Here is a 138496-nt window from a genome sequence, read left to right on the forward strand (position 1 = left end):
TCCCTCTAGGAGAGGCTCCCTTTGTGGAGGTAGGGCTGCTGGGTTCTCCCAGACACCCAGCCATGAGTTGGGGCCTGCCTGGACCAGACCAGGTTGCCATGGGGATGGTGGTAGCCTCATTCCTGGGCCTAAACTTGGCCCCAGCTTAACAGTACACCACTCAAGCCATGCAGAAAGGGTGGGGCCCGTCAGTTTCTCCTTTCCAACTGAGAAAGGAGAAACTTCTGGAAGTTCCCCGCTTCCCACTTAGGGGACCCAGGTGCCTGACGCCCAAGCTGGGACTCCCACAGTATCCCTCTATCTCCTGATATAATTTATGTACTTTCCTCACCCTCTTTCCCTTTGACAGTTCAGTCCCACTCAGATTTATTAAGCATCTGTAACATGCCCGGTCTGGCCTGGAGACACAGAGTGAAGCGCATGCAGCCTCCCAGGCCATCAGGGAGCTCAGGGCCTACAGGGGAGGGCCAAGGGGAGAGAGGTCACTACAGTTCAAGATGGCCCATGTTGCATTCTCTGCTAGTGGGGAAAAAGACATCCCACGTTAAAAACCCGGACAACACCAAGTGTTGGTAAGGGCGCGCGGTTCAGGGGGCACACTCCTAGCGGCTGGCGAGAGGGGGAGTTAGGAGGGTCGCTTTGAAGAACATTTGTCAATTCCAGGAAGATGACCCAGCAATTCCACTTTCTAAATTCTCACTCCAGAAGAGAGTTTTCCCAACTTGTTGACAGGTACCCTGTTCCAGAATACGCCTACCACACACTTGCCTCGGGCACGCTCTCAGGTAGTTACCCTCACGGTGCCTGACGCACGCCGATCTTTTCTAACCAATTCTGAGTATTAAAAATGCTGACCATCACCCTCTAAATTAATGCATCTCAACCCATAGTTTGAACAATGCTGCCCTAGAGATACTCACGTGTACGCACAAAGAGGCAAGATATTTACTGCAACATTGTGACAGCAAAAACTTAGATAGGGCTTTGATGGTCACCAGCAAAATGGGTAAACTGATTGTGAGGTGGCCAGGAAGCGGACTTTCACAGGGCAGCTCCATGTATCGAAGGGTACACACAGGGTGGTGCCATTTCTATAAGACGTGAAGCCCTGCAGGTGACAGCACCCACCGTCTAGTGATACGTCGGATGTGTGCAGCATCACTGTAGGAGACGACACCCACCCTGTCAGGTCAGTGGCTAGCTCTGGGAGGAGTACATAAGGAACTTCGACTGAATTTTAAGGTTTCATTTCTTAAAAATATATTGAAACACATTTTGCAAAATGTTAAGATTTGACAAAGCTGGAGGAAAGGTACGGGGCACTCACTGTATCTTAAATACACGATTTTCTATTTAATATTATTATTTGTTAAAATATTTCATAAAGATATTTACAAGGTTGCTGCTCCAGTACATCAGGGAAGGAGGCTTTAATCTGTCCATGGGAAATAAGAGGGGAAGTGTGGAGGGAACCACATGAGCCCAGGGACAGCCACAGTAGTGGCTGAGGTCCTGGGGAAATGAGAATGAACACAGCCAGTCCTTCCTACCTGGGGAGGCTGCGCCGACGGCTTTGTCCACTCCCTCACATATTGGTACCATACTCTCCTCATTTAACATATGAGAAGACAGGTCAAGGACTGTCGCTGGAAAGCGGCAGGTCTGGGACTTGAACCCAGATCTATGAGAGTCAGAGCCTATGCTCTTGACTGTCGTAAACAATAATATAAATACAGCCACTTGAAAATGGAGCTGGAGCTGCCACGTCAGAGGAACTGCTTTGCACGCCTTATATCTCTCAAACCTTGGGTGTAAAACAGGGAAAAGTAACCTTTGCACTGCACCTAAGCAACCTTGTTTCCCAAAGAAATGTTTGCAAAGATAACAAGAAAGCAGACATTATGACCAGACTGAGTGGGACTGAAACTTAAAAACATTGTTTAGAATTAATGTCACTATGTTAGCTTAATTGCACCAATAGAAATGCCTTCCTTCTATGGATGTAATCTTCTATGAATGTAATCATTCCCCGTGACTTTCTCATAAATACCATTCCCTTTGTCTCCTAATCGGAACACTGTTTGGGCTTCTGCCTGAATCACTGCTTCCCGAATAGCTATTCTTACTGATCTCAGCTAACATGCTTGCTGCCTCTCACTTTGAAAGGCCTTTAGTTTTAGGTTAACAACAGCATGGTTCCTTCTTGAGAGGCAACCTTCATGTCGGCTGAGGGTGCAGGGGTGGGGAGGGTGGGGACAGATGCGGCCTGGAGTGCTGAGCCAAGGCATGCAGACTTTATTCTGCGGTGATGAGGAGATACAGGAGGGTTTTAAGCAGGGGAGCAGGGAGGGAACTTGTTGGAGCTGTATCATCTGTTGCTTAAATTTTTTTACTCCACTGAACCTTCCTTTAAACAAAATCTAACTTAGAAGCCAGATATATAAATGAGTTTACAGTGAGGTTGATTTGGCAGAAGCAGGTGAGCAGGGCCTAGAGCCCAGGGCTGGCTTCTCTGGGAACGTAGCGTGGACGTCATGTTCCATAAAGATGCCTGGAAGCACTGTGGGAGGCGGGCAGCGAGGTCCTGATGGGGACTTCTCGGTCGAGTGGGAGTTGTGCTCCTGCTCTGACGCCTGCTGTTTGAGGGAGGCTCAGAGCACTCCCAGGTTGGAAGTGGAGGTGGAGGGAGAAACGGTGGCATGTACTGTGGGTGAGATAGGCCTGAGCTCCCCTTTCTGGCTGAGAGACCTTGGCTGATTTTTGGAACCATCTTTTGAGACTCAGGAGAGGAAGGACATGGATCCTGGATGTGGCTGGAGAGAGTGTTTCCAGAATGTCCCTCTTCATCAGTGCTGTTTTGGGAAGGGAAAGACATTGGGCTGGGGCTGGTGGCTTGATCAGAGCCCAGTGCCCAGCAGAGGCCTGACACATAGTGGGCCCTCAATATATGCTTATGGAATGAATGCATATGCTTCTATCTATGGGGAAGTCAATGGAGGCCTGACTCCTGGGAGCTAGTTTGTCTGTTCCAGGGTTGGTCCCTCTCGGCAGAGCTCCAGGGGTGGACAGCCGCAGTCCAGTACAGCATGGGGTCCTTGAGAGGAGAATCCGGGGCTAGGAGTCAGGGGCTGAGCTTCGGGCTCCAGTTGCCATGAACCCACTGTGTGCCCTTGAGGTTGGTGCTCCTTCTGTAGGCTTTGGCCATTTCTTTTTGGCAGAGTGGTCTGGAATAGGCTTTCCAAACTTGCAGTTTGCAACCCATTTGGTACATTTGAAAAAGCAATTTAGTGGGTCACAATCGGTATTAAAAAACAAAACAAAACACTGAACTAGAACAGAAAATATCAGAGCGCATCACAGGTCATAAGGGTAAGTATTGTTTTGAGAAGCCATTGTTTTGCTTATATATAGTTGAAGGTGTGGAATCGTCTGATGTAAAACTTGTTTGTTACCGTGAGTCCTAGTGAAAAGCTGGAGAACAATGCAGCGCAGTCCTGGGGGTGTCTCTCCCTCCCACATTTTGGGGGTCTCCGTGGGAAAGGCCCAGGCCCGGGCCCCCCTCTCCCCCGCCCTCCCGCCGCCCTCGGCCGCCCCACCCTCCCGGGCTCTTCCTGCTCCCGTCCTCCAGTCCCCTCCTCCCCTGCTCCCGGGGCCGAGCCTCCGCTTCCCGGGAAGTCAGGGTGGGGGTTCCGAAGGAAGAAAATGAGGCCGAGCGCGCTGGCACCGGGCACTCCGTGCCAGGAGTTCAAGTAAAAGTGCTAGGAGGCAAATGCCCAGGCCCCGGACGGACAGCCGCGGGCGCAGGGCCGGGGCTGCGGGCGGCGTCCCGGCGGGAGCGCGGCGACGGACCCGAGGCGCGCGCCCCCCGTCCTGTCGGCCAGGGGCACTATTACCAGCCGAGGTCGTTTCCTCCCTTGCCCCCTCCTCTCTTTTTAAAAAGAAAGACGGAAAGAGCCGAGGGTTTTGGAGCCAACTTCTGGAGTGGGAGCGGCTGCACTGATTCGGAAGTTGGATCTCTTTGTACACAGGAACGCGGAGAGAAAAAACAAAACCCACCCCATTGCTTCATTTCCCCTCCAAGCCTCGGCACTTTCTATTGTGCAATGAAAAGGCTTTGCACGTTGAGAAAAATGAGTCCCGATTGGCGCCGCGAAGGAACGAGCGCGCCCCTGGGCGCGAGACGGCGCCCGGCGGGACGAAGACGGCGCGGCGGCCGGGGCCGGGCCGGGGCGCAGGGTCCTCCGCGCGCCCCCCTCGCATCGGCTCTCGGCCACCTGAGGACGGACAAGCAGACGGCCCAGGGAACCCAGAGGGCAGGCGGCCCCCACAAAGGCTGGGCCTCCGGGGTGGCGCTTCCGAGAGTCAGCTTGGGGACTTTCTGGAGCTGGAACCCCGCCCCGGGGACCCCGCGGGAACCCAGGAGTCCTCGGAGCGTCGCTGGGCAGGCGCCTCGCTCCGCGTCCCGGAGGCCGAGCCCCGACGCTCGAGGGGCGCAGGGCGAGGGAGGCGGGCCGCGCACGTGGGTGCCGGGGGCGGGCCCGCGGGCCGAGGGGGGGCCGGGTGTGGTTTCCCCCGCCTCCCGGGCGGGATTTGCATGTGTGCGCGGCGGCCCCAGACTTCCTGCTCCTTCTACGCGGCAGGTAGGCGCGGGCCGGGTCGGCGGGCTGGCGGGCCGCGGGCGAGCCGAGACGCGGGCACCTCCTCTCCGGACGCCGCCGCCCGCTCCCGGCCAGCCGCGCCGCCTTCCGCTCCGGTGGCCGCTGGCCCGCCCGGCCCCGAGGTGGGGACGCGCCCCTCCCCGCCCTCCCGGTCACCCCCGTCCCGGGCGCAGAGCCCCGCCTCGAGCCCCTGGGCGCCCCCACCGCCCGGGCTCCCCCGAGGGCCGCAGCCATGAGCGAGATGTCCAGCTTTCTTCACATCGGAGACATCGTCTCTCTGTACGCCGAGGGCTCGGTCAATGGCTTCATCAGCACTTTGGGGTGAGCGAGCTCGAGGGGGGCGCGGGTCGGGAGGTGGCGCCGTGGGCCTTGGTGCCAGTGGCTTGCGTCCTGCCTCCGGCCCCGACAGAGGACGCGGACGACCCCCCTGCTTCTAGGGGCAGGGGAGCGGCTCGCCTCCTGCTTCCAGGGAAAGGAAGTTAAATGTTTGCCCAGGTAGGAGTCGGTCCCGCCGGAGTTGGCAGGAGGCGCCCTCCGCCGCGGAGCCTCCGCCCTCGCGCTCGCTGCGCTCCGACGGGCGGAGACGCTTCCTCTGCAGGTGGTCCCGGGGCGGGGCAGGTGGGCGCCTGGGCCTGAGTTGGGGAAAGGCCTCTGGGCTGGCCCCGACGGGGTCTGGAGGTGGGCGAAGCTGTGGGGGGTGGGCAGGCTCCTCTGGAGCCCCGAATCCTTTAGTTAGGGGCCTGTCGCACCTTGGAGAGGCTGCGCCCTCTCCTCGCAGCTCTCCCCGGCCTGCCCGCTGCAGTAGGAGTGTCTTCTCCGCCCCCCTTCCTGGCGTCCCAGGTCCTGGCCCCCGTCCCCCTTCTCTCCTCTCTCGCTGTCAATTTCCTGCACAGCTCATCTGGCGCCCCTGGGTCTCTGGTCGCAGGATCTCTGGAGCACTTGACAAATATTAATTAATTCTGGCCGCCACCCCCCAGGGTCTGGGCTGGATAAGCAGCGAATCAATTCCAGTCCCTGGAGAGGGCCCTGCCCGAGCGCGGGGCAGGAGAGGAATAGGTGGAGGGAAGGGGTTCTCCTCAGAGGAGCAGTTGGGTGAGTCTCGGGCCGGGGCTGGGGCTGGGGGTGGAGTGCATTCTCCGCCTCTCCAGCCAGGCCCTAGGGCAGGGCCTGCTACCTTTGTCGCATTTTCAGTATGGGGACCTGTGTCTCATGCTCCCCCTCGCCCTCGCCTCCCCTTTAGGATAAACCCACCCTCCTCCGCTGACCCTGCTCCTCAGAGCCAGCCACCAGGTGCCTCCTCTCTGGGGTTTTGGGGAACAGCCCCAGCACCTCAGCCCAGGGTGGCTCTGGACCTGGCCTGGCTCACCCTGAGCTGGGAGGTAGGAGTCACCTGGCTCCCTTGGTGTCTACCAGGGTTGTTGGGAGTTTAGCTTTAGTCCCCTGGCAAAGAGAATCTAACAGGACGGTGGGGTTGGAGGGCTGGTTCTGCCAGCAGGGGGCTCACTAGGGGTTCCAGCGGACCCTGCTCTCCTAGTCCAGCACCCCCCAGGACTCTCATTCTCCTCCCCCTCTAGATCTGACTTCTCTTGCTCAGTTGCCTGAGGATGGAGATAAACGCACATTTGGGCCTGCACCTGCCAGCCCCCCAGCAATGACCAGAGCCCTGACTGCCCCTCAGGTCAGGGCAGCTGCTGGAGGCCCAGGCCTGCCCATTAGCAGGCACCCAGTAAACACCTCTGATATGCTGAGGGAAGGGGGGCCTGGGGCAGATGGTGGCAGCCCCCGTCTTGTGTCTGAACAGCACTGGAGGTTTTGGAGAAATGACCATCTTCTCTGTTGCTTTGTGCCTGCTCAGGGCTGGGCACACGGGGTGGTTTTAAACACCAGGGAGATCTAGCAGGTCTCAGCCCCTGGCGAGGAATTCTCTCTCTGTTGTTCCCTCCTACCTTGGCCCTTCCTGCCCAGGAAGCTGCTTCCTTCAGTCCATTTTGAGCCTGGGCGGGACCTGGTGACTTCTGAGAGTCCCTGTACTCCAGGGTGCGGGTACCCTGTGCAAACACCTCCTGCTGCTTTCTGCTTTCCACCGAAGGCAGCCTACCTTCCCAGCCTGGTATTCTAGCGCCGGCATTTGTTGACCCCAACTTAATTTTTTGGCTTTTTTCACTTCTCACTGCTCACAGTCGGCCTCTTTATCTCTGCCCCTGTGTTGCCGGTCCTTTAGCCAGTCTCCACCTGGGTAAATCTGACCCATCCTCTAAGACCTAGTGCAAAGTGGCCTCTTTTTGAGAGACCCACCCCCACCCCCAATCCAGCAGAATTATCCCCTTTTCCTCTGCGCTTTGCACTGCTTTGTACAAACTCCTGTCTGGTGTTAGTTCTGTTGTTTTACAGTTAGTTGGAGGTTTGTTTGTATGGCCACTTCATGCTGGGCACTTCACCAGGATTAACTCTGATTAATGACACCCTTGGTCCCCTCAGCATGTCCACAGGCACTGTGCCGGGACTGGGGACTCCCTGTCGGATGAGGGAGCTGTGTGTCTCAACTTCTCGGAACTTAGAGTCGATGAAAGAATGTTTCTAAGCACTGTAAGTCATTGTTACTCAAAGTCTAGTCCTTGGTCGAGCCCCATGAGCATCACCTAGAAGCTTGTTGGACAAACAGAATCTCAGAGCCCTGCCTGTCTTGCCGAATCAGACCCTCATGCCGGTCCCAGGGGATTTGGTGCCTTAAAGTGTGAGAAGCATCTCTCTAAGCGATTCTCGGCTCCGGCTCCGTCCTCACCAGGACCTTTTTGTCTCTGTCCTCAACTCTGGCCCCCTTTTGCCTCCACCCTGGCTGTTGGTGCCTGTGTCTGCGAACCCTGGAGGCTATCCTGCCTGAGTCCCCATGCCTGGTGTAAGGGCTGGATGGAATGAATTTGTTGGAGACAGGTGTGGCCTTGGAGGGCAGAGGGGCTGGCTCGGCTGGCAGGTGGGAAGGGGGGCAGTGGTAGAGGAGGGAGTCTGGGGCAGCCTTCGGATTTCAGCCAGGCTCTGCAGGGCCAAGTGGAGGAGGCCAACTAGATCCGCCTGGATAATTAGAGCTCTGAGTGATGATTGTACGTTAACTTTCAGGAGGGAGGATGGGGAGGGTCTGGGGAGTGGATGCTGGAGCAGGTTGAGACCTTGGCCTGGAAGGGAAAGCAAGCCCACGCCTGTTCTTGGCCAGAGAGCGTGGCCAGGGCCAGTGCCTCACCCTGGGCAGGAAGCGGCAGAGGCCTGGGCTGGAGCAGCCGACCTGGGCTAGTGAAAGGCGAAGGATTTTTTTTTTTTAAACATCTTTATTGATTTCATAGAGAGGAAAGGAGAGGGAGAGAGAGAGAGAAACATCAATGATGAGAGAGTCATTGATCGGCTGCCTGCTGCACGCCCCCGACTGGGGATTGAGCCTGCAACCCGGGCGTGTGCCCTGACCGGGAGTCAAACCCCGATCGCCTGGATCCTGGGTCGGCTCTCAACCGCTGAGCCACGCCTGGCCGGGCAGGCGAAGGATTTAATGTGGCTTCCCGCCAGTGGCTGAGAGTAACTGGCCCTGCGTGTGCAGCGTGGGCCCCTCTGAGTCTCACTTCCAGTCCCCTGAAGACTTTGAGTGCTCAGAGGGGTGGCCCCCGGACTACAGGGAGTGCAGGTGAGCTGTTCTTGAAGCTGAGCTCCCAACACTTGTTACAGCGCCTCTGCCCACCCATGCCTAGGCGTTGGAACACCGTTTAGGGGTTCTCAGGGCCCCTGGACCTGTATCACCTGGGGCAGGGTGAGCACAGGGAGTAGGGTCATAAGGCCCCCCGCTTGGGGTTCCCTGTCCACCTTGTAGCCTGATCCACTTCCCCGAGAGGGCTGGCACGGGAGGTCAGGACCCAGAAAATGTGGAGGAGGCAGATTCTTTGGAAAGGACAATAATACTGGGAAAAACAGAAGATAGCAGGAAATGAGGAAGACCACATATGATATGGATTGACTCCATGAAAGCCATGCTCGTGAGTCTTCCTGCTTACTGTTGAGGACAGGACCATGTGAACATCACTCACACATAGGGTTGTCAGGGGTCGGGTTGACTCAGTGTCCTGGAACATCAACAAATGTGGAAGAAGCCCAGGTCCTGCTTTTTTACTAACTCTCTGGGTGATTTCGGTAAGGCCCTGCTTTCTCAGAGTGTTTCCTTCACTCAGCCTGATGTCCTCTATAGTGCTTTTTTCATGCCTGAGAATTCCCTGGGGTATTTAAAAAAGATTCCAGCTCCCAAGTCCCATGTCGGACCTACTGTGTCAGCATTTCTAAGGCTGGGGTCTGAGGGTAGGATTGTTTAAAAGCTCCTCAGGTGCCCGGCTGGCATGGCTCGGAGGTTGAGCGTCGACCTATGATCTAGGAGATCGAGGTTCGATTCCTGGTTAGGGCACATGCCCTGGTTGCATGCTTGATCCCCAATAGGGGGTTTCTGTGTCTCTCCCTCTCCCTCTCCCTTCCTCTCTCTGAAATCCATAAAGACATATTAAAAAAAAAAGCTCCTCAGGTGATTTTAATGTGTACCAGGGACTGGAATCCCTAATCTGAGGTCCCCCTAGCCTGATAGGCTGTGAGGAATTCTACCTGTTGGGTCTGCCTGCGCCATGATCCAGAGAGTCCATCTGTTAGCCTTCATCAGACTTCATTAAGTCATTCAACAAACATTTATTGAACACCTACTATGTGCCAGGCACTCAGTAGTAACTGAGACAGAGTTCCAGCCCGGTCTAGTCTGCACAGTGGGGAGCTGGGAGAGCTGGTCTGTAAGAGCCTTTGAGCCTTATGTCTCTGAGGCTATATAATTCCGGGAGGGGATACTGCCCCTCCCAGGCGGACTCATTCCTCCAGGGCAGATTTCAGACCTGCCCTTGGCTTTGATTTAATTGTGACTTCACTGGAATGAGACGTTGGATTTACCCTGGCCTATGTCCCAAGGCAGGGGCTTGGCCTCAGCTGAGCCAATCCATGCAACGAATTTTTTGAAAATATCAATTTTTTTCTGATTAAAATACAATATACACTCGATGAAGTAAACCTGAAAAAGTAAAAATTTATCTGTAATACCACTGTGACTTCTATTCACATCCCGTATGTGGACCCGGTAGCCTTTTTACCTACACAAGGAGACGTTTGTGATATGATATGACGTTCATATATGACGTTCATATATGATATGAAACTGCGCCTAGGTCTTCATAGCCTGTCTTCTGGGGACACACTAAGCCATGTTTCCCTGCCAGCCTACCGCTGCCGGGCTACAGAGCATCTGTGGTGCGTTGTGCCTGAATTTATTTAAGCAACTCCGGTGCTGGGCACTCAGGCTGTTTCTCAGTTTTTGCCATTACAGACAATCGGTGCTGGACATCCTAGTCGGAACATGCCCGAACACCCGCCCTGTTGTCCTCTCAGGATAAATTCCTAGAAGTGGAATTCTGAGACCAAAGGCAAGGCACGTCTTGTACCTCACAGGCTCTCTAATCCTCTGTGCTCCTCTGGTGCTGGAGGCGGTGGGAATGGGGACCCTGTGCCCCAGGGTGTATGCCCACTTCATGTCACAAGTTTGAGAGTCTTGTACTAGGGGGTGTGGGGAGTAAGGCCAGCCTGTGCCCTGGAGGTTGGGCGTGGTGGCCGTGATAGGGAGGGGAAGTGGAGAGAGGGGCCTTGTGGGGACAGAATCAGTCCCAAGGTTCCACTGTGGGGCCCCAGGGACCCAGGCTGTGGGTCTCCAGGGACTCCTGACTCCTCCCCCTAAAGAATCCTGCTGTAGCCACTTGTTCACTCTGCCCTGCCCTACATTCCTGACCCCACGTCCCCTCCTGGGGTGGGTGGGGCAGTGGCTGGGGTTGGGGGTGGAGTGATGTGCTGAATTTCAGGGTGGGGTCACATCAGCTTTCTGCTCTCGGCTTAGGGGGAGGTTTCTGGGTTTCAATTATCCCTGAGCACAGGTCTGATGTCTCTGCGGTCCACCCCCAGGCCTGAGCTCCCTACTTTACCCCATGTGGAGCTGGGGGGCTCCTCCTTGGAAGTGGGGGCTGTGAGAGAAGAGGGAAGGAGGCCTGAGGGAAGGGGAGGAGAGCAGAGTCCAAGTCTCCAGTAAGTTCATCACATATGAGCCCTGAGACCCCCTGAGGGTGTCACGCTGGCCATGCCAGGAGTGGCAGTGATACTTAGTATTTGTACCTGCAGTGAGGACCCCTGGCTTAGTGAGGCTAAATGAGCAGGGCCACATAGCATGGGTCTTCAGAGTGGGGGCTGCAGGGCCTTTCACACCAAGGACTGTGGGCACAGAAATGAGCCTGGGCCTTGACAGCGCAGTGAGCCCAGGGTGTGGGCTGGGTCTGGGTGGGGGCACAAGCAGAGCTGTTTCCACTTGGGCAGACAGGCTGGAGGGACTCTTTGCAGGGGATTTTGTGGGGGAGTAGAATGATCACAGTGGTGTGTGAAGGTGTGTAAGGTATTTTCTTGGTTGGCAGGTGGGCAGAGCCTGGAGAGGCAGGGATCATAAATCTCAGCCTGGGGGCAGCTGCAGGTGCTCAAGGGGACACCTGTGCACATTTGGTTTGCAAATCACTGTCAGCCAGCTAACCATCGCCACCTTCCTCCAGCCTGCAGGAGAGCCTTCCTCTCCAGGGTGTGGGTCTAGAAATGGGTGATGTATATCATGGGAAGGAGAACAGGTCTGGGTCTCGGAGCTGCTGCTGCCAGCGATGGGTAGATTTCACACAGCACTTTTACAGTTGGTGGCTCTGGCCTTTACTGTCACTTTGGCCCCTCACCACCAGCCTGAGGCATGAATATAACTCAGGAAAAGTAGAGAGAGCTATTAGAACACCCATATGCCCACATCTTAGACTTTATAATTGTCTGCAGTTTGGTATATTTGCTGTACCTCCTTTTGACTGAAGTATTTTCATGGTTAATTACACACATTGCATGTTTTTACCTCTAAATACTTCATTACACGTCTGTAAGAAATAAGGATATGTTCCTGTGTTTCCATAATACTGTGATCATACCAACTCATAATTTCCTAACAGCATCCAGTGCCCAGTCCATAGCCAGATGTGCCCCTTTGTCCTCTGTCCTTGACCACCGGTTTCTTTAATTCCAGATCCAGTCAAGGTACAGGTGTTAATTTAATTCTTATGCCTCTTAAATGCCCTTTAATCTGAAACGGTGTCCTGACCCCCAGCCCTCTTCCCCCACCACGATACTGAGCCCCTGAGGCAGGTGGGTTGTGCCGCAGACTGTCTCCCTTTCTGGATGTGTCAGGGCCGCTTGGCTGCTTTTCCCAGCGAGCCCCGCGGAGGCCTGGAGCGGGGCGGGGCGCCTCAGTCAGCCGGACAGGCTGGGTCCAGTTCCTGGTTGTGGGGGCAGGGGAGAGGCAGCCTGGCTGCGGGGGCCCTGGCTGCACCCCTTCTCTGTCTCTGCTTTCCCTCTAGTCTCTGCTGCTCGCTGCCCCGCTTCTCCTCGGCCTAACAGATAAGCTTCCCGTGCCCCCAGCAGCCCTGTTGAGACCCCAGGACTTGCCAGGGCTCACCCAATCCTGAGCTCAGGCAGCCACCTGAAGGCTTGCACACGACTCAGGGACCTTTATTTCTATTGGGCCAAGTTTAGTCATTTTTGCTCCCTCCATGCCTCCTTGGCAAGACTCTTGGGGTTCTCTGAGTGGGTGGCTTCCTGTCCTTTCTAGGCTTAAGCTGTCTGAAGGGATGAGGCATGCTTTGTTGAACTTGCACATACAGCCTGGCCCCTCGGGTGGCACGGGGCGGACCCTTGGTAAAGAAAGCTAGTGGAGGTTAAGTAAAGGGATGTTTATGTAGGATTGCTGAAATCAATTTCTTTTCTCTGATGAGCCAGGGACCCCAACCAGTGAACCTGGGTTCCTGTCCCAACATTCCTCCCCACTCCCACCTAGTGGGTGCAGCTTTGGGTATTTGGAGAAGAGGACTCCAAGGGCCCCATCCACCACCGGCCAATCCCAGTATTCTGACTGTGCCTGCAGAGGGAGTGGCCTTCCTTGGCTCTGGCCTAGATCTGTGGGGTGGTGGCCAGCGCCCTGGTCTGGGAGTCAGGAGACCTGGGGTCTGGAGCTGGCTGCTCCTTTCACTTGTGTGACCTGCCCTGTCAGGTTCCCCCTCCACGCCTCAGGTTCTGAGCTGGATTGGGGAGGGGCTGTCAAGGGTCCCTCAGGCATTTGCACAGTCCGTGTGTGATTCCTGCCCCAGTGGCTGCTCAACTGGGGGCCTGGCAGGTGCAGGCTTTGATTCAGGCCCCTCTGATAGTCACCGACCCCACTCCTAGCTCCTCCTCCCTCTTCCCTCCTCCTTATCTAATCTTTCCAGACAGCACTGACCCGCCCCACCGCCATTTCCAGGGCTCCCTCCTGGATCTCAAAGTCCACCCTGGGCAGAATAGGGCCACCCCGGCTGCTCACACATCTACCTTTCTCTCACCCCCGGACCAAGGTGCAGACCCCATGGGAGTTTTGGGGACATCGCCCTCCTTCATGCCCTTCTAAAGCAGAGCTGTCAACCAGCTCTGCTGAGGGCCTTGCAAGGGGGTGGGTGCAGGGTTTAGGACATGCTCCCTCTGGTCCTCAGGGCATTTGGCATGGTGGGTAAGAGATTCTAGAGGGTAGGGACCACACCCAGCACATAATCTGCTCCCAGTGAGGTTTTGTTGAATGGATGGGGCCTGGGTTATACATGTGGGCTGGGTGCTCTTTACTCAGAAGTATTGGATGTAAAAGTGATTTGTAAATTAGAACGGGTTCCGCACACTGGAGGAACAGTTTTTGTAATGTGATCAAGGCTGGGTGCCACCTGCCTTTAGATGAGGGATGCCTGTGGTGGGAATGGCTGGGATCTCTGCAGGAACTTAATCGCAGCCATAAAAATGGCCAGAGGGGGATGGGGCTTGGGGCTTCAGCAGAGAGGTGGGATGGTGAAGTCGGTGGACTGGCTGAGTGTGGGAGTAGCCCCTTCCCTGGACCTTGGGCGGAGGTGGAGGCACTCTGGAGTTGGGGGTGAAGCGACAGGACCACCTCCCCCTGGATGGAGAGCTGGGCTCTGGTTACAAAGTCAGGTGCGCCAGGTGCCCGTGAAGCCGGACACCTGGGACGAGCTAGTTTAATAAACACAGATGGCCCCGTGAACGGGGTTGCTATGGCTCCAGCCCTGGCTGGGACAAGGGTGCCGACAGGTGGGGAGGGTCCCCTGGGTGGTCCTCCACCAAAGTCGAGAGGGAGGGGAGGAGAGCAAGGGCACTGCCTGCTCCCAGGTGGCCTGGCCAGGTCCTGCCCAGGGTGCTGTCTGCCACTTGCAGTCCGAGGCAAAGTCCCAGGCGAGGCAAGCCAGCCAGGGCTGCACTGGGGCAGTGAGTTTCGCTGATGTCTGGGGTGGGGCCCATCCGCTGGGTGGTGTGTGTGAGTGTGTGAGTGTGTGTGTTGGGGGCGTTGAACTCGGTGACAACCACAGTGCTGCTCCATGAACCTGGGTCCACCAGGAATGGAAGTCCTGGCCTCACCCTCCGAGGCTCCCCTTCGTCAAAACTTACCGGTCTGGTGTCCCCGGCTCGCGCCTCCCTCAGGACTGGGCTCCCAGCCACCTATCTGATAAAGGCTTTCCTGCTTATCAGTTAATGGCTTCTCCAACACCCCTCCCTCCCTCCCCACCCCTCCCACCCGGCCGATAGCACCTAGGTGGGAAGCCTCGGCCCTAATGGAGGGGTGGAGGCTTGGTGAACCGACTCTCTCACTGTTGAGGGTGGCTGCCTTCTTTGCCTACGTGCTAGGTCAGGGGCTGCCCGAAGCACCAAGTGGGAACTGAAAAGATGAGGAGTGCAAGGTGCCACCCCTGGAGGTTCCTGGGAAGGGGTGCAGAAGGTATCCCAGAGTTCCCAGGCGATGTTGATTCTGCTAGCCTGGGACCCACATGGAGGACGGGGTGTGGAATGTCAGAGCCAGGAGGAACCTCAGAAAGCCCCATCTCCTCACCTGGTCCTCCTGATACCTAGATACCTTATGGCTTCTCTGACCTGGTTCCTCATACGGACCAGGACCGTTTCTGTCCCCTCTGGGTTGTGGGTGTGGGATGTTCCCAGCCTTGTTCGAAATTCTCCTCCTGCCCAGTCCCTCCCCTTCAATAAGTGGCCTCAACTTGCACTTCCAAAATGCTTTCCAGATCCCTGGGCACTGGGGAGCTGCTGAGTTGGAGATGGGGCTTCTGAAACTGTGCCAGAGTGAGTGAGGACAGGGGACATCCACCTGTGACCAGGTGGATTTGTGCCAGGGGGATTACAAAAAGCCAGCCAAGCGCCTGCATTTGCATGTCTTTTCTGCACGTGTGAGCCAGACAAGGAGTTCCCAGGGGATGGGAGGGGTCCATGGTGAGGATGGGGTTCTCCTCTGACAGGGAGTCTCGGAGGAGGGGCTTCCACAAGGCCTTGTGCACTGGGCAGCCCCCCCCATGCTGCCCTGTGGCTGCCCAGCGCTCCTGGCTGTGCCAGGTCCCAGGACCTGGCCAACGATCTCTCCCTTCCCCCACCAAAACTCGTCCTCCTAGGTCTCCTCCCCTCAGGGCTTTGCTCTGAGATAACCAGCTAATCTGATTCACTAATGCCTTACAGGAAATTCTATGAATTATTCAAGGCTCTGAATAGCTCCCGCCTGTTCTTTCACACCTTCGCTGCTGATTGGCCAAGATCTGACCTCTCCCTTCCCTGAATTCCCACGAAATCCACAGCTGGTACCACCAGTTGGCACCAATGCATATTGCTTATATCATTAACTTTGCTGAGTATGTGACTTGTCTTCCCAATAAGATTTAAACTCCCTGAGGCAGGGGCCTTATGTTTTGCTTCTGTGTACTTCCCCCAGCAGCTAGTAAGAGGAATTCATTCACTCAGTACGCAGTTCACGCGGGCCCGCTGTGTGCCAGGCCTGGTCTAGGTGCTGGGGATGCGGCAGGGAGCAAAACACACATCCTGTCGTCATGCATCTTCCATCCCACGAGGCTGGAGTGACAGTTCCTGAAATAAATAAGTGCAACATATAGCAGGCCGGTGGTGGCAGGTGCTGTGGGGGACAGTGAGCAGGGAGGTGGCTAAGGAGTGTGGGAAAGAGCAGTTTCCAATTTCCAAAAGGAGGGTTAGGGAGGGTGTCTGGGGGAATGGGTTGTTTGAACCAAGATCTGAAGGAGGTGAAGGAGGGAGCCAGGGAGGTATCTGGGTGCAGGGGGAAGAGGCAGTGCTGGATGTCCAGGAAGGTTTGAGGGGTCTGGAGGGGGGCTGTGGCTGGGGCAGAGTGGGCGAGGGGTAGAGGGAGGAGATGAAGTCAGAGAGGGGAGGGGTCTTTGTGAGTTCTTGGTTTGTACTCTGAGATGAGTGGTTCTAGAGTTATGAGCAGAGGATTCCTCTGACTTGACTTACCTTTTAAAGAGATCCCTCAGCCCTGGCCAGGTAGCCCAGTTGGTTAGAGCATCACTTGGATACACCAAGGTTGCCAGTTTGATTCCTGGTCAGGGCACACATAAGAATCAACCAATGAGTGCATGGATGAGTGAAATAACAAATTGATATTTCTGTGTCGTGTCCGTCCCCCCCCCCCGCCAAATCGATGAAGTTAGAGAGAGAGAGAAAAGAGAGATCCCTCTGCCGCTGTGGACAACAGGCTGTGGGGGGAGGTTAGAGAGGGGGGTCAGCAGGAGACCAAGGAAAAGGCCATTACAGAAATCCAGGTGGGGCTGATAGGGCCTGGATGGGGGGGTGGTGACAGTGACAAGAGGTCGGGTTCTGCACATGTTTTGTAGAGCCCACAGGGAGCTCCGTTTTGAACTTGGAGTAGGCAGTGAGATCTGAGTCCGGACTTTGGGGAAGGGCCGATGTGGGCGCCATCAGTGAGTGTAAGTGAGCGCTGCTGAAGTGACCAAGGGCATGAGTGCTGATGGAGAAGGGGAGAGAGCCATGGATTGAGCCCACACTGGAGGCTGGGAGAGGGAAGAAGACAGAGTGCCTTCGGTGCAAGCTGCCCTCTCACTGTGAGGTCCCACACAGTACCCCCACCCAGTTCCTGCTCAGATGCTGCACAACCTGGCTTCAGAGCCCGGCTCTGCTGCTTGCTGGCCTTGTGTCCCTGGCCAGATTGTTTAACTTCTCTGTGTTCTGGTTTCTCTGCCTGTAAAATGCAAATAATAAAGTTGATTTAGAAAATTAAAAAACAATATATGAAATCATCAGAAACAAAATCCTGCTGGCCATTACTATGGACCACATTGTGCAGAGTGCTGGTGATGCCAAAGGGTAAAACACAGGGTCCCGTCTTCAAGGAACTCAGTGTAGATACAGGAAGTAGTTGCTGTAGAAAGAGCCCTGGCAGCAGGAGAGGCCAGGACCAGGTGCTGTGGGAACACTGGGGTGGGAGGCTTGAGGGAGGGAGGGCACTGGCCAGGTATGTCTTCACAGAGTAGGAGAAGAGGGGCTGAGGGTGGATGAATGGAGGTCTGGTATGCCTGAGGCTTGGAAGGGAGCCAGGATGGGCTGGGAATGAAGGGCATTGCAGGCTGCCAGGACCATTTCTGTAGAGATGAGAGCTCCAGGGACTGTGGGGGTCAACTGAAGATTTAGCACTGCTGGGGCAAGAAATTTGTGAGGCTAGCTAGGGAGGTCAGATCACAAAAGGCCTTATTAGCTAACCCAAGGAGGGGAGGAGCAGATGGAGGCTTTAGAATCAGCTCTATGACTTTAGGCAAATTATTTAACTTTTTTTTATTTTTAACATGAAAAATTCACTCTTCTGCTCTGGCAAGTGTGCTCAGTGGCTAGAGCATCGGCCCTCACACCAGAGGGTTGTGGGTTCGATTCCCGGTCAAGGACACGTAACTGGATAGGGAGGGTGTGGGAGGCAACCAATCAATGTGTCTTTCCCACATCAATGGTTCTCTCTTTCTTCCCCTCTCCCTCTCCCTCCCTTCTACTCTCTAAAAATCTATGGAAAAAATATCCTCAGGTGAGGATTAACAAAACCAAAAAAAATTCACTCTTTTATTTTGGAAGAAGCAACAATTTATACTAACAAGATTAAAGGTAAATTTCTTAAACATTATCCAGAAAAATTAACAAGATTTTTAGTATGTATTTCTGGTGCTAATATACACAAAAGGTTCTATCATGCCTATTCTGCATATTTAACTTTCAAACCCAGTTTTCTCCTCTTTAAAATGGTGCTAATGACTAGCCCTTGTGGGGAAGTGGGTGAGAATTCAGAAGGATGTGCAGTTGGCCTCTGAAATGGTGGGTTATCATCATTACTTTATTCTAGAGGCTGGGGTGGCATTGAAGACTTTTAAATGTAGGGATGAATGGATGGATGGGGGGAGTGGATGGTGGATGAGTGGATGAGAGGGTGGATGGTGGATGGGTGGGTGGATGGTAGATGGGTGGGTGGATGGTAGATGGGTGGGTGGGTGGGTGGTGGTGGATGAGTGGGTGGATGGTGGATGAGTGGATGGGTGGGTGGGTGGGTGGTGGTGGATGAGTGGGTGGGTGGGTGGATGGTGGATGGGTGGGTGGATGGATGGATGGGTGGGTGGATGGTGGATGGGTGGGTGGGTGGTGGTGGATGAGTGGGTGGATGAGTGGGTAGATGGTGGATGGGTGGGTGGATGGATGGATGAGTGGGTGGATGGTGGATGGGTGGGTGGGTGGTGGTGGATGAGTGGATGAGTGGGTATATGGTGGATGGGTGGGTGGATGGATGGATGAGTGGGTAGATGGTGGATGGGTGGGTGGGTGGTGGTGGATGAGTGGGTGGTGGGTGGATGGATGGGTGGTGGGTTGATGTCCTCCAGGGATTTAGGATTAACCCCAGCCATGGCTATAAGGGGGGAATTTTAGGCCCCAGGGTGGCCAAAGAGGGTAGGAAATGGGGTCTGACTGAGGTGGGGAAGGTGCAGGTGTATTGTCCTGTCTTTGAGACCCAAAGGCTTGCCCCTCTAGTTTGGTGTCTCATGAACTTCTCATCTGTCTAGCTGTCTCCAGTCTCTCTGCCTCTGTTTCTTATCCTGTGTCCTTTTTGACTCTGTCTTTCCCATCTCCTTCTGTCTTTCTCCTTCCCTTGCTCTGACTCTCTCTCCCTTGCTCTTTCCCTTTCTGACTTTGTCTTTCTTGGTTTTTTCTCTCTCCCTCTTCCATCATCCACTGCCCTTTCAGATTTGTGCAGCAGGAGGTCAGGGTTATGGCAGAAGTTACACCCACAGTGTGTGACAGCCCAGGCTGGCAGCAAACCCCCACAGGACAGCTCTGGCTGTAGCGGGGGTAGGGCGTTGGGTGTGTCTTTGTGCTTTTCCTGGGGGCTCCCCCATCTCCACTCCAAGAGATCCTGCCTTTTCACCAGGAAGGGAATGACTTGAAGGTGAGGGTTGTCAGTGAGACAGAGGCTTCTTTGGAGGCCTCCCTGGTGCCCTGGAATCCCCTGCCCTGAGGGAGGTATGCTGTGGGGAGATGGGTCTCTTTTCTCTCGCTGACCCAGCTGCCTTGTCCCCCAGGCTGGTGGATGACCGCTGTGTGGTGGAGCCTGCTGCTGGGGACCTGGACAACCCCCCAAAGAAGTTCCGAGGTAAGACTTCCACTCCCACTGCAAACTCCTCCCCTGGGCTGCTGAGTCCCGGACCTGGGACTGAGTCATTCAGCCCCATTCAGTCCCAGAGGCCTGCCAGTCAGACCAGGCTGCCTGGAACCCTCCCACTGCTGTGTGCAGAGCCCCCTTGGCTTGCACCCCGCTTCTCCTAGGTTTTCCAGGGCCACACCCACGTCTCAGGGGCACACCCACTCCTGGTCCCTCCGCCCACCAGCTCCTCATCAGCCACAGGACTTTCTTTGTCTGTGTGACTGGGCGTTTTCTCAGGGAACTGGGGAGGAAAAGAGAATTTCCCCAGGCGTTAGGAGGCCCAGGGCGAGAGCACTTCTCTGGGTCGAGTCTCCTCATCACATTGGACCAGATGGTCTCCAGGCCCCTTCTGCCCCTGGCTGTGTCCTCAGCCCACGGGCTTGGATGACTCCTGCCGGAGGGATCTTGTGGAGCCCAGATCTGGCTTTGCTGAGTAACCCCGGGCAAGTGCCCTCCCTCTTGGGCTCTGTGTCCTCCATGGCCCGTGGGGTCCTCAGCCCCACCCTGGCTGGAGGGCCCAGGTGAGGATGAAAAGATACCGTCTGTCACTGCCCAGCCAGGGAAAGGTGTCACTGTGATTACCTGTGAGGCTGAGCCAGCCAGACGGCTCCTGGGCTCCTGGGCGTGGAGGGCAGGGTGGGAGCAGGCAGGAACACGCCCGGCCACTGCCGCTCTGCTGCCCACGTGGCTGCTCCTCTAGGGGAGATGAGCTGCAATTGTTGTGGGGAGAGGTGCTGGAGGGGAGCAGATTTAAGAGAACCCTGTGGCCCCTGGCCAGTGTGGCTCAGCGGTTGAGCATCGACCTATGGTCCAGGAGATGGAGGTCCGATTCCCACCCAGTCAGGGCACATGCCTGGGTTGCGGGCTTGATCCCCGGCAGGGGGCCTGTAGGAGACAGCCGATCAATGACTCTTTCATCATTGATGTTTCTATCTCTCTCCCTCTCCCTTCCTCTCTCTGAAATCAATAAAGACATTAAAAAAAAAAAGACTTAAAAAAAAGATAATCCTATGGCATCCTTGGCTGTGTGCCTTGGGCCTTGCCCATCCATTGGAGTGCAGAGAAGATGGGCAGTGGTTCCTCCCAGCCCGCAGAGGGTCCCCATGTTCACTGTTGATCTCCTGCTTCCATCATGGGCCTGAGTGGGGGTTTTGCTTGGGAGTCTTAGGGGACATGCCTGGATGTGTGGGAACTGCCTGTGGCAGTGGACTTTCCTCACCACAGACCCCTTTGCCCTGCATCTTCTCACCTCATTCCCTCCACTTGGGCTCTTACTGCTTCCAGCCACACCGGCCTCCCTGCCGTTCCCCGCAGGTGCCAGCCACGCCCCCACCTCTGCACCTGCTACCTGCTGTTCCCTCTGCATGCGAGGTTCTTACCCAGATATCCCCATGGCTCCTGCTCTCCTTGGCTTCAGGTCTCATATCCTCACTGGGGCAGTCTCTGACCCAGTATAAACTTGTCCCTGCCCACCAATCTCCCTTCCCTGCTTTCTTCTTTCCATAGCATGAATCTGACATACTCTGTGTGTTTTAATTATTTGTTTGTTTATCATCTGTCCCCCTGCTGGAATGTCAGCTCCACCAGGGCAGGGATTTCAGTCTGTTTTATTTGCTGTTTTATCTGCAGAGTTTGCCACATAGTGGGTGCCCAGTACACGTGTAAGGAATAAATTCATGTGCCGGCCCCTCCTTGGGCTGCTTCCTGCCTCTGCTGCCTCTTTCACGCCTGGCTGCTCTGGGTCTTGTTGACGTGACCCACCATCCTGGGCCGGGGTTCTGGAGGCTTTGGGGTGCTGGTGCAGGCCTCCTGCTTGAGGCACAGCTCTGAGCACGCCTGCCCCTGGGTCCTAAAGGTTATGAGTGGGGAGAAAAAGGGACGTGGGGCTCTCGTGCAGCCAGAATCAGGAGAGCTTTGAAGCTGCTGCTGGAGGGCAGACTTTCTCTCTAGCTGAGAGGTTCAGGTAAATCTGAGGAAGAACTTAGTAAGAGAGAGGGTGGTGAGGGTCCCCAGGTGGGCTGTGACAGGTCAGAAAGGGACTGGAGCTGAAAGGAGAAAGTGTATGCATTCAGCTTGTGCTGTGACAGGTGGTGACAGAAGTAGGTGTGGCTGAGGGAGATTTGCCCTAGAGTTTCAGTGGACAGAGTTTGGGGCCAATTTTTGATAACAAAAATGCCACTTAGAGGAACAAATGCTCCTTTGACTCCCTGCCTTCCTCCCATCACTCCTTCCCCCTCCTCCCTTTCTCTTCCTCCCCCTTTTCCCAAGCCTGTGAACAGGGCCCTCCCCAGGGTCCCAGCTGCCCCGCCTCACTAGACTCAGCCAGCTCCAGAGATGGAATAGGGGACTCGGCCTCCTGCGTCCTTCCACCCTTGGGTCTAGGTCCTGGCCTATGCTGTTGCGGGTGGCGGGCAGAGGTCCCTTGTAGCTGGCGCGTCCAAGTTGGAGCGTTAGAACTGAGGACAAGAGATGGACTCCAGCCTCTTCAGTTTGAGACTGTAGCCCAGAGAAGAGAAACGTGGAGCTTGGCCTCCAACCTGGGAGTCTAGGCTCTCTTTGTCCCCTGACTCCTGCAAACACCCTGGCCCTTGGGAGGTCCCAGCAAGGGCGTGGGGCTTTGGCAGGCATTTAAGAAGTTGGCTAGAGGTGGTCAGGGATGGTTGTGTCCCAAGGCCACTCTGGGGTGGGCTAGCCATTGCTGGGACTGCAGGCTCCCCTTCCTCCCCAGAGCCCACTCCCCTTCACCTGCTGACTGGAGACCCCCAGGCTTGCTGGCGGAGCCCTGTCAAGCCCCCACCCTCTTTCCATCGGCCCCTGATTGGCGCCTTGTTTGTGGTTCCAGCTCCAGCCATCTTCTGGAGCCATCTCAAACCCTGCACATTCTGAGCATTCATTCTTTCCAGAGTCTGCAGAGCCCTGGGAGGCCCAGGCTGCTGATGCCCCAGTGTGTGGGCGCCTCATGACCTCTGCTTTGCTGTAAGGTCTGGGGGTTGTGGCTGCTCTGAGTGTGTGCTGCTGCTGGCTGGCCCAGGGCCTGGGCATGTCCCCTCCCAGGATTCCTTTCTCTTTCTCCTCCCGGGTGCTGGGGCCTCGGGTGACCCTCACCTCCCCCTCTACTTCAGGGAAGCTCAGAGCTCACAGCCCAGCTACAGCGAGCCCAGGAAACTGCAGGGGTCACATCCTCCTGGGCTTCTGGGGCAGGTGCTGGGAGGCCGCTGGTGAGTGGCCCTCTGTGCTGGCACGGCTGGGCTCCCCTCCCCCCATCCTTATGCCTCTGCTCATTGTAATTTTTATTATTATGAAGACATCAGCTCTACACAAAAGAGAAAAATTGCACACACCTATGCACCCACTGCTGTGCTCTGTCAGATCCTTTTCACCGTGTTATTTAAAATCTTCACATCCTTAAAGAGATCGCCCTGTGCCTGTGGCGGAAGCTTAGTCCCCCATCCTCTCCCCCCCCCCCCCCCCCGCACATGCTCCCAAAATGCGTGCATCATTCAGGGGCCTCCTTTTCTGATTTTGCTTTAACACCTAGGCCTATATCCAAGAACAGTACGGGGACTGCTTTTCACTTTACACCGTCTGTTGAAGGTAGCCTTCCGTACAGACCTTCCTGCTCTCTTTCATTCTGCAGTTTTCGGGATCCGTGTTGACGCCTGTGGCTCTCGTTCATCTATTTAATTGCTAGGTAATAATGTTCTACTGGAGAACAGACTGCGACCCATTTGTCAGTTCTGATGATGGCCACTTAGCTCATTTCCAGTCCTGGTAACTGCCAACGATGCCAGTGAGCGAGTGTCTGTGCTCGTATGCACATCTCCTCGGGCCCATGCGCCAGGGTCTCTGGGTGTGTACCAAGGGGTGGGGGGTCCTGGGTGGGAGGAAGGGCCCTGCTGGCTGGCTGCTCACCCCCCTTGCCCTGCTCACTGCCCCCCCCCCCCCCAGGCTGGCTGGTTTTGTCCCACTTACATTTCTTCCAGCCCTCTGGGTGTGAAATGGCATCTCACTGTGGTTTTAATTTGTGTTCCTCTGACTAGTGAGATGGAGCATCTTTTCATATGTTGATTGGCCACTTAAAAATTTGTTCTTGTTTTTCTTTTTATAAAAGTAATACAGAGATGTGCTCTATGATAAAGATGGAAGCAATGGTGCCCCCACCCCGCCCTCACTTGCCTCCTGTACCCTCTCCAGGGACAACCATGTTAGGAAATCTGGCGAGGTAATTTATTCATGCAGTTAAAACCTCAAAACCTCGTGCAAATAGACATTGAGAGCCTGCCCCCCCTCCTGTCCCTTCAGGTAACACTTCCCTTAGCTTCTCCTGTGCCCCCAGCGGTCCTTTATGTAAATACAAACATATATTCAGATGCCCTATTTTCTTCCGCAGAGGTAGCATTCTGTGCACGCTGTTCTACGCTTTGCTGTTTTTATTTCATACATCTTACTGTGGAGATGCTGCTGGAGATCGTCCCATATTTGCATAGAGAAATCTTGAACTCTCTCCCTTTATACCCATCAAATAATCACTCCCCATCCGCTGCCCCGCCCACCGGTCTGCTTCTCACCTCCACGACCCCGACTATTCTAACTGCCTCACGTGAGTGGACTCCTGCAGTGTTGGGCCTGTGACTGGCTTCTTCCCCTTGGCTTCATGGCTTCAAGGCGCACACATGCTGCGGCCCGCCTGCGCGTCTCGCCTCTCACGGCCACAGCGCATGCCAGGTGTGGCTCTGTTGTGCTTCACCCAGTCCCTCTCATGGACACTCGGGCTGTTGCTAATCTTTTTTCTTTTTTTAATTCTCACCCGAGGATGTTTTTATTGATTTTAGAGAGAGAGGAAGGGGGAGAGAGAGAGAGAAACATCGATGTGAGCGAGAAACATTGATCGGTTGCCTCCCGTACGCGTCCTGGCGGGGGATCGAACAGCAAACCTTCTGGTGTATGGACAGTGCTTCAACCGGCCGAGCCTCCCGGCCAGCGCCTGTTGCTAATCTTCATCGTTCCTGCCAGTGCCGCAGCGAGGACCCTGTCCCTTGTCATTGGTACAAATGCAGGTGTGCTCTTAGAAGGAGTGACAGGCGGTGAGACTGCCCAGTCCAGGGGTGGGAGCACGGGGGTGCTGAGCAGGACTGCCAGTTGCCCCCTCGGGGTCGCACGGTTTGGCCCGCTGCTTGGGCAGCGCGGTGGGAGAAAGCGCTCGCGCTGAACTCTCTCCTCTCTGTCTTTTGCCAGCTCCTCCCAGGTCTCCACATGCTTGGCTCATCCCAGGAGAATTTAGCTGCCTTGGCCCGCTCTTCCTCTTCCTCTCCCGCTTCTCCATTGTCACCTCTGTAGACCCCAGTGTCACATTGCACCTGATTCTCCTGCGGCTCCCTCCCGTCACCGCCGCGTGCGCTTTCAGCTTTACAGCATCGAGATGGAATAAGCTTTGCTTTCTCTTCTGTAACCTCCCTGGAGTCTTGGGTGTTTTCTGTAGGTTGACTCTAAATGGTGAAAAAAAGTTAAAAGCCGCTCTTCGCATGATTTGTACAGAACTTGTACATTATTGTGACTGGAGAACTTTATTCCCTGTGCGCTGTTCTTGTCTTCAAGGCCCCCACTGACGCTTTCCAAACTGGGCCATTTGGTGTGTGTGTGTGTGTGTGTGTGTGTGTGTGTGTGTGTGTGTGTGTTGCCTTTAAAATGCATACTCCCAGGCCTCACCCAGATCTGCCAAGATCTGTGGGGGACCTGAGAGTGCCCCCAATGATTTATGCAGCATCAGTGGCTCTTGGAGTGTTTCACATACACTTTAGTCAGTTTCAGGGAATGACAGTTGATTTTCTTTAATAAATGAAGATTTAATAAATGAAGATCCTCTTGTCTGCAGCCTCACAAGCCCGGCGCCCCCTCACCCACAGGTGCACGCCCCCAGCACACACAGACCTTACTGTGGGAATCCCCTGGACCCAGACTTTTCTCCTGGCCTTCGATGCTGCTGCTCCTGTGTGCTTACCTTCTGGCTGCCCTCCCCCTTCCTTCTCTCTGCCCTCTGCCCTGTGGTTCGGTGAGAAGGAAGGTGCTGGCCCCTCTGGGGCTCTGACAGGGCTGCCTTTGTGCAGAGAGCATGGCACAGTGGAAGCAGGGGGATGTGCTTGGGCTGGGCCACAGACACTTCAGGGGCTCTACTCACTTCTCTCAACAGGCATCTTCTGACGTGTGGACGGGGCTCTAAGGGAGGGTCTGTGTGAGAGAAAAAGGCGACTTTGACAAGCTAGTAAGTTTCCAAGAAAGCTAGAGAGGAGTCGGGAGCAGGGAGGGACTACTTCTGGGTTCATCCCTCTTGTGGTGTCCCCATGCAATGTGTTTTCTTCAGACAGCTTCTGACCCACTTGCGGGCTGTAAAGCCCTTGCATGGGGCTCAGTTGTCCTTTAGAGAATATACAGAATAGAATTGGATTCGTCAACCACAGGAAGGTTGTTAGTATTTCATTAATTTTCTTAAGGTCTGTCCATCCTCCTGTTAAGTATGTTCAATGAGGTTTACATTTGGTTATTGAAGCTTTTTTAGTTCTAGAAATTCCATTTGGTTCTTTTTCAGTCTGCTGTGTCACTTGAAACAAAGTTTTTAAAATAGATATTTAGAGAGAGGAAAAAAAACATCGATATGAGAGAGAAACGTTGATAGGTTGCTTCCCACAGGCGCCCAACCGCGCCCCAACCACACCCGGAACCCGAAACCTGGGTACCTGCCCTGACCTGGAATTGAACCTGCACCTTTTGGTGTATGGGATGGTGCTCCAACAGAGCCACACTGGCCAGGGCTGCTGTGTCACTCTTCATAGTTTCCTGGTCCCTGCAGGGTCCTCAAGTGTTTCTTTTATTGATTTAAGCAGAGTAGGCGTTTCTGGTTTACAGAGGATGTCTGTCTGAAAGTCTCGTCACCTTTGCTTGGTTCTGGTGTCTGTTTTGTGGGTTTGTTCTATCTTGTGGCATCTGGTTTCCAAGAGTTCCTGGTTATCTTTGAGTACATGCTGGCTATTGCATTTGAAAAATTAGTTAGAGGAAATACCCTCCTCCAGAGAGGGTGTGTGGCCGACGCTTGGGCACCGCCTGTCCAGGACCGCTGAGGCCACGCTCAAGTCTGGGGTTTTGCACCTCCCAGGGGATTGCAGCAGGGCTCTGGCTGCTAGAAGGAGCTGTGCTGAGGGGAGGATCTCCCACCGTCCTTGGGCCCGGTCTCGGATTTCTGTCCCTGTGGCCTGGTGAAGCTGTCCTAATAAAAATTCTTGTCTTTTGAAATCAGCAAATACCTTCTGGGTGAAAGTTGCTTGAGTGTTTCTGTATCTCCTTGGTTTTCCTTTCGATCTTCTGTTCTGGCCAGATGATTCCTCATTGTCTCAGTTCTTTAAGAAATCTTAAAATAACATCCATTTAAAAATTCAGTTGTTTTCTGCTTGGGTTGTTCCATAATGGAGTATAACCACAGCTCTCAGCCCTGTCTGGCGCAGAGCTTGCCCCTCACCAGGGAAGGAGTCCCCAGTTGTCTCATGAAGCAGTGATCTGGTTATGTATTTCCTAGGTGAGTCGGGTGGCCTGTCCGGACTGGGAGTGGAGGGAGGTGGGCAGTGGGAGACCAAGGAGCTCAGATTGCCAAGGCCGGTGGGCTGCTGGCTCCGGCCCCCTGGCCTCAGGGCTGGACCGGCCTCCTGTCTCAGCTGCAGGCTGCTGAGTGGCTGTGGTCTCACTGCCCCCCACTTGCTCTTGCTTCCCCCGGGACTTGCCTCATCCGTTTCCTCCCGTCAAGGCAAAATTCAAGCCCCTCACCATACACGAGGGCGTCTTTCTAGATTCATGTGTTCATGCGGCAGACGGTCTAGTCCCTGAGTCTCGGTCTAGGGGCTGGGGACACAGTCTTGAGCTCCACCCCTCAGGCTCTGAGCCCTGCCCCTCAGAGCCTTGTGAGGGCAGCAGAAACAGGCAGAGCAGCCTGGCAGGCCCAGAGCCCCTTTCATATTATGAAGTGGAATCCAAAAATAATGCAGTCGATCTGCATCCGTATTTACATAACACAGAGTAGGGAGGGGACCAGCGTCAGAGTGAACCTGGAGCTGGGGGGAGGTGAGGCCAGTATCATGCTCTAAGTGTGACAAAAAAGAGAAATAAAAGGAAAGTAATATATAACACAGTCTGTGTGTGTGTGTGTATAAATAATAAATAAAAGTGCAATATGCATTTTAGAAGTAAATGTTGGGTCCAACTAGAAGACCCAAGGAAGCAGTCAGAGCTCGCCTCCCAGTCAGGAGCTTGCAGCCACAAATGCAGGCACGTAGCCCTTGGCGTGGCCATGAGTGATGCATTTTCTTTCTTTTTCTTTTTTTTTTTAAAAACATATCTTTATTGATTTCAGAGAGAGGGAAGGAGGGGAAGAGAGAGAGAGAGAGAGAGAAACATTGATGATGACAGAGTCATTGATCGGCTGCCTAGCCCGCAACCCGGGCATGTGCCCTGACTGGGAATCGAACCCCGATCTCCTGGATCCTAGGTCAGTGCTCAACTGCTGAGCCACGCCCGGCTGGGCACATTTTCTGAAATAGCAAAAATCTCCTGGGAAAGCTTGAACAATACAAAGTACAGCGTCCCCTCAGTGTATATTGGAGTTGCATCCCTGGAAAATTCAGTGTTTCCTAAAATCATGCAGAAATGACTTTGTGTTTCTGTGTGCCACTCTGGGCCCAGAGCACTGTCCGCAGCTGTCCTCCTGCAAGTGTGAGGCAGGACATTCAAGGCAGGTGTCATGCCGGACAGTGCTAATGCTGCCGGTGTCCAGCATCTCTGTCCTGCTCTCTAAATGCCAGCTGTGACTTCAATCACTGGGACAGTCAAAATCGCCCCCCATTTCCAAAACTCCCTCTGGTGTGACCCCACTTTCCCAACTCCTGCTGGGAGCCAGTGGCTCCTAACAGGCAGTGAGATCGATGTAGTGGCCCAGGGACCTGCAGGAGCTCTGGGAGCCCCAACGCAGCCTGAGAAGCAGGAATTCCTAGAGCGGGTGGCATCCCAGCTTCTTCTTTTTAAAAATATGTTTTTATTGATTTCTGAGAGGAAGGAAGAGGGAGGGAGAGAGAAACATCAGTGATGAGAGTCATTGATCGGCTGCCTCCTGCACGCCCCCTACTGGGGACCAAGCCTTCAACCCCGGCATGTGCCCTGACCAGGAATCGAACCAGTGACCTCCTGGTTCCTGGGTCGATGCTCAACCGCTGAGCCACACAGGCCGGGCACCCCAGCTTCTTCTTGAGGGATGAGCAGAACTCCATAAAGACACACTCTCTTTAGCAGACTGAGTGCATGGTCCTGGAAGTGATGCCCACGCGTGCTGGTGGTGCCAACGTGGGCTGGGCAGGGCAGCCCTAGGTGGCTCCATCTGCTTATGGAATTGCCATTTCCCCCTCCCTTCAAGGAAGTTCTGTCTTTTCTGAACTTTGACTCACTTGCTTTCTCCTGATGGCACCGGGGGCCTCTGCCTGCTCCCAGGCTAGATGGAAAATCCAGTTTCACTTTGAGTTCCCAGGGGCTGGATGACCAGAGCAGGGATGTAGACTTCCTTTTAGAGGGCAGATGAGAAGACTCGAAGGAGAGGGCTCCCCATCTCCTTCCCAGGAGATCTGCTCCCCCAGTGGCCCCTTCTAGGTCCTGGCACACCGTCCTTCTGTGTTCCACACTCCTGGAGCACGGTGCAATCCTGGAGGCGCAGCCCTGTGGCATGAGAAGGGTCTTGGGAGGTGAGCCCATCCCCTTGCCCAGGGTGTGATTCCCTCCTGTGACAGGGAGCTCACTGCCTCACAGCACAGCCCATGCTCTTGTAAGATAGGCCCAATCTCCTGTGTAGCATTTCACCATGACCTGAATCCCCCATCCCCTCCCACCACACTTTAGAATAGGATTTTTCAACTCATGCCTCCTTTTGATAAATAGAAAAATTGGACACCCTTTCTGGAGTTTGAGCTTATGAAAATCCCTAGTGTTTTGTGTGCTTTCCAAAAATAAAAATTGTAATAATGAATTTGTTCCTGGAATTTTGATTGGTCCTATCTTAAGTCAAGTTCCCTAAGATGGGAGAATTACTGAGGAGAGGTCTCAGGAGAGTGAGGGAGCCTCTCGCACACCAGGCAGGGCAGAGCAGGGCAAGGAGGTGGTTTCAGGGGAAGAGAAGCCTCGGTCTGATCCCACCGGGAGCTGGGAGTGACCAGCACACACTGTCTCCCAGAGGCTAGCTGTTACCTGCCTGCATCAGCCATTGGATGGGCTGCCCCTTGGGAAGGGCCAGAGGATGCTACTTCTCAGCCATCTGTGGGCAGGATGGCAGTTGGCCAGAGAAGGATGCAGATGTGAGCTGTCAGCCACCAGTGTCCACAGAAGCTGGGCAAAGGTGGGGGCCCAAGAGCCTTTGATGTCTCCCATGGGGCAGAGGGCATGTGTCCCCTCCCAGCTGAGATTCTGCTCTCAAACCTGCACCTGGGACTCTCCACTCTACTTAGTCCAGGATGATCCAAGTTCCACGGAGTCCTGTCTCCTCTGCCTGTCCTCAGGGCAGGTGGGGGGGGCAAGGTGGGATTTGAGGGCAGGGCCGCAGGCTGGGGTTTTCCGCAGGGAGGCCCCTGAGCCCCACATGAACCCATCTCCTTCAACGCCCTACCGCAGACTGCCTCTTCAAGGTGTGTCCCATGAACCGCTACTCGGCCCAGAAGCAGTACTGGAAGGCCAAGCAGACCAAGCAAGACAAGGAGAAGATCTCCGACGTGGTGCTGCTGCAGAAGTTGCAGGTGTGTGTGTGCGAGTGTGTGGAGTCCAGTGGTTTTTAAAACCCCAGTGTGCAAGAGGTTGGCGTTAGCTGCTGTGAATGAGGTGAGGTGGGGGAGTAGTGTCCTCCCAGTGACCTGCTCGTCTGCATGACCCCTTTGTGCCACTTGGAAGAAGTTGCCCCTTCCTCCAGGCTGGCACAGCCCTATGTCAGGGCACATGGTTCAGTGAGTGGAGGGTGGACTGGAGTTCAGCTCCCACCCAACCCTTCAGCCTGGCACCCCGAGGCAGTGAGCAAACTGTACAGCTGTCCACGGAGTTCCCACTGGCTCCAGGGAACCAGATTTGAGAACTAGTCTTAACTCCTTTCTTGCTTTATAGAGTTGGAGCCTGGGGCCCTGAGAGGGGACTGGGCTGTCATGGTCATGGCCTAGACAGTGCCTGGGTCTCTGATGCACCAGGGCTCCCTGAGAGCATTGCCCCTCTCAGAGAGAGGGGTTCCTGGACTTGGACGGTGCACAGTGGGAGGGCCTGGTGGTGACTCATGGGCCTCTCAGGGACAGTGGCCCAGTTCCTGTCCTGGGCCATTCTCTCTGGACAGAGCTCAGGGCCCAGAGCCAGGCCCCATGGAGAAGAGAGCAAGAGGCTTGTCTGGGCCAGCAACTTGGCCCTGGTGCCCCCACCCCTAGGCAGACCTTGCTTCCCTGTGTCCCTTGCCCTGAGGAGTGGTTGTGAGATGGAGGAAGGGTGGCCCCACCCCACAGCTGTGAACTGGGTTGGAGAGGGGGCTGGGGTGGGTGCCTGAGCTCTGTTATAAATACCCCCATCACTCCTCCTGAGCTGGGGGCTGTCACAGGCTTCCTCCCTGCCAACACAGACGAGGCTGAACTGGGATCTGGCCTGGGCATGGGGAGTCCTCACATGTGCACTGACTGGCCACAGAGGCACACACTGTAGGTCTGTGGAAAGTCACAGCAAGGCTCCCCAGCAGCCACCCTCACCCCAGCCTCAGTCATGAGACCTGGGTAATGGGACTAAGGAGAAGAGAGGGGCAGAGGGACCACTGCTCTCAGGGAGTGCCAGTTTGATGGAGGAGACAGAGCCTATCCTCAGGCAGCTTCCAGTCTAATGTGACAGAGGTGCCTAAAAAGCTGTCCTTAATGGGATGCAAACCAAATCCTCAAGGCTGCCAGAGTTGGGTCCATCAGAGTTGTATGTGGCCAGTCAGGGAAGGCTCCCTGGAAGCAATGGGCTGGGAGCACATTCGTTTTGGGAGGGAGGGCCACAGAGGAGTGGGGCAGAGGAGGGGGAGGCAGGGGCACCAAGCGTGCCTGGCAGCGTTTGGGCTGGGGCAGGTGCCCCGTGTTGGGGCATCAGGAGCATGGTGAGATGGGGTTAGTGAGGCTCAGCTTAGGTGCCTGCCAGGGGGGTGTGGGGCACAGGGGGCTCAAGGGCTGGCTGGCATGGCCCTCAGAGAGAGGTGACCTGGGGCGGCCCCTTCACATTCGGAGCCTCAGTCCCTCTCAGTAGTGGGAAGGAGCGGGCTAGGTGGCCTTTGGGGGTCACCCTGCGCAGCGTCAGGAGCTGTGAGTGCACGTGTGTCACCTTGTACGTGTCTGCGCAGCATGCAGCCCAGATGGAGCAGAAGCAGAATGACACGGAGAATAAGAAGGTGCACGGGGACGTCGTCAAGTACGGCAGTGTGATCCAGGTGAGCCGCGTGCCCCGGTGCCAGCGCTGCCGGGAGGGGGGGGGGCAGCGGACATGTCCTCGGGGCTTCGTCCCCAGTGGGTGGCTCCAGGACGGTCCCTTTCACTGCATCTCTGCTTCTGTGCGTGGCCGGAGCAGCCGGGTCCACGGGTGTGTCTGCAGCACGGTGGCCACCAGCACTGATGCTGCACCCACGTGGTCTGGGTTCAGATTGTGGCCCTGTGACTCGGGCAAGTTCTTTAACTTCCCGGTGCCTCGGTTTCCCCATCGGTACAGTCAGGCCGGTGATGGTACTTCCCCTTGGCTGCTGTAAACCTGCGTGCGGTAATACACGCGAGGGACCTAGAACAGTGGCAGCTTCTATTTCTGTGGTTACCTGGGCTCCCAGCTGGCATGCGTGTGCGTGTGCTTGCACATGCCTGACACTGTGTGCATCCCCCTGTGACCAGGGGTCCAGTGGGCCCCTCTGATGGTTGGCCTCTTGGGCCCCTCACCCCACCCACCTCCCGCAGCTCCTGCACATGAAGAGCAACAAGTACCTGACGGTGAACAAGCGGCTGCCGGCCCTGCTGGAGAAGAACGCCATGCGGGTGACGCTGGACGCCACGGGCAATGAGGGCTCCTGGCTCTTCATCCAGCCCTTCTGGAAGCTGCGGAGCAACGGGGACAATGTGAGGACACGGCTGTGCTTGGGAGCCCTGGTGGGAGGTGCAGCCTGCAGCTCCTGAGGGGCTCCTATAGGGTCTTCAACATGGGCACTGGATGAGGTCGTGCCTATTCTTAGAGGGGTGGACTGAGACCAGAGAGAGGCCTGGAGGCCTGGCCCTTCCTGCCCTCACCCTGCTCCCCTTCCCCATAGGTGGTGGTGGGGGACAAGGTCATCCTGAATCCTGTCAACGCTGGGCAGCCTCTGCATGCCAGCAATTACGAGCTCAGTGACAACGCCGGCTGCAAGGAGGTGAGAGGGGTGGTGGGGCCAGCCCTGTGGGGGCAGAGGTGATGGTACTTCCCCTTGGCTGCTGTAAGCCTGCGTGCGGTAATACACATCTTTGAGGGTACAGACCCCCCCCTTCCCACCTGTCTCCCAGCATTGCCCCTGTTCACCCCACGGGCTGGCAGCCCCAGGGTTGCTGGGCTGGGGTCTGAGGGCCCTGTGTGGGAGGAGACACCCCCTCCTGTGCTGTGTTGGCCCTCCCCTCATCCCTCTGGGCCTTCAGTGCTGGCCCACTCCCCAAAGGCTGGGGTCTGCCTGGCATCACGGTCTTTCCACCCTTCCCCAGGTCAACTCTGTGAACTGCAACACCAGCTGGAAGATCAACCTGTTTATGCAGTTCCGAGACCACCTGGATGAGGTGCTGAAAGGGGTAAGGACAAGGAGCCCCACCACTGCCGCCCGGCCTGCTGACTGCCGAGCCCCTGCCCCACAGGTCCCTCTCCTGCCCTGTACCCAGCTGCCCCCCATCTGACCCTCCCCTCCATGTGCCCTTGCTCTGGCTCTGCAGCCCCTCCAGCCTCCCTCCACCCCCACAGAGGCCTGCCTACCGGCCCCATCTAGACCACCCCTTTTCTTGTCTCTGGCCTCACAACTCTCCAAGTCCTGGCTTGCCTCAATTTGCTCTCTTGCTAAGGGGATATCAGTGGGCTGGGGTCCCCATTCCCCACATTGAGGGGAGCCAGATCCTTTGAGCACTCTGTCCCTTCCCCCACAGCTGCTCTGTGGATCTGGGCCAGGCCCCCTACCCTTTGCCTTGATTCTAGACCTACTGGTGTGGGTGCTAGAACATCAGGGGTTGACAGGCCAGGAGGGGATGAGCCTGGGGGCGGCTGTACTGGGAAATACCCAGTAAAGACTTTGGGAGGCACCAGAGCAGAAGACAGAAGGAGGGCTGGAGAGACCGTTAGAGAACCCTAAAACCCAGGCATGGGGAGGAGAGAGGAGGGTTCAGGGGCTCCTCAGGGATTAGAGGGGACTGAACCAGCCTATTGGGGTGCAGGCAGTATGTGGAGGGGCAGATTTAGGGGTAGCAGGGAGGGTGGAGCTCCTCAGCTAGGGGAATCAGCAAGTACACCTGGCCATGGAACCTGTTAAAGAAACAAGTGACAGGCCATTGAGCGGCTACCTCAGGAGGCCACCCTGTGTTCACTGCAGGCGACCCTGCTCAGGAGCCTTTGTTGCCCCTTTGCCCTCCTCTCCCACCCAGGCTGCCCTGTCGGACTTTCCTGTTCCCCTCAGGCTGCCTCACCTTCCTCCTCCCTTCCATCTCCCAGGCTGTTCCCCATCTACCCATGCTCTGTGCCTTTCCCTCCCTTAAGCCTGCACATAATACACACCAACCAAGGCTCAGCCCACTTGCCGCCTCCTCCTAGAAGCCGCCTCTGGTTACACATTCCAGCTCCAATTCTGTGCAGTACTTAGAAGAGGAAACGTCCCTGGGCTGAACCCTGAGTTGCTACCCACAGTGGTTTTGGTGAACCCATCATGGCTTATGGCTCTGATGTTAGATTCCAGGCAACTCGGAAGTGAGATTTGAGCTAACAAAGTCCACCCCTTGTTTGCTGTCACCCTGCACTGCCTGGGTACAGAAGTCACTAGGTTCTGCCATAGTAACTGACCCAGTCTGTGTATATCCATTCATTCCTGCGTTCACCCACTCATGCGTTCACTCCACAGATGTTGGCTGGGAACTTTGTGTCCAGTGCGGGGCAGGGAAGACAGATATGCCTTTAGTGATAATAGCAGAAGTGGCAGCCATGCCTGAGGGCCTGCTGGGTGGCAGGCATGCTGTAGGGAGGGATGAGGGCACAGATTCATGTCCCATTTGTCACTAGCTATGTGACCATCGACAGGACACTTGCCTTCTCTGTGCCTGAGTTTCTACACCTGTAGAATGGGATAGCGATGTGCGAGTCAGAGGGTTAGCAGGTGGCGTAGGTGAGGAGGTTCGTGTAAAGTGCTCACACAGCGGCTGGCACGTGGTAAGAGTGTAGTATTGCTTTGTTATACAAACTAGAATCCTCACAATTTCTGCAAGGAGGCTATAGTATTCCCATTTTATAGAAGGGGAAACTGAGGCTCAGAGATGTTAAGGGAGTTATCCAAGGTCACACAGCTTGTAAGAGCAGAGCCAAGATCCAAACTTGGTCTCAGTGTCCAAAACTATAGAGACGGACAGGCATGGTCCCTGCATTCCAGCTACTTCAGTCAGTGGGAAGTGAAAGAAAGGGCATGACATGCCAATAGCTAGGAGGGAAGGTCCCAGGAGAGGTGCTGCCAGGCTGGGGAGATCCCTCCTGCCTTAGGGGAGACGAGATTGACCTTTAGAGGTTGGGGCGTTTCTGGAGGTACTGACTGGGGAGGGAGGTGATCAAGGGCAGGTTTGAACATGGAAGGTGGAGGGCTCTGGGCAAGAGTGTGTCCGTCCCAGCTGCGTGGGGCTTCTGAATTTGGGGTCTGGCTGAGGATCGCAGCCGCCGTCTGCTTGCTGGCTCTGGAAGGAGCAAAGAGGCCCAGCTGCTCCGCATCTAGGGCAGGCACTGCTGCCCTGGGAAGGCCCTTGTTCCTCCTAAGCACGCACCCTGCCGCCTGCAGGGAGACGTGGTGCGGTTGTTCCACGCGGAGCAGGAGAAGTTCCTGACGTGCGACGAGTACAAGGGCAAGCTGCAGGTGTTCCTGCGCACCACACTGCGCCAGTCCGCCACCTCGGCCACCAGCTCCAACGCCCTCTGGGAGGTGGAGGTCAGAGCCCTGCTTCTGGCGCCCAGGACCCAGCCCCCTCTCCAGCTCTGGGCTCCACTCCTCCCTCTTCATCCATCACTGGGGGGTGGGGTGGGAGGTCACCCCTGCCTCTCCTCTGAGGCCCTCCAGAGCCAAGGGGCCAGGAAAGGTCCAGGAGCCACCTACCCAGAGCTCACCAGGTCTCCAGTGCCCTGCCTGTGCATGCTTTCCCCTTTGAGCACCCCCTCCCTGGATAGCCTCACCCCTGCCTCACCCTTGCACCCCCAGGTAGTCCACCATGACCCCTGCCGTGGAGGAGCTGGCCACTGGAACGGCCTGTACCGCTTCAAGCATCTGGCCACAGGCAACTACCTGGCTGCTGAGGTGAGTGGGGAGGCAGGTGGCACCTGGAGCTCAGACACACAGAAACGTGTCTGTGGACCCTGGCTAGTCTGCACTCATGCATTTATTTAACAGATATTATCAGATAAGTGCATGACTGCAAATAAGCCAAATAAATATTACTGTGTCCCTACTATGTGCCAGGAGCTGTTCTAGGCACTGGGATACAGCAGTGAGCAAAATTCCCAACCCTTGTGGAACTTCGACATATATGTCTGTCCATATGCACAGGCTTGTGTGTAGTGAGCATTTGTATGTGTGAGAATATGTGTGTGTGAGTATCTGTGGGTCGTGTGTGTGTGTGTGTGTGTGTGTGTGTATATCTGTGAGTCTATGGAGAAGGGCCATGAAGGGCAGGGCCTGGGGGCTCTCATTGGTGACTCCTCCAGGAGTCACATAGGTTTTGGGGCTGAGGTGGGCATCCCTGGAGGGTGGGGGCTTCCTGCCCTGACCCAGGGACATATATGAACTCTGTCTTGGGGTGGGGGTCATGTGGGTATAGCTTGGTCTTACAACTCCCCCATCTTCTCTTTCTAGGAGAACCCCGGCTACAAGGGTGATGCCTCTGATCCCAAGGCAACAGCTGTGGTGAGAACAAAAGCAGGGCTCCGGGCCGGGGAAGAGTGACCGTGCAGTGCTCTGGGGGTGGGCCCCGGGGGCAGGCCTCTCAGGTGGGATGCGGTGGTTTCAGGGGTCTAAGAGGAGGGAGGGTCTCCTGCCTGAGTTGGGGTCTTCACCCCAGGGTGCGCAGGGTGTGCAGGGTCGCGCAAGTCGCCGGAATGCTGGGGAGAAGATCAAGTACCGCCTTGTGGCTGTGCCCCACGGCAACGACATCGCCTCGCTTTTTGAGCTGGACCCCACCACGCTGCAGAAAACGGACTCCTTTGTGCCCAGGTGGGTAGGTGCCGTGTGCCTTTGGCCTCAGGACCTGCACGACCTGTTCCTCTGGGGACTGAGCTCTGAGCCATGCAGGCAGCTAACCAGCACTGAATGCTTGCCTTGTGCCTGGCCCTGGGTGCTGCTTTATCAAATGCCTTCTCTCCAGTGTTCTCTATTGGCTGCTTGCCCCAGTGGGTCTGGGTGTTCTGGCACGGGCACTCGATAGTTTGTCCAGGGTACACTGTGCGGCGGGTCGGGCTCCCTGCCCTGTAAGCCCCCAACCCTGAGATTCTAGGATGTAAATAACATTGAGGAACTCTCCGGTGTCAATCGGGCCTTAGCCAATGACTGCAGCAAGTTGCTCAATCCCCATTCTGTCAAGTGGGAATGCCAAGTCCCCCCATCACCAGCTCTGATGGGAGACTAAGTTGAGTCACTATAGGCCCATGACCCCTTATTTGAAACTCCTGGGGCTGGTGCATTTGGAAATTCAGATTGCTTTTTATTTCAGAAAGGTAATTATATTTCATAGTCAGAGACATGGGTATTTCCACTGTGAAACGAATGCATGTTGACACTAAATGGGATAAATGGTCCAGGCAGCCTTTGTCCAATGAATTTTGGTCCCAGGTTTGCAAATAAGCCTTGGCTTTGGGAGTGCTTTGGGTTTGGGGAGTGTGGATGAGGCACAGGGGCCTGGGTAAGTGCAACAGTTAGAGCAGGGCCTGGGGTGTTTGCTGGTCACTCCTCTCTGGCTCCTCACCTGGAGGGGACGTGCCCTTATCCCCTGGCTGCTGGGTGTGGAGCCAGATGGGAGATGTGAACCCGTTGGGGGTTGGAGGGCAGACGGCTGGGACACGCTCCATGGTATACTCCGTGCCCTGCCTGCAGGAACTCGTATGTTCGGCTGCGGCATCTCTGTACCAACACGTGGATCCAGAGCACCAATGTGCCCATTGATGTGGAGGAGGAGCGGCCCATCCGGCTCATGGTGCGGGCTGCCTGGGCTGGGGGCTGGGGGCTGGGGCTGGGGCCCAAGCTTGTCCCTGAGTGCCCTTGCTGACTTCTGTCCCTGCAGCTGGGCACCTGCCCCACCAAGGAGGACAAGGAGGCCTTTGCCATTGTGTCGGTTCCTGTGTCTGAGATCCGAGACCTGGACTTTGCCAATGATGCCAGCTCCATGCTGGCCAGCGCTGTGGAGAAACTGAACGAGGGCTTCATCAGCCAGAATGACCGCAGGTGGGCTGCGGGGAAGGGCTACTGAGGTTTTCTGAGAGGCCTGTCCTCCCAGGGTTTGCATTTCATGAACAAAGGGGCCACAGAGCAGGACCCAGGCAGGCAGGGCTGGGGAGGAGGAGACAGAGGTGAGGACTGGTCCCTGCGGGCCCCTGGCTGGCCCCAGCCCCTGCCCCTGCCTCACTGCTCATGTACTCCCGGAGCTAACCCTGGGACTGAGCTACCATCACCCTTGTTTTATTTTTATTTTTTAAAAATATGTATTGATTTTTAGAGAGAGAGGAAGGGAGAGGGATAGAGAGAAACATCTATGAGAGAGAAACATCGAACGGCTGCCTCCTGCACGCCCCTCACTGGGGATCGAGCCTGAAACCTGAGCATGTGCCCTGACAGGGAGTCGAACCAGTGACACCTCTTGGTTCATGGGTCAACGCTCAACCACTAAGCCCCACCGGCTGGGCATACCCTTGTTTTATTGATGATGGGACTGAGGTTCAGGTTGAGAGACGTGTCCAAGGTCACACAGCTAGTACGTGGCAGGATTGAAATGCAGAGCCCCTCTCCTTTTCAGATTGGTGTGCCTGAGATTCTTAGTCTTGGGGGCACTTCCGAGTGGGTGGAGTGAGGGGTGTGTTTTGAGAGCAGGTCAGGGTGAAGCTGGGGAGAGAAGTTGAAGGCCAGCGATAGGCTTTGTGTTTGGGGAAGGGCTGGTTCCCCATGGAGGTGGGGCAGGGAGCACGAGTGGGTGGGTCCTTGGAGCTTTCCCAGGGTCTGCATCTCACACTTGTCATCTCTCATGTCCTTTTGTGAAGGTTTGTCATCCAGCTGCTGGAGGATCTGGTGTTCTTTGTTAGCGATGTCCCCAACAATGGGCAGAACGTCCTGGACATCATGGTCACCAAGCCCAACCGGGAACGGCAGAAGCTGATGAGGGAGCAGAACATCCTCAAGCAGGTGGCTGTGACCATGCATGGAACCTGCAGCGGCAGACCTCGGGGAATGGGCCGGGTGATAGGGACCCAGGGGCCTTTTCCCATCTCCAGTTGAGCTGCAATCTCCCTGCAGTTCCTCGTCACTCCCTTTAATATTTATCGAGCCCTTGCCATGTGTCAGGCACTGCCCAAAGTACCCTATGTGCATTGGCTCATGTGATCCTCTCAACCTGAGAGAGGCCCTGTTATTGCCCCATGTTATTTTACCCATGAAGAAACTGAGGCACACAGAGCTTGGAGTGCACAGCTAGGAAGGAGCAGGGCCAGGATGTGAACTCAGGATGTTGGGTCCAAAACTTGTGCTTAAAAATTTTTTTCTAAATTTTTATTATGAAAGTTTTCAAATGTTGAGACAGTATTGCATGAATAGTGAAGTGAACACCATACGCCCACTGCCTGCACACACCTGCTGCCCTCACCAGCGTGGCTGCAGGTACCTCAGGGTCTCAGCACCTGCCCTCCAGGCTCGCATTTCGAAATCGGTGCACCTCACCCGTAGTTTTCAGCATGCCCCTCCTAAGAATAAGGACAGGGTGCTGTTATCACACCTGAGAAAATTAGCAATAATATCCAGTCCGTATCAAATTTCTCTACCTTTCCCCAAAAGTCTTCTTAAAGCTTGTGTTTTTTTTGGAACCAGGATCTAAGGTTTTCTCACTCCATTTGATTCTATCTCTTTGGTCTTTGTTCTAGAACAGTTTTTCACCGCCACTCAACCCCCACCTTTTAAAATTTTTATAATTACATTTTTTTAAAAACAAGAGATAGGCCTGTGTCTCGTATTTCAAGCTCTGGACATTTTGGCCTCAGGCCCCTTTGCTCTTCCCCAGACTCTAAGCCAGGCCCAGGGTGTGAATTGGGTTTAGAATGCTCATGAGCGAGGGGTGGGCTGAGGCTGGGAGAAGGGAGTGAGGGCTGGAACTGGGGCTGAGGGTGGGTGAGCTGGGGTGGTAGTCCAGCTTAGAATCAGCTGTGGGTGAATGTGGGGTGGCTTTGGGGCAGGGTTAGTTTGGGGCTTAGGGTTCCTGGGATAATTAGTGGTGCAGGCAGGTGTGGGAGATCCCTTCTTACTCTCCCTGCTTCTCCAGATCTTTGGCATTCTGAAGGCTCCCTTCCGTGACAAGGGGGGCGAGGGCCCCCTGGTGCGGCTGGAGGAGCTGTCAGACCAGAAGAACGCCCCCTACCAGCACATGTTCCGCCTCTGCTACCGGGTGCTGCGACATTCCCAGGAGGACTACCGCAAGAACCAGGTGCAGCCCGCCCCGGCCCCAGACCTCCAGTGCCCCCCCCATGGCTGGCTGGCCCACTCCTTCACTGGAGCTTTCATTCATTCAGCGAATGTTTACCGAGGCAAATACCGGTGCCCTGCACTGTTTTAGGCCTGGGGACATGACGGCGCCAACCTACAGGGCTGGCTTCATGGCTGTGTAACCTGGCTCTGTGCTGGGTTTAATGCTCTGTTGCTGTCTTGAAATTCCTAATTTTTGAACAAGGGTCCTGCTGTTTCATTTTGCACTGGGCCCTACAAATTATGTAGCTGGTCCTGCTGGACAGACAAGGCCCCTCCCTCATGGAGGTTTCACTCTGGTAGGGAGACAGACCATGCACTGAATAACTATATTGTATAACCCCCTCTTCTGCCCAGTGTGGGTTTCCTCTCCTGGACCCCCACCTTTCTGAGGTTGGGGTCGCCTGCCAGTGGCGGGCCCGTCTTGGGGTCTGGGCAGTGTTCCGGAGGAGAGCTGCACCCCATGACCCCCAGCCTGTCCACCCTGCAGGAGCACATCGCCAAGCAGTTTGGGATGATGCAGTCCCAGATTGGCTATGACATCCTGGCCGAAGACACCATCACTGCCCTGCTGCACAACAACCGCAAGCTCCTGGAGAAGCACATCACCAAGACAGAGGTGGAGACCTTCGTCAGCCTGGTGCGCAAGAACCGGGAGCCCAGGTGGGCCCGCCCTCTCCACTGCCCCGCCCCTGCTTTCTCCACCCCTGCCCAGTGGAAAGTTGACCTCTGCTGATTGTTAAAATATTGACATACTTTTGCCTGTTGGTAAATTGCCACCTCTGTGAGGCCCTGACATCCCCAGCCCCTCCCAGAGCCCCTCCCAAATTGGGCCCAATCTAGATACAAAAGGGTTGCCACCTGGGGCAGCCCAAGGCCCTCAGACCCTCCTCCAGTTGCAAAGTCAGTGCCTGTATTGAATCAGTTGTTAAGTATTTTAAATATCACTCCGGTCCTTGTGCCTCCTTTATCCTGACCCCCTGGGCCCCACTTAGCCCCCCAACCCAGCGTTGTCTATAGCAACCCATCTCCAAGCTTTGGGGAGGGAGCTGGGGAAGGGAAGGGTGGACTCTGAGCCCCTTTCCCCACCCCTGCTGTTACCACCCTAGGTTCCTGGACTACCTTTCTGACCTGTGTGTGTCCAACCACATTGCCATCCCCGTCACCCAGGAGCTCATCTGCAAGTGTGTGCTGGATCCCAAGAACAGTGACATTCTCATCCAGACTGAGTGAGCAGGCGTGATATTTCCCACCCATGCCCAGTGTCCTACACCCAGGCCTGCACCTGCCTGGCTCCCCAGCTGCCTTGGAGCTTGGGGCCTGTCTGGGTTTGGGCTAGAATTGGCACCCAACGCTCTCCACAGATACGTACCCAGTACCTGCTGTGTGCCCAGCTCTATGTTGGCACCGGGGGGAGGGTAAGGGGGCACAGAAGGAGCCAAGGCCTCTGCCCTCAAGAAGCTCACGGTTTGTTTGGGGTCCCAAGCTGGAGGTGGGTCCCCATGGCAGGCAGCATGGGGGCCTGACTGGCTCTTGGCCAGGCTCCGGGAGAGAGGAGAGTGTGGCCGGGCCTGCTGGGGGCGGCTCTGGGTGTGGATCCTGCCCTGGCTCCGCCCTGGCCCCGCTCCCTGTGATGGCTGGCCTCGGTCCACAGGCTCCGGCCGGTGAAGGAGATGGCCCAGGCCCACGAGTACCTGACCATCGAGTACTCAGAGGAGGAAGTGTGGCTCACTTGGAGCGACAAGAATAACGAGCACCACGAGAAGAGTGTGAGGCAGCTGGCCCAGGAGGCGCGGGCGGGCAATGCCCACGACGAGAACGTGCTCAGCTACTACAGGTGCCCTGCCCTCCCCACGGTGCTTCTGTGCCCCTGCTCAGGGCCGAGCTCCCGCAGCCCTAATGGGGCCTCTGCCGCCACCTGCCGCAGCACAACCTTCACCAGGGAGGCTACCCTGAGGGCGACTGTAGAGCCCTAGGAGCACCTGGTGGCCTTGAGGCCAGGCGCACGCAGCTCAGCGACAGGCCTGAAAGAAACCCAAACCTGTCTCCACACACATATTTTAAAAACGAGAATACTACACAACACTTATCAGATGTTCGCTACATGCCAGGCACTGTTCGAAGCCCTATGCCCATCGTTCACCTAAGCTTCAACACCCCGGGGGGCAGGGACTGTCCTCGCCCTCAGTGTGAAGTTGAGACGGGCACAGAGAGGTATAGGAACTTGCCCACGGTTACAGAGCTGTGCGTGGTGAGCGCGGTTCGGCTCAGGAGCCCATGGAAGGTCATGCAGGGCTGTGGAGGAAGCAGAAGGCATGACATCACCCCCTGCAAAGCAGCTGCCTACAGTCCAGCCCCTCCTCCCCCCTCCGCCACCTCCCAGTCCTACCCTCACCCCATCCGAGGCTGCTTCCTCGCCACTCTCTCCTTTTCACACCCAGCCTTTCTCTCAGCCATCCCTTTCCTATGAAGACCTTTCCTGGCTGAGCCAGAAAGCGCTTTCATCCGTAGTAAGTCGGGAGAGATTTGCAAATACTCAAATCTAGACTTTTTCCTTTTATCGCTCTTACTCAGAGTTGTGTCCTTTCTGTGACAGTGGCCGGTGCGTGGTTTAGCCTAAGTCCCTTTGCCACTTTCTCAGGTGTTCAGCAAGCCCAGGCCCTGCTAGCAGCCCTCGCTAGCCCACCTGCCAGGTCCTCACCGTCCTCACCGTCCTCCTGCCCCGCAGGTACCAGCTGAAGCTCTTCGCCCGCATGTGCCTGGACCGGCAGTACCTGGCCATCCACGAGATCTCCCAGCAGCTGGGCGTGGAGCTCATCTTCCTGTGCATGGCGGACGAGATGCTGCCCTTTGACCTGCGCGCCTCCTTCTGCCACCTGATGCTGCACGTGCACGTGGACCGCGACCCCCAGGAGCTGGTCACGCCTGTCAAGTTTGCCCGCCTCTGGACTGAGATCCCTACGGCTATCACCATCAAGGAGTGAGAGCGGTGGGGAAGGCTGGGTCGGGCAAGGCTGGGGTGGGAGGACCTCAGGGACCCTCAGCCTCACTGCCTCACCCCCAGCTACGATTCCAACCTCAATGCCGCCCGAGATGACAAGAAGAACAAGTTTGCCAGCACCATGGAGTTCGTGGAGGACTACCTCAACAACGTGGTCAGCGAGGCCGTGCCCTTTGCCAACGAGGACAAGAACAAGCTCACCTTCGAGGTGGGCGGGGCGCCGCCGGACCCCTGCTCGCTCCCTCCCTGGGTCTCAGATGCTCCTCGGGCGGGTTGTGGAACCTGTGACCTCACTTCCCGCAGTCGCCCAGCCAGTGCTGGGGCATCGACTGCTGAGACTCCCCAACAGGGGGGCTTCGCTCCTCGCCTGGGAGAGCGCTGCGTCCCTGTCCCCTCACTTACCAGCCTGGGGCTGGGTCACAGGCCACTGCCAGGAACCCCCCCCCCGGATTTCTGCCCTGTTCCCCCCACAGGAGCCTCTTTTGCAGGCCTCTCTTCCTCAGTAACCTACTGGGGCCGGGTGGCCCTTGTCTAGGACCCTAAATCCATGTCCACGCAGCCCCGCAGTCGTAGGGGAGCCCACCTGCCTTACCCACTTTAGGCAGCACTGGCCCGGCTTTCCGCAGCGGCCCCGCCCGCCACGAGGCCCCGCCCACCACGCCCCGGCCCCGCCCTCACCCTGGCCCCGCCCACCACGCCCCGGCCCCGCCCTCACCCTGGCCCCGCCCACCACGCTCCGGCCCCCGCCCTCGCCCTGGCCCCGCCCACCACGCTCCGGCCCCGCCCTCACCCTGGCCCCGCCCCTCCCCGCAGGTGGTCAGCCTCGCGCACAATCTCATCTACTTCGGCTTCTACAGCTTCAGCGAGCTGCTGCGACTCACCCGCACGCTGCTCAGCATCATCGACTGCGTGCAGGGCCCTCCGGCCTTGCTGCAGGCCTACGAGGACACAGGCGGTGAGGCTTCGCCCGCCCGGGTCCCCCCCCCCCAGTTCCTCAGTCTCCGCCTAGCACCAGAAGCCCCCTCTGATCGCCCTCCTGTGCAGCCTGCCTCCTGGCTCGGCTGTGACAAGGCCCTTCACCTTGGCCGGACCAGTGGGGCCCCTGCCTAGGCGCCGTGGAGACCCCAGGGTCCCGATCAGATGCCTTCCAATGCAGCTCTGTCTTGAGGGAGTGCCGAGGGAGGAGGGGAGACACTGGCCCTGCCTGGGGAGCTCCCCTTCCAATGGGGGGCAGTCCTACCATTGGGGAGTGTGCGGAGGAAAGGGGGCAGCCTGAAGGATGAGCCACAGCCCTACCCCTAGAGACACCCCCAGGTGGCATAGGCTAGTCTAAATGAAAAGTGCATAGAGACTGACACTTGGCTTTAAGTGCTCTCCAGGGTGTCTCCTCAGTCCCCCATGCTCTGTAGCAGCTCTCATGATGCCCTACACGAGAATCCATTGATCTCCCCACACTTCACCTTTGCCCTGGCCCTGCCTTTTCTCACGTTTGGCTTCAAGCTCACCTCCCCCAGGAAACCTTCCTGGGTTAGCCTTAACCCTTCCTTAGTGGGGCTTTGCCCGGCAGCTAATGGAGACAGAGTGAGACAGGGGTGGGAGGTGTGAGGGTGTGTGGGTGTGGGTGTGGTGGCTGCTGTGCATCCTCAGTGACCCTGCTGTGTTCTCCACTTCTCAGGCAAGAACGTGCGGCGGTCCATCCAGGGCGTGGGCCACATGATGTCCACCATGGTGCTGAACCGCAAGCAGTCTGTCTTTGGTGCCCCCAACCTGCCTGCGGAGGCCGGGGCTGCTGAGCCGCTGGACAGAAGCAAGTTCGAGGAGAATGAAGACATCGTGGTCATGGAGACCAAGCTGAAGATCCTGGAGATCCTGCAGGTGACTGGGCCAGGAGCTTGGTGGGAGGTGTCGGGAATGGGCAGGAGAGTGGGGCGGGTATGGGGAGATTGGGTAGGTGATTCTCCTTAGATCACAGTGTCTGGTACTGAGAGGCTCCATGATGGTTGGCTCCGTAGCCCAGTGGTTCTCAAAGTGTGGTCCTTGGACCAGCAGCATCAGCCTCACCTGGGGACTTAGAAATGCAGGTTCTTGGGCCCTGTTCCAGACTTATGGACCAGAAACACTGGAGGTGGGCCATAGTCGGTGCTGTGACAAGCCCTCCTGGTGATTCTGGCTCCATCCCCCCACTGTGCAGGTGAGGAAAAGAATAGGGAGAGGGGACTTTTTCGTGGTCACACAGATTTTGAAGCAGAGCTAGAGATTTGAGAGGCAGTTTTCTGGCGGGGTAGACAGTCTTCCCTCTTTTAGGTCTCCTCTGAGACTCCCCAGGAATACTTGGGAAGGGGGCTGGTAGGGTCTTGAGGAGGGATAAGGACCCTTGCCTTTGCCTTGCTGCCCCTAGAGGACAGGAAGGGTAAGGCAGTGACCTCCATGGGGACCCAGTATGGGCAGGGCCTGGTCAGGGGAATCAGAAGAGGGTTTTCTGAAGTCAGACCTGGGGCTTTCAAATCTGAGTCCTGGGGTGTGGCCAGAGGCTCTGTGACCCATGAGGATGCAGGCAAGTCAAGGGTGTATGCAAACTATGTCCTCACCCCTTACCCCACAGCGGCCTCTATGGCCTCCTCAAAGTCCTCCCTTTCCCCTCACCCACCCTGGGAGACTTAGGGTCCATCTGGCAGGGCAGGGTGGGAGGACAAGAGTTGGCCTTCAGACCTGGGGAGCTTCATTCCCTTTCCTGTTAGTGTCTGGCTTGGGAAAGAGGCTAAGTGATTTGGGGGGGGGTCTCACCTCATTCTGAGAGGAGGTACAGGAGCTGGGGAGAGGGCGCCCTGGACCTCCCTGGGGAGAAGAGCCTTGATTGTTTTGGTTGTGATGTCCTGTGGTACCCTCAAAGAGCTTTGCTGAGACCCTGAATACTGGAGCTTCTTTGGGGTGCCTGTCACCACCCCCAGGAGCTGGATTGGCTTCCTGTATTCAGACTAGTTCTCGCCCCATCCTCTCCCCTCTTCTCCAGTTCATCCTCAACGTCCGCCTGGATTACCGCATCTCCTATCTGCTGTCCGTCTTCAAGAAGGAGTTTGTGGAGGTGTTTCCCATGCAGGACAGTGGGGCTGATGGCACGGCCCCTGCCTTCGACTCCACCAGTGAGCCCCACCCCTGCCTCTTTGTCCGGCCACAGGCTGAGGCTGACTCCCCCAGGGGTACACAGCTGGGGGTGGAGCCTGGGGGACACTCGAGCTCCCCAGCCTTGCCCTGTTTCCTAACTTGCAAAGGCCTTTTGTTTCCGTAGTCTCACTTATTTGCCACAGTGATGGGGAAGGTCAGAAATCATTCCCTTCATTTCTTAAATGGGGAAACTGAGGCCCACAGAGGGGCAGGAATTTGCCCAAGGCTCATAGCCAGTGAAGAGCTGAGCCAGACCAAGACCCCCAGCCCAGGACTCTGCTTGACCCTGTGGGACAGAGGATCTGTGCTGGTCTCTTCCCTGGTTGGTTCTCCCTCCACCCCAGGAAGGGGCAGGCAGAGGGGTTGCCACCCAACCAGATATAGAAGGAGGTGGTTTGGGTGTTTCCCTGATCCCTCATCCCTGTGCTCCCCATCTTTTCTGCACATGGTCCCCATCTGTTTCCATCTGCCCCTCTTGTTCCCCACAGCTGCCAACATGAACCTGGATCGCATCGGGGAGCAGGCAGAGGCCATGTTTGGAGTGGGGTAAGGCCAGGGTTGAGGTGGGGGGCTGTGTGTGGGGTTGGGTAGGTGATACCAACATAGGGTTGAGAATCCTCAGGATGGTCTGCATTCCCAAGGCTGGGCTGTCCTGTCCTGTCATTCCTCTGGTTTTGTGCTCTGACCCTTCCTTGTCTACCCAACCCCAGTGATGTAGGGGACACTTGGGCCCAGTGCCATAGTGGTCATTGCCCTGCCTCCCCGCAGAGCATTTGTGCCTCTGCGCATCAGGACTTGGCCAGGTAGCTGGAGGGACGTTGCTCCCCCAACCCCTGCCCGGGGGATGTGTGGCCTGTGACACAGAGGGTTCCTCCAGGAGCTGTGAGCTCCTCCTCCATCATCGCCAGCCCCCAGTGCCCAGCACAGGCCAGTGCATGGCCAGGGCAGCCTGCCTGCTCGGTGCTGGAGGAGCTCACAGCTCGCCCAGGAGTTGGGGGCTCAACCATTTCTGTGCCACGCCCTTGTGTCTCATGAAGCCTTTGGACCCTTCTGAGGTGGCGTTTTAAAATTCATAACATAAAGCATATAAAATGACGAAGGAAACCAGTGGCATTGAGAAACAGTGATCAGAATATTGAAGAAAACAAATTTGAAGTGACAGTTTATTAACACATTATATAACAAGCTGTGCGGGTGCAGTCGGTACCATTCCTCCGAGCAGTGGTGGATGCAAACGCTACTTCCCGATTTCTGTAATGACTCTAAGGTGATGTGAAAGCATCTGCGATTTTTTTGTTTTTTTAATATATCTTTTATTGATTTCAGAGAGAGGAAAGGAGAGGGAGAGAGAGAGATAGAAACATCAATGATGAGAGAGTCATTGATCGAACGCACAACCCGGGCATGTGCCCTGACTGGGAATCGAACCCTGATCGCCTGGATCCTAGGTCGATGCTCAACCGCTGAGCCACGCCCGGCCGGGCACATCTGCGATTTTTATTGGTGACAAAGTCACTTGTTCCGTTAATTTTTTCTCATTGAAGAAAGTGCTACATTTTGGTTAGAGGTTGATAAACATAAAGAGGTGGCCTTCCCTGTCCATGTTCATGGCCCTGGCCTCTGTCCCTGAATTGCCGCGAGTCCCTGCTTAATCAAGGGGAGCCCTGTGCGACCTGGGTGGGCATGGAGGTCGCGGGGGGAGCTCAGGGCTGCGGCTGTTTATAAACTGGTGAGGAAACATCCGTAGTTTTAGCAAATATTGCCCTGGGCGCTGCGCCTGCTGCATGGGTGGCGAGGAGCGTGCCAACCCTGCCCCCGCTGCCGCAGGAAGACAAGCAGCATGTTGGAGGTGGACGACGAGGGCGGCCGCATGTTCCTGCGCGTGCTCATCCATCTCACCATGCACGACTATGCGCCGCTGGTCTCGGGCGCCCTGCAGCTGCTCTTCAAGCACTTCAGCCAGCGCCAGGAGGCCATGCACACCTTCAAGCAGGTGCCGTCCCCGCCTCGGCACCTGGGCCCTCGGGGAGCAGGGAGGGAGGCCAGAGGACCACTTGGCCACGCACTGGCCTGCGCTGGGCACTGGGGTTGGCAGTGATGGAGGAAGAGCTCCCAGCACAGTTGGGGTTCTTGGCCTTGCTGAGCTCCTTAAAGGTGAGGGCCAAGTCTTGGGTACTTTGATCTCTTCTCAGCCTGGCTCCAGTTCTGTCATTTCTTAGGATGTGGATGGCACTTGACAGTTGGCAGACTCTGTCACACGCACCTTTGCTAAGTGCTTCAGTCATGCCTGGCGCGCAGTCAGCCCTCACTAGCGTTTTGTTATTGTGACATCGTGTGGTCTGTGCGGTTCCCTGTGGAATGGGACTGGCATTTAACAGGTGCTTGCTGTGTACCAGGCACTGGTGTTGGACTTGCATTATGGAGTTCTCGCTTCAGCCCTGGCAGCGTGGTTACTGTTTGCTCTTGTTTTACAGAGGGGGGAGATTGAGGCCCAGGGAGCCTTCCTCCCTTACCCACTGACCCGGAGTGGGTGAGGTGGGAGGGAGTCAGGGCTCAGGCTCCTCTTTCAGCCAGCATTCAGTGATGCAGTATGCTCTGCCCCGCACTGGTTAGGGTACAAGTGAACAAATTACAGGCCATAGCAACATGAGGCAGTGAGTAGCTGAAGCCAGGTGACGGGGCAGCTCTTGGCAGGGAGTGCAAGGAGGGCTGCAGCCATCAGGGGAGGCTTCTTGGAGGCGGTGGACTTGTAAACATTGAGTGGGATTTGGCTCAGTGGAGAGGAGTGGTGGTGGAGCAGAGATGCTAGGAGCAGAAGCCTGAACAGGACAGGCACCAGGAGCCTATGAGGCAGTGGACCTCACCAGGCAGACCCGTCCTCCACCTCCAGGTGCAGCTGCTGATCTCAGCTCAGGACGTGGAGAACTACAAGGTGATCAAGTCGGAACTGGACCGGCTCCGCACCATGGTCGAGAAGTCGGAGCTGTGGGTGGACAAGAAGGGCAGCGGCAAGGGCGAGGAGGTGGAGGCAGGCCCCGCCAAAGACAAGAAGGAGGTGTGTGGGGTTGCAGAGGACTGGGCAGGGTCCTGGGAGGGCTGGGCCTGGCTGACCCCAACCCCCTGTGCCCCCAGCGGCCCACGGACGAGGAAGGCTTTCTGCCCCCGCCTGGGGAGAAGAGCAGCGAGAACTACCAGATCGTCAAGGGCGTGAGTGGCGGGGCGCTCAGGGATGGGTCTGCCTGCCCGGGAGCCTTTGGGGGCCTGGCCTCTTCCTCCTCCCAGCTCTGCCGGCCACTGGCCCTCAAAGTAGACATCTTCCAGCTTTTCCTGCATGTTAAAAACAACCCTGCCAAGGCCCAGATGGAATTATTTTAAAGCTGAAGGAATTTAATGAAATTCCATTTCACAGCCACATTGTTCTGTTTCCTTTCATGGGTGGGATTGGGTTTTTAGCTCCCCTGCCTTGTTACTGTGATCCGATTCCATGGCCATGGCGCCTTCCTCTTCCTGTCCCTGACATGAACTGGGACCAGCTGTGGTGGGCTGTGGGGAGGGGCAGCCTGGGGAGGAGGGAGGGGGCTCCGGGCTCACCCTGCCTCCCCCAGATCCTGGAGCGGCTGAACAAGATGTGCGGCGTTGGGGAGCAGATGAGGAAGAAGCAGCAGCGGCTGCTCAAGAACATGGATGCCCACAAGGTCATGCTGGACCTGTTGCAGATCCCCTACGACAAGGTGACCCTGACCTCCGGCTGCCCAGGCAGCTTCACCCTGAACCACGACCCGGCCCACACCACTACTCCCCAATGCTGACCTAGCCCACATTCACCCTGACTTTTTACCCAGGCACACCCGACCCCTCAATGTCATCTTAACCTTTGACCCTCTGCCCTGCATCCTGACCCTATTTGACCCCAGCCTCACTCTGATTCTTGACCCTCACCCCAGCTTCTGTCTTCTTCTCTGGTCTAATCCTGATAATTTCAGCGTCACCTTAACTTATGACCCTGGTCAACTCTGGCCTCATCCTGAGCCCTGACTTTGGTTCCTCACCTGAGCCTCACCCTGACCCCTGATTCCAAACTTAGCCTCGTCTCAATCTTTGCCCTTTCCACCCCTCACCTTGGCTGATCTTGGTCTTGATGTGTCTCAAGCCTCACCCTGACTCTTGACCCTGATATCACCCCAGTGTTCACCTGACCCTGACACCTTAGCCTTGCTCCCCCACTCCAGCCTCATGTCAACCTCTGACCCTCAGCCCCTCACATTTCCATATCCTGACTTAGAGGCCCAGCTTTCACCTTGAACCCAAGCCCTGACCCACCCCAGCCTGTCCTCCTGTGGGACGCCTAGCACCCTCTCCCCTCTGTGTCCAGGGCGATGCCAAGATGATGGAGATCCTGCGCTACACACACCAGTTCCTGCAGAAGTTCTGTGCGGGGAACCCTGGCAACCAGGCCCTGCTGCACAAGCACCTGCACCTCTTCCTCACGCCGGGGGTGAGGGGTGGGCTGGGCGTGGGCGGATGGGCAGGCAGGTGGGTGGGGCGGGCACAGGCGTGCGGCCCGGATGCCCTCTCTGACCGATGCCTGCCACCCAGCTCCTGGAGGCAGAGACCATGCAGCACATCTTCCTGAACAACTACCAGCTCTGCTCGGAGGTCAGCGAGCCTGTGCTGCAGCACTTCGTGCACCTGCTGGCCACCCACGGGCGCCATGTGCAGTACCTGGACTTCTTGCACACTGTCATCAAGGCCGAGGGCAAGTACGTCAAGAAGTGCCAGGACATGATCATGACTGAGGTGAGGGCATCTGAGGGGCTCGTGGTACTTGGGTGGTGGCCACAGGGAGGGACTCGGATGGTGGGGCACTGAACCTGGCAGCCAGGCCCAGAGTCAGTGGGCGTGGAGGGAATGCTGGCGGGCTGGGGGTGGAGAGCCTGCAGAGGCAGGTCCAGCAGAGCTCAGGCGACAATGGGCCTGAAAGAACTCAAACACACATTCCCTCATTTGTCATTTATTGTCATTGACTTAAAAATCCTGCATGGTTGCTGTGTGCTGAGGGACCCTACCTGGGGAAGTCAGTCAAGTATAAGCTTGGGGGTGGGGGACACGGACCATGTTCTTTGTGCTCATGCCAGGGCCCCAACGTGTGGCACATAGTAGGTACTCAGTAAATACCTGAGGGCTGGAGGCACGAAGTGTGGGGCTGTGTCTCAATCTGGAGCAGACATGCTCTCTGCCTGAGTGGCTTACAGCACGGGGCGGGCAGGGGAGAACGGAGCCAGCACCGGCACAGGCTGAGGGAACTCACACTCCGCACGTAGGTACTGGAAGAGCTGTGCCGCGTTCATCGTTCATCGCTGTTACTATGTTACTGTAGATAACGTCATTGCTAACATGAGGAGGTGCAGAATGTGCTCCTCGGTGGTTTAAATTACACCCCGTGGGAACACGGGAGGGAGGCCGTGAGCTGGGCGGGGGTGAGATTAGAAAGGGCTTCCTGGAGGAGGTGCCTCTGAGACAAGCCCAAGTGGACTTCTTTACCTAGCAGAAGAGGGGGTACTTTGTGGGTCCAGGGTTCAGTGTCCCTGATGGCAGAGGGCCCTGAGGGTCAGGGAACCCCAAAAACTCAGGCAGGGGAGGGATTCCTGAGTGTTGAGTGAGGGCAAGGCTCAGAATCTCCTCTCTCTGGTAAGTGCGGGAGAGGTGTGGGGGTCAGGGCCCGCTGGACTGAGGGCTCTTACACATACCCCTCTTCCCTGCAGCTGACCAACGCAGGTGATGACGTTGTCGTGTTCTACAATGACAAAGCCTCACTGACCCACCTGCTGGACATGATGAAGGCTGCCCGGGACGGCGTGGAGGACCACAGCCCCCTCATGTACCACATCTCCTTGGTGGACCTGCTGGCCGCCTGTGCCGAGGGCAAGAACGTCTACACGGAAATCAAGTGCACCTCCCTGCTGCCCCTGGAGGACGTGGTATCAGTGGTGACACATGAGGACTGCATCACCGAGGTGGGCCGGTGTCCACGCGGGGCACAGGACTGGGAGGCAGCGGGGATGGGATGCTGGAGCAGGCCGAGCAGCCTTTGGCCCGGGAGGTAAAGGGAGGTGTGGCAGTGGACAGGAACTGGGAGGCGTGGGGAGGGTGGAGGGCAGAAAACGGGGTGGTCGGGTTTGGTGGAGCGCAGAGAGCCCCTGGGTGGGCCCTGCGCACGCCCCGACCTTCCGCCCGGCTGCCCAGGTGAAAATGGCCTACGTGAACTTTGTGAACCACTGCTACGTGGACACGGAGGTGGAAATGAAGGAGATCTATACCAGCAACCACATCTGGACACTCTTTGAGAACTTCACCCTGGACATGGCTCGGGTCCGTCTCCGTGGGGGCATGGGCTTGTGGTGGTTGCGGGCCCGGGTGGCCTTCCAAGGGTGGCGGTGGAGGGGCCCATGTATTGGGCGTCCCCGGTCATCTCGCTCTCCTACCCCAGGTCTGCAGCAAGCGGGAGAAACGCCTGGCAGACCCCACCCTGGAGAAGTATGTGCTGACTGTCGTGCTGGACACCATCAATGCCTTCTTCAGCTCCCCGTTCTCCGAGAACAGCACCTCCCTGCAGGTGAGCTTCACCTGCCCCTGGCAGCTTTTGGGTAGGGAAAGGGGAAAATCAGAATACATGTTTATATTTGCTTGTCGCGCATAAAGATACTGCAGAAGGATATCCAAGAGTATTAGTTATCTATGCTGGTAACAAATTTCCCCAAAGTTAACAGTTTAAAACGACAAACACTTATGATCTCACAGTTTCTGTGATCAGGACTGAAGTGGGAACCCCACCGTAGAACAGGATTCCTAAGTGCACTTGAAATGACAGATCCTGGGGTGCCAGGGACTCATGCAGAGAGCCTCAGTGTTGGTTGTGGTGGCCCTAGAACTGAAATAGGTAGGCTAGTGAGCAGAGCTTGGGCTCCACTCACTGAAAGAGTCATAAGCCCTCAGCAGATGCCCAGACTTCACAGCCCCAGAGCCTCTGGAGGGAGAGAGCCAGGTTCCCTTGAGGAAGGAGTCCACCACACACCCTGAATCACAGAGTAACCCTGGAAGAATACGCAGGAACCAGTGGAAGGGGCTCCCCACAGGTGGAGGGCCGGGGGTGCAGTGGACAGTGATGCTGAGAGTGGTCAGGAAAATGCTGGGTCCCCCTCACAGCAAGGGTGGGTGTATTTGTACACTTGTATTTGGGCCCTGGGACCTCTCTGGGACTGGGGGACTCTGGTCATTTGTATGAGCTTCACCTACCTCTCATCAGCCCCCGGGCTGGAGGGGGAGAGTGAGGGTGTGGGGTCAAAGGTAGGCGTGAGGCTTCTCGAAGCATGCCTTTTTGTTACCTTCAGGTTTTTGAACCATGTAAATAGTCAACTTTTCACAACATTAATTTATTTAAAAATATTTCTGGAGGAAGAAAAGGGCCAGCCCCAGACCTGGGCCGTGGGGAGCTCTCCCAGGGCGGCTGGGGGCAGTTGTGCAGGTTGTGACTGCTGAGGGAGGGGGTGCCTTTTCCCTGCTGGTAAAGAGCACATGGTAGCTGGTGGAGGCTCTCCACCCATACCGGTTCTCAGTGGGCCCAGGGGAGGGTGGGCCGGGCTGCAGGAGGTATTGTTTCCCCGCAGACACACCAGACGATCGTGGTGCAGCTGCTGCAGTCCACCACGCGGCTGCTCGAGTGCCCGTGGCTGCAGCAGCAGCACAAGGGCGCGGTGGAGGCCTGCATCAGGACCCTCGCCATGGTGGGTGAGTGTGCCCGCGCTGGCTAGCGCCACCCACCCTCCCCCGCTGCGCCACAGGGACGCCTGCCCCACAGGAAACACCTTACCCCTAAGCTCATCCGCCCTCTTCCCAGTAAGTCACTGGCACTGGGAGAAGCTGCTTTCTCCCCGAGTCAGTCCCCGGGGGAGAATGCTAGTGACAGTGCTCACCCGTGTTCCTTGTGCTTGGGCATAGTCTCAGGCAGGAGGGAGGCCTGGAGGTTGTTAGGGAGAGTGGGGGGGAGGGGGAGGGGTAGATCCAGGGCGAAATTAAGGAGGCAGAAACTCCCTTTTTTTATATACCCTTGAAAGAGGGGAAGAGGGCACCTCATCCAAGTGGGGCCAGGGTGGGAGTCCCCCACCTAGAGCTCGGTGCGGCTCACCTTGTTGCTGGGTACGGCAGCCCTGGGCCTGGCCCTCTGGCTGGCTTAGCCTCCCCACCCTCTCCCCCCAGCCAAGGGCAGGGGCATCTCACTGCCCATGGACCTGGATGCCCACATCAGCTTGCTGCTTAGCAGTGGTGCCAGCTGTGTGGCTGCTGCCCAGCGGAATGCTTCCAACTACAAGGCAGCCACACGGGCCTTCCCTCGAGTCACCCCCACTGCCAACCAGTGGGACTACAAGAACATCATCGAGAAACTGCAGGTAGGAGTGGGGCACCCTACGGGAGAGGCTTTGGAGGGGCATTTTTGAGGAGCATCCCTTCCTGTGCTGCCCACCCCTCCTTGGGCTGCGAAGTGCAGGCCTTTGCAGGGCACTAAGGGCAGCCAGGAGAAGCCAGGGCAGCCAGGAGAAGCCAGGGCAGCCAGGAGAAGCCAGGGCCCGCCAGTGGGGTTGGCGCTCGCAGAGGGTCAGGACACCCGGCAGTCCTGGCAGCACCTTTCTGTTTAGGCCATGCACCTATGTGCACTGTCTTGTGGGCCTTTAGAGGGTGTGTGGTGGCTTATTGTCCCCACATGGCAGGGACAGAGGCTTAGAGAGGGCAAGGGGTTTGCCCAAGGTCACAGAGCTGGAGGAGGGCCTGCAGCTCCCAGCCAGGGGCTCTGAGCAGATAGGTGGCGTACGTTGTGCAGAGTGGCTCTATGGGCCCAGGGCCCCCAGCCTGCTGCCGGGCACTCTATGGGGCTGTTTGTTGTTGGGCCCTGGCCTCCCGCATCTCCCATGGTGGTGATCCTGTCTGCCCACCCAGGACATCATCACAGCCCTGGAGGAGCGCCTGAAGCCCCTGGTGCAGGCCGAGCTGTCCGTGCTGGTGGACGTCCTGCACTGGCCCGAGCTGCTCTTCCTTGAGGGCAGCGAGGCCTACCAGCGCTGCGAGAGCGGGGGCTTCCTGTCCAAGTGAGTGGAATGCTGGGGTGGGGTGGCAAGCAGACAGGGGGCAACAGTCTGAGACAGGTCGGAGGCTGGGGGGGTGTTCCTGCCAGGGATGAGGCGGGGGCAGTGTCTGGAGGGAGACAGGAGAGGCTGCCCCAAGTGTGCCCTCCTTCTCTGCTGCCAGGCTGATCCAGCACACCAAGGACCTCATGCAGTCAGAGGAGAAGCTGTGCGTCAAGGTGCTGCGGACTCTGCAGCAGATGCTGCTCAAGAAGGCCAAGTACGGGGACCGGGTGAGTGCGCAGGCTGGCGACATCAGGGGATCAGGCCGGACTGTCGGGCTAGTGGTTAAAGGGGCCTTGCTCCTTCCCCCCAGGGCAACCAGCTACGCAAGATGCTGCTGCAAAACTACCTCCAGAACCGGAAGTCCAGCTCGCGGGGGGACCTTCCGGACCCCTTGGGCATCGGTCAGTACTGCCTCCCCACTCTGTGCCTCTGGGTGGCCCGTCTGCCCAGGTCCTGGGCCCTCCTTCCTGCTGCTCCACCCCATGAGCTCCCCCTCAAGAGAGTCCCCCCACTCCAGGCCTGGACCAAGACTGGTCAGCAATTGCAGCCACCCAGTGCCGGCTGGACAAGGAGGGGGCCACCAAGCTGGTGTGTGACCTCATCACTAGCACCAAGAACGAGAAGATCTTCCAGGAGAGCATCGGTCTGGCCATCCGCCTGCTGGATGGTGGCAACACAGAGATCCAGGTGTGGAGTGGGTGGGTGTGAGTGCCAGGGGTCCCCTCCTTTGGGGGGGTGCCTCCCACTCAGGAGGGGGACAGTGTGCCAAGTCGCTGAGGCCATGGGGGCTTCGCTGCTGGGCTGGGTGCCTGTGGGCAGCTCCACCTGCCACACCTACTCCCTGTGTCATGTGGCCACTTTTCTATCCACACACTCCATCTTCTGCTCCAGCCAGGTCGGAGCTGACCTCCCCACCGCCCTGCCCTCTGCTCTGTCCACCATTCTTGCCTCTCAGCCTCTGCTCAGGCCTTCTTCCCTCCTCTTCAGCATCCTCCTCAGCCTTTGGTGCCCAGCCAGAGGCCTGCCTCCTCCAAAAAGCTCTCTCTGGTTGCTTTATCCCCATTTCATTCTTTCATTCTCTTAGTAAGTCTGCAGGGACTGTGTGCCTGGCAGTGTTCTAGGCACTAAATATGCAGCAGTGAGCAAAAGAAACAAAACCCATGTGCTCTTGGTACTTATATTCCAGCGGGGACCACAGTCAATAATTGTAATGCCTACGTGCCAGGGAGGGCATGTTGCACGGTGATCATTCCGGAGGGGTAGCTTAGATGGAGCGTTTGGGACGGCCCCAGAGGTGAGCATGAGGCCAGTGGGCAGGGTGAGGCAGGCCGTCACATGGCCTTGTGGGTGCTGTGAGGTATGACTTCCTCTGGGTAAGATGGGGCCACTGCAAGGTTTCAGGCAGAGGAGGGACTTGACTTAGATGTCAGAGGGACCCCTGGTTGCTGTGTGGGCACAGATGGAGGCCAAGGGCAGATGCAGAAGGTGATTCGGAGGCCAGTGCCAGCCTCTAGCATCAGTTACAGCAGTTATAGGCCCTCTACCTTCTACCGCCCCCCACCCAGCCTGCAGGATGCAGGGGTGTCTCTGGCTCCCCAGCCTCAGTCTGGTTTGGCATGTCTTGGGGCCCATCTGTGCTCCATCCCTGTCCCTGCAGCACAGGACAGGCCTCTGGGGGCTCACCAAGGGCTGCTTAGAGCCAGGCCCAGTGCCGAGGCTGCCTCCTCATTTAACCATCCGCCCCCAGAAGTCCTTCTACAACCTGATGACAAGCGACAAGAAGTCAGAGCGCTTCTTCAAGGTGCTGCACGACCGCATGAAGCGGGCCCAGCAGGAGACCAAGTCCACAGTGGCCGTCAACATGAGTGACCTGGGCAGCCAGCCCCGCGAGGACCGGGAGCCGGCAGACCCCACCACCAAAGGTCAGAGTTGGGGGCAGGGACATGGGGACAGGGTGGGGGTGCTGGGTGGTGGGGTCAGAGGTGCAGAGGGAGGGCGTCCCAGGGCCGATAAGGGCTTAGGATGTGGGAAGGGGGCTCAGCGTGGGAGCACAGGGCGAGGGTCCGGCCCTCCGGCAGCCCCGCCTCACCAGGCTTTGCCCCGCAGGCCGCGTGGCCTCCTTCTCCATGCCTGGCTCCTCATCCCGCTATTCGCTGGGCTCCAGCCTGCGCCGGGGGCATGAGGTGGGCGAGCGTGTGCAGAGCAACGAGATGGGCACGTCTGTGCTCATCATGCAGCCCATCCTGCGCTTTCTGCAGCTGCTGTGCGAGAACCACAACCGGGACCTGCAGGTGAGGGCCTCGCCACACGCCTGCCCCTGCCTGCCCTCCGCCAGCCTGTGGGCCCCTACCCCTGCCATCTGGCCTGGGCACCTCTGCTCTGGCTGGTGGTCCCCCCAGGCCTGCAGCAGAGGATCAGTCCCCGGGGGGCCTCCCCGTCCCCCAGCCACGCCACACCCACCTCATCTGCGCTCTACAGAACTTCCTGCGCTGTCAGAACAACAAGACCAACTACAACCTGGTGTGCGAGACGCTGCAGTTCCTGGACATCATGTGCGGCAGCACCACGGGGGGCCTGGGGCTGCTGGGGCTCTACATCAACGAGGACAACGTGGGCCTCGTGATCCAGACCCTGGAGACCCTCACCGAGTACTGCCAGGGCCCCTGCCACGAAAACCAGGTGGGCAGCATGGCGCGAGGGCGGCAGCCCGTGGCAGCGTGGACGTGGGAGGAAGGAGCGGCTGGGCAGGGGAGAGGCTGCGGCCCCTTGAGCCACCACCATTCTGAGGGGCCTGGGCCCTGTGTCCCCGCACTGCTCCCGCCAGACCTGCATCGTGACGCACGAGTCCAATGGCATAGACATCATCACTGCGCTGATTCTCAACGACATCAGTCCCCTGTGCAAGTACCGGATGGACCTGGTGCTGCAACTCAAGGTGGGGCCTGTGCAGCCCGCTGAGTGTGCATGGGTGTGCATGTGATGTGCGTGCACACATGCATATGACGTGTCATGTGCATACGCGTATGTGTGTGGGTACCACATGTGCAAGCATGTGGTGTGCAGGTTGCATGTATGTGATGTATGTTTATTTGTACACGTGAGTGAATGTGTGAGCAAACATGCCGGATGTACACTTACCTAGAAGGAAACATATTCTGGGTTTATCCGAGGGCCTCCTGTGCATGTGCCTGCTGTCTGGGGGCTGAGTGTGCCTGGCACAGCATGGGGCTGAAGGCCTTTGGGTGGCCTGGATATGTAGGACACTTCTCAGCAAGCCCCCAGAGTCAGCGGGGATGGGGAGGTTGGGAGGGGCTGTTATGGGGTACTCAGCGAAGAGGGTGGGGCCCTCAGACTGTGGCCTGCCCCCCTTTGCCCAGGACAATGCCTCCAAGCTGCTCCTGGGCCTGATGGAGAGCCGACACGACAGCGAGAACGCCGAGCGCATCCTCATCAGCCTGCGGCCCCAGGAGCTGGTGAGGCTGGGCCGGTGGGCAGGTGGGAAGGGCCCCTGCTGGGGTGGGCGGGCATGAGGATTAGGGCCCAGCGCCCCGGCACCCCAGGAAGAGCGCGTTCCAGCAGGCATTGCCCCCCCAGGTGGACGTCATCAAGAAGGCCTACCTGCAGGAGGAGGAGCGTGAGAACTCCGAGGTGAGCCCGCGCGAAGTGGGCCACAACATCTACATCCTGGCGCTGCAGGTACCAGCCCGCCCCGCGGCCCGCCCTGGCGACCCTGTGCCCGGCGGCCGCGCCGCGGTGACTGGGCACTGCCCTCTCGCGCAGCTCTCCAGGCACAACAAACAGCTGCAGCACCTGCTGAAGCCTGTGAAGCGCATCCAAGAGGAGGAGGCGGAGGGCATCTCCTCCATGGTGGGCATGGGCGGGGCCTAGGCCTGGGGCGGGGCGAGTGGGGGGCATTTGCCGGGTGAGGCTGGGATTTGAGGGCGGGGCTCTGACCCGGGGGTCCTGGTGGGGGCTGGGCTGGGACCCGAGTGCGGGCTTGGGGATGGCGCGGGGCGGGGCCGGGAACTCGGGGCGGAGCTGTGGCCCGCGTCTGAGTAAAAAGCGAGGGTCTGTGAGCTAAATTGGGGGGGCCCCAGGGGTGAAACCCGGATTCAAGGGGGAGCAAGGCTGGAGGGGGTCCTCGCGGGTCTGCAGGCCCGGAGAGGGCCTAGGGCGCGCCTGGGGAGGACTGCGGAGGGCACTGACTGTCAGGATTGTATGGACATGGCTCTCCCACCCCTCCCACCCCTGTGGGGCTGAGGCTGGTCTGGCTGGGGGTGTCACTCCCTGGGCTGTAGTTCAGAGCTGGGCTCCGGACTTGTGGTGGGGGGCTGCCTGGCCTGACCTCAGCGCCCTCGCCACCCCCAGCTGAGCCTCAACAACAAGCAGCTGTCACAGATGCTCAAGTCCTCACCGCCTGCGCAGGAGGAGGAGGAGGACCCCCTGGCCTACTATGAGAACCATACGTCCCAGATCGAGGTGGGGCCTGAAGGTGGTGGGGCGCAGGGAGTGAGGTCCTGGGCTCGGCCCTTGGTGGCTTCAGTCCAGGCGTGACCACGGGCCTCTGTGCGCCCAGATCGTGCGGCAGGACCGCAGCATGGAGCAGATTGTATTCCCCGTGCCTGGCATCTGCCAGTTCCTGACGGAGGAGACCAAGCACCGGCTCTTCACCACCACAGAGCAGGACGAGCAGGGCAGCAAAGTGAGCGACTTCTTCGACCAGTCCTCCTTCCTGCACAACGAGATGGAGTGGCAGCGCAAGCTCCGCAGTGAGTGCCCGCTGGGGCTGCCGGGCAGGGCTGGGCCTGGCGCTGGGCCCGATGCCCCCCTCGCCTGCAGGCGGCTGCCCCACTCCCACCCCTAGGAGGGCTCCAGTGTTTTTCCCTGAAGTGGGGCCTGGAGCTTGTGCGGGCAGTGGGCCACATGGGGTGAGCAGATGGCACTGATCAGTGTCCCTGACACCAGCCTCTTCCCGCAGGCATGCCGCTGATCTACTGGTTCTCCCGCCGCATGACCCTGTGGGGCAGCATCTCCTTCAACCTGGCCGTGTTTATCAACATCATCATCGCCTTCTTCTACCCCTACGTAGAGGGCGCATCCACAGGTCAGGACAGGGCGCTGGCAGGCAGGCGCCTCGGAGCCCAGAGGGAGCCAAGCTCTGAGGGAACCCGGTGCAGCGTGGGGCGAAGCACCCCTGCACTGCCCTCCGGGCTGCACACCCCATCATGGGGAGACAGGTGTGGTCCAGTGGGACAGACAGGGTCCTCGACCTCTGGAGACAGCTCACACATGTACACACGTGAGCCAGAGACCAGATATAGTGGCAGCAGCTAGAGAGGGTCTCCTGCCTTAGGCCTAGGGATGCAGGTGCGATGGGGGCCCTAAACCAGGTGGCCAGGAACTTAATAGGGAAGGCTTCCAGGAAGGGGTGTTCCTTGGGGTTTGTTAGCGTGTGGGGCTTGAGCACACCGTGCTTAGCCCTGCTCCCTGCCCCAGGAGTGCTGGACTCCCCGCTCATCTCGCTGCTCTTCTGGATCCTCATCTGCTTCTCCATCGCCGCCCTGTTCACCAAGCGCTACAGTGTCCGCCCGCTCATCGTGGCCCTCATCCTGCGCTCCATCTACTACCTGGGCATTGGGCCCACGCTCAACATCCTGGGTGCCCTCAATGTGAGTGCCAGAGGGAGCCCCCACCCAAACACCCTGCTACCCACCTGCAGCCACTGCTCTGACCCACCCCCTTATCCCTGGGTTGGGATCCTAAGCTCATTATGGACCTGTGATGGGGACCCCCTCAGTGCCTCCTCTGTCTCCCTGGACAACTGGGAAGCTGGCCAGGAGTCACTTTGGAGCCCCAGCGTCAGGGCTGCTGTGCACATGGTGTTAGCTGTGCACTGCAAGGATTTGTATATCATGGCAATTTCCTGACAGATGGAAATAAAGGGCCTGGAGCAAGGGGCTGTTTTTTCCTAACTTAGTCACTGTAAAGGTTAAGGGTGGTCTTCTCTGACCCATCTTGCTTTACTTACCTCTCACTTTCTTCCTGGCACTGGGGGACCCAGAGGCTTCTCTATTCTAGTCCCAGGAATGCAGGTGCATTTCTGGAAGCATTTTCATTAATGTTGTGCCTGCCAGGCTGAGCAGGAATAGCTCAGATCCACTCCATGGAAGGCGTGGCTTCTGAGCTGGGCACACGGTGGGCAGGGTGGCTGGGGTAGAGATTCAGGGTGGGCAGTGGGACCCTGACTCCCATGCCCTGCGCTCGCCCCCAGCTGACCAACAAGATTGTGTTCGTGGTGAGCTTCGTGGGCAACCGTGGCACCTTCATCCGGGGCTATAAGGCCATGGTCATGGACATGGAATTCCTCTACCATGTGGGCTACATCCTGACTAGTGTCCTGGGCCTCTTTGCCCATGAGCTCTTCTACAGCATCCTGGTGAGACCTGCTGAGGGGTCGGGCTGGGTGGGGTGCAGGGGCAGTTGGGGCAGTGCAGGGTGAATTGTTTGCGGTTCTGCAGCACCAATCCCTGTCCAGTCCTGCTGCTGCCGGGCTGGGAGGAGTGGATTTCCAGTCCTCTTTGGCTTGACTCCAGCATGGCTTTCAAGGCCCTGATGGCCACTCCTGACCCCCGTCTGACCCATCACCCCTGTATGGTGCTGGTTTAAGCCTGGGCTCTGGTACTGGACCATCCTAGCTGTGTGACTTTGGACAAGTTTCTTCACTAGCCTGTGCCTCAGTTTCCCCATCTGTGAAACAGATAATTAACAGCACCTACCTTCTAAGAGAATTGCAGGGGTGAAACGAGCTAGTGCACATAAATTGCACGTGGTGAGCACACCCTCAGAGTTGGCCGTGCCTCTCCCTCTGTGTGCGGCATCACCTGCCCTTCGCCCCTCCCTTTCCTTGGACTTAGAACTCCAGGTTCCTTCGAGAAGCCTCTCCCTCAGGCCCACTGGCAGGGCTGTGCCTGCCTAAGCGCAGACCCTACCTGAGGAGGCCGTGGGAAACCGCCGGCAGCCCGCAGCCCTCGGGTCCGGCGGCGTCCCAGCCCCTCAAGGCCCCATCCCTGTCCTGCAGCTCTTTGACCTCATTTACCGTGAGGAGACTCTGTTCAATGTCATCAAGAGCGTGACCCGCAATGGCCGCTCCATCCTGCTGACCGCCCTGCTGGCCCTCATCCTGGTCTACCTCTTCTCCATCGTCGGCTTCCTCTTCCTCAAGGACGACTTCATCCTCGAGGTTGACCGGCTGCCCGGCAACCACTCCAGAGGTCCGGGCCCGGGCCCGGGCAGCGTGGGTGAGAGGGCTGCGTGCGCCACTGATGCCAGGGCCAGGGCCGGGGCCTGGGGCTGCTTATCCCCCGCCCCTGCCTCAGTTTCCCATACTGGGTTCTGGGGCATGTAGCTCACACCTCCCTCTTCCCTGGGACAGGCTGAGGGGTGGGAGAGCCTTGGGTCTCTGGCTCCCTAAGGAGCCACTTGCTTGCAGACCTTGTCATTCCTGTTAGACTCAGTATTTGCAGGGGCTGCCCGTGTGCCAGGCCTGGGGTGCACAAACCGGCGGGGGGGGCATGCAGACCATTCTCTTGTAGCCAGACAGAGCGGGGACCTGGCAGGATCAGGGAAGGCTTCCTGGAGGATGTGATGCTGGGGACAGAACCAGGGGGAAGATAAGGCTAGGCATTTGGACCTCCTTGTGACCTCGTTCATGTCCCCTCTAGCCAGCCCCCTGGGGATGCCACATGGAGCTGCCACATTCATGGGCACGTGCAGCGGGGACAGGATAAACTGTGTCTCAGGGGTCTCGGTGACTGAGATCCTGGAAGGTGAGGGTGGTATGTCTTGGGATCCGGGTAGGATGGGAAGTGGAGGCAGGTGGCCGGGCCTGGCTGTGAGCACACACTGCACTTATAGAGGACGAGGAGCTGGACAGCACGGAGCGAGCCTGTGACACCCTGCTGATGTGCATCGTCACCGTTATGAACCATGGGCTGCGCAATGGTGGTGGCGTGGGCGACATTCTCCGCAAGCCCTCTAAAGATGTGAGCACCCCCGCCCCACTCCAGATCCATGTGGCCCCAGCCCTGGCCAGGTCAGCAGCTGTGAGGATCCTGCCCTCAGGTCGTGCCCAGGCAGAGCAGCTTGGCCCCTCAGTCCTCAGTGTTATTAGCCCCCAGTGTACCCCTTTCCCTGATTTCCCGCTCTGTGCAGTTACGTTGCTGCTGAGCCAGCCTCACCCCAGTCTGCTCAGACACCCTACCGCTCACTGTGGATGCTCTGAGGAAAGACCTTGGTAACCCAGCTTTGCCCAGGCTGGGGAAGCCGTGAGTCAGCCGGTGGGTGGATCCGTGAGGCAGAGCCCTAGCCCACAGCAGGGGAGCTGAGTTGGTTTCATAAAGAGGCCTCCGGATTTGGCTCAGGCAGCCTCGCATTCCCAGACAGCAGTCTGTCCCTAGTCCCTTGGGGCTGAGAAGCCCTCTCCCTAGCCAGACAGGGTTTCTGGAACCTGTGAGCCTGGCGTGCTGAGGGCGGGGCAGAGCCAGCAATGCTGGCTCCTCCCCTAACCAGAAGTTAGGGGTAGGCCAACCTAGTCCCCTAGCCCAGCTCCTTCTCCAGGGCTTTGTCCCACTGGCCTCCTCCTGAGTCGCTGTTTCCCAGTCCACACTTGCGGGTGCGATTCTTTCTCCGTGGTGTGCGGCTGGCCCACTCTGCCATCTTCCTTCTGCTGTGGGCTGGGCCTCTCTGTCACAGCCCTGACCGGCCAGAGCCCTGCCTGCCTGGTGATGGGGACTGCAGGGCCCAACCTCCCTGCCTTGCCCTGCAGGAGTCTCTGTTCCCGGCCCGCGTGGTCTACGACCTCCTGTTCTTCTTCATTGTCATCATCATTGTGCTGAACCTCATCTTCGGGGTGATCATTGACACCTTTGCTGACCTGCGCAGCGAGAAGCAGAAGAAAGAGGAGATTCTCAAGACCACGTGTTTCATCTGTGGTGAGGCCTGGTTCCTGCCTCGCAGGCCACGGTGGGACTGAGCGGCCCTTGGGTTGGGACATTATCTGGGCCGGTGGCAGCCTCAATTTGGCCCTTCCCTGGGTTCCTGTGGCCACTGGGGAACCCGTCTCTGGGGCTGATGGCTTGATGGCTGTTTGCTCGTCTCAGAATTGGGGACAACAGGACCCTGCCTGAACTTGGAGTAATGGAGCAGGAAAGGGCCTCAGACCATCCCTTTAAACCCTAATGTACAGAGATACTGAAGCCCAGCCAGTAGCCTCAAGCCTCTGGTCTTAGCCAGGGCTCTTCCCATCCGTGGTATGAAGTGCTAGTCCCCTCTCCAGTCACCGCAGGCTAAGGAGCAGGTGTCACCTATAGGCCAAATCCTGCTTCTCTGGATTCAAGGAATTCTCGCATTTGCCCCCATGGTCCTTAGCTGCCTTTGCGGAGGGCTGCAGCTGAGGCGGGCGGATTTCCACACCAAGTGGCTAGTGCTTTCAGTAGAAGTGACCTACATGGCCCAGAGTGGGTTGCTGCCTGCGTGCATCAGACTTGGCCTGAGAGCAGGCGTCCCTACGGCAGGGGTGGCGTGCGCCGGACCAGGTGGCCCCGTGGTTCTCGGAGGCAGTGGCTTCCTCCCCGTCCTCTGCATCCTCAGGTCTGGAGAGGGACAAGTTTGATAACAAGACAGTGTCATTTGAGGAGCACATCAAGTTCGAGCACAACATGTGGAACTACCTGTACTTCATCGTGCTGGTCCGAGTGAAAAACAAGACGGACTACACGGGGCCCGAGAGCTATGTGGCCCAGATGATCAAGGTGCGGGCCCCGGGAGGGCGGCCATGGCCGCCTGCACTGACTGGGGAGGCCTGGGGGGCGGGACTGCTGTGGCCCCTTGGGGAAAGGCCAGCCAGGGAGCAGAGGAGCAGCTGGAGCAGCCTGTGGGGACGCGGGGCCCAGCCAGCTGCCTGTGCCGCGGACGGCCCTGCTTGGGCTCTGTTGTCAAGAAAAAGCCACTGGAAACCCATCAGCCCCAAAGGACGGGTGTGATGTCCCCGGGCCATGGGTGCGTGGTGCTGTGGCGCGTGGGAGCGGGGCAGTCCCTGCGTGGCTGCTGCTCGGGACCATTTGGAGGGAATATACGTCATGTTTTGGGTAAAGGAGGAAACCAGCTCCATCTGATGTGCATCTTCAAACTGCCGCACAGCAGATAAATTGCAGGCTGAAGGGAGAGACCTAGTTAGTGGGGAAAAAAGTTGTTTTTTAAGACTATAATTTGAACTGACCTTTGAATACTGGTTTATCAGTTGGTCTGAGAATTCACAGCTTGCCACAAGGAACCAGAAAGCTGCTTGGTGCACTCCCCCTCCCCCCAACTCCTGTCCTGGGAAGAGTGACTTTGCCTCTGCAGGCCTCCTGCTCCCTCAGCTGGGGCGTGGGGCCTGCATGCTGGGGGAGGGGAGGGGAGAAGGAAGGAAGATTCGGGGTCTGGTGCAGAGGCTTCCCCCCACCTCTGAGGGGTGTCGTGAGAATGAACAGATGGTGCTGATAGCAGTGAAAGACCAAAGGCGGCCTAACGGAAGTCAGCCGGTCACAGGGCTGGGCCTTGACCACAGAGGGTTCACTGCCAGCTCACTTCAGCCCCAGGGGACCTGGCCAACTCTCAACTCGGACTTTCCTGAGACTCGCCCCTGGCAGCGCTTTTGCCAAGTATTGGCAGCGCTTTTGCCAAGTATTGGCAGCATTGCCTTTCTCCATGAGGCTTTCCTGGGCCCGGCCCAAGCTCATTCAGCCCAATGGTGATCTTTTTCAGAACAAGAACCTGGACTGGTTCCCCCGGATGCGGGCCATGTCCCTCGTCAGCAACGAAGGGGAGGGGGAGCAGAACGAGATCCGGATTCTCCAGGACAAGCTGAACTCCACCATGAAGCTGGTGTCCCACCTTACTGCCCAGCTCAACGAGCTCAAGGAGCAGGTGTGCACCCCAGCCCCAGCCTTGCACCACCCCCGGGGTCCTACATTGGGCAGCCTCGGGCCGTCCTGAGAGGTCACAGCCCAGCCTGCCATGGGGAGGATGGGACAGGTGCTGTGGCACGTATGCCCCCTTCTTCCTGGCCCCCATTCTTAGTCTGAAGCAGAAGACGGGCCCCAAACAGACTGTCCCCTCTGTGGAAAGCTAGCCTGGGGTTGGCAGTCCCATCCCTGAAGGACATGCCAAGTGGAAGCTTGGTGCCTCCTCTCCATCAGGCAGTGACACTGAGGCTGGGCAGCCCCTTTTAGGTGGGGTGGATTCTGCATCTAATCGGGGTTGTAACATGCTACTTGAGAAGAGGGTTTGGGGCTGACGTGCTCGTTGACCCTGAAGGCCTTGGCCTGTCGCCAGTGCTGAACGGCAGCTGGGTCCTCAGTTGGAGGGTGGGCGCCAGTCCCACGGCAAGGCCATGTAGAGGGTGCCAGGTGGCCTGACCTGTTCGCATCGTTTAACCATAGATGACGGAGCAGCGGAAGCGCAGGCAACGCCTGGGCTTTGTGGACGTCCAGAACTGCATGAGCCGCTGAGCCACTCAAGACCCAGCGAAGGCCTGGACCGGGGACGCCTGTACTGACAGCTGTGATTGGGAACACCGCCCCTTCCCTCGGGCTGGGGGGCCCAGCCAGCCTACCAGCTCTCAAGGCTAGGTGCCCACCCACCCTCCAGCTCCTACTCTGCCATACACCCCCCAAGCCAACCAGCATGGAGGGGGGGAGAGCCACAGAGCTGACAGCCCTGCCTAGAGCCCTTAGGACTCAGAAACTCACTGGGACTCAGTTTACCTTAATGCCTTAAAGAAAAAAGTCCTTTTAAAGGGCTGTTGCTCTCAGACAGTCCTTTGGTTCTGCCCGGTGGCAATTAGGAGTGGGCTCCCCCCTCCATTCCCAGCACTACATTTGGTTGCTGCCCGCCTCCGGGAGGTGCAGTCGTGCTGTTGTTAGCAAGTCTAGGGCTTTGTTACCTAACTTATTCCCACTGTGCTCAGCCCTGCACATCCCGTGCCTCAGCTCTGCCATAGACAGTGTAGACCTCGCTGTGTGTCCAGGCCGGCCCTCAGTGCAGCCCCAGGTGGACTGCTGACCTGAGGATGGAGGGCCTTGCTCCTGGGACCTGCCCCTTCCTGGGCCTCCGGGGATGGTGCAGGCCCGAGGGGCAGGGCTGGGTGCGGTACAGGGGCTGGTTTCTGACTGCTTGTTTTTCTCCTTTTGGTGTAATGTTTTACAAATCCTCTGGCCTGAGAACTAATATGTTAATTTCCTTAAATAAATTAATAGAAACACAGTCTATTAGGAAGGGATGCTGTTTCCTATACTCCCTGGGGCTGTGGGGGCCAGTGTGGCCCGCTGGCCCGGCCTCACCACGGGCTTGGGCTCTTGGGAGATGCTGAGCAACACTGCCTCACGGGGATTGCTAACAGGGCCCCTGGACAGAACCAGAACTGTACTGCAGTGTAACTGGTTCGGTCGTGATCCTATTCATTTTATTGTGGGCATTCAAAGCATGCTGGAGGCCAGGAACGAACATGCTGAAGAACCCGCTTCCACTTCCCCACAAGGCACTGTCCGTCCCTGTCCTGCCCCTCCTCAGCTTGGTTTCTGACAGAAGCAAGCTCAGGAACGAAATGCAAAGGCCCCCATGGAGTGATGAGGTGGCCCCTGTGTGCCCCTTGCCTCCCACAGAAGCCACCCAGAGTACTGGAGCCAAGGCCTCTCTGTGGCTCCACTTAGCCCCTTAAACCACCTGGAACACAGGTTTCCTGCAAGGTCAGGGCAGAGGACCAGCTCTGTCCTTCTGTGTCATGGAAACGGAGGCTGAACAGACTTTTCTCATCTCTGCCCGCCACCTCCTGCTGTTTGCCGCAGGCTGCCTTCTTCAATGTTTACTATTTTTGGCTATTTCCCACCACACAAGGGAACCAGTCAGACCCCCCAACAGGCTCCTAGGCTGCACAGGAAGCACCTCGCCCAGAGGCCGGGCACCTTCCCTTCCCAGGCTGGACGGAGCCCCAAGCTTCCTCTCTCCTAGAGACTTCCTACCCTGACCGCGAGCGGGGCGGATGCTGGGGCATCCCCGCTCGGGCTGCAGCTTTCTCTGGAGCAACAGGGTGTCCTCTGTAGAGACTAGATGCGATCCCAAGGAGCAGGGAATCAGGGCGGCTTTATTTAGGATGGCAACATCCACCCTTAGGTTCGTGGGCAAGATAAGGACTGAAGGACTGAGCACAGGCGCTGCTTCTCAGGACTCCTTGGCGGTGAACTTCTCCTGCAGTTTCTTCCACATGCCTTTATTCATATCCTTGAACTCTCCCAGGGTGTCTGCAAAACGGCAAGACAAAAAGGAGGCTGAAATCTAAAACTTGCTGACGTATATTGGCCCCAGGCCTTCTCGTGAGCAGGCCTTGCTTTCCCAGTCTGTCCCTGAGAAAGGGAAGCGTAGACCCAACTTCCGAAAAGCAGATCAGACAGGCCATAGAAACTAACTGCTAGCGTGGACTGGGCACTCGTCTCATATTCATCGTCTAAGCCGCGCTCTCGATACCCTGCTCTGCATGCCTGGGCAAAGAAACTCAGGCCCAGGTGCTCTCTCACAACTTAGCCCATGCCACACACACCTTACTGTCTCCCTTTTTCAGATGTAGAAACTAAGGCAGAGGGAGGTCAAGACAGTTGCTCAGGTCACACAGCTAGGAAGTGGTAGAGCTGGGATTTGAACCCAGGCAGTGTGGGTTCACCACGTGCTGTGGAGGTGAGCACACACTGGGAAGGGAGACGGACCTGCACCAGAATCCCTGCCCATCATTTCCTCACTGGGTCCCCTCAAACAAGTTACGTTACCCTTTGAGCCTCAGGTTCCTCATCTGAAAAGTAGAAAAATACCTGCCTCAAAAGTTGTGAGGATTAAAGGAAATCGCGGAGGTAACTTGCCTGGCACCCGACCTGCACCCAAGAAAAGGTGGCCATCTTCATAGCTATGAAGGCAGCAGGGAGCTAGTGGAGGCCATGGGGCCCTTTACATGTACGTGTGTACACACACACACACACACACACACAGCCCCAAAGGAACCAAAGCTGGGTTCTCAGTCTTGGCACTATTGACATTTGGGGCAGGATAACTTCACTGAGGGGCTGACCTGTGCATTGTAGGATGTTTAGCAGCATCTTGGCCTCTACCCATTAGATACCAGTAGCAGAACCTCCCTACCATACCCACTCCTAGCTGTGACAACTAAAAATGTCTCCAGACATTACCATGTATCTCCCCTGGGTGGCAAAATTGCCCAAGTCAAGAACCACTGGTCTAAAGTCTCCAGGGCTAAAATTCTATACCTGATCTTGCCTGTATATTAAATTTAGATTTCCCCACAGTCCTGTCTAAATTTCATAGCCTGGATTTTTATCTGTTAACAAAACTTGTAGAGAAAAGTAACAGCTTTTTTGAACAAAAGGTAACTTACGTTACTTATCAACACTGACTGTCAGTGGTCTCCTGACTAAATTAGGTCACACTGCCCCTTAGCCAGGAGCGCAGCATCCCACCCTGGGGCTTTCCAGGAGTCCAGGTGCGCTATGGGGACAAAGTGGGATGCCGAGGGCTGGATCCCTGTCTACTTACAAGCCATGAGGCCTCTTTAGTCTCCCGTGACCCCAAGCCCAGGGTGGACACATTTGGGAACCAGACTGCAGCCACTTGCCAGGCCTCAAAGCCTCTCACTACAAACACTGCAAGGTGTTTTCCTGGCCTGTCAGAGGAGACACTTGGTAAGCTTGTTCTGCAGTCACAACAAGGATAGGATCGCTGAGGAAAGAAGTTAGCAGCAGGTTTCTTGGAGCTGATCCCCCAGGCGGAACAGTCTACGGCCTGTCCCCCGCCCACTCAGAGACGTTCCTGAGGTTAACAAGGGGCAGAGGCTGTGCCTCCAGAACTCATTTCCTTTCTAGTTTCAAGTTCAAACTTTGCTCAAACTCTCCGGGTCCTCATAATGACCTCGTGCATCAGTGCTGGATTTCACGATTCTGCCTAGCAAAAATACCTTTACCCCAGTTTTCTAGGGTACTGCTTTAAAAACAGGATCAGAGTTGATATAACAGCAGGTGACACCACCAGGTGTTAATCTGCTTAGAAGGTAAGAGTTTTCTGGAATGCCAAATCCCTAAAATGTAGCTGCTGAAGACTGCCAGGGGAATGGGAAAGGGAAATTTCTAGAGTACCACCAGAAGGTGAATGTTTCAGGGCCATGCCTCTCAGAAAAGGTTAGCCTATTTTTGATATCAGATATATATATCCTTGGCAATAAGATATCCTTGGCAATAAAAATAGTAATTTTCCAGAACCTGCCTACTTCAACCCAGGGTTCCCCCATCAGTGACAATGGAGATGCGGAAGTACAGAGGGGCTGGGCTGGGCAGGGTATTTCCTTTCTTGTTAATCACAGTCTATCAACGACTTGAAAACATACCTAGTCAAACCCACATCTAACCCACAGACCATGTCCCCTGGGTCAGATAAGTCTTAGTGGATATCTCCATACACGTTTATTGAATGGCTTTTTGTTTTAATTAAAACACTCGTTTATAAAGCCCTCTTAGGACCATAAAAATAAAATTATTTTCCTTCCATCCTGATTTCAACTACTTCCATTTGGCAAACATGTATCCCCCTGTTCCCTGCTGCTCCGCCTTGAATTTAAAAGCTCTAAAGATGGATTTTCTTTTTTAAAATAATGCCATTGACCTTCTCCATATTCTATGGCCCGAGTATAAGCGCTGTAGCTTGAGAATTTCCTGTGGGCTATTCCAAACATTTTCCATCAGGCTATGAGCTGTATTATTAGACAATTCCCTTTGGCCTCTCAAACTCAAAGAATCATTTGCAAAACAACCTGAAAGGGCAGCTGTGCTTTCAATACCTGTGGAAAGGATCATCTTGTATTCTTCCAGGGACAGGCCACTGAAGCTCGTGTCTCTGGGGCGAGGGTACTGGTCACAAGGGGCAGAGAGGAAGAGAGAAGGGAGGGGAGAGAAGATTAGTTCTGCAGCACAACCTGAGACCTGCCAATCCTGAAAGAAGCCTGGCTCTCTAAAGGCATTCCCTGGGCCACAACGGTTGTCCAGAGACTAGAGGCCCAGCAAGGAGAAGAGCAGCGCCACCTGGAGGTCAAAGATGTGGCCTCGCAAGAACCGGCATCATCTGTGGCTGGTGGCTCCAGCTTGAACAGGCACAGGAATCTTCTGGGGAAAGCAGGCTGTTTCAGGACTGGGGCTGGGCCCACGATTCTTATTTCTAACCCAGGCGATTCCCTGCTGCTGCTCTTGGACCACACTCTGAGTTGCAAGGATTTAGAAGAAATCCTTTTCCAAGTAGGCTAGGCATTTGGCCATGTCCAGGGTGGGGCCAAAGTTGGTTTACAGTTGTTCGTATGGAAGATAATACAATAAATAATAAATAATAACACAAGGATAAACTCTGTTTCTCGTACTCACAACTGTAAACCTACTTTGGCCCCACCCTGCAGACTTGGGGAATACTGAACACATTTTTCAAGCCTGAGAAAACCACACTCAGTGGAATTTGGCAGCTGTCATGAAAGGCCCCAGGAGAAGCTGTTTTGTCTGACAGGACTTGCCCCATCACCTCACCCTTGTCACCAGAGTAGGGCAATGCCACTTCCACCAGAGTGGATGGGAAAATCTAAGATCCAACAGTTATCAAACACACCCAGAAGCACACACTGGCATATAAAATACATGGCTTTTATTCAGGAGTATAAGTAGCTTTTATTTAAGTGACCTAAAAGCCTCTACCAGGTGCCTTTGTTGGCTTGCTTGAAATTACTGGTTACATGTGAAAGTAGCAAAACTGCAATTCTTTACAAAACACTGTAGAATCAGAATTTCACTTGTTCTTATAGGTCCTCTCTGGTCAGAGGCTGGGGATATAAGAGACTGTGCCCACTCACCTTGTGCTTGTAATAGTTTGAATGGAGTCGTGCTAAGCTCTCGTACATCTGATCGCAGGCCTCAGGCTCTGCAACCTGAAAAACAAAGAACCCCGAAGTAGTGAGCAAATAAGCCCTGCCTCCCACACCCTCCTGTTCCTCCAGGAAGGACACCTTGAACAAGGCATTCACATGAAGCAGGACGCACTCAGCACTCGCTTCTCTGCTCCATGGAAGCAAACCTGGGCTAACTCCCCGAACTCCCTGCTATGAGAAATCACCTTTTTGGAGTAATGGCTCCACCTCATCAACTCCCCAACATGCAGAAAAACTCTATCAATCAACTGGTAAAGAAGTAGTTGTTCCGGCCGGGTGTGGCTCAGAGGTTGAGCGTCGACCTAGTATCCAGGCGATCGGGGTTCGATTCCTGGTCAGGGCACATGCCTGGTTGCGGGCTTGATCAATGACTCATCATTGATGTTTCTATCTCTCTCTCCCTCTCCTTTCCTCTCTCTGAAATCAATAAAGATCTATTTAAAAAAAAAAAGTCGTTGAGCATCTGTGCCTTGTGCAACCATGCCAGCTGCAGAGGGAGATGCCACAATAAAAATACAATGCAGGAAGGGTGACTCTCATAAAGGGACCACTAGGGCAGTGTGGGCTCGGAGAAGTCAGAGGAGGGGGCGTCCCCACGTGGGAGTGGTCAGTGTATGGTGGAGGTGAGAGGAAGCGGGGCTCTGAAGGATACATAAGAGTTAGCCTTCTGGTGGGGGAAGGGTTGGGCAAGGCAGAGGAGGCAGGAATGCTCTCTACGCAGAGGGTCTGAATATGTAGGCAAAAGTGCCTGGGCTGGAGAAAAAGAGCTTTTTGAGTTAAACCTTTAATATGAAATGTATTAAATAGAGATTCTTTTTTGAAAGGCAAAAAAAAGTCATCTGGGCCTTCAACTGTGGTAAGTGGGGAGCGGTTGAAATTTGCAAGAAAAGAACATGAAGAAACAGGTACGCTGAGCTGAGATACGTGAGCTGAGGAAAAGAGGGAGAGTTCAGCCAGGTCCTGCTAGGAAGGAAGGCCCCGAACACTGCAGCCTTGTGAGTAGAAAGGGGAAAATAGAGAGATTCTGGGTGCCTAAGACAGCGATGCCCTCGCTGGAAACTCCAGGGAAGACAGATGAGAGGTGGTTATTTACCTTTCATGCCTCTTGTTGGTTTCCCTTCCCTCGGCCCTTGCTATTATTATCTATAGTTCCTTACATTCTTCAGCCAAGAATTCTGAAAACTCCCCAGAACACAACTTTCTCTTTTATGTTTTTTGCCAGAATTCAAATGATGGACTTTTCTAACTTAAATCCTTTCTTGAAGAAGGCAGAGCACAAATAAATCAGTAGTTAAGCGTTTTAATAAGGCCATTAGCTTCTGCCTCTATGTGCGTGTCAAACAAGGGCTCCACTTTACCGCAAACAAAAAGATGGCCATTCATTTGGTTCCGTGTGATCTGCGCCGGTTCAGCCACTCATCTTGAGAATGAGGTAGCACATCAGAAGAGAAAGGATTACGGGCTGAGGAGATAGCCAGTGTTTGCTGAATAATAACCAGAGGCATCGTCTGAGTGGACTGGGGCCAAGGGCTGAAAAGAAGGACCTGATGGAAACAGACTGTGGCTGAGTCTGGGTCCCCGCCGGGCGGCCGGGCGGGCAGCGCTTCCAGGGGAAGCCCAGGGGCGGAATTCTGCAGCACCCACTCGGGAGGGCAGTGTGAGCCCTGTGTCTTCAGCATGGCGTGCACAACCAAGAGCTAACACAGAAGACAGAGGAACAGGCGGTACAGGCACACAAGGAGGAGGAGACCGGCACCAGCACCAAGTTCTAAAGAGTATCAGGGAGAGATTCCAAGATGGCGATGGACTGAGTGGAAGCTACACTGACACTCTCCCAGGACCAAACTGGAATTACAACTACAATAGAGAAAAACCACCCTGAACAATCAACGGATGACTAGCTGGAGAGCACCCTCATAACTACGGAGGAAAAGACCACATAGAGACTGGTAGGAAATGTGGAGGCGAGAAAGGGCTGGCTGGGCTCCCACAGGCAGTAGCTGAAGGTCCACTGGGATATTTCAGCTGTGGGGGGTTCCCACTGAGGACTCTGGGGCCTAAATCCCCCAGAGCACCAGAACTGAGAGAGGTGCCCACATAACATCTGGCTGTGAAAAGCAGCTGGGTTTCTGTCTGCCAGGGAGAGACAGCTGGAACTGCAGGCACCCTCTTAAATGGCCAAAGCACAAAGTTTTGTGTGAAGCCACTCACCTTGGGCTCTGGAGGAGGGAGTGCAGAGTGGACTAGAGCTGTGTGAGAAGAATCTGGGGTTTCGGGCTCTGGAGAAGAACCTCAGAGGGCAGCTGTCCGGATTCCTGTGCTGAGTAATTTGCCTATACTGCAGAAGACATCTTTCTCAGGCAGACCTTTGCCAGCCAGGCAGCTTTTGCCTGGGGGGAAAGCAATTGCACCACCCATTGGAAAACCTCTCCTCCCATGCTGTAGAGTGTCCTCTGGCTGTTCTATAGCCTGAGGCTCATTAAAAGACTAAGATCAATCAGCCTGCAGGCAGAGGCGGACTTCTGGGAGCTTTGAGTCTTTCCCTGGTCTTCTTCTGTACCTGGGCCTGAGAAAAGCAGACTTTGGTGTGCATCTTGGTCCTGTCCAAACGCACGCAGCCCCAGCAGAGGGAACCACAAGCCATGGGTTGTTGATAGCTCCAAACAGGGTACTCAAGGCCAGTCACAAAGAGCATCTGAGACTAGCCTGCACCAGAGACCCTCCCAAAAGACTGAGAGTCCTAGAAGATACACCTAATACATAGAAACAACCCAAATAGGCAGCCAAAATGGGGAGACAAAAAAGCCCCAAATGAAAGAACAAGAGAAGTCTCCAGAAAAAGAGCTAAATGAAATGGAGATAAGCAATATATCAGATATAGAGTTCAGAATACTGAAAGTAAGGATGCTCAACAGCTTGAAAAAAGATATAGAAACTATGAAAAATGACCAGTCAGAAATGAAGAATGACACAGCAGAAATAAAGAATACATTGGAAAGAATAAACAACAGATTAGAGGAAGCTCAGGATCAGATCAGTGAATTAGAAGACAGGGTAGAAAAAAAATCACTTAATCAAGAGATCCAAAAAGAAAAAACAAAAAACAAGAGGACAGTTTAAGGGAGCTGTGGGACAGCATGAAATATAACAATATTCGCATTATAGGAGTACCAGAAGGGGAGGAGAATAAGCAAGGGATAGAGAACCTGTTTGAAGAAATAACGGGAGAAAACTTCCCCAACCTGGTCAAGAAAAAGGCCACACAAGTTCAGGAGACACAGAGAGTCGCAAGCAAGAAGAACCCAAAGAGGCTCACACCCAGAGACATCATAATTAAACTGCCCAAAATTCAAGACACAGAGAGAATCTTAAAGGCAGCAAGAGAAAAGCAAGTTGTTACCTACAAAGGAGCTCCCATAAGGCTGTCAGCTGACTTCTCATCAGAAACTCTACAGTCCAGAAGGGAATGGCATGAAATATTCAAGATAATGAGAAGCAAGGATCTGAAACCAAGAATACTCGATCTAGCCAGGCTATCATTCAAAGTAGATGGTGAAATAAAGAGCTTCCCAGACCAAAAAAGGCTAAAGGAGTTTATCACCACCAAACCAGCACTACAGGAAATGTTAAAGGGACTGCTGTAATAATAAGAAACAGAGAGATACATAGGCATAAAGAATTAAAATGGCAATAAATAAGGATCTATCATTAATAACCTTAAGGACTTTAAGGGAGAGATCAACAGCAATACAGTCATAATTATGGACTTTAACACCCCGCCGACTTCATTAGATAGATCTTCTGGACAAAAAGTCAACACAGAAACAGTGACTCTAAATGGCACAGTAGATCAGATGGATTTAATTAATATTTACAGAACATTTCACCCCAAAGCTGCAGAATATACATTCCTTTCAAGCGCACATGGGTTGTGCTCAAAGATAGACATGTTAGGATACAAGACAAGTCTCTACAAGTTCAAGAAAAGTGAAATCTTATTAAGCATCTCAGATCACAATGGCATGAAATTAGAAATCAACTACAGTAAAAACACTCAAAAACATTCAAACACATAGAGGCTAAATAGCATGTTATTAAACAATGAATGGGTTACCAGTAAGATCAAGAAAGAAATCAAAAACTTCCTGGAAACAAATGAAAATTAACACATAATCCAAAATCTGTGGGACACAGCAAAAGGAGTCCTAAGAAGGAATTTCATAGCACTCAGGCCTACCTCAAAAAGCAAGAAAAATATTTAGTAAACAATCTAACCCTACAACTTAAGAATTAGAAAGCTCCCTTGTGAAGCCATCTGGACCAGGGCTTTTGTTTGCTGGGAGTTTATTACTGCTTCAATTTCATCAATTGTTATTTGCCCATTCAGGTTTCCTGATTCTTCCTGATTCAGTTTCACGTGATCTCACTCATATGTGGAATCTAATAAACAAAGTAGACTGAGGAACAAAATAGATCCAGAGACATAGAAGCATGGAATAGACTGATGAATCTCAGTAGGAAGGCAGGGGTGGGGAAGTGGGTGGGGAGAAATTAATCAAAGAACTTACATGCATAACCCATGGATACAGGTAATAGTATGGTGAAGACCTGAGGGGGGCGGATGCAGGGTAGAGGGGATCGATGGGGGAAAAGGAGGCTATCTGTAATACTTTCGACAACAAACACAAATTAAAAAAAAAAAGAGTATTAGGTAGTGGCTCTCTCTATGGAGCAGGTCTGTGCCTCCCCTCCCCCCGCTTCTTTCCCCTAAGTTCCAAGGGTCCTTCTTTTGCTTACAGCGTACTTCTTCTACTCTTTCTAAATAAACTTTCTCTTATTAAAAAAAAAAATTACGTAGATTATCAAAAGATAACTGTGCATTTCAACTTCTGCTTGCTCTCTTCATACCTGCAGAGATGTGTTTGTTTATCAGTTTCAAAAAAGTGCCTTGAACATCTACCGTGTGCTCACTTGCCTGAGTAGGAGCCGGTCTCCATGGCTGTGGAGAGCATTGGAGTCAAACCACCTGGGCCTGAATCTTGGCATCTTCACCAACCAGCTCTGGGATGTTGGGCAAATCCCTCAATGTCCTCCTGCCCTTGACTCTTAAAAAATCTCCTCCCATTTGCCTTATCATTCTGTGTATCTACATATACATATTTTTCTTCTGATCTATTTGAGAGCAGAGTGAAACATAATGCCCCTTCACTCTGTAAGATTTCAGTGTGTTTCTTAAGAACAAGGATATTATCTTACATAACCACAGTTCAGTGATCAAATTCAGGACATTTCACATTGACACGGCATGTTACCTAGTGCATCGTCCATATTCCAGTTCTCTCAGTAATAATCTTTATAGGAAAAAAACCCTTTTGGCCCAGGATTGCCTACTGAGTTTATCTGTCACATGTATTTCTCCTTTCAGCTGGGACAGTTCCTCGGCCTCTGTTTTTCAAGTACTGACATTTCTGAAGCTACTGGCCAACTTAACCTTTCTTTTAACAGAAGAAAAAGAATAGCCCCTACTTCTGAGGGCGGAGTGACAGTAGAAGGCAATGGTGGCTGACTAGGGACCTGGAGTGCTGATGGATGTGAGGGATTAGTTGTGCTGCTATTAGTAGTCAACAGCTGCGTAAACACAGGCATCTACCCCACACACTGCAAGGAGGAAGAAAGAACAGTTCAGGAGGATCCTGGTGATGGTGGAATAAGGGGACTGTAGGTGCGTGGAGGTGCCGACGCTGCCCAGGGAGCCAGGGAAGATCTGCCAGAGGGTCCCGGTGGAGAGTGAGTGGGAGTTACCAGACAGAAGTGGGCTTTCCAGGCACAGGGCTGGACGAGCACACGTCCAGGGCGTGGCATCGAGGACTTGATCAAAGAATCAGTGTTGCCCTGTGACTGCTGGGGGTGTGGCTAGAAATGGAAGTGATGAAGGATGGGAAGTGAGAGGCGCCCACTGCCTACGTACCTGACCACACCTGCGACCCTGACCCCGAGAGCTCCATGTCTCTGCTGCGTGCGCACCATCTGCTGCACCTGCTCTTCACTGATGGCGCTCTTCTGGACCCTCCCTCCTCCTGTCACTGACCATGCTCTTAGGAAAGGTGACACACCGCTGACTCGACTTCCTCCCAGTGCCTCTCTCTGGGGCTCCTGCCACTGCTGTTAGGCCACTGAGACAGCACATCCTCGTCAAACCCACATCCCCACCAGATCCTCGCCCTCAGAAATCTTGCCAATGCAAGTTCCCCTCCTGCTTCTCCTCTAACTTCTCTAATGGTGAGAATGTGCCAGAGGACTGCTCAGCCACCTCCTACCCGACCCTCAGGGGGTGAGCAGGGCAGCAAGGGGCAGAGAGGGCAGGGTCATCCTTACAGAGCACAGCTCCCATGAGGACAAAGAGCAGAGGGTCTGAGTGAAAAAGAGAGTGACCCTCTGGGCTCCCTTGACGCCTTAAAATTCCTTCAGCAATAAAGAGACCATCTGTTAGATATTTCACATATTGCCTGGAGCTCATTAACAATCAGAGAGGGAACCAAACACTTAAACACCTATAAATAACCAATCACCAAAAAATGAACTTGTCACCCAACTTCCCATCTGAGGTCAGAAGGTGTCCCTCTGAGGCTGTGGAAGTGGGTCCATGGTGGTGACGAGAGTTTGCATTTGCTAACATCAGGCTGAGTTATTACTGCCTGAGGAGACAGGGCCATAGCCACTCTGGTTCCGTCACACCCAAGCCAAGCTCAGCAATTAAAAAAGTCTGTTTACTACTTAAAAGGACATCAGCAGAAAGACTTTAGTTACAAAAGCCTCACCACACACCTACACCCTACACTTTATTCAGACTCCACACAAACAGTCCTGAGTTTTGAAATAGTTTGCCTGATGAAATGTACCGCACACTTTTAGAAATGTTCTTATATATAAGCTTTAAATGACCTGACTTTGCATTCATACCTAACGAGATCACAGACATTTTAGGACTAATAGCAGTGCTGGGTCTGAAAAATGCGGCAGTGGCACATTAAGAAAAATTCAGTTCTGCTTCTGAAATGTGAATAAAAAAATGTTCAACTGACAAAGTGTCCTCTATGGCTCTATTTTGGCTCCTTTGCATTTCGCCTGCTCAGCTATCAGCAAATTTCTCTTTCCCATATTTTGTACATACACAAATACATCGGTGCCCCAGGCACGGACTCTAACTTTCAAAATTGAATTTTGGGTGGTGACAGCAATTGGTACAGCGGCCCCTATTCTAGTCACACAAAGGGACTCATAAGCACTTTTGGGAAAGGGAGTCGTAAATTGCTTTGCTAGTTAAGATAGAGCTGGATTCAGTCCAGGAGGATCTATGAAAAAAGGTTTTCATGACTTGGTAATGAACTTCTGAAGAGTTCATTCTATTATAGGAGCCTATTCCCTTCAACTGAAAATGTATTTTCTGAGCACCTACTACATACAGTGCTCTGCTAGGAGGCTGTGGGAGGACAGAAAGACCCAGCCTTGGCCCTGGAGAAACTGTCAATCACTGAGGAGACAAGACAGGATTGAAGTAAAAAATCAAACATGGACCCGGGACTCCAGATAACTGAGCACCAGTTACAGATCAGAGCACGGCGTTGCCAGGTCTGGCCAACAGGACAGGTGTGGCAGGGAAGGTCTTGAGTTCCACTGCAGTGATGGCTCAGAGTGAGGGGCAGCGAGTCCCTCACTTTGAGGGGTGTAGACTTCAGAGCTGGACCTGGGCATGGGTGGAACGGGGTTCAGAGGAGTGACTGGGAGGAGGAGGCATGAAAAGCAGGGGGACAAGGCTGTTTCCCACAGGCAGGGTCTTGAGCCAAGCAGTGTTTCAAGGGCCTGGGAAGTCACCAAATTCTCGGCAAGCTGTGTATTTGGGGGGAGGATGGTGGTGCTCACAGCCCACTAGATTCTCAAAGGTTAAGGACCACTTATTTTATGGCCAATTTGGGAGGCAACAAGAAGACACCCTCACTGAGGCTAGGACACGTGCTGGCGTGTGCTGAGAGGTGAAACACAGGCTGGAACCGTGGGCCAGAGGGCAAGGAAGGCCTCACAAAGCCGCCTGCCACTTGCCCAGGAGCCAACAGGCAGAGCGCAAGATTTCTGAGTAAAGTGGAGACTCACTGAAAGTGAGCTTACCCTCTAGGAGGAACACGTGCACTTTCGCATGTGCATGGGGTGCTGGCCCTGCTCTAACCACCACGTTCCCCAACCTAGCTCCATGGGAACTGGGAGACAAAGAGAGAGACACTTATTTTCTCACAGCTCCTGTTTTACAGTGGGTTCAATATTATAACTAAAAACAGCATAACTTGTCCTTGGGCCATTCCTCAAATGCTTGACTTCAGGGGGCCCATGTGTAGGGGTGAGCAATGTTGAGATGGCACCTCCATTGCCAGGTCACCGCCACACTGCAGATTACCAAAAACCAGGCCTCACCTGGATGACAGAGAAAACAGGACTACATAAAGCTTTGAATTCTTCTGGGAGAAGTGGAAATGACCGAGTCAACTTCTTTTAGATGGGCCGACATTATGAAACCTGGATAGCACATGAGAACTCACTGGCAGGGGAGCACCTGCCTGGGTGGCTCACTTCCAGGCAGGTCCTCAGAGCTGTGCCCACACCAGGTGAGTGGGTGCGCAGGCAGGGAGCTTTTAGGAAGCTGCTTGTGCACCTAACAAGCTCATTAGAAGAATTTGCTCCTTTCCTTGTACTTAGGTCAACAATGGCAGTTGTTTTGCCACCTTCCCCCATGTCGTGATTCTTTTATTAAGCTCCAGGTGCCGCAGGGAACACATTTTCTTCAGGAAACTGTATTCAAGGGGCAAACCCCATAAATAGTGCTGCACAAGAGTGTAGAGGGTGTAAGAGGTGTTAAGTGTGTCCTTGCTTCCCACCATCCCTCCCTCTGGTGGGTTTGGGGTGGACCTGAGACTACCCCAAGGGCAATCTGAGGTGGAATAAATGGCGCAGTGGTTTTTGGACTCTGGTTTCGAGTCGGAATGATGAACTTGTTTTCCAGTGAGTCTGGCTTTTCTGCGCTTTGTCCCACCCAAGGCCCATCTTTCTTCCCATCCTCACCAGGGAAGACTGGCTGGGCCAAAGAAAAGTAGGTGGGTAAACATAGGGAGATGTTTGATTCTTTGCCCAATCTGTCCGTGGTCTGAAAAGGTTTGAGCAGGGAATGAGGGGAAGAGAGTGGCTTGAAGTTCACAGAACAAGAGGCCTTTCTAAGACAAAGAAATAACTCAGGTGGACCAGTAGCTGAGGAAAGACCAGGCACCAGGGAGGCCACAGCAAATCCGGCCAGGGCAGCAGGGTCTGTCTCTACTTGTCTTTGCCACTTAATTCCCAGAGGACCCTGAGCAAGTGGTTTTATTTTGATTTTGTTTCCTTGCCTATAAAATGGAAATAGTGATGGCTACCTCACTCAGCTGCACGAAGGACTAAATTAAATGAGATCACGCAAGCAAAAGTATGCCAAGCATGTGTTCAGTGTTATTGTCAAGATATAGGCAGTCATGAGGCTGCCTGCCTTTCTCCTCTTGAGGAACAAAAAGGCTGTGGAGCAGAGCTGCCTCCCCTCCAGTCATTTCTTCCTGGCAACTGGCATAACCAAGGGGGAGCTCTACAGCCAACTTGGTCTAATGCCCGCTGCAGACTGCCATTTCATGAAGATTCTACCAGATCATCTTTTTTCTCAAGGTCTTTATAATTGATCCGAGGGTGTCCCTGGGAGTGACTCGCGGTGCTGTTCTCAATTCCTTCCAAAAATGGCCACAAAGATTTACTAAGCCCACACATGTTCTCAAGTGACATCAGGATGAGGTACCATGACGGTGGTCCTGAGTAATGCGCCTGCTGCCACCATGATGCACTGGTTCACTCCATCAGGGATGCAGGCACCAGCTGCTCTGGAGCCATCGACAGAGCCATGAATTGCACCGGACCATGACTCATATCTGTGTGGCTTTCTACTGACCAGAACAATCTCCCTAGCTGAGACAAAGGATGACAACTCCAAAAGAGAAAGCTCTACCCTCCTTTTCTGGCTTGTCTTAGACTTAGTCAAGTAGGTGCATGTGACACTCTCTCACCTCCCCAACGATTTAGCCTATGCCAGCCTCTCTGCTGGCTGCGTTCACTATTTGATTTCATTCGAGTAAGTCATGTATCTGCCCAACTGTTAGCTTCTTGGTGGTAAGAGCCAGATTCTGTCCCTTGTCTGCAGTTCCCCATACAGTAAGTTCTCAAATCAATTCTCATTACTCAAATTCACAGAACACACACATATTCCCTTCACTCCTCACTACTGCTCTCCATCTAGTTCTGCTACATCTGCAACTAGATTCCAATGATGTCTCATGAGCAGTAACCAACCATTTATTTATTCAGACATTTATCCAATGTCTTTTGAAGGGGGGGATAAAAATGGCAATATCTTTATTCTCAGGAAGTTCACACTACAACTATGTAGGGAGCAGAGTCCTAGGAAGTCTATGGGGTTTACAGAGTAGGGACTACATGTGATCCTTCCCTTCAAGATCTTGATGCTTAGGTCCAGTGAAGACCAAGAGGTGTGAGGGCCCTCAGTGTAGTGTGCCCCCCTCCCCAAACAAGCTCTGAGCCAGACACTCCACTCCGCCCATGGTCACCATCCACTCAATGACAAGTTTCAGTGATGCCACTGGGCATGTTCTTGCTCCAGTAGGTGGGCTAGCTTGGCTCTGTATTGGGCTAAGTTGCAAAAAAACAAATTCCTGCTTTGATAGGTCATGGCTAAATTTTGCAAAAGTCATTTCTTCAGGTTGTGTGTACATATATCACATTTCATATCTCTGACCTCTGCCTCAGCCCCAGGCTCAAATGTCCCACTGCCTACTTGACATTTCCACTTGGAAGTAAGTCCACTCAGCAGCTCAAGTTTAACATGTCCAATACCAAACTCAAGATTTTTTTTTCACACCCCACCCTTCCCATCTCAGTAGATGGTACCTACCACCTTCCACCCAGTGCTCAGGCCAAAAAAATCTAGGTGTTATCCTTGGTTCTTCTTTCCCTTTATCCCATGTCCAGTACATCAGCAAGTCCTGCTGATGCATCCTTTACATTGCAACTGGAACCCATCCCCTCCCATCCCCTGTGCTGCCACCCTCATCCAAGCCACCACCTTTTCTTGCCTGGGCTACCATGGTGGCCTTTGCTTGTCTCATTTTATTCTTGTCCCCTGTAACCCATTCACCACATACAACCAGAGTAGTATTTTTTTTTTTAAGTAAATTAGGTCACATCAATTTCTTGACTAATCCCCCCCGCCCCCCAAATGGCTTTTCACTGGCCTTATGATAAAATCCAACTCAACCAGAGCCTATAAGACCCTACCATGCCCGGCTCCTCTGACCTCAGTTCTTAGCAAACTCCATTTCATTCACTACCCTCCAGCCACTATGGCTTTCTCTATGTCCTCTAACATGTCAATCTGCTTCCTGACTCAGGATCTTTGCACTGTCAGAAATGTTCTTCCCACCAAATGTGCATTAGGTATCATCTATGTGTCACCTCCTCAGTATGGCCTTATCTATCATAACTAATATTACCCCTTTATCATGCTACTATATTTTATATCCATCACAGTACAGTGGACCCTTGAACAACACAGGTCTGAACTGTGTGGGTCCACTTATAGACAGATTTTTTTCAATAAATATGTACAGTACTGTAAATGTATTTTCTCTTCCTTATGATTTTCTTAATATTTTATTTTCTAGCTTACTTTATTGTAAGAATACAGTGTATGTTACATATAATATACAAAATAAATGTTAATTGACTATGTTATCAGTAAGGCTCCCAATCAACAGGTTATTTTTTCCAGGTGGGGTGGGGTATCAAAAGTTATATGTGGATTTTCGACTGCTGGGGGTGGGCGTTGGTGTCCCTGACCCCCAAGTTGTTCAAGGGTCAATCACACTTACCTAGACTGTCTTATGTATGCCTACCTGCTTACTGTGTCCTGAACTAAAATGGAAACTTAATTTTCATGTGGTAAGACCTCACCTGTCTATTTCACTGCTGTCTCCCCAGCACCTAGCACAGTTCCCGGCACATGGTGGGTGCTCAATAAATACGTAAAGTGCAAATGAATGAATCCCAGCGCTGCAGCCAACCTGGAGAACATAACAAAAGTCTAGGACCCACACACAGGGGCCTGGCTGAGGACCCACACCTGCTGCACTAACTGACAGGGGCCCAGGAAGCAGGCAAAAGCTTAGTGGGGGCCTCGCACAGGTCCTTGGGGGTCAGCTCAGGACGTGCACAACCGCGCGCGGTACCGGGATCGGGTCGGGAAGAAATGAGCCTATATCTGTCACCGTCCACGACCGGTGGTGAGGTCTCAACCCTGGCTGCACCTGGAATCATCCGGAGAGCTTTGGAAAACACTGGGGCCAACCACTCCCAGAAATTGCCCTTTAGTAAGGCTGAGTGGGCCGGACATCCAGGTTTTGAAGTTTCTCCGGTAATTCCAAGGTGCGGCGGGATGAGAGCCCCGAGAGGGGGCGGGTGGTCGCGCTCCGAGTCCCGGGTGGCGGGTCCGCGCGCACGTGCGCCAGGGAGGGAAGGCGCGCGCGTGCGCCCAGGGAGGGAAGGCGCGCGCGTGCGCCCAGGGAGGGAAGGCGCGCGCGTGCGCCCAGGGAGGGAAGGCGCGCGCGTGCGCCCAGGGAGGGAAGGCGCGCGCGTGCGCCCGTCTCCCCGCCGGCCGACCAGTAGGCCCGCCTCTACCTCGTTCTCGCCTCCCCTCGCCCCAGCCGCCTCCCCGCCGAAGGCGGACCCCACAGTCCGGTCACCTGGGTGTTCTCTCCCTCCCGAAACGCCTGTGCTACCCGCTGCCGCAGGTAAGCGCCCAAGTCCCGGCCCCGTTTGGTCTCGTCCACTGGCCATTCCTCACAGAGCTTAAGAAAACGCCGGTAACGGCTGGCCGCCATTTCGGGCCCGCTTGTCCCCGCCCCCGAGGGAGGAGTCAGCCGGGCACCTGCGCACTAAGGCTCGCGGGCTCGAAGAGGAGGGGCAGGGAGAGGAGCGAGCATGCGCGACTTCGGGGGCGCCCCCGCTGCCCTCCGCTAGGGGCGCTACTGGCCTGTGTTTGCGAGCGGAGCTCGTTCAGCCGTCGTTCTCCTGGAAGCCGCCCAGCAACCCGGGGCAAGTCCAACGTGGAGAACCCCAGGGACAGCTTTGCTTTTTTTTGTTCAATGCCTGCACAAGCTCCAGACTAAAAAGCCCTCCTTGGAGAACTGTGCTAATTTGCATAAATGAATATATTTGCATGTAAATACAGGTTGTTATTAGACGAAGATGTGTTTGAACTTAATCACATATTATGCACACGTGGTTCTCATCCCACCTCCTGCCCCATTCTCCTTCACAGCCCCTGTGTCTGTCACTACTACTTGGTACTAAGGAATTGCCACAATTCCTTCTTTAGTGCTCCTCAGCTCTCTCCCCAGCCCCTATTATATCCCTTCTGAGTGCCCCTTCCCCAAGCTGGGCACTTTTCCCTGGGAGGCACAAATTTCCTAGCTGGAGCAAAAAAACTTGGAAAAAAAAATTTATTTTAAACCAAGCCTTCACTTTTTTTTTTCTTTTTTATAAATATATCTTTATTGATTTTCAGAGAGAGGAAAGGAGAGGGAGAGAGAGATAGAAACATCAATGATGAGAGAGTCATTGATTGAGCCCACCGCCCGGGCATGTGCCCTGACCAGGAATCGAACCCCGATCGCCTGGATCCTAGGTTGAAGATCAACCGCTGAGCCATGCGCAGCCTGGCCAAGCCTTCACTTACATATGTCCAGATGCACCATCTTGTGGAATGTCCTGATTTTTCTTTTCAAAAGATACCCCCACCTTCCAGATTTTCCTTAAGAAAGCCTCAGCCTCCCCTGCGCCTTCACTGTCCTGCATTTAGCCAGGACTGTCCCATGCATACAACACTTGGCTTCCCCAAAACCTCCTTCCTCTCCCCTCACCTACTTAGACAAGGGTTGTCCAGGAGACTCCTGCCTTGAATAGGGGAGTGTATACACAACCGAAACACAAAATTCAGAGCGACAAAGGCTTACATTGAAGTGTCAGAGAATGGTGGAGAGTTTGGAGAAAGAAAGAGTACTTCTCGCTGTTCAGGGGAGCAGGGGAGAAAGATCGGGGTGGCACCTGAGGGAGATGGCATTTGGCTGGGCCTTGAAGGATGGTTAGGATTTGAGTAAGTGGGAATGCAAGGACACTGAGCCTCAAGAGCCAGAACTGGCGCAGAGAGAGGAGGCTAATTTGAGGAAAGATCCATGGGCGGTTTGAACAAGGAACAGCTTGGAGCATTTCTGGAGGTGTTAAGAGTGAAGATCTATTGAATGAGAACCTCTGGGGACCCAGGGTGTGTAACACCCACTTGAAGTAAGTGAGTTGGGGATGGGGGTGCCCACCTGAGGTAAAGAGAGTTCAGGGAGAGTGGAAAATGCACTCAAGGGCACCCCCACCATGTACCAGCTCAACAGTACCCCCCTGCTCCAACCTCAACAGTATTTACAGACTCGTAGTTTTGATGGCTGCCCCATGGCCCAAAGTGCCAGGGTCGTATCTATTTACTATCAACTCTAGGCACCTAGGGCTGTGCTGGGTACCTCAAGGCCTTGTCCTTCTGCCTGAGGTCCTACCACAGCTGTGGCTTTGAAGAGCACCTGGCTAGCCGAGGACAGCTGTCTTGGGAGGCAGGAACTGTGGTCCCTCTGTCTTTGGCAAGAGGAAGAGTAACATTAGGGGGCAGTGAATGGTTTTCACCCCCTGAGGCACAAGTGCAGTGACAGGTTGAGAAGAAGAACTGGACACCAGGGAAACTCAAACCAATGGCTCCTTTGAAGGCTCTCCCTACCCAGCCCAGCATCTTCTGGGTCAGGTTGGGGATGTCCCTGGTTCAGACTTCCCTACCCTACTTACTCTCTTCCCCCTACCAGAGGCGTATTTTTGTCTTGGTGGTTCAGAAGTGAGGCTTTGGAGTCTGACAGACCTGGGTTGGAATGTGAGCTTGCTCATTCATTCATTCATTCATTCATTCATCCATTCATTCATCTAGGACTAATCTATATAAATTGTGGGGGCCCAGTACAGAATGAAAATATGAAGCAACTTGTTAAAAAATTATTGAGAATTTCGGGACAGTAATAGCAGAGCATTAAGCCAAATTTGGAGCCGTTCAGAACAGGGCCCTGTGTGGATGCACAGATCACACACCCATGAAACCACCCTGAGCTGTGGTGGACAAGACTGGCGAAGACCCTGATTCTGGGGGTTTTACCTTTAAGTGGGGAGACAGATAACCAAGCAAACACACACTCACCCACTCACCATGATAATAGTGCTTTATATGTATGAAGTCATTTACTAACTGACCAAGGTAATTTCAGACGTGATAAGTGCCTGGGAGAGATCAAGTCAGGGTGCTGGGTCCACCACGGCTGAGCTGGGAGTGGGGTCTGGGTGGTCTGGAGGGGCTTGTATGTGAGAGAGACTTGACTTACCCGAGGGGCAAGAGCGGCTTCCAGGCAAAGGGGCAGCCAATTTTGGGTGGGTTATTTAGTTGCTCTGAGTTCCAGTTCTACATCTTAAAATGGGACTTATAGTGATAAATTATAACTTACTGAGTATTTGCTACGTGCCAGACATTCTTCTAAATGCCGTATACACATTGACTCATTTAGTCCTCACAATGGCTCTCTGAGATAAGTACCACTACTCCCCCATTTTACAGAGACGGAAACTGAGGCACAGAGAGGATAAGGACTTGCCACGGTTGCCAGCTGAACTTGAACCCCAGCTGACAGGATTCAGAGCCCATGCCGTTGCCCACTCGATGTCGCTTCAGCCTCCTTGAAGTGTTATGGTTGTGAACTTGTGCATAATGTTTCTGTGGACGTTAGAGTTTCCTGAGGGACTCAAGGCTCCTTTCTGGCTTGTTTTACGTAGCCCCTAACCCCATGCCCCATGTCTCTGCGGGTGGCTGGAGCCAAATCTGGGGTCACTGGCTTGTGGGTCACCCAGTGCCATTCTGATGACCCTTTTAACACCCATGTGCCAGCTGTCACTCATTCCACACTCAATGCAGAATGCAGCACCTTTCTGGCTCCTTAAAATCCCCCGCCAGGGCCTCACCTCCTGAGCCATTTGGAATGGGTATCTGGGCTTTCTGGAGCTGTGATTGCTCTTTATAGAATCTTTATAGAAATGAGGCTCAGGGAGAGAATTGGGGAGGGAGGGAGCATGGCTTCAGTTTTTCAGTTATAATGATCCCAGTAATTGAGATGCCGAATCGCACATTTAAATCACTTGAAAGTAAAAATATCGTTTTGTGATGCTGGTGTTAATAATGCAAACATTAAAAAGGAATTAAGTACTTAGCTGTATTGTAAGGCACGATTGCCTGATTTTTCTTCTTTCAACTTATTCACCCAGAGGAGATGATTGGCTGCAATACCCAGATATGTTACCATAAAAAGTGGGTCTGGACCTGCTCCTGAGCTGTCCCTGTAAAGGTGGCTGCTACCTTATCTGGAGGTTAGCTCTTTTTCAAGACACATAGGTGTTTGAGGTGTGCTGGGACAGCCTCAGGGGCTCCTGAAGTGCACCCTATTCTCTCCAGAGCCCCTCAGCCCTGGTGACATATCTGTCATCTGCCCCAGGGATCTGCCTCCCTCCCTTCACTCTGCTCTCTGGTCCATGCCTCCTCAGAGAGGCCTCCATGGCTCCTGGCCTGCAGCTCAAGTTGCAGCCCCCCCACTCCTGCCTTACAGCAGTAGTCATTCTGACCAACAGGCCCTGATGCTGGGGTAGTCTCTCCCTAAAAGAATCAGAAGAGACTATTAGAATATAGAGCCAGGTCTCCTCGCCCACTTGTCCCCACCTCCACCCCTGCTCCTATAAGATACACGCTTTTTAGAGGGATGGGGGAGAAAGGTGAAGGGCAAACAGGAGCAGGTGGGCTTCTGGGTTTTGTTCTTGGATTAGCTGTCAAGCTTCCTGTCCCATTTCAGGGCAGCTGAGCGACAAAGGGAGTTCTGAGCAAGGCATAATGACAAGGCCCCAGCCTGGCTGCAAGTCAGCCTGCCTGGCTGGCGCTCACACTGGTATTGTCCCAGAGCTGCTTCTCCTCCCTCCCTCCCTCCCTTCTAATTCTTGGCACCCACGCTTTCATTTTAGATCTTTCCCTCATCTTGTGTTTTATGTTTTTGGCCGCAGAGGATGCAGATTTAAATCAAAAGTCAGAAGTTTAGATGATGTTGAAGAGCTGCTGATGAGTGGTCTTGCCTTGCTGTTTGTTTTATTAGACTGCTTCCTGCCCTTTCCAGCGTGGTCTAAAAGGCTCCATGCAGCTGGGAAGAGTGATGGGGCTGCCAGGGTGCTGCCCAGAGGCCCAGGGCTTCCTGATGACATTGCATTATGGAGAAACTACAACAACATTCTGTTCTTTAGCTTCCTCTTCAATCGCACAGGGGACACCAGAGGGACAGAGGTGGGGCTGGGCGACCGTCTCCCAGGCTGCCCTGTACCCCACAGGGGGGAGGTCAGGAGCAGGTTGCTCTTCCACATCACCTGTCATGAGGATCAAATTAGAGTTCCCGTGGGACAGATAAGGAAACTGAGTTAGGGGAGATGCTAAGTAAATCTACCAGCACCCTGCGCACACTCAGTGTATGAGGACATGGCCAGGGAAAGGGTCTGGATCAGAATCTGCTGCTCTGGTACTGCCAGGCCCCTGCTTGCCCCCCACTTGCCCTTTATGTCTCTATTTCTCCCTTCTTAAGTCAGGTATCACTTTAACATGAGGGATATGGAGAAAGAGGTTATGGTAGAGGCTGGGTTCTCATCAAACCCACTTTCTCTTCCTAGGCACACAGTTAAACTACATTGCAGCCCCTTGGCATCCAGGTAAGGCCACATGACTGGTTCTTGCCCATGGAATGTAGGTGTGCCTTCTCCATGCTGTGTAACTTTTAGGCCTTGTGGGTGTAGATGGTGGTGCCATAGGAAGGAAGGAGCCTGGGTCCTGCATTACTGTGTGGAGCAGAAACTCTCTGCCAACTACATTGGATTGTAATATTAAGCTACTGATATTTAGGGATTATTTGTTATAACAGTTAGCCTACCCTAATACCTGTGTGTTTTTCAGTTCAAAAAAGAAGAGAGCTCCCCAGTTTGGGTAAGGGAGGCCATCCAGGAGACTTAGGTGTTCCAGGCAAGAGGGAGCTATAGAGGTGGAAGGTTCTGAGGTCCTCCCTACTCTCATGTTCTGGGTTTCTCCATTTCAATCTTACTCTCTCTTGGTGCCCCTGTACATCAACCTCCTATGGCCAGTACAGACCACATCCCTGAACAGAATGTTGGAGTCCCCATTCCCGTGCTTGTAAATCCGTCTCGTAGAACACCTGCTTTTCTTTTTTACCTTTCAGACTTGTCTCCCTTTCGTGGTACAGCTCAGATATCACCTCTATGATCACCCCATATGGCAGTGAGCTTCCTCTGCCTCTGCTCTCCTAGTAGCACTCTGCACAGCTAAGCAGACAGCTCCCACACCCTGTGGAAGCACCCATGATATTTTCACATGAGGGTCTTGGCACTCTCATTAAGTCTTAAGGTGCTTAAGGGTAACATCTTGATCCTCACACTTTCTTGTTTCCTACGCAGGCCCTAGCACTGTGCTTGTGTACCAGGCACTCAGAAGATGTTTGTTGGATGGATGGATGGATGGATGGAAGGAAGGAAGGAAGGAAGGAAGGAAGGAAGGAAGGAAGGGACAGATTACTGAAATCACAAACAAATGAGCTACTTGGCCAGATTTTTAAGTGTCTCCATTATTGGGTTCACTCCATTTTCTATCTCTTCATTTCTGCTACTCCCAACCACAAAAACCCTGTTCCGAATGGGCTGATCTGTCCACAGACCCATGAACATGCTAGGCTTTTCCTTCCCTCCACTCCCCACCTCCCACCAGTCCCCCAGCCCCTTCCCCACCCATCACCTTGCCTCCTCCAACAGTTTCTGTGACAACTCTGCTCTCAATGTACATCTTCAACTTTAAATTCTAGGATTGTTCGTCTGCACCACACAGATCCATCCTGTCTGCTGAGTACTGTCTTGTGTGGTTTGTTATCAGTTCACGTGTGTGATTCTTGCCTCCTCAACGAGAACTCAGTCTCCCAAGAGCTGCGTGTCCCACAGTGCTGAGCAGAGATCAGCAGGGAATAGCTGTTCAGTACAAGGACACTTGCTGATGACTGGATATCTGGGCTCTCGCATCTCTTTGTCATTTTTAAGTAAACTGAGATTGGAGGTCAAATACATATACACCCACCATCTTTTTCCCCCATACCTTTCTGTTCTTTTCCCTCAGGCCAGATTTGTAATAATTGGGTGGACTCATTCGGCTGAATTGCTGCATCTGCAAAACTTATCCAAGTTTCCAGACCATGGTGACCCCTCTGAGTCCTGCATTCCAGTAAAAATGGTCTAAAACCAGGATCCAGCTTTGTTGCTTGCAACAAACTGCACTTTTGTTGGGGACCTTTTCAGGAGGAGATGGGTATACGGGCTGGGCCTTGAGTGAGTTACAGAGGAGGAAGGCCACACAGGAAGGGCACTGTGGGGTAAAGGAGTAGCCAGGAGGGGGCATCATGTGGGCAGGAATCAGGAGCCAGCTCTGAGAGTACACATGTGATGTTATCCACAGTTAGTGATGTGGGGGGCCAGACCGAAAAGACTTAGGTTCTAGCTGATCCTTCCCACCTTGTCCTCAGGCAAGTCCCACAACACCCAGGGCTGCTGGTGGCAGAGGAATCAGGAGCTGCGCCAGGAGGCTTTGGTCTTGGTTGATGTGGGACCAGGTGCTCAAGCAGGAAAGTGGCTCAGAAAAAGCAATATTTAGGGCTCCATTTTGTCATCAGCAAATATTTAGTTGTTGGCTGACTCCCTTTTGCCACCCAACAGCTTTGCCTTAGCTCTCCCACCATGGGCTGAGCATGCAAATTGTGTCATTACCTCAGCCAAACATAATTAGGGAAGTTAACTTGCTTTGAAATCCACACAATGTATCACAAAATTAAAAGTTTTTTGTTATCCAGGCTGCTCTTTCCTTCTCATAGTGTGGATTTTGGAAAGTTGATGCTAATTAGCCGTGAGAATCCAGAAATTATTTAATTGTGCTTGTATAAGGTTCACATGAAAGGACTTGCTTCTTAGGCCTGGTGCCTGCCTGGTAGACACTGTACACGCCAATACTTCATTAGCCACCATTTCCCACTGGGTTCCCCAAAGGGTTGCGGGAAATCGGTGAACTGTTCTTTGCGGTATACTCTAGTCACCCATAAATTGGAGCTAGCGTGGAGTGTGATGATCAGAATAAATAAACAGAAAGGGTAATAAGGCACACCAAATAATCACTGGTGACCTCAGCAATTTTATTAACAAATATATTTCCCTAATTGGGTAACGAATCTCAGTGCTTGACTCCAGGGCATTGTAATAGGTTTCCACACTGCAGAAGAAGGAATTAATTAGGACCGTTTGCTCTTTGTTCCGGATTTATACTTGTCCACCAGTCTTGTAAACATTGTGCCTGGTTTCCTCGGTCCTCCAGGCTCCTCATTTCTGACCCCCCTCCTCCCAATAAATAAATAGAAAGCTGAGAATGTAGTTTAACATCAGTGGCTCCTCCTCATATGCATTCCACCTCCACTGGAAGCTGCATTTCGTGGTCAGATTCTGGCAGAACCATTGCTTCCAGTAAATACTTGAAGTCTGAAAAGACACCTTTCTCTCCACAAGCAAAAATGGAGCACCTGGGTGTTGGTTTGCCAGCGACATGTCTGGGGTTATCCTTGTCTATGCAGAACCTGGGTACAAAGCTGGTGAGATGGCACATCTGTCCCACTTCATCCTGTGCCACCTACAGTGCCTCTTAGGAAGGTAAGGGCGCTGCTACTTTTGTCTGCCCTGCCCTGAGCAGCTGCACATGCAGGCAGAACCCGTGAACTTGTGGACTTGCTCTTCAAGAGTTAAGTTTTTGCCTCATAGCTTGCAAGGATTGCAGAGTGACAAGAAAGCATTTTTAATGCGAACACTGCAGGGTCTCCCTGTAATGCTGCCTCTAACTCATGCACCCCACAGTCTACCCCAAGGTGCCGCCATTTCACCCAATGGCCAGGCTGCGGTGCCAGATTAGCACGAGACGCCAGCCATGAGTTATCTGCAGAGCTGATTTCTCTAGCAGCTCTTGGCATAGCCTGCCATTGATAGTGATGGCTTTTGAACATAGATATGACTATTACAAAGACATCTAAGGGGTATCTAAATTACCCTCGCTACCAATAGGTTCCTTTTGAGATCTATACTCCAGAAAACTCTGAGTAGCCGACATGTCTCATGACAAGCCTCACTGTCCCTCCTGGATGTCCTGCAGGACTTGGATAAGGTTTTCCAGGCCGAAAATGTAGCCTGGGTCTGGTCCATTGTAGGTGCTGTGCTCATTCCAGGAGCCCTTGTATGTCGTGTGAGCAAAGTCGATCATCCGGATGTCAACTTTGGGGAGACCTCCGGGACAGCTGCGGGGTGCTGTCTGCGGAGTCTCCTGAGGGTGCAGGCTGCCCGGGGCTCTTTCCAGCGGCTCCTGCCCATCGTAGATGACAAGGAGAGAGCTGGAGTAGAAGCGGTATGAACTCTGGCTCTTGATGACCGAGAGAAGGGCCTGGAGCTGGCGCTGGATGGGGCCCAGCAACTCTGTCCGGAGGCGGGTTCCGTCGTGCAGAAACTGATAGAGGGCTTGTCTGAACCCCTCGACGGAGAGTTTTCTTCCATAGTACTTGTCTTTGCAGAGAAAGTGCTTCTTATCACTTTGATAAACCTTATGTTAAGGAGAAGAAAGAGAAAATGCGAAGAATCATAAACGAAAAATTGCACCTGCCACAGCTGTGGCATCACAGGCTAACCAGACATATAAACAGTTCCAGGGGATGCTGGGCAGGCATGGCTGGAACGAGCAAAACGCTGAGCTTCCTCCATGCACCCTTAGTTTACATCTAAAATGCTCCGTGCAGCCCAGCTGGCATGGCTCAGTGGTTGAGTGTTGACCTATGAACCAGGAGGTCAGGGTTTGATTCCCAGTCAGGGCACATGCCGGGGTTGTGGGCTCCATCCCCAGCAGGGGGCGTGCAGGAGGCAGCCGATCAATGATTCTCTCATCATTTATGTTTCTATCTCTCTTTCTCTCCCTTCCTCTCTCTGATATCAATAAAAACATTAAAAAATAAAATAAAATAAAATGCTCTGTGCAAGCCTCAACTAGGAATCCAAGGTCTCTGAAGATCCTTACTCCTACAGAGGTGACCCTCCACCCATGAGGAAAAGGGCTGGATCTCCCTTCTTGTGAATTTCTAATGTCAACCTCCAAACCATGATTTAAACCCTGGCTTCCGGCCCTCCTCAAATATTAGCAAACCCAAGCTAGAAAGCTTTAGCAGGAATCTGAAATCGCAGCCAATGGCCTTGGAAAGCCAACTAGATTAAATTTTCCCAACAAAGTTTATAAAGTCCTTTCTCTGCAGATTCTAAGGAAACAATACTGGCTCAGGGTAGAGTGAGGTGAATATTTTGAAGAGAAAAGACTGGCTAGATCAGGTGTCAGTGGAGTTTTGGGGACAGCCCATGCGGCTAAGAGGAGCCTGGGTAGCAGAGGGAGGTGCACAGCAGCTCTGTGGGGCTGGTGGCTCTTCTCCATGGCACCAGTTCCTCTCCCCCCCTGTCATATCTTGGCCACCAGAGGGGAGCAGATGGATGAAAGATGCTGATGGGGGACAGTGGCAGCGGCCCTCACTTCATTCAGATGGCACAGGCAGCAGCCGAGGCTGGACTGAGGCCAGCGGCTGGCATGGCCAGAGAGTGACTGGCGTGCCTGTGCCTGGCACACCTGGGGAGGGCTGCAAGTATCTGGCCAAGACAGTTTCTCAGGCCTTTTCCGCCTTCAGATTACATGATATGTTTATGGAAAACCAGTGTCAAAAAAAATCAGAAAGATATGATAGACTTGGTATTGCCTTTGGAGGGGTTGAGATCAGCTGCTAAATTAGCCATCGTAAATACACAACAGGCGTCACTTTCTAAATAAATCACGTCACTTTCAGAAGGTTCGAGGTCCAGAGAGATTCCATTTACACCACAAATCATTACCTCCATTCTCTTGAGGACTGCATTCCAAGCCTTTCAGGGGACATCTGTGCAACAAATTTATAGACTCAACTTTCAGCTTCAAGGGGTGGCAGTTTCAATTAAGGAAAGCTATAACGTTTAACGTCAAATCGGTGTCTGGTTTTGCTTTGAGTAGATAGACTCTAAGAGTGAACCAATAGAGAAAGTTTATTTCCTCCTGTTCTGCAGCCTCTGCCATAAGCCGCATCAGAGCAGCAAAAATAAAGTGTGGAATCTGGGCAATAAAACATTAACCATTCCTTGGCCTGGGCTTAGCAGGCTGTAACTTTACCATTTTGTTAACCAGAACAGGTAGCAAGAAGCAGAAAAGGTGGCATAAGAAGAGAGACCGTCTAGTAAAACCTGGGAGACAGACTGCCTTTCAGCATCGGAGGAGGTCAGCTTTATCGCTCAGAGAGTGAGGAACGGTCGGGGCACAGAGAAGCTCCTCCTCTTGGTTCTTCCCCAGTCGCTGCTCACACACTGTCTTCAAAGCTTTTCTCTCCATGGGGGGGGGGGGAGCAGGGCCACATGGCCACTGTGGAAAGTATCAATTGCCAAAGACCCTGAGTCCAAGTTAAAAATGGTGGGGCTTTGACACTATCCTGAAAGGTGCTCTCTAAAAGACCCAGCATGTTGCCCGGCTGGGCGTGGCTGAGCAGTTGAGCATCAGCCTAGGATCCAGGAGATCATGGTTCGATTCCTGGTCAGGGCACATGCCTGGGTTGTGGGCTCCATCCCCGGTTGGAGGTGTGCAGGAGGCAGCTGATCAGTGATGACTCTCTCATCATTGCTATTTCTCTCTCTCTCTCTCCCTCTCCCTTCCCCTCTCTGAAATCAATAAAGATGTATTTTAAAAAAAGAAAAGACCCAACTTGTCATAGGCCAGGATGTGCATTTCCCTGGGGGAAGTGGGGCACCTGGCTCCTTCCTCTGAGGCTCCCCCAAAGCGAGGAGCTCGGCAAGGGCAGTGGTGTCAGGGTGGGAGGCATCCTGCCCCACAGTGGATGTGCGGGTGCCCAGCCCTGCGGCGGGCCCTCTGCCACCCACCTGCATGCCGCAGATGCGCACGCCCAGGCAGGCCGAGGTGCTCTGCGCACACTTGGTCATGTGGCGGACCTTCTTCTCCTCGGATGCGTCGTCCCCGTGCTGCCGGGTCCCCATCTTCAGGTCCAGGACACAGGGGTGCTTGTACTGTGACACCACGTTTTCCAGCAGCAGGAACCCTGGTCATGCTAGGTTAAGGAAGCTCCCGAGGTGGCTGAGGCCGCTGCCCCCCCGCCGGCAGGCAGCACACCTGGGAAGCAGGCGGAGGGCCTGCCGGGTGCTGCTCCTTCTCTCCGGACTAGCCAGGCCACTAGTGAGAAATCCAGGTGGTCGCTCTGCAGGCTGCTTAGGAAGTCCACTTATTAGGGGCATTTATGAGCATGCGTGCTTTCTTCCTTTTCGCCCTGAGGTCTGAGATCCCTGGCAGGCCTTGCCCACTTTACGTTTTATGGCAGAGAATCATAAGGCTAAAACCTCTGCCATCGAATGGGCCAGTCCCTTCTGGGGGAAGTGGGTTGATGTTAGCTTCGGAGACAAGTTGCAGGAGTATTAATTTCAGTGGAGTAATTATCCTGCAGAAGCTTCTTAGGGATTAGGGCCGCAGATGTGTCTTAGTAAGTACTGTGAAACCAGCTGCCCGTTTGCAGGAAGGGGCCCTGTGGCGATAAAGGGGCATTTCAAGCCTAAATTTGCTCATTGAGAACATGGTGGCCTGGGGTGGGGGTGGGGAGTGCCTCCCCTAAGGCCCACAAGGTGGGCACTTCTCTCGGGGAGCCACACCCTCTTCTCCCCATCAGCTCTGTGGGAAGACCCCTGTGGAGGAGGCTGAGGTGCAGGGGACCCACCCAGCCCTCTGAGGCTCTACCACCCTCACCCAGTGTGGCAGTCATCATTCCTATCTGTCCGCAGAGGCCCCCTGCCCCCGTTGCAGGTGGCAGAGACACAGCATGGCCTGCCAGGGGCACTGTGTTCCTCTTAATTCCAGGTCTGGCTCGCACATAATCTCTGATTTTTCTTTTGGAAAGAACTGATTTTTTTCTAGGTCCTAGGTTTGAGGGCTCCTGCCTCCCACTCTCCCTCTCTCCTCCCTCACTTGGCCATCGCCCTCCCCTTCCCCCTTTATAGGCGCACCTTCCTGCTTCCGGACTGTGCGGCAGGGACATTGGCAAGGATATGGTGCCCCTTGTTCTCCGGGTACTCGGTGCAGAGGCGGGTCAGGTGGGCCTGGTGGCAGTGCAGACCCCATGGGTTAAAGCTCCCCCTCTTGGCCTGGTTCCCATTAGCATCTTTCACGAGCCAGGAGACTTGGGTGCTGAAGTGTAACTCGGACCTCAGGAGCGCCGTGGCAGGGCTGCAGGTAAGGGGAGCACAGGACAGTTAGGGTCGGGGGCAGAGGTCTGGAGAAAGGGCCTTCCCTGTGGCCGACTGTGTTCTCCTGGGCTGGACTTGGACACAGACTGCCCCTGGCCACTCTCCAGGGCACAGTGGGCCTCGGAGTGCCCTTCCTGCCCATCAATCCCCAGCACCAGGTCTGGCCGCATGGCACCCTCCCAGGGGCTCGCCACACTCAGGTTAACTCATTAGAGCAGGTCATCCCTCAGAGGACTAAGGTGGTGTGAAGTCCCTTGTCTGTGATCTGGATTATCTCACTATTGAGGCAACACACTGTGGGGGCAGCAACCCCGCAGGGAATCAGAGGGCTGGGGCTTTCGGCCGTTACCCTTGGTACCCCCTCTCTCCTACCCTCAGCATCTCGGCTTCCCCATCTGTGAAATGGAGATAATGGGCCCCAGCTTCCTGACGCTGAGCCAAGAGGCTTAATTAGACCCGCTGAGCTCCTTGGGGAAGGAAGGCACTTTCACTGTATTAGCTCTTTTGTTTTCCCATAAATGTTTAAAACCCCCAGGGTTCCTTCTCATCTGAGAAAGGTCAGCTGACATTATCATTATTGGAGGTTTTGGAGACCTCCCCAGGGACCTTGGGGCCCCTGAGTGTTGGGTTGGCCTCTCCCCATCCAGTCTCGGCTGCTAAGGAAAGATGGTTTCTGAGATACATTGGCCACACTTTTCCTTCATGTCAACTATTCTGGGGTTTCTGCTCTGCACATCTCCCCCCAGAGACATGTTATGGTCTCAGTGAAACAGGTATTTAATTAAATATGTGCCGAAGGCCTGCTCTGTATGGGGCTCTGCCTGTTCATCAGCGCCTGGGATGAATGCCTCACAGTCCTCCCTCTAGAAGAGGCAGGAAGAGGCATTCCTTTCCCTGTCGCATTAGTCATTCTGGGCAGAGCCTTTATCTGGAGCTTTCATTTTCTCCGCTCTGGCCTTCACGGGGAGCCCTTGGCCTTGCACAGGTGGGAGCAGTGCTGGTCCCTGCTAGGGATGAGCTCCCTGCTTCTGTCATCTGCCAAGTGGTCCTCACCTTTCCTCGAGAGAGCGTACCAGCTGGGCCTGCTGCCACTGGGAGAGGGGCCCAGTGCCACCACTGCCACTGGCGGTCTGCTGAAGCTCCTGCCACATCGCCACCGCTGCAGGCCCTGTGGAGACCTGGAAGGACTCCCCCTTCTCCTCCAGGGGGTTGGCAACCAGGCCAAGGTGTCCGAGGCTGTCTTTCTGTAGGTGAACTGTGATGGTGCCTGCGGAGCACATTGGGGGGGGGGAGACCAGATGGAATTTACCTGAGCGGATGCGCTGAAGGGTGGCATTCTGCTGAAGTACAGTTTAATGGCAATGGTCAACCGTCCCTTTCCCCAACTCCTTTCTCAAGAGAGAGCAATGGGGACAGGCCTGGTTTAGCCTGGACCCAGCCTGCTCCAGAATGAGCCCAGGGCCGCGGGGTCCCCGGAAGACAGCCTGGGGCTGGTCTTGGCACAGCCTCCGCTCTGCGCGCTGGTCTGCCCCTTCTTGCATTGCACAAGGCCAGCCTGTGCGCTTTGTCCTCGCATTCCAGTTCTGCGCACAGTCACCTTCCCAGTCAGACCACAGCTGACCCCACTGGGCCCAACCTTGGGGAGTCAGAGCTGGTCCTCTGCAAAGAGGGGCCCCGCCCAGAGTGGCAGTGAAGGAGGTGGGGCCCACTCATTCCCCCCCTTGTCTTTGCCTCCTCTGCAGCCCTTTCTCTCCCCTCCATTTGTATCCGACCAGCTTCTGAGCCTCCTCAGCAGCCTGCGGGGCTCACGCCCTCCCCTGCCCTCCGTCTCTGGCTTTGACAGGGATGCCCACTGTCCTGAGGTCAGATGCACAGCACATGAAGGTTATTGGTGGAATGTGGTTCTTTGGACTTGTGAGATCCCCCAGCTTCCAGGACTCCTGACCGTTGGTGTTTGTGGTCAAGGCAGGACCCCTTCCTCCTGGTCACACGTTCACGGCTCTGCACCCCCTTTGGGCCCCTCACTCAGGTGACAGAGTCCAGGCCTCCGTCCCTGGGGCTGGGCAGCCAGCGGGTGCTGGTGAAGAGGGAACGGTGCTCCTGGTAATGGCGCAGGAGACCGCCACACATGTAGTTTTGTGAGAACCAGGTCTCAGTGCTGTGGCCTCCCTCCTGCCGGGTCAGTTCTGCCACCCTCACTTTGCCAGGCCTGGGAGTGACAGTGTTCCAGTGCTGCTGGCCCCTGGGCCTCGCCACCCCCAGTTCCCTTAGCCCTTTGCTAAAGATTCCTTTAAAAAGTGCTCTTCCTTTGAACCCCTTTGCATGGACCTCTCATTCTCTGCCAGGACCCTGACTGACAGGGTGGGGTGCATGTGACCTGTCCTCTAAGATATCTATTTCCTGCTGGGCCACTTGGTCACCTTGTCAGCATAAGTGGTAATTTCTGCTGAACAAGCTCTGGGGGCGGCGGAGTTCCTGCCCACGTCTGCCGGCCCTCCCCCTCTGGGCCTGGTCCGTAGGTACTCACGCTTCTTTGGGGGCTGCTTCTAACGCAGCAGGCTCTCCAGAGCCATCTGCGCCTAGCTCAGCGCTCTCTGCGGGTCAGTCCTGTCATCTCAGGTTCCCGGTGCCCTTGTTTTACAGCCTGACAGTGACATTCAGTTTCCTCCAGCTCCTAAAAAAACTCTGCTTTTCCTCAGCTCACCCCAGGCCTGTGTCCTGTAAGGCAGTGATGACACTAATGGTGACACCGTGCCTGGACCTGACAGCTGTGCTCACCTGGAGACGGCATGCAGCCTTAGACCAAGCCCCCCAGAGCCAGCCTGCTCACGAGAGCAGGGCTGACCGCAGGCTGGGAAGTGACTGCGACAGTGACATCACCGCCATGACTTTCACACCTACTGTGCGCTGGCATTGTCTCTTTTCATCCGTTATTGCTGTGCTATAGCAAGCTGACCATGCTCACGGGGGCTCAGAAAGACTGAATAACTTGCCCAAGGCTGTACAGGTGTGGTGCTCTGAGAAGCCACACCAGACCTGGATGTGGAAGAGGGAACAGCTGTCTCATGGAGCTGAGGGCTTTAAGGGGAGACGTGTGTTGTCAACTGCTCACTCATGTGTGTCTGAGGACACCCTGCTGTGTCTGTGGTCTTGTTTGTTCTGGTCATTCTGTTCCATGGAGTAAACAGAGAAGCTGTGACCCCACTGTCCTGTGAGAGGGTCATTGGTGCAGCTGGGAGCACCAGTAAGCCCATGGACAGGGGTTTATATTGCCAGCCCTGTGTCCTTGGGTGGGGGGTCACCGTGCTTGTTCTAAGGAGGGGCACTGACCTGGAAACTATCGCCAGACCCCAGAGCCCACCCTCCTTGTGTGAGAAGGGGGAGAGCTTGCTGGCCTCCGTGATGGTCCTTGGGATGCTCAGAGCCTCCTGGCTGCCTGGGGAGCCCAGGAAGGTGTGTGGCCAAGGGCAAGACCCTTCTGGATCTTGTAAAGTTCAAGTTACCATCCGGCAGCCCACAGGTCTTTCACACTCATGAGGCTGTGGTGATGACCTTGCCAGAAACCACGGTCTTGGGGAGCCTGGGCCCCAGGGACAAGACATGTGACCCTTACCTACTTCTCCAGGCTCCAGCTCTTGCCTGATCTTATCTGTTCTGAGTGTCTAAGTAAATGGAGGCGAGCAGAGGCGCAAATAACCCCAAACCAATGAAATCCAAGTCATTTCTATTTCTCACGTTGTCAGGGCTGTGCAGCCAGGCTCGGTGTCCCTGCCTCCCTGCTCCATCTTCCGTGCTCCTCTGATGCCCTGCTTTCCCCTCTCTCTTCCCCCCTCTCTCCCTCCCTCTCCCTCTCTCTCCCTCCCTCTCCCTCCCTCTCTGGCTCAGCCCAACCCTTCCTCCTGAAGCATGGGACCCAGGGCAGACAGGGCCTTGCAAACAGTCTCGAGTTGCCTCCTCCACAGGAGCAGCGTGTCGGTGGAATCCTGACTGCTAGGGACTTGGATCGCTCTTTCCGTCAAGAGCCGTGTTGCCCTGGCCTGGCCTCCAGCTTGCCCTGTGTGTCCATGGGGACTAGGCCTCAAAGGCCCACGGGCCCCAGAATGCTGCCCCAGCCTGGAGAGTGGGGGACCCAGCGAGAGCCCTGGCTGCCTGCTCGGGAGCCCCCCCCATGCACCTCGACCTGGACCTGCCGCGGCCATGCCAACTGGGCAGACCAGTGCTCACTGCCATCCCCGGCTGCCAGAGCAGCTCAGCAGTTTCAGTTTGGCCGAGCAGCTTCCTTAGCTTCTGAATATTCTGTCACGTATTTATTTTTCAGCTCACGAGAACACTTATTCGCCACTGTCTGTAATATGAATCTGGCTCACCCGTTAACCAGCTGGACCTGGGAGCATGTCCTCGCTCACCCAAAGCTGGCAGGCAGGCTGGGAGGCAGAGGGACGCAGCCCCCGATCTGTCGTACCCGAGGAGCCCAGCAAAAAGTCCAGGGTGAGCTCCTGGCTCCTGGAGGCTGCGCTTGGGAATGACGTTCCTGCCCAGCGCCCCTGAGGCCATTGCAGTGCGGCAGTGACCGCGAGGGTGCACCGAGGTGTGCAATGGCCACTGCGGAAACAGCCCCTCACTCTGGTGCTCTTCAGAAGAAGAGAGACCCCTGTGGTAGCCTTGTGGGCACTCATGTGCCCCTGACCCTAGGTCACTAGCTCAGTGTCCCTGGGCAGGTCATGTCCCCTTCCTCAGTGGGCTAGATGACCCCCTGAGCACTGGCATCTGGGGAGTCCATCTCTTCAGTAAAAGTAGCTGGTGGAGCCAAAGCCACACTTGGGAGTCAGACCTCAAGGCTTTGAATCCTGGCTCTGCCTCTCACTGGCTGTGTGCCCTGAGGCAAGTCAGATTATCTCTCTGTGCCTCAGTTTCCTCACCCATGAAATGGGGATTCTAATAGTTCCCCCTCAGAGGGTTGCTGAGAGGATTGAATTCGGACCTGCAAACTACTTACAGGTGCTTGGTTGGGGCTCTGAGGGAACAGTAAGGGTTAGCTGATGGGACTTTGCTTACCATGTGAAACAAGACACCTGCACAGCCCAAGAGCCCTTTGAAGATCCCTTTCCCACTAAAACCTGGCCCCAGCTCCCTGCGCCAGGCGTCTGAGAGTGGGGGTCCCCTTCTGGGCCTATTCTAGTGCCTGCAGACATGTGTTTCCTTACGTGGGGCCTGGATTGTGGCTAGTGAGTGGGTCAGGGTTTCTGTGTCATTGGAACCTCATGTGGGTGTTGCCCCAGCCCAGGGGCTCTGCCTCACCCTCACCCTCAGCAGGGCTGTGTGGTCTCACCTAGGGGCCATCTGCGGTTCCCTGATGTAGATGTTTGGAAATACCATCTCTTGAGTGAAGCCCAAAGCAGAGGCTGAAGCATCCCCCGTGGCCGGTGATGTGTGTAGCTATGAGCCTTGGCTCAAATGAACCTGTCACCTTAGCAGAGCCCCGAGGCATCTGGATCTGGGGATGGGCCCAACTGCAAGGGGGAAGCAGGGCAGAGGAGGGGGCTGGACAGTAGACTAGTGCCCGAGGGTGCCCAAGGGTGGCGCAGTTCCACCCCCGAAGGAATGGGCCTGTGCTGACGAGGTGCCAGGGCAGCAACCTCTCTTACTCTCCTGCTTCCCCGTGCCTGCCCTGGCAGTCTGTCTCAGCTCCAGAACTGTGTCGAAGAAGCGTGAAATGCCATTAGCAGAGGCCATCCCACGCGAGGACCTGTCACTCCTTTGCTGGGCTGAGTTCAGTTCGAAAGGACAGACATACATTCCAGTGGGTGCTCTGACAAGATGGGTAGTGACCCTTGGAGCCCCAGAAGGCTCCAGGGGAGGCCTGCCAGGCTGCACGCAAGCCATGCTCCATCCCTCAGTGTCTGATACCCACCTGTCCTGTCTCAGACTCTCAGGAGGGCCTGGCAGCCGGGACTGAAGCTATGCCTAGGGCTCGGGCCTTGGCCCCCTACTAGTGGGTCTCAATTTGGAGCATGCTGAATATAGATCCCTGGGTGCTAACCCCAGGGATTCTGATTCCCAGGCCCAGGAACCTGCATATATGTATATATGTCTCCCGGCCGGGCATGGCTCAATGGTTGAGCATCGACCTAGGATCCAGGCGATCAGGGTTTGATTCCCGGTCAGGGCACATTCCCGGGGTGTGGGCTTGATCCCCAGTCGGGGGTGTGCAGGAGGCAGCCGATCAATGACTCTCTCATCATTGATGTTTCTATCTCTCTCCCTCTCCTTTCCTCTCTCTGAAATCAATAAAGATATATTAAAAAAAAAAAAAAAAGATTATAAGACTGTATATATGTCTCTCTCTCTCTCCCCCCAGTGACTCTGGTACAGTTAGTTGATGTCAGATTGCACTGGGAAATGCCTACGCAGATAGGCCCAGTCTCTGAGTCATTGCCATGCAAATGAGTGTTGACTGCTGACTTCTTTGGATGTTGTTGTTGCCTTCACTAAGGACACTCGGACAAAGAGGGCAGAAGCTTGCTGTCACAACATCTGAATCCTTTAAAGGAGGTCTTTTATCTGGGCACTCATGCCATTGTGGGCTTGAGGCTGTCAGAGTTGTGCCCTGAGCCCGGGGAATCACATTTACAGAAGGCTGGGTGTGGACCAAATAGAGGAGGTCCTGCCTGGAGGCCCTGCCCAGAGGCTCTGCCCGGAGGTCCCGCCTGGAAGCCCGAAGTAGTCAGCCTTCTCCACCAGAACCCACCTTGTGCTCAGATCCAAACAAGCGCTCTGTGCCGGATTTCCCAGGTCCACCTGGGAGGAAGCCATGCCCCTGGCTTTGCCCCTGGATGAGGGCAGGAATTATAGTTTCCTAAACCTGAGGTGTCCCAGCTCCTCCATGTCCTGTCCTAGGCCCCAGGCTCCTGCTACCCACCTGGGTCTCCAGAGGGAGGTGAAGGAGGCGCCCCCCTGTCCTGTGTTTACCAGCCATGGTCACAGGACCCAGCCACGTGTTCCCAAAGCACAGGCCAGCATGCCCCACTTTATTCCATTCTTAATTCCTCGAAGCCGGTGGCTTGAGCTAATTTGGAAGGACTCCAAGTGCTATTATACTCCAGACCTGGAGACGTGAAGAGTTCAGAGAAACTAGGACAGTGAACCAGGCTGTAGGAGAGGGGCACGTCTCCATGGCAACCGTCACACACGCCAAGTGCTCCGGGAAGCAGTGGGTGCGCGCAGGCTGGCCTGGCCCAGGGTGGTGGCCCGAGCCGCATCTGCCATCCCGACACTCACCTTTGTACTGGGGGGTGAACCGCTTCATCGCCAGTGGCAGGGATTCGTAGAACCTCTGCTCCTGGGAGACGAGGGGCTTGCACACGGTGTCCTCGTCATACTTCATCACACTCAGGTGTCCCCCAACCTGGTGCAGGAAGGGCTCCAGGAGCACGCCCACCCTGGCATCCTCGGCGTCCGCACTGTCCTGCACAACCATGTCCTGAGGTAGGAGTAGCAGCTCCAGGACAGAAGGCAGGACTGTCAGAGGTCCCGAACTTTCTCCTGGGCCTTTGCCGTTGTCATAACATAGTTTTCTTCCCAGCTATGGATTCGGTGGGGCTCCTGGAAAGCAGAGGAGGGTGGAACTGATGCGAGCGAGACAGTGCTGGGGGCAGCGCTTGGAAGGCCCCTGTCCCCGGCTGCCACCTACCGGGAGTGAAACAAGGCCGTAAACAGTCATGGGTTACTTCTGGAATAATCTGTTATAAGAAACTACTAATAGTGGTTGCCTCTGGGGAGCAGGGCTGAGAGGGAGACTTCTCTAAATACACTTTTGTACCTTTTGCATTTAAATATTCAAACATTTAAAAAAAATGTTTTGATTGATTTCAGAGAAAGGAAGGGAGAGCAAGAGAGAGATAGTAACATCAACGATGAGAACCATCGATCGGCTGCCTCCTGCACGTTCCCTGCTGGGGATCGAGCCTAAAACCCAGGCATGTGTCCTGACTGGGAATCGACCCGTGACCTCCTGGTTCATGGTTCAACGTTCAACCACTGAGCAACACCGGCCAGGCTAAATATTCAAACATTAAAAAAAAAATCAAACAATACACACAACTGTGGGCATCCAGAGTGCAGAGGTGGTCTTAATTTCTCACCTCATGTTGCCTGCCTGTCTTGGGGAACACTGACCCCAGGCTCAAGAGGAGAGCAGAGTCCCTGCTGTTGGGGCCTGACTCCAGGACATTCAAGGGCTAATTTCTTTGGTGGGGCCCAGCCGCTGAGGCCCTGGGCTGTCTGCCAGCAGAGCGCAGGCCTGAGTGGCCGCCGGCCTGCACTGGGCTGCAAGGCCCTCCCTTGTCTGAACGGAGGGTCCTGGGCTGCAGGGCCTGTGGTTGTGTTTGCTGCCAGAGTGGGGACGGATGACAATGGCAGGGATGACACAAGGACCGACGCCACCCTCATGCTGAGGGGGTAAGTGTGTCGCGTTTGTCACTACCGGCCGGCGCGCTGCACTTCCTGAGAGCCTGTGTGTGCATAACCCCCACCCACATGCCAAACCCGAGCTCATTAGACATCACTGAAGGTTTTGTGTCTGCCTCAAACTCGCCACCCCCGCTTTAGGGACGGTGGCAGGCGAAACCACAAATCAAACTCGTCAGGGTTTACACCTGGGCTAACTTAGTCATGGACTGCATCTTATCAAAGCGTCAGCTCCAGAACGAGTCGGCTGCTGCTGTCACCGGAGGGCTGCTCACGGATGTCCTGGCGACCCCGCGGGAACATGGTGGATTGCACACCCTCACTCTTTGAAGGTAAGTGTGGCCACATGCCTCGCTCCACCTGACCCAGCGTGGGTGGCAGTGGCAGGTCACTTCGGGCAGGAGCGTTCGCAGCAGGCAGTTCCCATGACTGCTTCCCTGGCCACAGCCACGGGGAAGCACAGCTTCTTGAGCGGCTGCCGATGTTGCACATGCAGCAGGACAGAGAAATACACTGTTCATGTCAGGCTCTGAGATGGGGTTGGCTGCTCTGCAGCACAGCCTGGTCTGCCACCAGCTCACCACGAGATGCCCAGCACCGGCTCCTTAAGTTGAAGGCCACCTCACTTGAGTCAGACGCTCAGACATTTCATGGCAGAAAGAAATCTACCTAATAATAGCAGATCGGTCTGAGCCTCTCCTGTGGACCACTGGCTTTACAATCACCTGTCTGCTTCCTAAGAGAGGGCAGGGCTTCCCCAGGGTCCGGAGCTCCTGAGCACTGGGGCTGGGACTTCCTCAGGCTCCTGCCTGGTCTGCCTCACGGTACAGTCTTCCTCTGGGTCCTGAGACCCAAGTCAGGCTCTCAGGCCGGAGTCCTGCCTGAGGCCCTCTCCACACGGTGTACCTCGGTGGCTAAGTCAGAAATGGGAACCTTCCAGGAACTTGACCGGCTGGGCTGAGAGGATGCCACAGCCAGGGGCAGCATGGATGGCTCAGCCAGGCACTGGGCAGGTGGGCTATCAGTGCCCCGGGTGACCTTATCCAGAGCCACACCACCACCAGCATTCTCTGCAGACTCCAACGCCCACAGAGCACGATCAGTTCTCAAGTGTATGCAAACGCTTTGGTGATTACTGACACAGAAATTCATTTAAAGGCATTGTTGCTTTCTCAGTAGGTTTTATCATCACCTATTTTCTCAATCATCAGATTCTAAAAGTATAATGAGTGTCACAGGGGGACTCGTAGGGGGAAGTTATGTTGAGAATGGGTCCTAGTTTGAAAGGTTAGGAGAGAGACTGCTGTCGCTGAGATGGCGGTGGTGGAGGTGGTGGTGGTGGGGCCTGAGGGGGAGGGATGTTGGCTTGGGCCGGGTGAGGAAGGCCTTTTGGGGAATGTGTGTGCAGGGAGCCACAGGGAAGAGGGAGGACTGCTTGGGGAGAGGCAGGGTGCTGCGAAGGCTGGTCCAGTTTCATGCCCCCCACACTGTGCTGGGGCATCATGGAGGGGACAGAGAGGGCACCCGGCCATGCCCATCAGAGGCACCTGCAGGGAGGAGGGAGTTGCCTGAGACTGCCAGTGTAGAAGCCTTGGGGACCACCTCCCAATAAGTCCAGAGGAGGAGGCAGTCTGGGGGGGAGACAGTTAAGAAACAGCTTGTAGGACAGAAGACTGCAGGCTACAGGTTCAAAAGCAGGGTGGCTGCTGGCCTGCCTTCTCCTCTGAAGCTCTGCCATCCACTTGCAAGCCCCTCGGAGCCAGAAGGTGGTACAAGTACCATCAATGTCTTTGCGATGCCCAAGAGAGCACTTTTTAATCTAGAGACGAGAGGACCTGAAAACCATTTAAAGCCACTTGGGTGGTAATAGGCAGAATTTTGATGTTTCTCCTGAGGTGGTGGGTTGTGGCCATCTGAGGCCATCCAGGCAGGAAAGCACAAAGTTATTTTCTGGAGAAAAAAATCACATGTAAAATCCATTCTAAAAATGACTCAAGGGCTCTAGACCCATGTGTCCTCCGCCTGCACGGCCCCTGGCTGGTGGAATCAATACTGAAGGCCGGGGGACTTCACACACCAGCCCCAGCATGGCCGAGACGAGGCGTGGAGTGTCCGTTTCCCGGGGAGGCTCGGGCTCTGGAGTCGCAGAGCAATACATCATAGTCCTCAGTTGCAGCAACTTATTTCGAGGCTGATTTTATCCTTTGAGAGAAGATTTTTTTCTCTCCTTTTCTCTTAACATTTAAAATCTCCCAATGTTCCTCCAGCTTGAGGACCAAATGTGATTTTAATACAGCAATTATTAGTTTAGAAGCCCTTCAGCGGCTGACAAATGTCCTCAGCAATGTTCTGAGCCTGCTGTCAGGGCGGGAGACGCATGGGGCAAGGATGACTCGAGAAGACAAGCCGCAGAAGGGCCGCTCTGGGGGAGGCAGAGGCTGGGAGGCTTCTCCCCCCACCCCAGGGCCTTAGACAGCCCCCTGGGTCCTCCGGCACCCTGGGCAAGGCCAGGAACCGGTCCACCAGCCCCTCCGAGGCGCACCCCCTTGAAGCTGCACCCAGGATCTTGGATATTGCTGAACCTAGACCTGCACATTTCCCAACCTCGGACACCCTGCCCCACACCTCCCACTTCTCTAAGGATCTGAGGAACCTGACCAGCCACCTGCCTCGCAGAAGAGACTTATGAACCAGAGGTAGAAGGTCTGGCCCATGGTTAGTATGGCAACTTTATGGCTGCAAGAAGAAACAGCTTTTTAAAGTCAAAACACAACCATGGGATGGAGCAAGTGTGGTGTGTGTGAGTGCTTGTGTGTGACTGTGTGGTCGTGGTCCTCCAGGCCACAGAGCTGAACTGGCCAACTGAAGAGCTAGCCTATTTGGGGGAAGGGGAGTGCGCAAGCAAGCCCTTCGCCAGCAGAGGGCAGCAACAGCCGGGCACAGCCGCCCAGAGAGGGAGCTGGCCAAACCTGCAGCCAGCAAGCACCTCCTGGCCTGGCCGCCAGGGGATACATTCCTGAACCTCCAGGGCTTGCCAGGCCTGTCCTCAGCCCAGACAACTGTTTTTAGCTCAGAGATTATCATCAAGATTGATCACCCCATGTTCCCTTCTTGCAATCCCCTTGCTTTTTCTTTTTTTAAAAGTGTTCTTTATTTTTGTAAGTTTTCAATCCTCACCAGAGAATATGTTTTTTTGATTTTAGAGAGAGGAAGGGAGAGAGGAGAGAAACATCGATGTGAGAGAGAAACATCTATCAGCCTCCTGTAAATGACCCAACCAGGGCTTGAACCTGCAACCTGGGTATGTGCCCTGACCCGGAATCAAAATCGCCACCTTTTGGTGCATGGGATGATGCTCCAACCAGCTGAGCCACCTGGCCAGGGCACCCTCTGGTTTTTCTAAAAATGACAGCGAGAACTTCCTGCCTTGGGTGAGGCACATTCTGAGAAGTGGGGTGCCTCGCTCGATTCATGGGGGAGGGACCCCAAAACCAGGGACAGGGGAAGGAGGAGGTAGGGTGAGGGTGCTGGAGACACATCTGAGCAGAGTGGACCATGGTGGGCAGCACCTCCACCCAGCAGGTCCCTCCTGGGGCAGGCGGGCCCCTGACTGGAAGAGGAAGAGTAACTCTCATAAAGTAAGGGGCTGCCACTGTGTGTGGGCCCCTCCCTCCCCCTCCTGCCCGCCCCCTCCAGCCACTGCCCGGGACAGCCCTGTGGTCCGTGCTCAATGCTGACTGCCGTCCCTGTGGCTGCTGGTCAACAAGGCAGCAACCATCCCGATTCTGCCTGGGAAGGACTTATTCATGTGACCTGCTCAGAGCAGGGGAAAGCAGGGGGTAGCTGCTGGCTGCCAAGTGGGCTCGGCCTGGACTGCCACCCCCACAAGGCCCTGGGAGGGAGACAGGGAGGGTCCCAGGGGCCGAAGGCCCATTGCAGGAGTTTCCCAGATCCCTGAGGAGTGGGCTCCGGGGGAGCACGGTGGGGGCGGGGGGAACCAGGAGGCCTGGTTCTGCCTCAAACTCGCTGTTATTTCCTCTCTGGGCCTCAGTTTCCCTATCTATGCTGAGAGCTGTCTGACTTAGCCGTGTTCTTACCCTCCTATGGGACAATTGGCCCCTCAATTCAGCAAGTCAGTGTGGTGGGGAAATCGGGTGGGGGTGTTGGCAGGCATCTTTCCAGATCAAGAGGCTTAGAAGGCAAACTCACCAGATGCGCCTTGATTGGATCCTGGTCTAAACAAAGCGTTAGAAACGCTTAGAGGGCGATCAGGGAAATTGGAATGTGGACTGGACGTAGCCCTTCTCTGGAGTCGTTAATTTGCTAGTGGAATAATGGCATTAGGGTTATGTAAGAACCTACCTGGGGTGGGGGATGCTGGGCTGTCTATAAATTACTTCAAAACACTTTAGCCTTAGCGTAGCTGATGGAGCAAATACAGTAATACTCAAACTACTATTTAAATCCAGATGTGGGATACGCAAGTGCTCGTTACAGCATTCCCACTACTTTTTCCTGTAGGCTTAAAGTTTGTCGTAGTAAAACCGTTAAAAATAAGCTGGTAGCTTTTAAAAGCTCTAGAAGCCCGGCTCTTGCCCCTGGGGTCCAATCTCTGGGGAAGGGACTTGGTGTGGGTGTTTTTAGGTCCCCAGAGATCCTGAGGACCATGGCAGACTCAGGTTCAGGCGGTGACACGTCTCTGATGCCCATGGCCCTGCTCCAGGGAGGCGCCCTGAACCCAGTCCCTAGGCCACCGCCCACAGCACTGATGTCATCCCAGCCCTGTGGTCTCACCCAGTAGAAGGGTGAGGCTGCTGGGACAGGACATGCTGGGACAGGACATTCCTGGGCCCAGGGAGTGGTGCCCACTTCTCCTGGGACAGCTGCCTCTGTTAAGGGTTAAACCCAGGGTGGAGTGTGAATCATTGGCTCCAACCCCTGTCCCTGCCCCTACAGCTTTGCCTGTCGCCTGTCATCCCAGCTCAGCTCAGCACCCCCTGTACCTGGCCTTCCTGCAAAGGCCACAGGAAGGAGAGGGTTGGAATTACTCTAGGGGAGGGGAGAGAGATGGGAGAGAAGCAAATGACAGAATTTCTATGTTGCTGAACTGCTGGAACTTGCCCCCGTACGTACACAGACAGACACACAGACACACTGGCCCGCTCCATGGAGCAGATCCTTAATCAGCCCTGGATGGAGGCGAAGTCCACTCCCTCAGACCCGTCCCCATGCCTGTCCCCCAGGGCAGCACTCACCAGGGCCTCCTTCTGGGGAGTGTGGTGGGGAGGGTCCAGTGAAGTAATCTCTCCGTGACTGACTGACAGCAGGCGCGGGGCTAAGGCCTCCCCAGGCTCCCAGTGTGGAGGAGTCACCGTCCCCTATAGCACTGGCGGAGAGGTCTGCCCAGAGGGCCAGGCTATAGTGGCCTGGGGAGGGAGGTCACCTGACCCTGGGCTGGTAGGCGCTGGCATGCCCACCTGTCAGCTCATATTTGCTGCCCCGGGCTGGGAGGGGAAGGGAGAGGAGGAAGAGGAGGGGTGGGCCGAGAGGGAAGAGTTCTGCTCCTGGATAGATGTCAGGTCCAGGCAGCCAAGGGCCAGATGCCCAAGGCCCCTGCTTATTTTTTGATCCCTAGTTCGTGGGGTAAGGCTAGGGTCGGGGGTCATATTCTCCCTTCCCCCAGTCTCCATGCCCCCACCCATTCCCCACCGCTTCACTGTCAGTTCCCCCAAGAAGTGGCCAGTTGTGCAGCAGGACAGTCAGCCAGTCGGCAGTCAATCAGCGTGAAGACAGCTGGTCGGGAGCCTGCCAGGCCAGTGCCTACTTGGGGGACTGCAGTGCTGGGTGGGGTTGGGGGAGGGTGTTCAGGAAGTCAAAGCCCCATTCCACCCTGGGCTGGGGGAGGCCCCTCACCTACTTAGTGGGGAGCAGCAGGGTGTGGGGGAGGGGAGAAGAGTGGTCTAGGTAAGTGATGGGGCAGAGGCACTCAGAGCATGCCAGCAGTGGGGACTGATGACAGACGGGGAGGGGGGCCTCCTGGAACCCTCGTCAGCTGCCTGGGAGGAACTAAGGGCTTCTGGGCAGGAAGGGCCAGGCTCAGGCTCCTGTCCAGAGCCCCAGGCTCCTGTCCAGAGCTCTCTCTGCTTTGAGGAGAGCAGACCCTGGAGGCGCGGGTCAAAGTGGGCAGGCAGGTCCTGAGACCCAGGTGCTGACCTCCAGGTGGCTGTAGTCTGAGGGGGAAGAGGGCAGTGGGTGGAAGGGGCATGTTGAGGAGTCAGCCTTGATTAGGTCTGGTGCCATGTGGACAGGGACAGAGGGAGCAGAGGCAAAGGATGGGGATTTGTCAAGGGACAGCTTCAGGTCGGCGTGAGCCTGGACCAAGTACTAGAAGGTCTGAAGTCTGCCCTTCAGGAAACTCAAGCTACCCTGGACTTGTGGCTGCAGGTCCCATGGGCACCGAGTGCCCCACTTGCTTGGGGCCCAGTTGTCCCCTCCTGCTTCTGTGTGGGCACTCGGCCCTCAGAGGCTTAGCAGCAACCTTGGGGCTCAACCTCCTTTTGACCCCTGGTCTGATGCAGCCCCTGACTCTGAGTCACACCCGTGCCCTTGCTTTCTCCATCTGCTGGTTCTTGCAGGGTCACCAGACACGTTGCTCCAGCACCAAACATACTGACATTTCCACCTACCCCTCTCGGCTTTCCACAAGTCCACAGAGAACTCATTCCACAGGCAGCCGACCCCTCACTGCTCACCACGGAGCAGAGGAGCCCGGGTTTCAAGTGCAGGATGAGCACCCAGGTCCCTTGGCCCTTGTCCTAGAGGTCCTCTCAGACACTGTACACTTAGCGTGCCCTGTGCCCTCTCCGGGCCTGGCATAGCAAAGCTGCTCAACAGATATCTTAGCAGCAAAGTACAAGGTGTCCTGGGATGGCCATAGCAAGTCTGGGGGCTGCCCGCCTGCTAGCCCAGCTGCCCTTCCTGTGGCAGGCATCCTGTGTCTCCCCGCCTCAAGTCCTCCCCACACCCCGACAGGGCAGAGCCTGCAGGCATGTGAGGGGTTCCTGGGTGTCCTGAGGCCTGGTTTAAATTGGGTGGAGGCTCCCATGCACCCCCCACCCCTCACTCCCCAGCCCAGGGCAGAGGAGGATCACATTTCTTCAGGGAAGGCAGATGCCAGGCTGCCCTGGGCGCCTCCTGCCTGCTTGGTCCCTCGCACTGCCTCGCCCTGTGCTAAGCTCGGGTTACCTGGCCCTGGAAAAGAAGGAGTGACCTCCTTTCCCCCAGCCCTTACCCACCTCCCCTCACCCACCTGGCTGGGAGTGTCCTGGGAGCCCTAGAACCACCACTGTGCTGAGCAGGGAGGCCTTCAGGGGCACAGAGGGGAGGGGGCTCCGGCTGAGCCTGGGGGACCAGGGCCTCGGAAGGTCAGTCCACATGCCAGGACCTGGTTTCTGTTTTTGTTCTCTGTTGTAAAGAGCAAGATTCCACACTGACTTCGTATTCATCCACTTATTTGACATCAGTTTTGGGCCCCTAATATGTGATCCAAGACATATGCAGTAAGTAAAACGCATAGGCCCCGCTGCCACGAAGCCAGCCTGTGATCTGGTGTTTCCTGTTATGCAATCAAACAGGCCACTTTATTTCTGTTTCCCGACTGGAGCCAAGTTCCCTCCATGGTCATTTCCCGAAGCTCAGCTTCGTCTGCAAGAGGCTTGCTGCTAAGCCTCTTTCCACAGCCATATCTTGGGCTCACCTCTGCCCCGTGACAACTCCTGGCCCACCCTGCACCTGGCCCCAGTCCCTCTACCAGGAAATCCTTGGCCTAGCTGCCACGGCCCTTTGAAACCCTTCTTAGCAGCGCCCCCTCCTGCAGCTGCCGTCATAACCTAGTTTTCCACTCTAGAGACAACAGCAACCCTCCACGTTCCAGGACATGTCACTCCCTTGCCTTGGTGCAAACAGCGTGGCTGCCACGATGCTGCCAACCTGCCCAGCTCCCAGCAAAAGCCCTCCTCCCTCACCTGGGCCCCGCTCCCAGCACCCCTGAAAGGGCCTCCAAGACCAGCGTGAAGGTGGCCTCCCCCACCGCCCCGCCCCTGGGTGGGCAGGCCGAGGAGAAGCGCACCCAGCCCTGTGATACCCACGTTTCCCCGTCGCCCTCCTTTTCCTGCCTGCTCCTTATTTCCCCTGCTGTCTTGGCTTTTTCTGTCTCTGGGTTTTCTTTTCTCTCTCATGTTCTCTTGTTACTGTTTCTGTTTTTGCTGATGCTTCCTGTTCTCATTCTGCTGTGTCCAGCCATGTGTGAGCGCAGGGTGAGTGTGCATGTGTGCACGAGCGTGAGTGTGCACTCAAGTGTGGGTGTGAGTGCTTCGACCCAGGGCAGCACATTGGGCTGAACAGGTGTGTCCTAATTAGTGGCTCTTCAGGATCTGGGGTTCTGGGGAGGGCAGGGTATGGGGCTCTGCCTAGAGCAGGGGTGCGGAACCTTTTTTCTGCCAAGGGCGAATGATACTTAAAACATCATTCGTGGGCCATACAAAATTATCAATTTAAAAATTAGCTATGAAAAAAGCTCCTAGATTTATTGAGTTTCAAATCCTGCCGCAGTTGCCTTGCCAGGGCCAGATGAGATGATTTTACTGGCAGTAGAAGGCCCGCAGGCCAGACGTTCCCCACCTCTGGCCTAGAGCTTGGGCACTGAGGGACCTCACACAAGCCCTGGGTGCCCCAAAGTGACTCCCACAGCAAGTTTCCAGAGATGCGTGATGAATCGATCTCACTCACCTGCCTCCCCAGCTCTCCCTGAGCGGCCCAGAGCCTCCCCGGATGGCAGTGCCCTAGGCCATCCGGAGGTCAGCCGCCTCCCCCATCAGCTGCCGCCCCCTCCCCAGAAAGCCAGGATGGAGTGTAAGCTGAGGGAGGTCACTGTCCAGCCCCTCACAGTCAGAGGAGGCTGGCAGCTCCCCAGCTTTGTGGCTGTGCCAGCCTGGCCCAGGCCCCAGTTCCTGACCCCACCTGGGAACTTCTAGCCTGGATCCTGTCCAGGGTCTGACTGGGCTCCCCCTGGGGAAGAAGGGGTTCCAGTCCACGGAAACCACTTCCTACTCCTCAGCTTCCACCTGCCCCAGAATCTGAGGAAACTGTGCCAGGGGCAGGTGTTAAGTCCTCTGAAAGTCAGGGGGCTTCCTTGACTGGGAAGCTGCGGGATGTCATCAACCAGTCCTGGGAGCACTGTCAGAAGCACCTGGCACGCTGGCCAGGTGGGAATGAGGGATGCTGGCTCAGGGCCAGGGATGGGGGAGGCACCGAGGGAGTGCCAGGGCCGGGGGGCAGGGGGCAGGAGGGAGGTGTTGGCTGGTCTCCACGCATGGACACAGGCAGGGGACTGGGCAGGGGCTGGTTTTCCCAGCAATGCGAGGTTCTGAGCCACCCCCCCAGCTCACATCTGGCTGATGTTCACACAGGATGCCGCCCAAGGCAGCTCCCAGGAGGGCGGGCTCTTGTGGCTGTTAATCGGAGGAAGAGCTGCGTGTGGCACCGAGACCCCAGTTCCACATCAGTATTGCAGAGAGGGTCTCTGCGTGCAATAACCTGTGTGTAACGTGTATGTAGCTTCCCATGTGGCTGATGTTAAAGGCCATCAGAGGTGGGGCCTGCCTGCCTGCAAGTGCCCAGAGAACGTGGCCACCCCACACTCCTTGAGACAACAGACTGCCACTTGGCAGGCGGGTCGGGCACTGGGAGAGGGCCCTGACCCTGAACCCACCACTCGGGTCTTTAGTCTTTAGCTTTGTCAGTTCTAGGGGTTGGAGCTGTACTCTACAGTAAAATGAAATCCTGGCACGTCTGAGCAGGACGTCCCTCAGAGGCCACCTGCTACAATCTTTTCATTTGACAGGAGAGGAGAGACCCAGTGAGGCTGCAAAGAGAGGAAAGGACCTACTCAGAGTTGCGTGGCTGCCTGTGGAAGAGCCACACTTGAACCCAAGTCCTGCGACTGCCAGTCTTTTTGCTGCACAGAAGGGAGGGCTGCTGCAGAGCATCGACCAGACTGTGGATGCAGACACACCTGGGTTCGAGTCCCAGCCCTGCCACTTCCTGGTGATGTGACTTTGGACAAGCATGTTAACCTCACTGAGCCTCAGTTTCCTCATCTATAAAGCAGGGATCATTTTCTTAGGGCTACTGTGACCTAATGCATTTCAATGACATAAGGCAAGTAAGAAACATGTAAATAAGAAACATGCACAGTGTCTGACACAGGCCTTCAAAATACTGGCCTTTGTTGTTATATTACAAATGGATAGCAAGGTCTTGGGTGATGGCCTCAGTCAGCAAGGGGCACAGTGGCTATGATTTCCAACCCTGAATTCAGACTCAGGCCCTCACGTGTTATAGGGACAGTGAGTGGCCCACAATATTTGAGCCGGGGACTGTCTCCCCCCACCTCAATGCAGGACCCTCAGGTACCACAGAGGCACATAGAAGGTGTGGTGGGGGCATGGGACGGAAGTTAATCTGCCTGGTGGAGGCTGGGCTTCCAGGGTGGGCCTTGAAGGTGCATAGGAGTCCCCAGGCAGAGAAGCGAACATAGGGAACAGCATCCGGATGGCAGGGAGATGTAGGAGAACACGGCATTTCTGGAACCGCTCAGGTGGCCGCAGAGGGGGTGGATGGGGCAGGTGGAGAGGGGACCCTCATCTCTCCTCCCTTGCAGGAAAGCTCACATTGTGGCCTAGAGCTAGGACCCCAGCTCTTGCCGGCTCACACAGACCTTTCCTGTCCTTTCACAGATGCCGAACCTGAAACCTGCAGAGGGGCGGCTCCCCAGAGACCCCTGGCCCAAGAGGTAGAGCCAGCTGGGGACCCAGATCCGACTGTTAGAGGTGGGTGTGGGAGCCAGGGAGGGTTTACTCGGGGAACTGGGATACACAGGCGGCCGTCCTGCGCGTGCAGGAAGGTCTAGACTGTGCCTGAGAGAGTGATGGGCAGGGCTGACAGCCTGCGGGCTGCTGATGCCTCTTATTTATGCCTGTTTCTCGGCGAGTCCTTCAGGGCCAAGAAGGTAATTGAATAAGTGAGTGTGAGCAAATGCAGGCGATCATTTAATTGTGGCAGAAAATGAAGTTGGTTGCAGCTGGGGGCTGCCAGCCCATTACCGCCGGCTGGTTTCTGCTGAGCTGGGTCAGCGGGACTGGAGTGGCCATCCATCCTTGGCCCGCCCCACCCTGTCCCCAGAGAGCCTTCCCATGCCGGCAGGGCCTGGGGAGGTTGGTGGTCAGGGAGTTTGTTCCCTAGAGCTCACTCCCTAAGCCCCCTTCTCTGCCCCAGGGAGGCCAGGGCCTGCAGCACACAGTGAGGGCACTAGGAGGAGCCTGAAGGGCAGGGGTGCCCGGGCCTAACTTCTGGAGCAGAAAAGACATGCAAAGCCAGGCTGTGGACTGTCCCAGCTGTGGACTGTGTCAGCTCAGTGAGTCCTCCAGGCACCCTGGGAGGAAGTGCTATTATTATCCCCAGACTCACAGACAGAGAAACTGAGGCATGGCTCCTGACTCCTCACACTGGACTGAGAAGCCCTGGGGAGGCCAAGGTTCTGGGGGCTCCGTGGGGGCTGCAGCAGTGAGACACAGTTAGGACCTGGCCATGAGGCCCCTGCAGGGCCTGCTAGCTCGCGCTGAGTCCTCTTGTTCTATTTCAGCCTCGTTGGCCACCACCACCTGCCCCTCCAGGCAAGACCAGGCAGGAGCCTGGGGCCTAAGTTCAGAGGCAAGGGGAGGCCCTCCACGCCTGGCCACCTCAGTTCCCAGAGCTCGGGCCTCCTGGCCTTGGCTCCTCTGGTGCCCTTTCCAGCCCTCTGAGGAGGCAGTTAAATTAGGCCTGGAACCTGAGTCAGTTCACTCTCCCAGGCTGGGCAGCCATGGTGGCCCCAGGGCAATGCCAGGAAGGGCAGCCCAGCTGGCAGGAGGGGCCAAGCAGCAGTAGTGGGGCTGGATCCAGACCCAAACTGCAGGTGAGCTCAGGCACTTCCCTGGATGTCCTGCCTGCGGCCCTGGGCCTCTCTTTTGTGCCTGTCACACAGGATGTGAATGCTTCCTGCCACACTCACTGGGAGCCCCCCCTGCCCCCTCCCCCAGTGAGGAGCTGCAGAGCCAAGAGGGGCTCCTCCTTCCTGAGCACCTAAGTGCGCTCACCCCATCAGAGGCTCACAGGGAGCAGATGGGGTGCTTGCTCAATCAGCTGTTCAGGCCACGCAAGTTCACTGAGCTCCCTTGTGCCCTGCACAGACCTGGGCGCTGGGGCTCAGCAGGGAACACAACCAGCAAGAATCCCTCATGTGACCTGGGTGACAGAGTTAAAATAAGTAAATCAAGTAGAGGGTAGATGGTCGTGAGAGGGTAGAGAAAAAACAGCGGGGAGGGGCTGGGGGCTTTGGGAATTCCCATTTTAAACAGGGAGGTTGAGGAAGGCCTCACAGAGAATGTGTCTTTTGAGCAGAGACTTGAGGTAAGATTGTAGCCCATGGAAACCAGGGAAGACGATGTCCTGGAGGGGCAGGGCAAGTGCAAAGGCCCGGGGCAGGGAGGAGGAGGCGGGCAGAGGGGGAGGGGAGAGTGCTAGGAAACGGGGTTGAAGTGTGTGTGTGTGTGTGTGTGAGAGAGAGAGAGAGAGAGAGAGAGAGAGAGAGAGAGAAAGAGAGAGAGAGAGACCAAGACGGAGAGGGAGAGGGAGAGGAAAGAGAGAGGGGGAGATTGAGAGACTCTGGCTTCTACTTTGGGTGGACAGAAGCCAATCCTAATCCCAGGAGGGATGTGGTCTGACCTCAATTTTAACAAGATTGCTCTTGTTACTGAGAGGGGAACTGACTGCTGGGGACAGAACTGGTTATGTAATTTGCAGAGCTCAGTGCAAAATGAAACAGTGGGACCCTTGTTCTAAAATTATGAAGAATTTCAAGATGGTGACAGCAGAGCATTAAACCAGGTGCAGGGTCCTTCTGGGCGTGGGACCCTGTGCCACCGGCTGCTCAGGCTGTGCAGCCATGAGCCGGCTCTGGGGTCAAAGGTGGGAGCAGGGGGCTAGCGAGGAGGTTTTGTAGTTGTCAGGCTGGAGGTGGCAGGGGTGCAGATAATGGAGGTGGAGAGATGTGGCCAAGTTATTCCCATTTTATAGGTGGGGAAACTAAGCCTTAGAGACTATAAGTAACTAGCCCAAGACTATACAGCCAGTAAGTGGCCAACTCAGGATGAGAGCCCGGTAAAAGGCAGGTCCTCTGCTCTGCTTGGCATAGTCTTGGCCTCCAGCCCCACAGCCCACTGCAGGGTGCTGTGGACTCTTGCTGGCTGCACTGCCCCAGCATGGGGGACACTGGTGTCCGGAGCTATCAGATCTGAACCCCACCGCAGGCCTCCCCTCCTAACTTCTCTGTTCTGGTTTTAACTGCACTGCTCCCACCAGCTGCCAGGCCCCTCTGAGCACTACCTCATCCTGTGCTGGGCTGCCCCTCCACAGCCCCCCTCTCACATGGAGGGCACCCCACCCCCTCTGTGCACCTGGCCTTCCTAAGGCACAGCCCTCCTAGCCCTCCTTACGCCCCCACCTGGAACCCCACCAGCAGGGTGCAGCTCCCCCCTGCACCGCCCGGATAGTCTGTGCAGCCCTCCTGAGGGGAGAGGATCCTGTCTCCTTGTCTTTCCTTCACCCATTTATCCATGCGGCTCCTGCCATGTACCAGGCACTGGGCTGGATCTTATGTGATTTATAAAAACAAATCAGAGATGTGCTTCCATTTAATGCACATGGTGGAGTGGGCACTTTGCCTTGGGTCAAAGGTGTGTGTCCACAGGACAGAGGGGATGAGCGAAGAGGGGACTGCGGGCAAGACACTCAGCTTTGGGAGACAGGGAGATGCACAGTGGTAACCGACTGACACCCAGCTTCCTCCGCTTTGGGGAGGGCCTGCAGCCAGGGATTCCAGGAGAGGGGGCCGGTGTCCCCCACCTAGCAGCTCATCTCTGAGGAGGGGGGGAGCACACATCCCTCCCCAGCCTGGCTCTGGGCTGGCACCAGGCTGTTTCTGCATCTGGGCAGTAGATAGATAGGCCGCTGCCGCAGGGTCAAGGCTGGCTCAGAAGTCCAGATTCCCGCACACGGAAGGGGGGGGGGGCAGAGGCCAAGTCCGGAAGGGGCAGTCATCGCTTTCACTCGTGTGACAGGCTCTTGTTCCAGGCCACTGTTAACTGTTGCCGAAGGTGGGAGTTACAGCCGAGCTAGGCAGCCACTCCAGCACGGGGAAGGGGTGGATTTTGGTGGCCGCCAGCTGTCCATCACAAAGGTGTCAAAAGATCTAATTGGGCCCTTTCCGAAGAACCGACACATGGCAAGGTGGAGCCGAAGAAGCAGACCTCCTTCAAGCTCGCCCCCGAGGTGTGGCCCTCCACCAGCTGCTTGATGCGTTGTATCAGCAGCTGTGCCGCGCCCAGCGATGGCGCCGAGCAGGGCCCGGGGGCCGCAGTGGCTGCTGATGCCCAGGCGGTGCCCGCGGCTCTGAGACGGGACCTGATCATCCTGCCGGCGACGGGGGCAGCCTGGTGGGTGTGGAAATGGCAAGACCTTCAGCCAGTGGAAACCAAGCCTGAGATGACTGGCCACCACCTGGGCGACTTCTCCATCGCCCACAAGCCGGGCAAGGCCGGGACCTGCCATGGGAGCCGCCACCCCTCCGCTTCATCCCTCTCAAGTTGCTACTAAAAGCACAGACTTACCTAAAAAAAAAAGATCTAATTCCCAGGCAGCCTGAGTCAGAAAGCTCCCAAAGGGTAACCTCCGCCAAAATGAGGACAGAAACCAAGGAAGAGAGTGACAGGCCGGTGGCAAGCGGGGACTCCCGTGTCGGGGGGGGGGGGGGCGGTGGCCCAGGACCTCAAGGTCCTTCAGGCCTGGAGAGCTCTCAGGCCTGGCTGGGTCACCAGGGTGACAGGCTCCAGCGAAGGTGTACAGTCTGGTCAGGGTCTGGGGCCGGTTGATGCCATACATAGAAATCTCAGGAAACAGACAAGCACCAAAAGGCAAATTGATTAACTTCAACAAAAAGAAAGTTTTACGGGAAATAAATGTAATGCTGGGACACTGTATGATCCTCTGGAATAATATTTGCATGTTGGAGCAGTAATGTAAACATGGGATTTACATTAATGTAAATGTGATTTAATAGAAGTCGTAAGCATAGAGGCAGGGTGGGGGAGGGGACGTGGGCACTGGGCAGTTGAATCTTAATGGGAAGTAACGTTCTAATCTTCTACAGTAAGTCAGTAGGTAAAACCTAGAACAGGACATCAGGAATTTGTAGCAGATGCACGAACCAGACTCAAGCAGAAAATGGCCACGGCGGGGAGAGCAGGCCCAGGGGTGGGGCCAGCTGCTCTTTCCTCATAGAATTATCTCCATGTGTTACTTTTATAGAAATGAAACTTACCTAAAAAGGAGGGGAGGAGATTTTACCACAATTTACAAAGGGAAGGGAAAGGAAGGGGAGGGGAGGGGAGGGGAGGGGAGGGGAGGGGAGGGGAGGGGAGGGGAGGGGAGGGGAGGGGAGGGGAGGGGAGGGGAGGGGAGGGGAGGGGAGGGGAGGGGAGGGGCCCCAAGCTTGTGGGCAGAAGCACCAAGGAGAAGGCCTGGCCCAGCTGCGGCCACAGAGAAAGAACTGTGCAGGTGCACCTGCAGATGCGTCCCTGCAGGTGGGCTGGGCTGAGCACGCTGCTGGAGGTCAGAGGCAGATGTTCATGTGAGAATCCTCGATAATGGGTTAATCTCTCCGCTTCTCAGACCTTACAGGGCACTTCCACAGCTTCCTACAGACTCGCCATAAATGTTGGCCGGCGGAAGCACTGACCCTAAGTCAGAAAGCACGTCCTGGTGGGGTGCAGCTCAGGGCTACCACTAGCATGGTGCAGGGAGGGGCAGTGGAGGCAGCTCCCCGCCTTCCCCTCAGGGTGCCACCTGGGCCCAGAGTCTTGTTTCCTGGGTTCCATGTCATGAGCAGCACCTGGAGGATGAGAGTGGTGGTGGTGGGTGATGGTTGCTTGTGTAGTTTCTCATACATGCATGTGTGCACATGTTTACACACATGTGGGGCATGCACACATGTGAATATTGTCTTAGGGTAGAGGGGGGTGAGTCTGTCCTGTCCAGTTTTGCTCCCTGCACACAGGAATGGCTTCCCGCCAACTGTCTTTAGAGCTGGTCCTTGGCCAAAGCTGTGTAGCCAGCAAAGTAAATCCTGGGAGCCCTCCCCACCCCACAGCAAAGTAAGTCCTGGGAGATCTCCCCACCCCCCAACTCGGCCTCCTCACAGTTTTCTTCACAAGGGTGCTATGCATTCTCTCTTGTCTTTCTTCTGACAAGTCTGCTCCTGGGCGTGGCTTTGATAGGTTTGCATTTTTAGAAAGGGTAAAGGGTTAAGCTAAAGGAACGAATCTTTAATGGTGAAATTTCAGGCCTCTTTCTCCTAGCAATGGTTTTATTTGTTTGGCTCTGCTTTGGTTTTTTCAGGGAAGCTTCCCTATATCCCAGCAGCCACCCTGGCCCAAGCTCCCTCCTGGACACTGTTGGCCAGGTCGCTCTCCCCAGCAGTTTCCAGAGTATTTCCTGGGGCAGGGATGGAGTCATCAGCTTCCTTTGGCTCCAAAATGGGCCCTAGACCGGGAGGCTCCACTCTCTGTCCCTGCTGCCCTGCCTGTCCTGGCACACTCTTCTGAGAGGGAAGCGGGGCACTCTGGGGCCAGGAGTGAGCTGCACCCCCTCCTGCAGGCTGGGGCTGGGCAGAGGACACCTGGGCCACATCCGAGTCTGGTTTGACAGGAGTGTCACATGTCAGCTCCCCCACCTTAGTCTGGGGCAGCAGCTGCTCTCTCTGAGTGGAGGATTGGACCCCTCACCCACACCCAGGTGGGTGCCCCCAACAGCCAGCCATGGTGGGGTGGGGCTTTGTGTCCCAGGTCAGGCTGCAGGGGACATATCAAGCTCTCCTCTGTGTGCTCCACTCCCTGCCCCACCACACCCCATCTGCACCACCCCCCCCCCAGCAGCCCCAGGCTCTTCCGTCCTGGAGGGGGGAGAGAGAAGAGCTCCGTCTTCAGAGCTCTGTTTGCCTCTGCCAGCTGGGATGCGAGTCTGGGACACAGCTGAGGCCCTGGACCTCTCTGGATCCAGTCTCCTTGCCCTCAGCCATCTCTGGCCACCCGAGGGCCTGTACCTTTGTCTTCTGGGATGCCAGCTCTGCTCCCTGGCCTCCCTGTCCAGGCAGAGCCTCCTCAGACCAACCGCGTGCTCAGTGTTCGGGTTCCTCACTTAAAGCCTCCGAGCCCTCCTTTTCCTATCACCCGGCCCAGACCTTGGGGTGTCAGGACTCTGGTCTGACCCTGCACGACATGCCTCAGCCTGGGCCAGAACCTGTGGCCGGGGATCCTCTCTGCCCTGAAGCAAGGGAGCCTGGCCCAGAGTCACTAGTCTCCAGAGCTGGTGGGGAGTTAGCTGGCTCCCTTCTCTCCTGCTATGCAGCTGACCCCTGCTGGCCATCCTCACACACCCTTAGCCTTACCCTCTCTGCACAGGCATCTCTCCGCAGGGCCCTGGTGCTTGAATGCTTCTGGGGACAGGGGGCTCACCACCTCATGGTGGCCTGCTTGCGGCAGAGATGCTTCTTCCTCTTAGAAAAGTTCTTTGAAATTAGCCAAAGTCTGAATGCTAGTTACATCCACCTATTTACTCATGGTCATGCCCTCTGGAGTCACACATCATCATCATCATCATCATCATCATCATCGTCAGTCTATGTACCAGGCACAGTATATTATGTTGTTCAATCCTTTTAACACCTGTGAGGTTGATACCTGTGTCATCCCCATTATATAGAAGGGAAACCGAAGGTCCAGAGGAAGAGTGTCACCTAAGTGTGTCACATAGGCACAACCTGGGATTCAAATCCAGAGCCCATACCCTTGCCAGCTGGGGATGTGCCTCCCCCCCCACTTGGCTCCTCTCTATCTTGTTTTTACCTCTCTGCCAGGCCCTGCAACCCCACATAAACACACACCTTCTTCCCCTGACCCTGCAGGAAATTAATGTCTCCTCCAGGAAGCCCTCGGGGACAGCCGAGGGGTAGATAGGAGGCCTTCCTTCTAACAGGGAGAGGAAAGGAGGGGAGGGGATGATGGTGCCATGTCTGTGATGTGGGTGTCTGTGGGGACATAGTGGGGAGGTTCCTGCTGCTCCTGTCCCTTCCAGACCAGACTTTTTGCCAAGGACCTGATGCCCCCACTTGCCTGGCAGGGCCCCAGGAGTCGGCATTTGAGAGGCCAGTCTGGACCTGCTCTCATACTGGCTGTCAGCAGGATGGTGGTGGAGGTGACATCCTCTTGCAGGTTCCGTTGGTGTCTCAGCAGTGCTGAGAGGGTAAAGCTGGGCATGCAGACTTGATTGTCTCTCAAGGGCAAGGAGCCCGACAGGCATGGAGAGGCTTCCTGGGTCCCAGCCTTCCCCTGGAGCACCAGGTCACACGCAGGGCGAGGAGCCGTGTGGGGGTGTGAGGGGTGGGACACAGCACACTCTGGTTACCAGGGGTCTGGACTTCCCTGTCCTTTGATGACCCTGGTCACATTCCACGGCCACAGTGCCCTTGGACACGCTCAGGCACCCTCAGCCCTGGCTGCCCCCTCAAGCTCCTTCCATTTCCCAGTCTAACTATTGAGACCCCAGTGAGAGGCCCCACAGTCTGGGTTCCCACGGGTGGAAAGCGCTAACAAGCTTCAACCAAAAGCTTGCCTGGTGTTGCCCCATTCTGGTGTAAGGCAAGACTTCCAGGCTCATCTGGCTCTATTCATCCATTCCGCGGGCATCTGTGCTGGGTGTCCAAGCAGTCCCTGCTTACATACTTCCAGTGATGGGAGGCTCATTAGCTCTCGAGGCAGCCTAAGACTCAAAATAGTGAGGGCCTTCCTTCTCCTGCAGAGCTGAGGGTTGTCTCCCTCAGGCTTTGTTCACAAGACCCAACCGTGCCCCTCAGGGCTCCTCAGAACCAGCGCAGTCCTTTTCCTTATGTTCGCAGCAGGATGACCATCTTCCTGCTGAATCTCCTCCCCAGCCAAGGCCAAGAGAGGGGCCAGTGAGTAACCCTCAGAGAAACGGGGAGGTGCCTGTCAGAGGGAGCGAGGCTCACTCCCAACCCCCAGCTGAGCTGCTGAAACTCTGAGCCCAGCCCTGTCAGCTTGGGTGGAGAGTGGAGGGAGAGTTCTTGGCAGAACCGACCTACGTGTCCCCCGCCACTTTGTGGGGGCCTTGGAAGCCCAGGCCTGACTCTTGCTGGGATATGTTTAAAATGAGAGGCCGCCCGGTCTTACCCTGGCCATTCCCGGGTGGACCACGCAGGGGGCTGGGCTTGAGTGCCTGAAGGTCCCCTGCCCCACTCGAGAGCCTGCACAGGGCCTCAGGCTCCAGTGCTCTGACTCCCCAGGCCCCAGGCCCCTCCTCACCCTGGAGCTGCACCTTACCCATGCATCCACAGACCCACCTCCCATGCTGCTCAGAGGCCGGCCACCATCCCTCAGCCCCCACGCTGGGCTGTGCCCCACCATGCCCTCCCCGCTCCCAGGTCTGCACACTCAGATCCGGCCCTGAGGGCAGCGTTTCACTTCCCTCCTCCCGTGAGCCGCTGTTCCTCCACCATCTCTCCAGGCATCGAGGCAGGGTACAAATAAATAAAACGAAATACACACGTTTGTCCCTGTTAGGTTTCATCTCATTAGATCCACCCCATCGCTCCAGACTGTCAACTTCTCTTTAGATCTCAGCTCTGTCATCTGGCATATTTGCCACCGTCCCCCAGCTGTGTGGCATCTGCAAATTTGATAAAGTACATGGAGCATGTTTGTCTCAGAGGAAGACCCCTCCTGCCCTGGGTGGCTGGAGCACAGGTGTGCGCAGGCGCATGTACACACACACACACACACACACACACACACACACACACACTTCCCTCTCTCTGGCCAGCTCAGCAACCTTGTTCAGTCTCCTGCAAGATCCTGGTGGTGATCCTGGGACCCTGTGCCCCAAAGAGGGCCTGGGGCTCAGCAGCCACTCGTTGTGCACATGTGTCCCTGTGAGGGATGGGACACTGCGGGGACACAGCCTCTGACCTAGCTGTGCCCGACAGGCCTCCACCACGCCCGAGTCCAGGCAAGCCAGCTGGCTTGGGGGGGCCTGGACAGCTGTGTGGCCATAGCAGATGCCTCCTGCTGGGTGTGGCGCGGCTCCCGGGGTGGGCCCAGCAAGGCCGCATGGGGAGGACTCCTTGCTCAGGGGCCTGCTGCCTCTGTTGCTCTGATTCTTCTCGTCAGGGGACCCCAGGCCTTGTATTTGCAGTGACCGCATGCTGGGGAAGACCCAGACGCTCACTACGGCTGGGGCCCACGGGACACAGCCTTAGCACAACACTAAGATCCCAGGGCCTGGGCAGGCCTTCCAGAGCCACCTAGCGCATTCCCGGTCCCCAGGGCTGATGCTGGGACTCAGGCATGTTCCTGCACCGCCCCGTGCGAGCTGCTGGGTCTTCCGCGAGGAAGGCAGCAAAAGCTGGTGACCTGTGCCAGTCAGCTGATGCCGGTAACAAACACCCAGGTTCCTGGTGGCTTATGCCAACACACGTGGCTTTCTTGCTCACACTGCAGCATTGTGGGTCAGCTGGGGGTGCTGGTCCCAGGCGCCGTTGCTCCAGGACCCAGGCTGGGCCACTCCGCTGCAGCGTCACACCAGGCAGAGGAAGAGGCAGGGGTGCCCAGCTCCTCCCTTCTGCCTCCAAGTGCCACTTGTCGCTCCCATTCACATTTCATTGGCTAAAGCCGGGCACAAGGCCATGCCTAGTTTCAAAGAAGCAGGGACATCTAACCTTTTCCAGTGCCAGGAATTTTGGCAAATGGTCTCAGTGGCTACTCTGCATATGAGCTGTCCCTGTCCCTCAGGCCACCAAGTTCCCACCACACCACTCAGACAGTCACCACTTGGGTGCGGAATGTTCCTCCACTTCCCCCCCTGGGGCCAGTGCCTGGGGCTTGGCCCTCGCCTCTCACCCATTTTGCCTGCAGTGCTCGGCCTTCCTCTCTTCTCAGCCTCAGAGCTCAACCCCTCCCTTGAGAGGTGCTCCCCCCACCTCCCACCTTCAGGATGGGGAGGCCCAGGCTCGGTGCCGACCACCCTGCTCTATCCCCAGTGACTGGCCTGCAGGTGGGCCCCTTTCCTTTCTCTCCCTTCCCTTGGATGTCAGCCTGGTGGTAGCCAGATGCAGGAGCCCTCTGAGAACAGCTGGCTGGCATCCAGGCCCTGGCACCTCCCCTGCCCCTGGATGGGCTGCTCGGGCCTGCGCCCCTGCCTCGCAGTTCATTGACTTATGTGAGCCAATGCGGTCACCTGGTGCCGAAGTTTGTCTGGACTGTGTTTCTGTCACTTTCAACTGAGAAATGCTGAGTAATACACACTCTAGGGACCTCATCCATACTTGTATCAGTCATCAGACCACCCAATACTTGGTGGCTTTGTGTGATAAAATTTTATAGAACTACACACACACACACACACACACACACACACACACACACACACACACACACTGTGAAGCCCGTGTAGACTCGGTAAGGCCTAAATAGGTCTGTGCCCGAGTTAGCAACGTTGCATCAGGGTCCACTTCCCGGCTGAGACTATGCCGCGCTACGAGGGGTGTCATCACTGCGGGGAGCTGGGTGAAGGCAGGAGAAATCTCTATTGTCTTTGCATCTTCTGTGAGTTGTAAACTACTTCAAATAAAAGTTAAAATGACAATATGAACTTAATGGCTTACCACAACCACATGTTATGTTACTCATGATTTTGCCATTTGGGCAGGGTTGGAGGGGACAGCTTACCTGTCCACACAGGGCTGGCACAGTGGCTTCACTCACGCCTGTCACAGCTGGGGGCTGGTGGGTGTCCGTCTCTCCACAAGGTCTCTCCAGCAGGGCAACTGTCTCCTCTTTACCGGGCCCAAGGGGTGGGGGCCGAAGTGACAACCTCCCAGACCTTGGTTCAGGATTAGCCCGTATACCTCTGGCCACATTCCACTGGTCGGAGCGGTCACAAGGCCGGCCCAGATTCAGACTTCAGCTCTTGATGACAGGAGGGGCAGACATTGTCAGAGGCTTCTGAACCTGCCCCCGGTCCCGTCCCACCTCCACACGTGGGAGGTGAGGGCGGCAGCTCGCAGGGGAAGGGGGTTGGCCGCACGGAGAGTCCACACATGGACTTCAGGGCAGAGCTGGACTTGCACCCGGGACTCTTCCGGCTCACCTACGGGAGCCGCCCCAGGCAGGGCGCAGCTCCCAGCCCGGCTTTGCCGCGTGGGGTTGTGTTTTGCATGCCGGTGTTTGCAATCAGAAAGTTCAGCGGCCCTTCCAGTGTTCTTAAATTAGTCCCTTGGAAATCCGCATTACTTCATTTGCAGAGAAGGGCTTAATTGCAAGGGGAATGAGGCAAAGGGAATTCTGTTTTCATTGAAGAAAATTACTGTACTTTCCCCTGTCTCCTCACTAAACAGAAGCGGCTTAGAAACCGGGCTGTAATCCCCAGTGAGACCTCTCCCCTTCCTTCTCTGAGCCTGTGCAGCTCTTCCCCGCTCCCGAGGCTGCTCCAGGCTCTTCTCACTCATCCTCCTGGCCGGCGAGCCAGTGCTGGCCCCGAGGCGGGCAGTGCTCCCGGGGTTTGCTGGAGTCTCACCACGTCCCTGCGAGGTTGAAGGGATCAGCCGTGAATTCATGGAGACCTCCGCCATGGCCTGACTGGTCCCCACTTTTGGCAGGAAGAAACCCCCGTCCCTTTCGTGTGACATCTGCTCTGAGCCCTCCCTCCCCGACCCGGGCTACAGAGAAGGCACATTTCAGACAGAGGGCTCCCAACCAGCGGCCAGCACGATGCCTGGGGCCTGCCTGGTTTGGTGCCTGGCCGAGAGGAGGGGGCCTGCTGTCACCACGGCGGCTGGCAGGCCGTCCAGTGTCCCGTGTGAGGAAACCCAGTGACCCCCCCTCCCCAGCCTGGGAAGGCTGGTTCCCTCTCTGCCTTTCTGCCCGTGAGCCCCACCCCGTCTCAGGCAGTCCAGCCCGATTCCCTGTGAGGCCAGCGTTTCCCTGGGCAGGGGGGCGTGGACCACCCCAGGAGACAGGTAGCAGGCTGGCAGCCTGCAGGGGGCAGTACAAGTAAGGAATGAAAAGTGTAGCCCGTGCGGTGTTAGGGGAGAAGCAAAGGAGGCCTGGGCCCCGAGGCTGCGAGGGTCGGGGCAGCTGCAGCGCCACAGGCGTGTGGCCTGAAGGAGAGGCGGGAGATGGCGCAGAGAGCGGGTGGAGCAGCGGGCGCAGAGCTCAGAGCAGCGGTGGGCCGGTGAGAGTGAGGAAGCAAGGCGGGGCCTGAGCAGAGTGGGGACACCAGAAGCGCCGGCAAGAGGAGCCTCCCGAGCCTCTTCCTCTGGCCCAAGGCGGTTTCATTCTGTTCCGGCAAAGCCACAGCAGAACTGCCGTGGCTCCCCCTTCTGTTCCTCGGAGAAAGGAAGAGAGCAGGGGAAGGACATGGGTGCTGGAGCTGGGCTGAATTCAAACCCTGGCTTCACCACCTACTGACCTCCCTGTGCCTCAGTTTCCCCCCTCTAAAGGGGATAACAACACACCTACGCATGGGTGGTTGGAGGATTCAGTGTGCTATAGCTTACTATGAGTGTGCCCTAATGCTATCCTGCGTTGGCTAATTTAAAATATTTCCTAATAACTTCCCCTGCTGTCAGGATAAAGTGATTAGCCCAAGGTCCCAGCCAGTAAAGGACAGAGCTGGTCCTGAGGATGCTGAGTCCCCAACCGTCCGCTGCCCCAGTGCAGCCCCACCCTGGGAAACCTGGCAGCGCCAGGCGGCAATGCCCCCACCCAGCCCCTCTGCCTGTTCCCTGGCGCATCGTGGGACCCTCTGGCCAGATCCTCGCCTTGTCTCCAGAGTTTTCTCTGGCGACAGGGTGGAGCTGGGTTGGCTGTTTCCAAAGAGCTGGGTCGACTCGGGGCACCACCACTCCCTGCCCCTTCCCTCTGGGGGAGGCCGACAGGATAATGGATTTGAGTCCACACACCTGCCTCAACAAAGGGATTTTTTTTGAGGCTCAAAGTCAATGGTGCTTTAATTAAGGGGAACAGCTGCTGCTGCAGTTCCTATGATAAGTCAGTGACAAATGGCCGTGTTTACCTTTTCCTGAGCTGAGACTCCGGAAGGTAGCCTGGAGCTCCTGTGTGGACGTCCAGGCCAAGATTTCTGGGTTCCACCTAGCCCCCCCCACCCCAAGCCTCATCGGCGCCCACCACACAGAGAGGCTGTTTGACACTGAGGAAAGACAGGTCTGTGGCCCGGAGAGTGCTTGGAAGGTACTGGGTGGAGGAACGGAAACCTCTCAAGGGCTCCCACCCGAAGGCCCCAGGACCCTGCCTCGGGCGGATCCCAGCACCCTGCACTGTCCTGCGGCCCTTCAAAGCCCAGCTGGCTGCAGAGCCCATCTGCCATCTGAGGATGCACCTGGGGCCTTTGTGCCCAGCACTCTGTGGACTATAAAGGACAGGCTGGTGGGGGCTTTATTTCATTTATTTTGGTCTCATTCCTGCTCTCCAAACAGCTTCACAGAAATAGAGCCCAGCATTAGCTCTCTTCCCAGCTTAAGACAAACAGGGTGGAGGGAAAACCCTTCATGGGAAACAGAAAAGGGGAAGATGGGCTCATTTTCTTCTGGGTGTGTTTCTAGGTCCTTTGTCAGTTTCCTCACCAAGTTTCCAGCTGACAGGACAGAAGGGCGATGCTCAAGCACCAGTCACCACCCACAGGTGGGTCTGGGGACAGCTCAGAGGCTGCCTTCTTCCCACGCTGCCCGAGAAGAAGGCCCCTCTGGATTGTGGTGCCAACCCCGAATGCCTGCTGCTTTCACCCCGCACCTGCTGCGCCCTGGGTAGGGGTGGTGCCGGTGGAGAGCCACAGGCCCCAAGCACACTAGGCAAACCTCTGCCCTGCAGTGGCACCCCTGCAGGTGCAGTGCTCTCCCCAGTGGTGGGCCCCCAAGGAGACACCATCGCTGTCAGCACCAGCCCACCTCCTCAGGGGACACCGTTAGCTGCTGAAAACCCCATCCAACCTCACACTGCTCTTTCCTGTCTCCCAGGCCTGGTCTGAGCACCTGGGGCCTTGAGGGGAGGAGGAACTAAGGCCCCAGGGAAGAGGCTCAGGCAGGCATCTTGCAGGTCTGCCCTGCAGGGGTTGTCACTCTGAGTTTACATGTGAAAACTGGGGCTCTGTGAAGTCCTGCGGTTTGCAGGAGGACCCTGTGCTGGGAGGCTGAGCCCAGCGGTAAAAGGCCCAGGCACATGGTGGTGCCTCCTCCAGGTGACCTCTCCCGGAGCCAGTGCTAATAACTCCACACACCACCATTCCTCATACACTGCTCCAGGGGAAAGGGAAAGCGGCGAGGCGAGAAGCACATCCATTTTTAATAAATTGTTTATTTATCTGTTTCAACCCTGATAGTGAGGCTGTTGTGTTTCTTACTCTGGCTGGAGCCTGATTATGAGAGTTTCTTTGCCATGGGGCCCACCGATCATCCAGACATAAGAGAAAATGAGGATGTTGCTCGAATGAGGGAAGACTGGAGCTTTAGTAAGAAAACAAAAAATACCAGTAAGACCAGAAAGGGTGGTTAACGCCTTTTGGAGGCAGCTGCTGTGTCTCCCGGCTTGCCCCCTCGCCTGCCTGCTGCAGATGTGAACATATTGGAGAGGCTCCTACACTTAATAAGGCTCCTTGCAGGCCTGTTTCTGGAGACCACCCCCTGACCAGGCTGGCTGCTGAGCTGGCAGGCATGAGGGTCCGAGGAGCCATAGGCAGGCTCTCTTGTGGCCAGCAGGGGGCAGTGGTGCGGCAGCCACGCCTTGCCTGAGCACAGAAGCCACTGTATGCTGAAGGTTCTGGTTAAGGAGCCTGGTGGGGAGGCCGTGGTCGTTGTAAACAAGGTGATCTTCCCACACTGGAAGAGCGAGGTTCCCGCTGTCCTGGGTCGTGGAATCACACACTCAGCCGGATGCGGCGTCCTGGTTGCAGGTCTGGTCTATAAAACCTCATCTCCTGTGAGAGGCACCACTGAGAGGTCCACCCTGGGAGGCTGCTTCAGGCAGGCCACGGAGATGGTGGCTGGTGGCAGCCCAGACACTCCTCTCTGCTCTCGGGCCCTGTGACTACTCCAGGTTCCTCCCAGGAGGCCACACCAGCAGCTCACCTGACATTAGGCCAGTGTGCCAGGGCCAGGCATTCTTAGGTAATTCTCCTACAGTACTGATTCTAATTTCTAGCACCTTGCTCCTTCAGGATAAGAGGCCCCATCCAGCTAGAGCTCCCAGGTAACACCCCCTGAAGGCACATGGACAAGCTGTTCCCCGACCCCTGCTGCCCCAGCCCACCATCCCGACCCATGTCCCTGCCAGCATCTACACACAACCTCATGCTTGCTCTGCAGGGCCTCACAGCTGCTGCTCTTCTTTTCTATTCATGAAAAAGACCTTTCTCCACTTTCTGCTGGCAGAGGATGGGCCAATGCAGAGGACAAGCCACCCACCTGCCTCTGGCCTCTCTCCTCCACCCTCCAAGGAAGCTCAGCTTTCCTACTAAGTGAATCTCTGAAGAGTCTTTCAGAGAGAACTGTGGAACCAGGGTCAGGAGGAGGTGAACGTCAAGGCAAGTGTGAATTCAGCACCAGCAGGTCTGGTGGCCCTCTAGAGCCCCTGAGGGGGCTGGCCGGGACAGGCTGACTGGGGACAGGCCTGGCCGAGGTTTATCGCTCAGAGTCGGAGAAGAAAGAGGGCTTAGTCCATCTCCACACCAGCATATCTTCTCCAGCCACGCGGTGGGACTCCGTCTGGATGCGGGATTCGTTGGAGGCCAGGAACTCCACAGCCCGGTCCCAGACCCGCTTCATGCGCCTCCTGTGAAGAGATGGCCAGGCTCAGAAGGCACGCCGGGCTTGGCTCGGGCTGCTCTGCCCAGGGAGGCCAACTGGTCTGTGGATGACGCCCTTTGTATGAAGGGGGCAAAGCTCCATGTCCCATGCAGAGTTTATCTACATGAGGAGAAGCTGTCACGTTCCAACAGGACTCCTGCAGAGGGACATTTCTTGGGCCCCGTACAAATGACTCTTTGACTTTTTCTGCTCCAAAAGCATTCAATTAAAGAGCTGAAAGGGGCCAGTGGTGTCTGAAGCAGCCCTGGGTGTCCAAGTGGGAAGGGGCTATGCTCACTGGGCCTGTTACTGCAGCAAGCCTGGCCAGGCGGCCCCAACCAGTCCTGCCTACATCCTAATGCCTCATGTGGGCTAATTAAAGTGTGGCCGCTGGGCTGCCGAGTCTAAACTCCACAGCACTTCAGGGGATGGGGATGAGCTAGGCATCCAGCTGGGGAGGTGGAAAGCTGGAGCCGCTTCTGGAACCAGAGCTACCAGGCAGGGCCCCTCCCAGGCTGGCTGGCCAAGGCCAGTAGCCAGAGGTCCTGTATCCCCTCGGGGAGTCCCCTCTCCAGGCCAGATGGGAAGGCTCCAGGGCGGTTGGGGAGGGTTGCTTGGACACCTACCATATGACGAGGCCCTGCCTTTTGTCAGTACTGCAGACTACCTCCCCACAAACTCACATGTGGGGAGTGTGCGTATGAGTGAGAACGGGAAGTCTCACTCTGGGGGAGGACAAGGGGTAAGCTCCTGAGGAGGCAGGGGCTGTGGAGGCTGGTTTCCTAGGGGTGGGGCCTGCCACCAACCAAACCACACAGCTGTTTGGCAGCCCCCATCTGGCTGGTCTGGTTGAGGTCACACACACCCAGGGACTGAGCCCCCGAGGGGGCCAGGTCTGTGGGAGTCGTCCTCCCCAGGCTGCCTATTAATAGGTAACAAACAGGCAGCCCAGCAGCTCCTCTCCTCAGCTCCCTGCTTTCCTCACTACACGCTCCTCATATCTCCCCAATCTTTCAGGAGCAGGCCCTCACCCACAATGCCCGCCTGTGCCCACATAGGGCTGGCAGGAGCTTGTGCGTCCATGAGTCCAGAGCTCAGCGGCACGGACTGGGCAGCTCAGAGAGGAATCAAGAGGCTAAGAGTGGCAGGGCCTGAGCCTCTGGTCACTCAGACCCTGTAGTGGCTGCCTGCGGCCTCTGCTCATGCACAGGAGCTGGGGCATGGTGGCTTAGCCTTGTGACAAGCTGCAATGCCACTTCCAGCTCTCCTTTAAATGAACGTGCATCTTGTATACAGTTAAAGCCCAAGCAGTACCAGCTGCCCTCTGATGAGTGCTCCAGTGCTAGTCAGTGACCTCCTGACCATGAGGCTACCTCCTGACACCCTGCTCCCCTTTTCCTGGGACTCGTCACTATCCAACAGCACACATTCTCCATACACATCTTTCCCTGTGTCCTCTCCTTAGAACCACGGCTCCAGCAGGCTTCTCCTGCTCCCCACAACCCAGGGCAGTGCGGCAGGCAGCAGGTGCCAATAAGTACTTGCTGAGTGAATGAATGCCAGCCTCTCTTCACCACAGGCCTTCAAGGTAGTGGTATTATCTCTGTCTTATGTGGAAGGTGGCCCTTCCCATGCAGCGTGTGCCGGGGGGGGGGGGGCACTCCATTTGCTGCTGTGAAACTTTGCTTTCAACTGCATGCATTGTGTGTGCATGTGTACGGGAACTGGACCATCACATTTTAGGCAATGAGTGTTTCTGACTGCGGATCATAGTTAAAAATGTTTGAAAACCAGGCTCCTACTCCTTGCTAGTGACTGTCTCAAGAATAGATAAGTAACCAATTCTGGCCAGCGGAGCCTCAAGGAGTAGTCACTGGCAGCTTCCGGAAAGGTGTTCTTTTGCTCGTGAGAACAGGAAGCCCACCTCCCCCTGCTGGCTGTGGCAAGGCAGACACTGCCCCTGGCCGCTGTCTTGTGACCAGGAGGAACTCCAGCCAGTTGACAGCATCCACAGAGGACAGGACCACAAGAATATGACTATTCTGTGCCCCGAGCCCACATGACTCTGGACTTCCAGTCATGGAAACCAATCAGGTCCTTCCCTGCCTGAGCCCTAGGAGAAGGAGGGTGGTCCTAGCACTTGGTGCCCAAAGCACCCAACCCACCAACACTAACGGTGCTCCCCTCTCTACAGGGGTGGCACCTGCTTCTATACTGTCCTGTGTACTCTGCCATAAAATGCCCAGCATTGGTGGGGGCGGGGATGTGATCAGGGCTGCCTGATACAAGGGCCACACTGGGTGGGGTCAGACCCAGGACTCACCGACTCTGCGGAGGGATGAGCGTGTCGCGCACGTGCAGGATGCCCACGTACGGGTAACGCTCCATGTCCTGCTCCCAGTCCACATAGTGGTCCTGGACTACATCTGCAGGACAGAGGGCACAGTTTAGGGCCAGGACTTTAGGGTAGAGGCTGCCAGCCCTTTCCCCAGGGCCACACACCTATAATCTTCTTCACCATCTCATACATGGCCTGCTCCTCCTCTTCCAACTTGCGCCACCGATACTTCAGGAAGATCAGGAGTCCCCACAAAAAGGCCAAGCCTGTGTAGAAACAAAGCACCGATAAAAACACATTGCTTCTGGCTGCTCAGACGCTCCCTGGGTCTCCCTATGGGCTGGTCGCTGTGTGGAGGCTGTGGGTGGGCTAATGTGCTCTGAGTATCTACTATGGGTTGGGCCCAGGGTTAGCATGCAGGAAACAAAGGACACAGAAATGCAAAGGGAGGACAGGCTAGTACGTGAGCATCTTCCTCCCCGCCAGCTGTCACCACAGAGGCACCTCCAGTTGCCCAGAACTTGGCTCCTCCCAACCTCATTCCGGAGCTTTCATCTCCTCCCTTGGGAACCGGAAACCAGGGTTTCACACAGATATACATGCCAGGCCCTTTGTATTCCGAGACGCTGCTGCCGATAACGATGTCTGTAGCTGACAGTGGGGTGAGGGAGCTGTGTGCATGCTGGGATGCCTGGGATTTGTAACTGGGCTACGTAGGCAGAGCCAGCGGGTGCTGTGGCTCAGTCTTTCTCCTTAAGAGACTCCCCAAGGCCTCTGCTCAAAGGAAGCCTTGCTGTTGGGAGACACAGCCTAAACTCTGCTTCTCAGCTCAGCACCCTGGGTCCTTCCTGCTTTCATCAGGTATCTGTAGCTCCCCAGAAGGTGTTTACATTGTTCAGGGAATAAAATTAGGCCAAGCTCCTGCTGTGCCCCTCTCTCAGGGGCCTGCACTCTGGGGTCCTGGAAAGGATAATGCCCACCTCCAGCCCAGGCAGCCTCCCCCTCAGGGACATGGACGGTCCGCTTCCCTGAGTCAAGGACATTTTCTAGTTAACCACATACACCTGGTGAGCCAGGGCAGCGGCCGACCTGTTCATGTTCTCTGTTTGATTAGGCACAAACGAACACTCAAAGGCGGCTTTCTCTAAGTCATCACTCACGCCCAGGACGGTCTGAGCTGGGCTCCCGGGAGGTGCTGTGCGTGAGGACTTACACCAGAAGAAGATGAGCACGTGGGTAACCGCGGTGAGCAGGGCACGGCTCAGGCGGCAGCCCACACCCATGCGGGGGCGGGCAGATTCCAAGCAGACCACCTTGTCCACAGCTGTCACCAGTTCAGATGGGTCTTCCCCTTTCAAACTGAAACAGGACACAGGGTCGTAAACACATCCAAAAGCTATGAGGAGCTGCAGTCTAAGCCCCACTTTAAGCAGAAGCAGGAGGAGGAGGAGAAGAGGAGGAGGGCTTTGAGGCCTTTCCTTACTTATGAAATAGACTTGATATCCTGGCTGCACTCTTCCCAGAAATTTCCCACGTTGGCTACTTAGAAAGAATAAAGCTCTAAAGAGCAGCAGGCTTGAGCGCCTACAGCTAAAGGGATGTCCCCCTTGTTGGGTCTTTGACAGCCCCTCTCAGCGTGCAGAAGATTAAACTATAAATTGGATTCCTACCTCCCAGCATAGAGAAATGGAAATGTTTACCGAATAGCTGTCTTTGCGCTGCATGGTAAGAACTGAAAGAGTCTGGGAGAGTGCTCTCCCTCGGTGATGAGGGGGCACACAAGCTGTTTAAGGGAAGAGATCAGGAGGTGCCTCGAGGCACAGGGCATGAAAATGGGCTCTCTAAGGCCAGGCCCCAGCACAATGCCTCCACCCTGGTTCCCAGCAAGGAGGCACCAGGATCATAGGGATGCCGACACACACACCTAATAGGTGACAAGCTCATGCTCTGGACTGCACACTGGAATGGCTGGTACCTGAAGTGTCCCAGTTTCTCATGACCCACTTTAACCCTGGTCGTCTGAGCCAACTCAGCCACCCTCCAAGCCGCCCTCCCCAATACGAAGAGGTGAGTGTCACCGCTCCCCCCATGCCAGCAGCTATGTATAGTCTCCTGCCTTTTCTAACA

General features: G+C 55.6%; 4 protein-coding genes across 7 annotated transcripts in view; 1 reads left to right on the forward strand and 3 right to left on the reverse strand.

Annotated features, from left to right (window-relative positions):
• The first annotated feature begins 4569 nt into the window (after window positions 1-4569).
• Window positions 4570-68021, forward strand: ITPR3 (inositol 1,4,5-trisphosphate receptor type 3). 4 transcript variants are annotated; one of them, XM_081139941.1, is made up of 58 exons: window positions 4570-4979; window positions 19241-19311; window positions 30049-30170; window positions 31772-31858; window positions 32370-32528; window positions 32717-32815; window positions 33138-33221; window positions 35447-35593; window positions 35861-35956; window positions 36512-36562; window positions 36717-36868; window positions 37745-37844; window positions 37932-38092; window positions 38902-39043; window positions 40170-40331; window positions 40860-41032; window positions 41479-41598; window positions 42024-42206; window positions 43098-43349; window positions 43434-43578; window positions 44184-44325; window positions 45046-45245; window positions 46381-46510; window positions 47021-47078; window positions 48360-48525; window positions 49423-49587; window positions 49665-49739; window positions 50138-50263; window positions 50905-51027; window positions 51129-51329; window positions 52295-52546; window positions 52776-52901; window positions 53020-53145; window positions 54197-54317; window positions 54786-54976; window positions 55521-55669; window positions 55830-55938; window positions 56022-56112; window positions 56229-56398; window positions 57459-57633; window positions 57818-58002; window positions 58190-58390; window positions 58536-58646; window positions 59089-59184; window positions 59306-59407; window positions 59492-59578; window positions 60080-60190; window positions 60288-60480; window positions 60690-60815; window positions 61208-61380; window positions 61983-62147; window positions 62790-63009; window positions 63433-63537; window positions 63626-63753; window positions 64536-64701; window positions 65360-65520; window positions 66515-66676; window positions 67192-68021. In XM_081139941.1, the coding sequence occupies exons 1-58, from the start codon at window positions 4891-4893 to the stop codon at window positions 67258-67260; spliced, it is 8052 nt and encodes a 2683-aa protein (XP_080996067.1). In that variant the 5' UTR covers window positions 4570-4890; the 3' UTR covers window positions 67261-68021. The 4 variants fall into 4 exon arrangements, with proteins under 4 accessions (XP_080996067.1, XP_080996069.1, XP_080996068.1 ...); XM_081139943.1 differs by having other exon boundaries at window positions 62790-62982; XM_081139942.1 differs by having other exon boundaries at window positions 36726-36868.
• An 849-nt stretch (window positions 68022-68870) lies between these two features.
• On the reverse strand, window positions 68871-85851 carry UQCC2 (ubiquinol-cytochrome c reductase complex assembly factor 2). Its single transcript, XM_081140050.1, has 4 exons — window positions 85637-85851; window positions 72690-72764; window positions 71640-71709; window positions 68871-69048 (listed from the first exon to the last, which is right to left on the reverse strand). Exons 1-4 carry the CDS (start codon window positions 85772-85774, stop codon window positions 68969-68971), a joined length of 363 nt encoding a protein of 120 aa, XP_080996176.1. The 5' UTR covers window positions 85775-85851; the 3' UTR covers window positions 68871-68968.
• A 7421-nt stretch (window positions 85852-93272) lies between these two features.
• On the reverse strand, window positions 93273-112343 carry IP6K3 (inositol hexakisphosphate kinase 3). Its single transcript, XM_081140051.1, has 6 exons — window positions 112208-112343; window positions 105765-106088; window positions 99540-99753; window positions 98291-98466; window positions 97119-97294; window positions 93273-94728 (listed from the first exon to the last, which is right to left on the reverse strand). Exons 2-6 carry the CDS (start codon window positions 105961-105963, stop codon window positions 94261-94263), a joined length of 1233 nt encoding a protein of 410 aa, XP_080996177.1. The 5' UTR covers window positions 105964-106088; window positions 112208-112343; the 3' UTR covers window positions 93273-94260.
• A 20183-nt stretch (window positions 112344-132526) lies between these two features.
• LEMD2 (LEM domain nuclear envelope protein 2) overlaps window positions 132527-138496 on the reverse strand; it is a 17004-nt gene continuing 11034 nt past the window's right edge. The window contains exons 6-9 of the mRNA XM_081139911.1: window positions 137583-137728; window positions 136534-136635; window positions 136355-136457; window positions 132527-134017 (exon numbers count right to left, since the gene is read on the reverse strand). Coding sequence (XP_080996037.1) covers window positions 133867-134017; window positions 136355-136457; window positions 136534-136635; window positions 137583-137728 — 502 coding nt within the window. The 3' untranslated portion in view covers window positions 132527-133866. The remainder of the gene's footprint in view (window positions 134018-136354; window positions 136458-136533; window positions 136636-137582; window positions 137729-138496) is intronic.

Source organism: Miniopterus schreibersii, assembly GCF_964146895.1.
Source record: "Miniopterus schreibersii genome assembly, chromosome: 6".
In the NCBI taxonomy this organism is placed as follows: Eukaryota; Metazoa; Chordata; class Mammalia; order Chiroptera; family Miniopteridae; genus Miniopterus; species Miniopterus schreibersii.

What these genes read in the sequence shown, in the direction of transcription:
- ITPR3 (XM_081139941.1), top strand. Translation starts at nt 4,891, where the DNA reads ATGAGCGAGATGTCCAGCTTTCTTCACATCGGAGACATCGTCTCTCTG. An exon ending in ACGGACTCCTTTGTGCCCAG is followed by an intron (nt 36,869 to 37,744) that starts GTGGGTAGGTGC and finishes CCCTGCCTGCAG; the next exon opens with GAACTCGTATGTTCGGCTGC. An exon ending in AGCGGCCCATCCGGCTCATG is followed by an intron (nt 37,845 to 37,931) that starts GTGCGGGCTGCC and finishes CTGTCCCTGCAG; the next exon opens with CTGGGCACCTGCCCCACCAA.
- UQCC2 (XM_081140050.1), bottom strand. Translation starts at nt 85,774, where the DNA reads ATGGCGGCCAGCCGTTACCGGCGTTTTCTTAAGCTCTGTGAGGAATGG. An exon ending in CAAACTATTACAAGCACAAG is followed by an intron (nt 71,710 to 72,689) that starts GTGAGTGGGCAC and finishes CCTTGTGACCAG; the next exon opens with TACCCTCGCCCCAGAGACAC. An exon ending in CAAGATGATCCTTTCCACAG is followed by an intron (nt 69,049 to 71,639) that starts GTATTGAAAGCA and finishes GCCGTTTTGCAG; the next exon opens with ACACCCTGGGAGAGTTCAAG.
- IP6K3 (XM_081140051.1), bottom strand. Translation starts at nt 105,963, where the DNA reads ATGGTTGTGCAGGACAGTGCGGACGCCGAGGATGCCAGGGTGGGCGTG. An exon ending in GTTCACCCCCCAGTACAAAG is followed by an intron (nt 99,754 to 105,764) that starts GTGAGTGTCGGG and finishes TGTGCTCCGCAG; the next exon opens with GCACCATCACAGTTCACCTA. An exon ending in CCCGGAGAACAAGGGGCACC is followed by an intron (nt 97,295 to 98,290) that starts ATATCCTTGCCA and finishes TAGCATGACCAG; the next exon opens with GGTTCCTGCTGCTGGAAAAC.